Below are 140,419 nucleotides of genomic sequence, written 5' to 3' on the forward strand. Positions count from 1 at the left end.
CCTATTGTGGTGATCATTTCTCAGTGTGTCACCATAGCTGCCAAGGTATTTTCATCAACACATACTACAGTCCCTTCACCATGAAAAAATACAACTTTCTTTAAGCATTTTCAAGATGTGTCTTTCATAGGATATGACCTTTCTTTCTTTTTTTTTTTATCCTCACCTGAGGATATGTTTCCATTGATTTTTCCCCTTCCCTCTGATCGCAGGCTTGGACCCCTCCCAAGCCTAAAGCCTCCACCCCAGGCTTTAGGCTTGGGAAGGGGGCGTGCCCCCCACCCCTTGGATCGCAGGCTGGGAGTGACCTGAATGCCGAGGAGGTTCCTGGGACCCAAGTATGTATGCAAATTAACCAACTTTTTGTTGGGTTAATTTGCATACTCACTCTGATTGGCTGTGGGCATAGCGGAGGTACGGTCAATTTACATGTTTCTCTATTTTTAGGTAATATTATGTTGCACACCTGAAACTAATATACTGTTGTGTCAATTATGCCTCAATTTAAAAAAGTCTTAGTGTTTGAGAGTAAAGTCACGGGGGTCCAGATGCATCCTGTTTGAATGCCATTGCTGACACATTAGCTGTGTGAGTCAGTGACAGAGAAGCCCAAAGCCTCACTTTCCTGAGAGAATTAAATGAGACAATAAGTGTGGAGATCTTTAAAAGGATGCTCTCTTTAAAATACATACTTTTTAACTGACTTCAGAGAAGGAGAGAGAGATAGAAATATCAATGATGAGAGAGAATCATTGATTCGATGCCTCCTGCATGCCCCCACTGGGGATCCATCCTGCGACCTGGCTTGTGCCCTGACTGGGAATCCAAACGTGATTTATAGGTCAACAACCACTGAGAGACACTGGCCAGGTTGAACGCACTAATCTTAAACGTTACAGGGGTGTATCTTTTACACCAATGATGTCTCTCTCCTCCTTGGCTGTGAGAGCTTGTACTGATTCATTGTATCTTGGAGTAAGTTATTTCCAAAGGGAGCTAATTTTACTCATCCTATGTTTTTTAACATCAGCCTTAGAGACAGATGATCTTTGTCCACAAATGTGGGCCCCAAGTGCCAGGTGAGACTTGCATGAACCTTATTCTGGCCTCCACTGGACACCCCGTCGGCTCTGAATTAGTCAGTTTAGACTAAATTATGCTGCAGTAAAATACAGGCCCAAACCTCACTGGCTGACAACAACGAAGGCTGATTTCTCACTCCGGCTCCATGTCCATCGCAGGGAGCTATGGCAGTGCTCTGTGATGAATTCACTCCCAGACTCAGACTGGTGGACAGACCTTTGTCTGGAACACGGCCAGTCATGGCAGCAGGGGAAAAAGTGCATTGCATGCTGGCTCCTAAGAGCTTCTGCCAGGAATCACCCGCCACGTTCCCCCCCCCCACCCCCTCCCTCACCTTCACTCACATTTCAAAGGCCAAGTCTGGTGTTGGGTGGAGGGGGAGGGGGGCGGGTGGAGAGCTAGAAATCTGTCCAGGGAGCAGCCGCAAACATGAGTGAAAAATAATAGACTCTCCAAAGCTTTGCCGTGACTGGCCTCTTCCACCGAGGGCTGAGGAGGGGAGTGCATGCATTTCTCTGCGACACAATGTCTGGCTTTTGTCTCTCTGGAGTCCTGTGCTCAGAACCCAGGAGGGCTGTTCACACTGCAACCCGGACACTGGCCCCACGCTAGGCTCAAGGCCCCTCTGAGGCAGGAGAATAGTTAAGATCCAGGTGGCAGGGGCCTTGGTGAGAGGACTCTGTCATCCTCCACACTCCCTTACACGTTTCATTCAGTGACTGCATTTCTGGTTCCAGCACCCACGTCTCTCCAAACTCCTACGTGATTATCCTGCTTCCTGGACATCACCCCCAGACACCTCCTTCCCCAGGCACTCCAGTCTCACCAGGTCCACAATGGGCTCTCCCTCTCCAGGGCTGCTGGGGTCGGCCCTGGGAGTCCTGCACGGCACCATTCCAAAGTCCCAAAGCCTCACAACCCTAGCCAGCTCCACCAACTCCTCTCTCGCCTCTCCCTATCCACCGATGCCTAATTTGTAGATTTACAACATGATCTTCATCTCTGGGACAGAAGCAGAAAGTTTATTCCCAGCGTGAGCCACCGTCATCTCCCACCTGGAGGACCCATGATGCAGTGGTCTCTGCATGGCCACCCTCCCCTCGTGCTTTCCAAACTGCAGCCTAGGTGGCTGCAAAGGCAGATGGGTCTCCCCCAGCCTCACCTGCCAGGCTCACCACTGCTCCGCTCCCTCCCACTCCTGCAGTTCCCCTCTCCTGCCTTAGGGCCTTTGCACCTGGGGCTTCCCCTCACCCACCTGCCTTCCCTTCTGCAGGAATGCTTTCTCCACCCCCTACTGAGTGGAGCAAGGGCGTCTCAACCAGGACACCACTGACCTGTGGGCCGGATCATTTCTTTGTGGAGGGGATTGCCAGGTGTATTATTTTAGGAAGTTGACCCCTGGCCTTGACCTACCAAATGCCAGTAGCCCATCTCCCACTCTGGCTGCACAAAGATCTGGAGGCCACTTGGGGAGAAGTCAGAATCTCTCCCCCTAAGGTCCACTGGTCTAGGCTAAAGCTCTACGAACTCTCCCCTCTGCAACACCCGCACACACTGAACAGGACAATTACATCTATTTGATGCAGTCCGCCTCTGAGCTAACCACTGACACACAGCCTTCCACTCAGCCCTCCGAAGCCCCCTGAGGCAGCCAAAGTAACTCCTGCTTGGACCTGGGACCCAGCCAGGGCAGGATTAAGCATTCTTACCTTTTAGGCTTGTTATAAGAAAAATAAATCCAAGGGGCTTACATTCATATCTGACATGTTATATGGACAATTATTTTTCATAGTGGAAACTCGCAGTGATGCTATCAAAACAGTGACATGTTAAGTAGCTTGACTATGGCAATGATTTTACAACGTATCAACATACCAAGGTTTGCACTTAGGCACGTATCGTTTTCATCAATCAATATATAACTCAATAAAGGTGGAGAAAAAGAAATACAAACACAATAAACAGCATAAATATTTCCTGAGTTTGTCTTTTAACATAAAAAATGAACAATTGAGTGATAAGGTAACAACTACAAGGTCAGACCGAATGGTTTAAAATCCCAGCTCAGCCACTTACTAGCTGAGTGACATTAGGCAAGTTCATTAACCTCTCTGTGCCTTAGTTTTCCACCTGTAAGATTAGGATAATAATATATCTGCCCCATAGAGTTGTTGTGAAGATGTAATGATTTTATATGTAACATGTTGAACCTTATGTATTTTTCTGAGAGTTAAGATCTCTTAGAACAGACTGGTGATTGCCAGGGGCTGGTGTGGAGGGGAGGAATGGATGAAGGGAGCCAAAAGGAACAGATTTCCGGATTAAAGGAAATAAGTCCTGGGATGTATTGTGAATCATAGTGACCATAGTTAACAATACTGGATTGTATTATTTGAAAGTTGCTAAGAGTGGATTTTTTGTATCCTGCCACCTTTCCAAATTTATTTCTTAAATCTAGCAGTTTTTTGGTGGAGTCTTTGGGTTTTTCTGTATAATATCATGTCGGCTGGGAATATTGAGAAATTTACTTCCTCCTTTCCAATTTGGGTGCCTTTTATTCCTTCCTCTTGTCTGATCGCTGTGGCTAGGACTTCCAGTACTATGCTGAATAAGAGTGGTGAAAGTGGACATCCCTGTCTTGTTCCTGTTCTCAGGGGAAATGGTTTTAATTTTTTGAAGAGAGTAGATTTTTAAAGTTCTCATCGCAAGAACTTTTGTGCTGATGGATGTTAACTAGACCTATTGTGGTGATCATTTCTCAGTGTACACATATATAAAATGATTATGTTGCACAACTGAAACTAATATGAGTTGTATGTCAATTATGCCTCAATTAAAAAAAAAAAGTCTTAGTGTTTAAGAATAAAGTCCAGATGCATCCTGTTTGAATGCCATTCCTGACACATTAGCTGTGTGAGTGAATGACAGACAAGCCCATAGACTCAAGTCTCCCTAGAGAATTAAATCAGACAATGAGTGTGGAAATCTTTAAAAGGATGCTCTCTTTAAAAGACATACTTTTTAATTGATTCAGAGAGGGAGAGAGAGATAGAAACATCAATGATGAGAAAGAATCATTGAATCACTGCCTCCTGCACACACCCCACTGGGGACGGAGCCTGCAATCTGGCTTGTGCCCTGACTGGGAATCCAAACGTGATTTATAGGTCAACAACCACTGAGAGACACTGGCCAGGTTGAACGCACTAATCTTAAACGTTACAGGGGTGTATCTTTTACACCAATGATGTCTCTCTCCTCCTTGGCTGTGAGAGCATGTACTGATTCATTGTATCTTGGAGTAAGTTATTTCCAAAGGGAGCTAATTTTACTCATCATATGTTTTTTGACATCAGCCTTAGAGACAGATGATCTTTGTCCACAAATTTGGGCCGCATGTGCCAGGTGAGACTTGCATGAACCTTATTCTGGCCTCCACTGGACACCCCGTCGGCTCTGAATTAGTCAGTTTAGACTAAATTATGCTGCAGTAAAATACAGGCCCAAACCTCACTGGCTGACAGCAACGAAGGCTGATTTCTCACTCCGGCTCCATGTCCATCGCAGGGAGCTATGGCAGTGCTCTGTGATGAATTCACTCCCGGACTCAGACTGGTGGACAGACCTTTGTCTGGGACACGGCCGGTCATGGCAGCAGGGGGAAAAGTGCATTGCATGCTGGCTCCTCAGAGCTTCTGCCAGGAAACACCCCCCAACCCCCCACCTTCACTCACATTTCAATGGCCAAGCCTGGTGTGCAGGGAGTGGAGAGCTAGAAATCTGTCCAGGGAGCAGCCGCAAACATGAGTGAAAAATAATAGACTCTCCAAAGCTTTGCCGTGACTGGCCTCTTCCACCGAGGGCTGAAGAGGGGAGTGCATGCATTTCTCTGTGAGACAATGTCTGGCTTTTGTCTCTCTGGAGTCCTGTGCTCAGAACCCAGGAGGGCTGTTCTCCCTGCATCCCGGACACTGGCCCCACGCTAGGCTCAAGGCCCCTCTGAGGCGGGAGAATAGTTAAGATCCAGGTGGCAGGGGCCTTGGTGAGAGGACTCTGTCATCCTCCACACTCCCTTACACGTTTCATTCAGTGACTGCATTTCTGGTTCCAGCACCCACGTCTCTCCAAACTCCTACGTGATTATCCTGCTTCCTGGACATCACCCCCAGACACCTCCTTCCCCAGGCACTCCAGTCTCACCAGGTCCACAATGGGCTCTCCCTCTCCAGGGCTGCTGGGGTCGGCCCTGGGAGTCCTGCAACGCCCCATTCCAAAGTCCCAAAGTCTCACAACCCTAGCCAGCTCCACCAACTCCTCTCTCGCCTCTCCCCTTCCACCGATGCCTAATTTGTAGGTTCACAACATAGTCTTCATCTCTGGGACAGAAGCAGAAAGTTTATTCCCAGCGTGAGCCACCGTCATCTCCCACCTGGAGGACCCATGATGCAGTGGTCTCTGCATGGCCACCCTCCCCTCAGTGCTTTCCACACTGCAGCCTAAGTGGCTGCAAAGGCAGATGGGTCTCCCCCAGCCTCACCTGCCAGGCTCACCACTGCTCCGCTCCCTCCCACACCTGCAGTTCCCCTCTCATGCCTTAGGGCCTTTGCACCTGGGGCTCCCCCTCACCCACCTGCCTTCCCTTCTGCAGGAATGCTTTCCCGCCCCCCTACTGAGTGGAGGGAGGGCATCTCAACCAGGACACCACTGAAATGCGGGGCCGGATCATTTCTTTGTGGAGGGGATTGCTGTTGTGGGGTTGAACCCCGGAGTCAGAATAAGACCACCGGAGGCTGCTGATTGATTAAAAAAGCAGGCAAGGATTTATTGAGCTGGCCAGGACGGCCGCGAGAGCACCACACGCAGGTGGAGTCCACCCTCACGACCGCGCTGTCCCAGGTGTAGGCAGTCCTTTTAAAGGTCCAAACCACAAAAATTTTCCTTTGTTCTAAATTCTAAATTCTAAATGCTGGGAACAGCCCGCAGGGCCGCTCCCAGCCACATCCTGCTGGACAAAGGAATGTGGCCCTATTTTGCGAAAGCAGGTTTTTACAGAAGCAGCACCAAGCGGACTCAGTAATCTCTAAAGGTTATCTACAGTTTCTACTCCTGGAGCTACTGAGTCAGTGGGAATCAATCTCCTGTGGTTCTGGTCCACAGGCACAGGAAAATTACCTTGTACGTCTCCAGGTCTCAGTCTGGAAGCTGAGGTAACCCCCCTATTGTTTAAGCAAGTAAGTGGGTGCAGCAGCCAGAATAGCAGGGTTAAAATTCAAACAGCAGTTTTTACCTAAGTATGGTTGCTACCATACTTCAATTGCCCCGTGTATTATTGCAGGAAGTTGACCCCTGGCCTTGACCTACCCAATGCCAGTAGCCCCCCTCCCACTCTGGCTGCAAAAAGATCTTGAGGCCTCTTGGGGAGAGGTCAGAATCTCTCCCCCTGAGGACCACTGGTCCAGCTAAAGCTCTACGATCTCTCCCCTCTGATCACCCGCACACACTGAACAGGCAATTACATCTATTTGATGCAGTCCGCCTCTGAGCTAACCACTGACACACAGCCTCCCACTCAGCCCTCCGCAGCCCCCTGAGGCAGCCAAAGTAACTCCTGCTTGGACCTGGGACCCAGCCAGGCTCCGGGTCTGCTGTCCCCTCCCCCCGGCGCCCCCCCACCCCCCGCGCCCCGTTCCCCATCACGCTGCCCACTCCTGAGGCCTGTGCAGAGCACCTCGAGTCCTATGGGTGAACCTGAGCAGAGAGCACCCCACCTCTGAGGGGAAGTTCCAGGGCAGTAAGGCCACGACCCTGCAACTCGTCTACCTGACACACTTACTTGACCCATGACCTCTGTACCTGCATCAGTCCCAGGACTTCTCAGGCCTCAGGTGTTGTGTTTCCAGGGGGCTGGGACTGCTGCTGCCTCACGTGTGTCCTGTGGCTGTGGAGGAGGAAGGCGCTTTCTCTGGGAGCACACAGAACCTCTCCATCAGGTTTATACCAGACTCTGGCCCCGGGGCCGTGATGCCCAGAGAGCCTTGTCAGGATGAGTGCAGTTAACTCACCTTCCCTAGTGGGGCCTTGGAGCCCAGGCCCCCCTGTGGGAGAGAATTTTGTCTCAAGAGCTTTGTCTTCCCTCAGACCTGTCTCTCTTGATTGACAGAGGATAGAATGCAGCCAATGTTTCCTATGGAGAAGTCTTTAAACTATTTATGGCTAAGAATGGTTCCAGTATTTGTTATGTGGTTGGAGCTGTGATCAGCATGCAATGTACTATAGCTCTCACCAAAGCCCGGTGAGGAAGGAAGCGGAGACTCTCACTTGCCCATCGTCACAGGGCGTGAAGTGGCAGATTTAGGGCTCGGTTTAGGTAGTCTGACTGCAGGGCAAAACGCATGAACATAAACGGCCCTGAGCACACACGTAAAATGATTTTTAATTTAGTATGGCTGAATGATATCGCATTGTGTGTGTACAATCCAAAGGTTTCTAGTACATTCACAGAACTGTGCAACTAGTTCCATAATCAGTTTCAGAATACTTTCACCAAAAAGAACCCTTGCATATGTTAGCACTCATCCTCCCCCTGACCCTCTCTCCACTTTCAACTTCTCCTCATGATCCAAGCTATCACTAATCTTCTTTCTATCTCCATAGATTTGTCTATTATACTATCTAATAAAGAGGGAATATGCTAATTGTCCATCATGCCCACACAAAGATGGTGGCAACCACAGCCAATAAGAAGGCAATATGCTAATTGACTGTCACACCCTCAAAGATGGCAGCGCCCAGTCCCCTCAGCCCCCCAGCCACCCAGGGCCGGCCTGAGGCACAGGAAAGCCTCAGATGTCGGCTGCCCAGCTGCCCAGGACCAGCACGAGATGCAGGCAAGCCTTGGATGTCTGCTGCCTAACCACCCAGGGCTGGTCTGAGGCACAGGAAAGCCTAGATATCTGCTGCCCAACCGCCCAGGACCACTCTAGGCTCAGGTAACCAGGCCCAGCCGAGGTTTGTGCTGCCGGCAGTAGCAGCAGCAGAGGTATGATGCAGGTGTCACTTTCCCCTGATCGCTGGGTCGACTCCCGCCCCTGAGGGCTCCCGGACTGTGAGAGGGGGCAGGCTGGGCTGAGGGACCCCCTTCCAGTGCATGAATTTTCATGCACCGGGCTTCTAGGGCAAATATAATGGAGATGTCAGTATACAGACTTTGGTGTCTGGTTTCTCTCTTTCACTATAGTGTTTTCCGATTCATCCATGCTGTAGCCTGTCTCAATAATTCAGTTTTGAAATTGCTGAACAATATTCCTTTACTACATAATACCACCTTTTGTCTGTGCTGTCTTTTTCACTAATGCTCATTGGGTTGTTTTCACTTCCTGGCTTTTATAAATAGTGCTGCTGTAAATGTTTGCATACAAGGATTTCTTGAGGAACCATTTTTAATTCCTTTGGGTATATACCCAGGAGTACAATTGCTGGGTCATACAGCAATTCTACATTTTACGTTTGAGAAACTGCCAAACTGCTTTTCATAGTGGCTGCACCACTTCACATTCTTACCAGCAGTGGATGATGGTTCCAATTTCTCCAAACACCTCCTAATACTTACTGTTTTCTGGCTTAAAAAGTAAAAAGATAGTCATTCTAATGGGTCTGAAGTGGTATCTCATTGTGCTTTTGGTTTGCATTTTACTGACAATGTTGAGCATTTTTTCTTTAAAAATAAACCATGGAGCTGACCAGCCCATAGGATGTGCAGAGGCCTCTCAGCTTCCCCTGCTTCTGACGCAGCTTAGAAACTCCAAGGAGACGCGTTGCTGCAGACGTAGCTTGTTTTCCTGGAAACCTCCATGGTCATCACCAGGGAGTCATGTATTTTTATTATTATTTATTTTGTAAATATATTTTTATTGATTTCAGAGAGGAGATGGAGAGAGAGATAGAAACATCAATGATGAGAGAGAATCATCAATCCTCAGCCTCCTGCACGCCCCACACTGGGGATCGAGCCCAAAACACAGGCATGTGCCCTGACCAGGAATCAAATCATGACCTCCTGGTTCACAGATTGATGCTCAACCACTGAGCCATGCCGGCCGGGGCAAGGTGTCTGTCTTTTTCGAACCACAGAAGTCTGATTTATCTAGTGCTTACTACGTTCTGAGTCTTTGCGAAGTGGTTTACATTGTGTAATTCTCACCGCCACCTGGGGAGATGGATACCATTACTGACTGCACTTAACAACCCAGAGAACAATATCACTGAGACGGGAAATTAACTGACTTGGAACAACCGGGTAGAAGGAAAGATTGACTAGCCCCCACTTTGTGAAGAAGAAAACTTCCACTCAGAGAAGGTGAGGCTAGATAAGAGACAGCCTATGCACAGACAAAAGGGGAATTTGAACCCACGTCTCAACCACTAACACGAAAGGATAATTATATAATGTGACAACTACTAAATGTCACTACAACAGCAATCATGTCACAATCTGTAACTGTCTCCAATTAACACATTGTACGCCTAAAATTTACACAATGTTATATTTTAAATATATCAAAATATATAAAAAATAAAGAGCTTACATGAATAAACTTTTGTTTCCACCTTTAGAAAAGAAAAGAAAACAGAAAAGAAAAGGAAAGAAATGCCACCCTGAGTTCTTACACTGGGAAGCATTAGTTTACTTCCAGAGCAGTTGGGTACAAGAAGAGCGTTCACAGAGGCTTAGCCAAGTGGTTGTGGCTGAGAAGTTTCCTGAGGGCGCCCCTCAGATCGCGGTTCCGCAGGCTGTAGATGAAGGGGTTCAGCATGGGGGTCACCATGGTGTACATCACTGTGGCCGCCATGTCCCTGGGGGTGGTGTGTGTGGATGCAGGGTTGAAGTAGACCCCAATGACAGTCCCGTAGAAGAGAGAGACGACACAAAGGTGAGAGCCACAGGTGGAGAACGCTTTCCACTTCCCCCGGGCCGAGGGCACCTTCCACACAGCCACAGCGATGGGAGTGTAAGAGGCCATGATGCACACAAAAGGCACCAGAACCCCGGAACCCACAAGTACCAATACCAGCATCTCATTGACGTGCGTGTCAGAGCAGGAGAGCTTGATTAAGGCATTAATGTCACAGAAGAAGTGTGGGATCCTACTGGTGTAAAAGGACAACCGGGTCATCAGAATAGTGTGGACCATGGAGATGATGTTGGCCAAGATCCAAGGTACGGCCACCAGCAAGGCACACCGCAGCATGCTCATGATTGTCAGGTAGTGCAGCGGGCGGCAGATGGCCAGGTAGCGGTCATAAGCCATGGCCGAGAGGAGGAAGCTGTCGGCTGTCCCAAAGGCGAGGAAGAAATACATCTGGACCAGGCACGCGGAGGAGGAGATGGTGGTGAGCCCGCGCAGGTGGTTCAGCAGCATCTTGGGGATGGTGGTGGAGGTGAAGCAGACGTCGAGTAGAGATAAGTTGCTGAGGAAGAAGTACATGGGGCTGTGCAGGTGAGGGTCTGAGACGATGGCCAGGATGGTGAGCAGGTTCCCCAGGCAACCAATCAGATACAGGCTGCAGGAGAGCCCCAAGAGCACCTGCTGCTGCCGGGGCTGCTCAGAAAGGCCGAGGAGGACGAACTCAGAGACCTGGGTCTGATTGGCCATGTCCAGGCAGTGCTACAACCAGAAGCAAGGGCGTCAGCGTGGGGGACGCCGGGGAGAACCCAGTCACCCATGGCTGCCTTTCCCACTCCTCTTTCCAGGTGCATCTCAACTCCTCTGAGCCTCAGTTCCCTCGTTTCTTACATGGGATTAATAATGCTCTTTTATAGGTATTTTATTGATTTGAGAGAGGAAGGGAGAGGGGAGAGAGAAATAGAAACCTCACTGATGAGCGAGAATCATTGATCAGCTGTCTCCTGCACGACCCCGACTGGGGACCAAGCCCGCAATCCAAGCATGTGCCCTTGATGGGATCAAACCCAGAACCCTTCAGTCCACAGGCCATCTCCCACCTGGTGATCATTTCTCAGTGTACACATATATAAAATGATTATGTTGCACACCTGAAACTAATATAAGTTGTATGTCAATTATGCCTCAATTAAAAAAAAAAGTCTTAGTGTTTAAGAATAAAGTCCAGATGCATCCTGTTTGAATGCCATTCCTGACACATTAGCTGTGTGAGTGAATGACAGACAAGCCCATAGACTCAAGTCTCCCTAGAGAATTAAATCAGACAATGAGTGTGGAGATCTTTAAAAGGATGCTCTCTTTAAAATATATACTTTTTAATTGATTCAGAGAGGGAGAGAGAGATAGAAACATCAATGATGAGAAAGAATCATTGAATCACTGCCTCCTGCACACACCCCACTGGGGACGGAGCCTGCAATCTGGCTTGTGCCCTGACTGGGAATCCAAACGTGATTTATAGGTCAACAACCACTGAGAGACACTGGCCAGGTTGAAGGCACTAATCTTAAACGTTACAGGGGTGTATCTTTTACACCAATGATGTCTCTCTCCTCCTTGGCTGTGAGAGCTTGTACTGATTCATTGTATCTTGGAGTAAGTTATTTCCAAAGGGAGCTAATTTTACTCATCCTATGTTTTTTAACATCAGCCTTAGAGACAGATGATCTTTGTCCACAAATGTGGGCCGCATGTGCCAGGTGAGACTTGCATGAACCTTATTCTGGCCTCCACTGGACACCCCGTCGGCTCTGAATTAGTCAGTTTAGACTAAATTATGCTGCAGTAAAATACAGGCCCAAACCTCACTGGCTGACAGCAACGAAGGCTGATTTCTCACTCCGGCTCCATGTCCATCGCAGGGAGCCATGGCAGTGCTCTGTGATGAATTCACTCCCGGACTCAGACTGGTGGACAGACCTTTGTCTGGAACACGGCCAGTCATGGCAGCAGGGGGAAAAGTGCATTGCATGCTGGCTCCTCAGAGCTTCTGTCAGGAAACACCTCCTCACACACACACTCACCTTCACTCACATTTCAATGGCCCAGCCTGGTGTGCAGGGGGTGGAGAGCTAGAAATCTGTCCAGGGAGCAGCCGCAAACATGAGTGAAAAATAATAGACTCTCCAAAGCTTTGCCGTGACTGGCCTCTTCCACCGAGGGCTGAGGAGGGGAGTGCATGCATTTCTCTGCGACACAATGTCTGGCTTTTGTCTCTCTGGAGGCCTGTGCTCAGAACCCAGGAGGGCTGTTCTCCCTGCATCCCGGACACTGGCCCCACGCTAGGCTCAAGGCCCCTCTGAGGCGGGAGAATAGTTAAGATCCAGGTGGCAGGGGCCTTGGTGAGAGGACTCTGTCATCCTCCACACTCCCTTACACGTTTCATTCAGTGACTGCATTTCTGGTTCCAGCACCCACGTCTCTCCAAACTCCTACGTGATTATCCTGCTTCCTGGACATCACCCCAGAGACCTCCTTCCCCAGGCACTCCAGTCTCACCAGGTCCACAATGGGCTCTCCCTCTCCAGGGCTGCTGGGGTCGGCCCTGGGAGTCGGCACGGCCCCATTCCAAAGTCCCAAAGCTTCACAACCCTAGCCAGCTCAACCAACTCCTCTCTCGCCTCTCCCTATCCACCGATGCCTAATTTGTAGATTCACAACATGAGCTTCATCTCTGGGACAGAAGCAGAAAGTTTATTCCCAGCGTGAGCCACCGTCATCTCCCACCTGGAGGACCCATGATGCAGTGGTCTCTGCATGGCCACCCTCCCCTCAGTGCTTTCCACACTGCAGCCTAAGTGGCTGCAAAGGCAGATGGGTCTCCCCCAGCCTCACCCTGCCAGGCTCACCACTGCTCCGCTCCCTCCCACACCTGCAGTTCCCCTCTCCTGCCTTAGGGCCTTTGCACCTGGGGCTCCCCCTCACCCACCTGCCTTCCCTTCTGCAGGAATGCTTTCCCCGCCCCCCTACTGAGTGGAGCTAGGGCATTTCAATCAGGACACCACTGAAATGCGGGGCCGGATCATTTCTTTGTGGAGGGGATTGCTGTTGTGGGGTCGAACCCTGGAGTCAGAATAAGACCACCGGAGGCTGCTGATTGATTAAAAAAGCAGGCAAGGATTTATTGAGCTGGCCAGGACGGCCGCGAGAGCACCACACGCAGGTGTAGGCAGTCCTTTTAAAGGTCCAAACCACAAAAATTTTCCTTTGTTCTAAATTCTAAATTCTAAATGCTGGGAACGGCCCGCAGGGCCATTCCCAGCCACATCCTGCTGGACATTATTGGAATGTGGCTCTATCTTGCGAAAGAAATTTTTACAGAAGCAGAATCAAGCAGAGTTAGTCATCTCTAAAGGTTATCTACAGTGTCTACTCCTGGAGCTACTGAGTCAGTGGGAATCAATCTCCTGTGGTTCTGGTCCACAGGCACAGGAAAATTACCTTGTGCGTCTCCAGGTCTCAGTCTGGAAGCTGAGGTAACTCCCCTATTGTTTAAGCAAGTAAGTGGGTGCAGCAGCCAGAATAGCAGGGTTAAAATTCAAACAGCAGTTTTTACCTAAATATGGTTGCTACCATACTTCAATTGCCCCGTGTATTATTGCAGGAAGTTGACCCCTGGCCTTGACCTTCCCAATGCCAGTAGCCCCCCTCCCACTCTGGCTGCAAAAAGATCTTGAGGCCACTTGGGGAGAAGTCAAAATCTCTCCCCCTGAGGACCACTGGTCCAGGCTAAAGCTCTATGATCTCTCCCCTCTGCATCACCCGCACACACTGAACAGGCAATTACATCTATTTGATGCAGTCCGCCTCTGAGCTAACCACTGACACACAGCCTTCCACTCAGCCCTCCGCAGCCCCCTGAGGCAGCCAAAGTAACTCCTGCTTGGACCTGGGACCCAGCCAGGCTCCGGGTCTGCTGTCACCTCCCCGCCCCGTTCCCCATCACGCTGCCCACTCCTGAGGCCTGTGCAGAGCCCCTCAAGTCCTTGTGGGTGAACCTGAGCAGAGAGCACCCCACCTCTGAGGGGAAGTTCCAGGGCAGTAAGGCCATGCGCCTGCAACTCGTCTGCCTGACACACTTACTTGACCCATGACCTCTGTCCCTGCATCAGTCCCAGGTGTTGTGTTTCCAGGGGGCTGGGACTGCTGCTGCCTCACGTGTGTCCTGTGGCTGTGGAGGAGGAAGGCGCTCTCTCTGGGAGCACACAGAACCTCTCCATCAGGTTTATACCAGACTCTGGCCCCGGGGCCGTGATGCCCAGAGAGCCTTGTCAGGATGAGTGCAGTTAACTCACCTTCCCTAGTGGGGCCTTGGAGCCCAGGCCCCCCTGTGGGAGAGAATTTTGTCTCAAGAGCTTTGTCTTCCCTCAGACCTGTCTCTCTTGGTTGACAGAGGATAGAATGCAGCCAATGTTTCCTATGCAGAAGTCTTTAAACTATTTATGGCTAAGAATGGTTCTATATTTGTTATGTGGTTGGAGCTGTGATCAGCATGCAATGTGCTATAGCTCTCACCAAAGCCCAGTGAGGAAGGAAGCGGAGACTCTCACTTGCCCATCATCACAGGGCGTGAAGTGGCAGATTTAGGGCTCGGTTTAGGTAGTCTGACTGCAGGGCAAAACGCATGAACATAAACGGCCCTGAGCACACACGTAAAATGATTTTTAATTTAGTATGGCTGAATGATATCGCATTGTGTGTGTACAATCCAAAGGTTTCTAGTACATTCACAGAACTGTGCAACTACTTCCATAATCAGTTTCAGAATATTCTCACCAAAAAGAAACCCTGTAAATTTTAGCATTCAACCTTACCCCTCCCCTTTTTCCACTCTTCCTCCAGATCCCGGTGATCACTAATCTTTCTATCTCTATAGATTTGTCTATTATGGAAATGTAATATAGATGAATTATACAGACTTTCGGGTCTGGTTTTATTCTTTTTATTTATTTTTTTATTATTATCTAAAGTTTTACATATGTCTCCTTTTTCTCCAATTGACATCCCCCCCCCCACCCACCCAGCCATTCCCACCCCAGGCAAGCCCCCACCGCCCCAGTGTCTGTGTCCATTGGTTATGCTAATATGCATGCATACAAGTCCTTTGGTTGCTCTCTAACCGCCTCCCCCTCCCCTGCCATTTGTCTCTGGATCTATTCTTGTTCATCAAATTATGTTGATCATTATATCCCACATATGAGTGAGATCATGTGATATTTATCTTTCTCTGACTGGCTTATTTCCCTTAGCATAATGCTCTCCAGTTCCATCCATGCTGTTGCAAATGGTAAAAGTTCCTTCTTTTTTATAGCGGCGTAGTATTCCATTGTGTAGATGTACCACAGTTTTTTTTTAATCCACTCATCTGCTGATGGGCACTTAGGCTGTTTCCAAATCTTAGCTATTGTAAATGGTGCTGCTATGAACATAGGGGTGCATATATCCTTTCTGATCGGTGTTTCTGTTTCTTGGGATATATTCCTAGAAGTGGGATTACTGGGTCAGATGGCAGTTCCATTTTTAACTTTTTGAGGAAACTCCATACTGTTCTCCACAGTGGCTGCACCAGCCTGCATTCCCACCAGCAGTGCAGGAGGGTTCCTATTTCTCCACATCCTCGCCAGCACTTGTCGTTTGTTGATTTGTTGATGATAGCCATTCTGACAGGTGTGAGATGGTATCACGTTTTGATTAGCATCTCTTGGATGATTAGTGACTTTGAACATGTTTTCATATGTCTCTCGGCCCTCTGTAGGTCCTCTTTCGAAAAGTGTCTATTTAGATCCTTTGCCCATTGTTTATTGGATCGTTTATCTTCCTTTTGTTAAGTTTTATGAGTTCTCTGTAAATTTTGGAGATTAAACCCTTATCTGAAATATCATTGACAAATATGTTCTCCCATGCAGTGGGCTTTCTTGTTGTTTTGTTGATGGTTTCTTTTGCTGTGCAGCTTTTTATTTTGATGTGGTCCCATTTGTTTATTTTCTCCTTAGTCGTCATTGCCCTAGGAGCTGTGTCTGTAAAGATATTGCTACAACATATGTCTGCCATTTTGCTGCCTATGTAGTCTTATAGGATTTTTATGGTTTCCCCGTCTTACATTTAAGTCCTTTAGCCATTTTGAGTTTGTTTTGTGTATGGTGTAAGTTGGTGATCTAGTTTCTTTTTTCTTTTTTTTTTTTTTTTTTTTTTTCATGTATCTGACCAAATTTCCCAGCGCCATTTATTGAAGAGACTGTCTTGGCTCCATTGTATGCTCTTTCCTCCTTTGTCAAATATTAATTGAGTATAATGGCTTGAGTCGATTTCTGGTTCTCTGTTCTGTTCCATTGGTCTATGTGTCTGTTCTTGTGCCAGTACCGGGCAGTTTTGAGAACCATGGCTTGGTAATATAGCTTGATAACTGGTTGTGTGATCCCTCCAACTTTGTTCTTCTTTCTCAGGGTTGCTGTGGCTATTCGGGGTCTTTTTTTATTCCAGATGAATTTTTTGGAGAGTTTGTTCTAGATCTTGAACATGGTATGTTCTTCCATTTGTTTATGTCTTCCTCTATCTCTTTTTTTTTTTTCAATGTTCTGTAGTTTTCTGAGTAGAGGTCTTTTACCTCCTTAGTTAAGTTTTTTCTTAGGTATCTTAATTTTTTTGGTGCAATAGTAAATGGGATTGTTTTTTTCATTTCTCTTTCTGTGAATTCATTATTGGTGTATAAAAAGGCCATAGATTTTGGGTCTGGTTTATTTCACTCAATATAATGTTTTCAGATTCACCATGTTGTAGCATGTATCAATAATTCATTTTTAAATTGCTGAATAATGTTACAGTACCAGTCTGGCCAGCATGGCTCAGTGATTGGGCATTGACCTGTGAGCCAGGAGGTCAATGTTCGATTCCCAGCCAGGGTTACATACCCATGTTGCAGGCTTGATCCCCAGTGTGGGGCATGCAAGAGGCAGCCAATCAATGATTCTCTCTCACCATTGATTTTTCTCACTATTGCCCTCTCCTATCCTCTCTGAAATCAATAAAATATTTTTTTAAATATTCCATTACTACACAGTACCACATTTTGTTTGTCCTGTCTTTCGTTGATGGACATTTGCGTTGTTTTCACCTTCTGGCTGTTATAAATAGTGCTGCTGTAAACATGTGCATACAGGATTTATTTGAGGACCTATTTTTAATTCTTTTGGGTATATACCCAGGAGTAGAATTGCTGGGTCATATAGCAAGTCTATATTTTACTTTTGAGAAACTGCCAAACTGCTTTTCATAGTGGCTGCACCACTTCACATTCTTACCAGCATTCCACTGAGCCCTCCACAGTGGATGATGGTTCCAATTTCTCCACACACCTGCCAACACTTACTGTTTGTTGTTTTTTTGCTTGATTTTTTAAAAATTATTGTCATGCTAATGGGTGTGAACGGGTATCTCATTGTGATTTTGATTTGTATTTTGCTAATGATGCTGAGCATTGTTTTCTTTTCTTGAAAGAGAAACTAGAACTGACCAGCTAACTCATTGATTGTGGAGAGGACTCTCCCTCTGCAGTGGAGAAAGGAGCTGATGCAGCGTTAGCTGCAGATGTAGCTTCTTTTCCTGGAAACCTCCGCGATCGTCACCATGAACTCACGCACTTAGAATTAGAAAATCAATCAGATGCCTCTGTCAGTGGCATACTACCACCAACCATTATAGCATCCAGGCCCTCCACCCTCCTTTTTAAAAAACGTATTACACGAATCATAGGTTTATTTAGATTGTCTACATTTTCCTGCAACAGTTATGGTCATTTATGTTTTTTCTAAGAATATATTTTGCTTAAGTTTATAAATGTATTGTTGTAGTGCTATATTCTTGTGTTATCTTTTTATTGTGAGATATATTATACATCCACAAGAACATATAAAACATTTGTATATGTTTTAAGAAGAAGAACAAAGCAACACATTGTAATTACCATTCAGGTTAAGAAATAAAACATTAACTACTAAATAATAAAGAAAATTATAGGTTAATTAGTAACCTAAGTGAACATCTAATGATTTTTAGTATCTTTTCATGTGCTGACTTATGCTACAATGTGGATGAACCTCAAAAACATCATGGTTAGTGGAAAAAGCTGACATAGAGGGTAACATATTATATGATTCCATGTATATGAAACGTCTGGGACAGGCAAATCCATAGACAGAAAGTAGATTAGTGGTTGCCAGGGGCTGGAGGGAAGGGGAATAGGAGTGACTGTTTAATGAGGATGGGGTCTCCTTTGAGGGTGATGACAGTGCTTTAGAACTAGATGGAGGTAGTGGTTGCACGACATTATGAATGCCTTAAATGCCACTGAATTGTTAACTTTGCTGGTTAATTTTATGTTATGTGAACTTCAACACTAAAAAAGTTCAATCTCCCTCATGGTTTAGGAAATTCCAACAGGAACAATGAAATATAACTTTTGGCCTGGCAGACCAGTAGAAATGCACAGCATGGAAAACACTCAGTATTGGCGAGGATGAGGGAACTGAGCATGCTCAAGAACTGCTAGGGGCGGGGGGTGTAAATGGTACAACCCTTTGGGGAGGGCAGTGATGGGTGGAGTTTGTCTTGTTGAAGGACCATATTCTTGGGATCCTGGGTACCTTAATCACAGCTTCTTCCAGAGTCCGGTGAAGCCCATAAGACTCCAAGCACACAGCAAGACCTGCCCAACCTTCTGAGGTGGATTTGCAAATGGCGCCCTCTACCTACTGTGTGTTTGCTCAGGTCTTCCAAGAAGTAGATGCTGAGACAGGATGAGACATACAGGGCTTACACGGGTAGACACCCGTGAGGAGGAGTGAGAAGGACCGGGAAGATGCTGGGAGAGCTGGAGACCCCTGGGCAGTCTGACCCCCGTGGAGAAGAGAAGGAAGGAAACAGGCTGGGTAAAACTACCCAGACCACAGTGCCATTCCAAGAACGTTTTGGTGAAGCTGATGGGGAGGGTGGGGCCTACGTTTCATCCGAGGAGACCGACTGCACTCAGACATTGGCCACGGCATGAGTGCAGCGGTGACTTCAGGACGTCAGTCACTTACGTTCCCGACAGTTGTAGGCACGAGAGGTGCGTTTCCATGGAACATCTCACGCAGTCACGTGCCCAGAGCCACCTGGGTGCTTTGCATGACTCCTTGGTCAGTTTGGTCTCAGCAGTTGGACCGCGTGGGTTTCTAAGCGTGGAGAACCAGACTGAGTTCAAGTGGATCTCCATCACAAGAAAGAATTGCCTCAAATGTTTCACTCCCCTTTGGTGCCTATCACCCCCCAGGGGCAGCGCTGGTCCCCATTTCACCCTCTGGGGGCCCTCCTAACCCTCAAGCCTGCATATAGGGTTGACCAAACACTAAAGTAGCTAAGATTTGCACGCGTGCCTCGGTGGCATGAAATTTCTTTTATAGGTACGTCTGGGTTATGGCAGCCTGAGGTGGTAATGCACCGATTTGGGGGGACATTCGCCATGGACTTAGGATGAGTTCAGGGGTCTGGGATACAGGTGGGTCAACATCACCCTGGAGCCTGAGTTATGCATTGTCCTGTGCATGTGCTCTTGTGTGTTCACTTTCTTTCTTTTTTTAAAAATATTTTTTTATTGATTGCAGAGAGGAAGAGAGAGATAGAAACATCAATGAGAGAGACTAATTGATCAGCTGCCTCCTGCACGTCCCCTCCTGGGGATCTAGCCCACAACCCAGGCTTGTGCCCTGACCGGGAATCGAACCGGGACCTCCTGGTTCATAGGTGGATGATCAACCACTGAGCCACACCGGTCGGGCTTGAGTGTTCACTTTCTGATGCGGTGTCTTGTTCTCAGTTTCCAAATGGGGCAGGGATGGTGACAGAAGTCCTTTCCCCTGTGCATTTTCTGCTGCCATCGGTCAGCCACAGCCACTAACCAGGATGTCCACATCTCTCTCCTCTAAAACATTTTGAAACATTTGCTCTGGCCCCTTTCAGTCAATGTCTTCTTTAGAGTCTGGGTGTGGTTTCCAGCTCCATCGCTAACAGGCCCTTTGACCTCAGAGAAAAATTAACACAAACCTCAGAACCTCAGTCTCCTCGTCTGAAAACTGGACATAATAGCAGCACTTCCCTGCCAGAATGAACCTGACCATCGGTCACGGTCATGTGAACACACCATGTGTGCTTATTACGCCCACGACAGCGCTGTCTGATCTTGGACTCCTCTGTGTAAGAGTTGTCTGTGGCTTTGCCACTGACCTCCATACGAGGCATAGATGGTCCGCAACTTACAATGGTGCGACTTATACTTCTTTTACTTTATGATGGTTCGAAAGCAATACACATTCAGCCGACACGATACTTGTAGCCGTATGTGGTACTATACCCTGTGGTGATGCTTGGCAGAGGCAGCGAGCGCTCTGCGGCTCTCAGTCCGCCACGCAACCGCGAGGGTAAACCACAGACACTCCACAGGGTTCTGCCCAACTGTAGGCCAATGTAAGTGCTCTGAGCACCCTGAAGGTGAGCGAGGCTAAGCTACGACGTTTGATAGGTTAGGCGCATCAAATGCATTTCCAACTTACTATCATTTCCGTTTACGAGGGGTTTCTCAGGATGCAACGCTACTGCAGGCCGAGAAGCACCTGTGTACTGAGTTTCCACTGTGAGGCCCGCACTGTGCCAGGCCCCGGGAACACAGAGATACGTCATCTCCAGTCCCGGACCCAGGATCCACCGGCCGCCGCACAGTGTGCAGGCCTGCGAGGGAGACACCTGCTGGTGACTGTGGGAAATGTGGAGGAAGGGGTGTTGTCTCTGGGACTTCAAGGATGAATAGGCATTCTCTTGGCTGACAGCAGGGGAAAGGGAATTCCCGCCACAGGGACTGGAATGAATAAAAGTACTGTGTAGAGTAGGAAAATGCGTGGTTGGGTCATGTCCACGGGCTAGGGCGCTGGTGAGAGATTAGCTATGGACTAAAGGCTGGGTTTGGAGTGGGCCCTGCAGGGGGCAGGCACTGCCTTGGAGAAGGCCCCCTGTCCTCTCCTCCTCTGTGTAACTGCTGCTAGTGATTAGGTGAGCACCCTGCTGTGTAAGGGAGCCTCGGCCTTATTTCAGAAGAGCTGCCTGTGGAGACGTAGTAACAGGGGACCCCACACACCTGCCAGGCATTGAGCTGGACTCAGGAGGATTCTGGGGGAAGAGGCAGGCTGTCCTAGGACTAAAAATTGGACATGTCTCCTCCAATTCCAACACCTTCCCCCCCGCCCAATTTTGTATCTCTGGGCTAAAATGAGATGCAAGCATCTTCAGTTTTTTTAATGTGCCCTCTCTCTCTCACCCCAGATCCCACCACATGCCTCATACCTCACTCAATGAACCAGTCTCAGGTCACATGCCACCACCTCCAGGAAGCCTACCATGCTTCCCACACCCCTTCCTGGGTCAGGTATCTCTCTGACTCTTAGCTTCTCCTGACATCCCCCCATCACATGGCGTTGTCATCATTTGTTTATGTGTCTCCCACCTATGGACCTCCTGAGGACAGAGATGGCATCTCACGGGTTACATGCTGTGTTCCCAGAACCTAGAATGGTACATGTTAAATAGAAGAGTAAGTATCCAATAAATGTATATGTTGGAGAAAATAATGAAGGAAGGACCTGCACGGTGCCATGAGACCCTATAGTGCAAGCAAGGGAATGGGGGAGGTGTAAACTGAGCTGGCCTTTGAAGAACGAACAACAGTCCCCAGCACACATTGTCAGGGAGGGAATTACAAGCAAAGCGAAGGCATGGAGAAGTGCCCAGAGTAGGATCAGGGGGCTGGGAAGTCAGCCTGGGACCGAAATGTGAAGGGCCGTGAAGGCACCTTAAAAGCACTGCTCTAGAGCCCAGGGGGAGGGTGGGCTAGAAGGAGCGGCCAAGAAGGGGCCGGGGCAGCCAGCTTGGCAAGGGCAGATGCCAGCCTGGACTGGACAAGGGTCCAGCCAACATTATCCTATAAGCTCTGTTGTAATGGGACAGCAAACAACCCAGAATGTAAGGAACATCTTAGGGGATTTCCTGGCATAACTCAAATCGGGGAAGGACATCAGAGGGACAGGTGTTCCAGAAATAAATCCAGGACTAAGGATCAAGCTCTTCAATACTGCTCCAGGGTGCCCAGAGAAGTCAGTGTGTAAGGCTGAGGTCACAGAGGAGGCCAATACTAAGCCAGGGTTGTAGGGGAGGATACCAAGGTCACAGCTCCTTGCATCTTACAGCCTGGAGGTGGCACTGTGGCCTTGGACGAGTGACTTGGCCTCTCTGGACCTTGTGTTCTCTTTAAAAATGGGGCTGAAAATGTTTCTTCCTACAGACAAGAAACACACCCTATATAATAAAAGCATAGTATGCAAATTGTCCCTGCGGGAGTTCTTCCTGGAGTTCGACCAGGGGGTGGAGCCGGTGGGGGGAAGGGAGGGAGTACCCAGCCAGCAGCCACTAGGAACCCTACCAGTGCACAAATTTCCTGCACTGGGACTCTAATCTATATTAATAAAAGGGTAATATGCTAATTAGACCGGACATCCTTCCAGACAAAGCCACGGTAGTGAGGACCAAGGCAGAGGCAGTTAGGGGCGATCAGGCTGGCAGGGGAGAGCAGTTAGGGGTGATCAGGCAGGTAGGCAGGTGAGCGGTTTGGAGCCAGCTGTCCCGGATTGTGAGAGGGATGTCCGCTGCCGGTTTAGGGTCTAAACCGGCAGCGGACATCCCCTGAGGGGTCCCAGATTGGAGAGGGTGCATGCTGGGCTGAGGGACACACACCCCCATACACAAATTTCATGCACCAGGCCTCTAGTTATGTATAAAGAGCTTGGCACAGAGTAGGTGCTTGGTCAAGGTGAACTCCCCTCCCTTCACCCCAATTTCAAATTTTTTCTTGAACTATGAATACTATGCTTTTATTTGTATCACAGATTTTGTTGAGCACCTACAATGTGGCCACTAGAGAAACAATGAGTAACCAAAATCTCTTTGAGCCCTAAGCTTTGCTCAACTTTTCTCCCAGGCAGGAGCCATGCATTTCTGATCTCTTCACTGAATGTGACCCAGGTGATGACCAACAAATATTGGTTCAAGTTGTTTCAGTCCCCAAACATTCATCGCCCCTTGCTATATTTAGGTTTTCTCTATTTTTCTATATTTTCCTGAGGCAGTTAAGGTCATTTATATTCTTCTGGGAATATATGTTGCCTACGTTTATTGGTGTAAAGCTATATTCTCATGTTATCTTTTTATTGTGAAATATATTATACATACACAAGAGTGTATAAAACATTTGTATACATTTTAGAAAATAATAACAAATCAACACTTGGTAATTACCACTCGGGTTAAGAAGTAAAACATAACTACCAAAAATATAAAGAGAAACTATATGTTCATTAGTATCCTTAGTGAACGTCTAATGACAGAACCTGGGCAGATGAAGAGGTGGGTTGTTGTAGTGTAACCCCATCTTACAAAGAACGCCTCAAAAAGTCGGATTATGGAGTCATTTATTAAAGGCCAGTAGCATACGAGGGAGCAAAAGCTCTCCAGACCTCGCAGCCCTGAACAGTTTGCCACATCTGGCTTATATTGGCAGAATATCACAAAGGTATCGATTACATCTTTGGGTCTGGAATGAGGAACCTGTTTCGTACAAAGCTTTTACAGAAGTGAAACTGAGCAAGTTAGTTATCTAAAGTATCTACAAATCACTGAATCGACATTATTAATGTCCCAGAAACACATTATCTGGGACCACCGGGGCAATTTAGAATAATTGTGCTGTCCAGATTCTGGGACCACTGAGTCAACAGGAATGCACTATCTGTAGCTACTGAGGCAATTTAGGATAATTTTGTGCTCTTCTGATTCCGGGACCACTGAGTCAACCGAAACTCAGTTATCTGTAGCTACTGAGGCAATTTAGGATAATTTTGTGCTCTTCTGATTCCGGGACCACTGAGTCAACCGAAACTCAGTTATCTGTAGCTACTGAAACAATTTAGGATAATTGATCTGTCTTGGGTCCCAGAGGAATGTGCTTCGATGACCAGTGAGATCACAATCAATGGGACATTCAAATCGTCATCAAGGGAGTATTCAATCATACATAAGTTCAGAAAATAAAAATACCGTATTTTCCGGCGTATAAGACCACTGGGCGTATAGAAGATTTTGCTGGGTTAAAAAGTCGTCTTATACGCCGGAAAATATGGTAACTTTCTTTTGTTTTAGCAAACAAATAAGTACAGAACCCAAACAGCAGTTTCTACCTGAGATGATTGCTACCATACTTCAGGGTGAGACCCTAGCCTTCCCTCAAGAATGATCTTCTCCAGATACTTCCCTCTGCTGCACCCTGCTCTTGACTTGGGAGTGTGGAGCAATTTCCCATGTGTCTTCGGTCTCATCCTAAATATATGAATCTGGCAGATACTCTTTATTGCAATGGTAAATTAATTGTCAATGGATTTCCTTTCTGGATTTTTTTTTTTTACCTCAGTGGGTTAAAGGAGCTGTAATCTTCTCAGGAGTATGTCACCTCTTCATTGCATGTATCTCCCAGTATTTGAATGACTTGTGCACTTGCCTGTCTCCCTCCCTTGTCTAAGAGTTCTTAGAAGTGAAATTCGGGTCCCTGTCATCTTTCATCTCTAGCACAAACTCGGTCTACTGTAAATATTTATAGGATAAAATTCCCGCTAAGGATTGGACAGTTAAGTTGAGTTCTTCAAATCCTTGGCCAATGTTTTGCTCCAGAGGTCTCCTCTTTTCGGAGATAAGTGGCTGTCTGATGCTAAGTGGAGAAAGGATACCTCCTGTTTGATCTGTTCTTTGACAGCCGGGTAAAGTCAGAACTAGCTTGTTAGTTTGATAAGCGTGACCAGCCTCAGTACCTAAAGACTGTGCATAAGATAACTTCTCTCCAGCTCAGAGAGACTGTGCATAAGACACCTTCTCTCCAGCTCAGAGAAAATCCAGCCCCAGAAACCACGTATTCAACAGATGTGTCCGGAACATCTGAGCCCACGGCTGAGCAGACCACAGACACCAGGATGGACACGTTACCTGCTCTCATAGACATTACAGTGGAGGTGAGAAGGTAGAGAATGAGTAACGGAATTTAGTAAAGCGGGTGAGGAGTTCGAGGGTGGAAAGTGTTGCCCTAAAAATAAAAAGGCCTTTCAAAGGGAGGGGCAACAAGCATTTCTATGAGACCAATGAGAATAGCTATTCAGGAAGCACTGATTCACACAGAAGCCCCAATAGTGCTCTGCTTAGGACACAAAGGCAACTGGGTATTTATGAGAAAGGGGAGGGGAACAATTACATCAATAGAAGGAAGGCATTTCTACCGGTGAAGATAACATAATAGCTTGTTAGTTTGTTTTTAACATATTTTTATTGACTTCAGAGAGGAAGTGAGAGGGAGAGATAGATAGAAACATCAATGATGAGAAAGAATCATTGATCGGCTGCCTCCTGCACGCCCCCTACTGGGGATCAAGCCTCCTGCACTCCCCCTACTGGGGATCAAGCCCACAACCCAGGCATGTGCCCTTGAGGGGGAATTGAACCCTGGACCCTTCAGGCCGCAGGTGAGCGCTCTGTCCACTGAGTCAAACCAGCTAGGGCCTAAACAATGTTTTTACTTTTCAGTTCAATAGTCTTCAGTCAGGTAGTCATAATAACTGCTTTCTTGTTATCTTTGCAAACAGTTCTTTGGAAAACAATGTTGCTTGAGGCCCAGCCCAAAGTTTATTTTGCCCGGTTTCAACATTCCAAATGTTCGAGGCATAAGACGTGCAAGGCAGTTCCTCTGGCATGGCCACTCCAGCTCCATTTTAAAGGGGCTCCATTTATTTACTTATTTATTTTCACATTTCCCCCCTTTTGCTCCATATCTGTCCTTGGAAGCAGCACTGACCGGTTATTAAAGCATCGTTGGTGCCCCACTGTCAGGTGGCTCATTTGGGGTATGTCATGGTATTGTCGGTCCCTCGTCTCCAGGAAGGCTCATTCCTGGTATGTCATGTCCCCTGTGAGAGGGGGGTAGTTTGCTTTTTTTCTTAGGAGCCGTAGGCAATTGGCTATGAGAGCCCAACAACCTAACCCATAGAGAGGGCAGCCTGGGGTGAGGGGAGGGTTCAAGGACAAGGTGGCCTTTCAGCTGAGACATTCTGCCCCAGGGCCCAGGGAGGGGAAAGGGTGCACCAGGCAGCGGAGACAGCAAAGGACCTGACGTGGGAACAGAGGGCCAACATGACCAGGGGCTTGAGCAGCAGGGTGGAGGGGCAGCTCAAATAACTTACAGGGGTCAGATTACCAACGACATCACAACCCCATATTCCCAACAGGCCTGAGAGGACACTCATTCACACAGGGGATCCTGGCCCTGATACCCTGACAAGGACAGGTGGGCTCCTGTGATGTCAGTCACACCTGGAAAGTGAACTTCAGATCAAGGTAGGGAATGTCCACTCACATTTCAGAAGGATCTTACAGCCCACAGGCCAGCCGTAACATTGTGAGTCATCCGTTTCTCTCGGCAAGTATTGGCTGAGTCCCTGTTAAGTGCCAGGCTGTGGGAACGCAATGGTGAGCAAGGCCAGGTGGTCCTGCCCTCTCTCTAGTGGGGGAGGAGGGCAGGTGTTGACCAAGCAGCGTAGAGAACACATGGCAGTGAGCCTACTATGGCAGTGGAGGCCTCCGCTGCTCAGCGCTCTGGAGGCCTTCCCCTCCACGCACAGCCACCAGCAGGGGGCGCGCACAGTGGCCTCGCTCAGCACCGGGGGCTTTGCCTACTTTGGGTTCTCCTGCCCCGGGCATTTGGCTGTTTGCAACTCTGAGCAACTTGTGGCTCCGGGGAAGAGAATGCCAACTCCATTTCCCACTTGTGTCTCTTGATACTAATCAAGCGCCCAAGTTTGGAGAAACTATCTGGGGACCATCGCTCAGAAGTGAGGTGAACCTGGGGTCGCCTTCACTTGGCCCTCATCTGCCTGCCGCGCTGCGGCTGCCCCTTAGGGGTAATTTAATTTGCACCCAGGAGATGGAGGTGGGAACTTGAGAGCAAACTTTTAATGAGCTCCCAGGTGTCACGGGAAATCCCTTGGCACTGTCACCAGCAAAACTTGAAATTGGCTTTTTGGGGTTATTATGCCAGCAGAGTTTTTGCTGCGTGTGCAGGATGCATGTCCCACAGGGATCTTTAATACAAGTCAACTCTGTAATACTTTTAACCTATCTATGTTCTCCAGGAAGGATGCCCAGGGACCTTGATTGATGGGCACAGAGGGCACTGGGGTGGGCCCGGAGGTACAGGTTCAGACGACTTCTAATTGCCTGCTAAGGAGAACCCATCACACCACTTCCACTGAATTCTCTGGGCACTCGTTGGGCTTCTCCCACCGCCTTAATTTATTATTTTCATTTATTAAACAGAGACCAGCTGGCCCATGTTGTGGTGCAGCTAAACTTGCTGGCACTTAGTAAATGCTAGGTAGCATTGTTTCATCACTCAGTCGAGTTCAGCAGGGGTTTGAGCCGATCAGTTACGTCATTTGCCCAGCCCCATGCTTTGGAACTCATCCAGTCATGCATCCAAACCAACATTTAACTGAGCCCTTTCTGCGTGCCAGGCTCTAGGAATTCAAGCACCAAGTAAAATAAGGTCCCCTGCCTTCTGGTTTCACTCCTCCTGGAGTGAAAATAATTCATGAGAATATGAGTGAGTGAATCAGAGGGTTACACATTTGTATTATGGTGCTAAAGGAAATGAAAAACATACTGTGGTTTTCAAATTGTGTGTCCTAAAGCAGTGAACTAAATGCATCCATGTTTCTGAGACTGTTATATCACACACACACACACACACACACACACACACACACACACACACCTGAGTGACTGTTTGAGGTTGGGGTGCTGCAGGGAAAGAGGTGTTTTCTCAGGATTAAAGGCACCAAAGGGGAACTGACCAGGGAGAAAAGGAGGCTTCAGACAGAGGTCGCCATCCCTTCCCCCATTAGGTGTGGAAGGGGTGATGATGGACTCCTAAGTTCTTTTCTGATTTGGTGAGGACTGTTTCAAAATCAGGGACAGAAATGTCAATTTTAGGCAAAAAAAAAAATTTATATATATATACCTAAACCAACAGAAATGCAGTGACTTCTGCACTAGGACATGCAGGACTTGGGGGAGGTTACCTTGGGACTTGAGCCATGTCCTCAAGGCTCTCCTGCTTTGAAAGTTCCAGTTTTTGTGTGTGATTTTATTTCATTTGCTCTTTGCGCAGACAAGCATCATCTCCGTTCCTCTAGGCCGTTGACCCCACTGAGGGAAAAGAGGGCTTCTTTCTCCCACCACCCACATGCTTTTTTGTTTTATGGTAGAAACCAGTCATTGATGTTCCTGCTCATAGAGAAGTAGCCATACCTACCTTTCCTGAGAGTTCTGTAGTGGACGTGAATGAGTGGGGTACTAGACATAGTCAGTTTGTAACCTTTGACCAACATCTTCTCATTCCCCTTACTCTCAGCCGCTGGCAACCACAAATCTACTCTGTTTCCATGATTTTGGGCTTTTTAGATTGCACATGTGAGAGAGATCATACCATATTTGTCTTTCTCTGTCTGACTTATTTCATTCAGCATAATACCATCAAGGCCATCTATGTTGTCACAAAAGCAGGATTTCCTTTTGTTTTTATGGATGAAAAACATTCTTGTGTGTGTGTGTGTGTGTGTGTGTGTGTGCCCCAAATTTTCTTTATTCATTCATCCATTGATCATTGTGGATGTTTAGGTTGTTACCATGTCTTGGCTATGGTGAATAATAAGGGTGCAGATATCACTATGAAAGAGTGGTTTCAATTCTTTCCTATAAAAACCGAAGTAGGATTGCTGGATCATAGGGTAGTCATTTTTAATTTTTTTAGGAGCCTCCATACTGTTTTCCATTATGGCATCCCCACCCACAGTGCATGAGGGTTCCCTTTTCTCCACTTCCTTATCATTGGGTTATTTATCCAGTTCTGTGCTTTGGGCCAGCTTAGCATCAAAGACCCTTGCTGCTTCCCATAGACATAACTAATGGACATTTGAACCTTACATATTCCACATGATTAACAGCTAGGATTACTTCAGGTGGTGATAAGACCTATGAGAGAAATAAATGGAGTAATGGGATGGAAATTAACGGGGATGGGTGGTACTTCTGCAGTGAAGGAAGAGCCTCTATGAGGAGGTGCCATTTCAGTCACACCCTAAATTATGAGATGCAGCCACAAAAGAGCATCCCCAACAAAGGGAACAGCATGTGAGAAGGCCCAAGGAGAGGAAAGACTGAGTATAACGGGAGATCAGAATGGAGGCCAGGGTGACCGAGTGCACTGAGGGAGGGAGAGGAGGCTCCCGGTGTCAGCAGGGGCTCGGTGGTGCACAGACCCTTTGGCTATGAGAGGAGATCAGCATTTGTAGCAGGATATCACCTTGAGAAGTGAACTAAGGTTTCTTCCATTCTCCACCTCCTTGCATTTTGGGGCACCCCACCACTCTCAGCAATTGCTTCTGATATGTGTGACCCACAACGAGGGGAAAGAGCTGATGCAAGAAGCATAGATACTAAAAGGCTTGCCTTTAAGTTCAAAGACACACTCTTAAAGCTCATAGCTGAAATAATAGGCATGGAAGATAAGGTTGTTAGAGCCAGGCTTTCTGCATTTTCCTTAAGACCAGGGCCAGGGATGTCCCCTTTCACCACTCTTATTCAACACTAGGGGCCTGGTGCACGAAATTCATGCACGCGGGGGGGGGGGGTCCCCTCAGCCCAGCCTGCCCCCTCTCACATACTGGGAGCCCTCAGGGGATGTCCTACTGACGGCTTAGGCCTGCTCCCTTTGTGGGAGGCGACCAGGCTGATGAGGGGAAGGCACCAGCCCCATCATACCACTGCTGCAGCCACTGCCAGTCACAGCAGCCGCCAAGGTGTTTTCATCAATACGGACTCCAGTCCCTTCACCATGAAAAAATGACAGCTTTCTTTAGGCATTTTCAAGATGTGTCTTTCATAGGATATGCATTTCTTTCTTTCTTTCTTTTTTTTATCCTCACCTAAGGATATGTTTCCATTGACTTTTAGAGAATATGGAAGAGAAAGGGAAAGACAGAGAGAACATCAAAGTGAGAGGAACACTTTGATTGGTTGCCTCCTGCATGAGCCCTGACCTGAGCCCCAGCCAGGGAGGAGCCTGCAACCTAGGTACATGCCCTTGATGAGAATCAAACCTGGACCCTGAGGTCGGCAGGCTGAGGCATTATCCACTGAGCCAAATCGGCTAGGGCAAGATATGACATTTCTTAGCCCTCCAGCAGCAGACCTTCATTTTTTTCTCCAGGAGTGTGGTGGAAAAATCCTAGATCACCTTTTTGGATTCTTATTACCCAAGTTACTAAGAATATTACCAGTGGCATACAGGGAGCTTAGCCAATGAAGGGGCAGAAAAGGTGTTTCCTCTGTAGTTCACACCAATCATCGGCTGGGCCCCTGCCCAGGCCTAAATCCTCGGGTCCTGGGCAGGGGCCCCCCAGCTCCCTCTGATCACCAGCTCGGCCCCTGCTCAGGCCTAAAGCCTCTGGCTGAGGCTTGCCCCTGCCCAGGCCTAAAGCCTCTAGCCGAGGCTTTAGGCCTGGGCAGGGGCCCCCCAGCTCCCTCTGATCACCAGCTCGGCCCATGCTCCCTCCAATCGCCAGCTCCACCCACCTCAGCTGATCACAGGCTAGGCCCTGCCCAGGGGCCCCCTGGCTTAGGCTCTTCTCAGGCTGCTCAGGGCTCACACGGGGCCTACCTCCAAGTGACCTGGGTGCCGAGGATGATCCTGGGACTCAGGCCGCTGGCGCCTACTTATGCAAATTAACCGCCATCTATGTTGGGTTAATTTGCATGCTCACTCTGATTGGCTGTGGGCATACCAGAGATATGGTCAATTTACATGTTTGTCTATTAATAGGTAAGACTAGGGGCCCGGTGCACGAAATTCGTGCACTGAGGTGTTGGGTCCCTCAGCCCAGCCTGCCCCCTCTCACATACTGGGAGCCCTCAGGGGATGTCCTACTGAGGCAACCAGGCTAACCAGGGGAAGGTACCAGCCCCATCACCCCACTGCTGCAGCCACTGCCAGTCACCACAGCCATCAAGGTGTTTTCATCAACATAGACTCCAGTCCCTTTACCATGAAAAAATGACAACTTTCTTTAGGCATTTTCAAGATGTGTCTTTCATAGGATATGACATTTCATTATTTATTTATTTTTATCCTCACCTGAGGATATGTTTCCATTGATTTTTAGAGAATGTGGAAGAGAAAGGGAAAGACAGAGAGAAACATCCAAGTGAAAGGAACACTTTGATTGGTTGCCTTCTACATGAGCCCTGACCTGGGCCCCAGCCAGGGAGGAGCCTGCAACCTAGGTACATGCCCTTGATCAGAATTGAACCGGACCCTGCAGTCGGCAGGCCTAGGCATTATCCACTGAGCCAAACTGGCTAGGGCAGAATATGACATTTCTTAGCCCTACAGCAGTGGACCTTCCTTTTTTCCTCCAGGAGTGTGGTGGAAAAACCTAGATCACCTTTTTGGATTCTTATACCCAAGTTACTAACAATATTACCAGTGGCAACCAGGGAGCTTAGCCAATGAGCGGTGAGAAAAGGTATTTCCTCTGTAGTTCACACCCATAGCCTCCGATCTCTGGCTTCGCCCCTGCCAAGGCCTAAAGCCTCGGGGCCTGGGCAGAGGCCCCCCAGCTCCCTCCGATCGCCTGATCACCTGGCTCTTCCCCTGCCCAGGCCCCAAGCCTCTGGCCCGGACAGGGGACCCCCAGCTCCCTCCGATCGCCCTGATCTGCCCCTGCCCAGGTCCCAAGCCTCTGGCTGGGGCTTGGGGCTGGGCAGGGGACCCCCAGCTCCCTCTGATCACCCGGCTCTGCCCCTGCCCAGGCCCCAAGCCTCTGGCCCAGACAGGGGATCCCCAGCTCCCTCCGATCGCCCGGCTCCACCCCTGCCCAGGAGCCCCCTGGCTCAGGCCCTTCCCAGGTTGCTCAGGACCCAGGGGGGGCCTACCTCGGAGTGACCTGGGTGCTGAGAAAGTTCCCAGGACCCAGGCTGCTGGGCGCCTACGTATGCAAATTAACCTCCATCTTTGTTGGGTTAATTTGCATACTCACTCTGATTGGCTGTGGGCATAGCAAAGGTACGGTCAATTTACATGTTTGTCTATTATTAGGTATGATGATGATAATACTGAAAGTCCTAGCCACAGCAATCAGACAAGAATAAATAAAAGGCACCAAATTGGAAAGGAGGAAGTAAACTGTCATTATTTGCAGATGACATGATACTATATAGAGAGAATTCTATAGATTCCACCAAAAACTACCAGAACTGATAAATGAATTTAGTAAAATTTAGTAAGACAATGAGGAAAGAAATTGAAGAAAATCCTATATAATAAAGAGGTAATATGCAAATTGACCATCACTTGAACACACAAGATGGCCTCCCACATGTGCACACAAGATGGCTGACACAGAAGGGCAGTTGTAGATGATCAGGCCAGCAAGGGAAGGCAGTAGGGAGGGACCAGGCCTGAAAGGGAGGGCAGTTGGGAGCAACCAGCCCTACAGGGGAGGGCAGTTGTGGGGGACCAGGCCTGCAGGGGAGGGCAGTTGGGAGGGACCAGGCCTGCAGGGGAGGGTAGTTTTGGGGAACCAGGCCTGCAGGGGAGGGCAGTTGAGTGGGACCCAGGCCTGCAGGGGAGGGCAGTTGGGGGGGACCAGGCCTGCAGGGGAGGGCAGTTGGGAGTGACCAGGCCTGCAGGGGAGGGCAGTTGGGGGTGACCAAGCCTGCAGGGGAGGGCAGTTGGGGGTGACCAGGCCTGCAGGGGAGGGCAGTTGGGGGTGACCAGGCCTGCAAGGGAGGCAGTCGTGGGGGACCAGGCCTGCAGGGGAGGGCAGTTGGGAGGGACCAGGTCGGCAAGGAAGGGCAGTTGGGGGGCGGGGGGACCCAGGCCTGCAGGGGAGGGCAGTTGGGGGCAACCAGGCCTGCAGGGGAGGACAGTTGGGGGTGACCCAGGCCTGCAAGGGAGGACAGTTGCGGGGGGACCCAGGCCTGCAGGGGAGGGCAGTTGAGGGGACCGGGCCTGCAGGTGAGGGCAGTTGCGGGGGACCAGGCATGCAGGGGTGGGCAGTTGGGGGTGACCAAGCCTCCAGGGGAGGACCTTGGGAGGGACCAGGCCTGCAGGGGAGGGCAGTTGGGGGTAGACCAGGCCTGCAGGGGAGGGCAGTTGGGGGTGACCAGGACTGCAGGGGAAGTCAGTTAGGGGTGACAGGGCCAGCAGGGGAGAGCAGTTGGGGGCAACCAGGCCTGCAGGGGAGGGCAGTTGGGGGCACCCAGGCCTGCAGGGGAGGACCGTTAGGGGCAATCAGGCCGGCAGGGGAGCAGTTAGGCATCAATCAGGCTGGCAGGTGAGTGGTTAGGGGGTGATCAGGCTGGCAGGCAGAAGCGGTTAGGGGCAATCAGGCAGGCAGGCAGGCGAGCGGTTGGGAGCCAGCAATCCTGGATTGTGAGAGAGATGCCTGACTGCCCATTTAGGCCTGATCCGGATCGGGCCTAAACAGGCAGTCAGTTGGACATCCCTCGAGGGGTCCCAGATTGGAGAGGGTGCAGGCTGGGCTGAGGGACAAAGCCCCGGCCCCCATGCTCGAATTTCGTGCAGCAGGCCTCTAGTACAAAATAATATTGAATGTTAATTGTAATTAAAAATAAAATTTAAAAAAAATTTTTAAGAAGAGCCAGGCTTTCTGAGAGAGAAAGTAATAATGGCAACATTTATTGAGCATTTACTGTTCGCCAAGCACAGGTAGTCAACCCTGAGGTACACACTGCTGCCTCTTTGCCCAGAGGAGGAAACCAGGGCACAGAAAGGGAGTTGCCTTGCCCAGGGCACACAGCAGAGCTGAGACTTAAAGCCAAGCAGTCTGACTCTGGAACCCACACCCTTAGGGGCAAGTTTGGTTTACAATGGTCTGGCATTGAGTTTCAAGGTCAAAGGATGGCCCCTCCCTCACTCCACCCCAAGGAGGGACTTGGAGGTGAAAGGTCAGGGATGAGGGTTGGGGGGCACTCCAAACCCTCTTGTGAGAGTGCCTGGTACACAGTGGGGGCTCAACCAGTACCTGTTGGACAGGTTGCCTGGACAGCATCAAGGGGTGGGGGGAGGGGGGGGGGAGGGAAGAGAGGGGCTTCCTAGAGGCAGAGCAGGGGATCACCTGAGAGACACACTGGGGGTGGGGGGGGGGGCGTGTAGGGAGGGGGCAGGCACAGGGTGGGGCTGCTGACAAGGGCCGGAAGGAACTTGAGTCCTGCAGAGGATGCCGGGTAGGCATCCGGGACTCGTAGGAATGAATCTGCCTCTATGGGTTCTCCGTGATTTAGAACCTCAACTGTGCCGCTCAAGCCCATCTTTAACCCTGGGCCCCCTCCTGCTCAAACACCTCCCATGGCTCCCACCTCCCCACAGGATAAAATCCATAAGTGGTCTCTGGGAGAACTCTCCATCCGCTATCAGCGTGGAGCCCTAGACAGAGGCAGTCAGGGTCTAGGGCTCAGGGTCACTTTCCCCTCCTCCCCCTCCCCCTCCCCAAGGTATGCCCAGCCCCTGGGTCCCCACCGGCCTCAAAAGCCTCCTAGTGGCTCTCGGAGAGGCTGGGGCAGAGGAGACAGCAGTTTTATTGCCCGGAACCTGCAAAGGAGGTGTGTGGGGTCAAGGGTTGACCCAGCCGGGGTGGCGCAGGGTCACTGTGGGCCGGCGCTCAGCGGCTCCACCCGCAGCCAAAGGCCGCCCTCGGCGCGCAGGATGAGCTCGGGCTTCCGGCGCGGCTCGGCCTCCTCGCACAGGACGCGGAAGCGCAGCAGCGTGAGCGCCAGGACCACCTTCATCTCGGCCATGGCGAACGTCTGCCCGATGCAGTTCCTGTGGGCGAGCGGGGGAGGGAGAGGGGCGCAGCAGATGGTGTCCGGACCGTGGCCCAAGACCCCCATCCATGCCCTGTGCCCGGGATTGGGGGGGGCTACTGTGCCCGAGATGGGGGGGCTACTGTGCCCGGGATGGGGGGGCTACTGTGCCCGGGATGGGAAGGGGCTACTGTGCCCGGGATGGGGGGGGGCTACTGTGCCCGGGATGGGGGGGCTACTGTGCCCGGGATGGGGGGGGCTACTGTGCCCGGGATGGGGGGGGGCAACTGTGCCCGGGATGGGGGGGGCTACTGTGCCCGGGATGGGGGGGGCTACTGTGCCCGGGATGGGGGGGCTACTGTGCCCGGGATGGGGGGGGCTACTGTGCCCGGGATGGGGGGGGGCTACTGTGCCCGGGATGGAGGGCTACTGTGCCCGGGATGGGGCGGCTACTGTGCCCGGGATGGGGGGGCTACTGTGCCCAGGATTGGGGGGGGGCTACTGTGCCCGGGATGGAGGGCTACAGTGCCCGGGATGGAGGGGGCTACTGTGCCCGGGATGGGGGGCTACTGTGCCCGGGATGGGAAGGGGCTACTGTGCCCGGGATGGGGGGGCTACTGTGCCCAGGATTGGGGGGGGCTACTGTGCCCGGGATGGAGGGCTACAGTGCCCGGGATGGGGGGGGCTACTGTGCCCGGGATGGGGGGGCTACTGTGCCCAGGATGGGGGGCTACTGTGCCCGGGATGGGAAGGGGCTACTGTGCCCGGGATGGGAAGGGGCTACTGTGCCCGGGATGGGGGGGCTACTGTGCCCAGGATTGGGGGGGGCTACTGTGCCCGGGATGGAGGGCTACAGTGCCCGGGATGGGGGGGGCTACTGTGCCCGGGATGGGGGGGCTACTGTGCCCAGGATGGGGGGCTACTGTGCCCGGGATGGGAAGGGGCTACTGTGCCCGGGATGGGGGGGCTACTGTGCCCGGGATGGGGGGGCTACTGTGCCCGGGATGGAGGGCTACTGTGCCCGGGATGGGGCGGCTACTGTGCCCGGGATGGGGGGGGCTACTGTGCCCGGGTTGGGGAGGGGATACCGTGCCTGGGAACCCATGCAGGCTGGCAGATCCCCTGGCTCCAGCCCCAAACTCGGAGCCGCACGCAGGCGGAAGCGGCTCTGAGCACATGGGTTTCCTTCCTTGAACCCACGCAACCCCCCTAACCTCGGGGGAGGGAAGGGAAGGAGAGGCAGGCTCTGTCCTTCTTCAACCCCCCTTCCCGCCCTCACTGTCCTCTGGGACCTCAGCCCCAGGTCCCTGCCCCATCACCCTCACCTGGGCCCCGCAGAGAAGGGAATGAAAGCCAGAGGTGACCGCTCCTGGATCTTTTCTGGTTCGAAGCGGAAAGGGTTATAGACCTGAGGGCGAGACCAAGACAGGGCGCTGGGTGGGGTCCCCCGACGCCGGCCTTGGAGAGGCAGCCGGGGTGTGTGATGGGGGGGAGGGGGGGAGTGATGTCTGATTTGCCAGATCAGAACCCTGCTTACCCCCCCCCTCCAGGTCCCCCAAAGGGAGTGGACAAGGATGAGGGAAGGGGAAGGCAGCACCTCAGGGTCTGGCCAGACGGATGGGTTGTGATGGGTCCCAAAAATGCTGATAAGGCAGGTAACACCTGTGGGAGAGGAGGGGCCGGTCAGGAGGAGGCCCCCTGCCTGAGGGGCCCCTCTTTCTGCCGGATGGCTCCTCCCCCTGTCACGGCCAGCACCTTTGGGGATGACCCTGCCGTCGGGGAGCGTGATGTCCTGGGTGCAGCAGCGGGAGATGACGGTGACCGGGGGGTGCAAGCGCAGGCTCTCCTTGATGCACATGGTCAGGAAGGGCAGCTGGGCCAGGTCGTCCCTACGGAACCCACACAGTTATCCACTCACAGCAAAACCAGGCGCACACACACCCCTTCCCAGCTCCACGAGATCGTCTCTCTGGGTAACAAAATAAATTCCAGAGGGATCGAATATCTCCAGACTCAATAGGTTGTGTACATTAGATGTGTACAGCTTTTTGTATGTCGACCACACTTCAATAAAGCTGTTTAAAATTAAAAGAAAAGAAAATGAGTGTCACAAAAGTACTAGGGAAAATTCTAGAAGCTTTTCTGAGCAACACAACACAAGAATGCCAACCATAATAAAGGTTTACAAATTTGCATTAAAAAAAATATTCTTTATGGCAAGAGAGCAAAATCAAAAGGCAAATGAGTAAGAAAGAAAAAACACACACATCCAATATTTTACTTATCACGGTACTAGAGATAGTAGCTAATGCAGTTGGGCAAGGGATAAAAGGAGAGGAATATAAGTGAATGTGGGCGTAAATGTGCCATTTCCGGCAGATGGTGATTTCATAATTAGAAAACAAGAGAATCCACTGGAAGAGCTAAATTCTTTTTCTTTAATCCCCTTCTTTTTGTGTGATGAATTAAATTTCTAATAGCTGATATAGTTAACTGGTTCATAATTGGAAAACTACAAAACTACCCCTGAAAGGACACACAGGAAATTATTAGTGGAAATTACTCCTAGGGTGAGGATTAAGAAGAATGTTTATTTATTTTTTAAATGTATTTTTATTGATTTCAAAGAGGAAGGGAAAGGAAGAGCTAGAAACATGATGAGAGAGAATCATTGATCGGCTGCCTCCTGCACACCCCCTACTGGGGATCAAGCCCGCAACCCAGGCCTGTGCCCTTGACCGGAATTGAACCTGGGACCCTTCAGTCCTCGGGCTGACACTCTGTCCACTGAGCAAAACCGACGAGGGCGGAAGTGTGTTTTTATTACAAACTCTTTTGAACTCTTTTCTCTTTAACTAGGTGCATACTTGTGTTTGGAGTCTCGGTTGAAAAAGCATGAACGTTTTTCTTCACCTCACAGGACTGCTGTGCTGAGCAAAGCCTTGGAGGGGAGAACATCGCCTCCAAAATGCCTGTCCAGCCTCAGACCTCCTCGCCACCTCCAGCCCCTGGGCTGGCGAAGGCTCAGAACCTCCTCCCTGGGCCCCAGGCGACAGCGGGTCCTCTCCAGTATGTCTCCCACACTAGCCCTAGAAAGATCTCTCCGGTGCCCAGATCTGCCCTGCCCAAACACTTCCAGCGGGTCCTCCTTGTCCTGGGGTTAAAATGGAAGCCGTTAATATTGCTTTCAAAGCCTTCCACATCTCTCTCTCTCTCTCTTCTTGCCTCCCTCCCTCTCTTCCTTCCTCCTCCCTTCTCCTTTCTCTCGCCTTCCTTCCCTCTTCACCCTCCCTCTCCCTCTGCCATTCTCGCTGACTCCCTAACTGGGCCCGGGCTGTCTCTTTTTACCTAACGGGGCCAGGTCAGTAGATACATGCAAACATCGACTGATCAGCATTCAGGGTCACAGCAGACACACACACTTTCTGCCCTCAGCCTTGCCCATCTTCCTTTCAACTCCTGCCCCTGAGCTGGGACTGTTCCCTGACCAGGCTGGGAACTCCCAGAATGCACCGAGCTGGAGATGGGAGGGCAGTGTGGCAGTGTTTGTTGAATAGGGACTGGATGGGGGAAGATTCAGGTGTAACTGGACAAGAGTTGAGTGGCTTTATGCCTCGGTGTCCCCTATGAATCCTGGACTGAACAATATGGAAGGAATTAGGAGGCAAGAGATAAGTAAATATTCAGGTTGTGAAGATATTTGGAAAAATGAAAAAAGTGATATCAGAGAGGACAGGAAGGGAGTGGAGGAGAAGCTGACTCACTGAATATGCCCTCACACATGGTCACTAATTTTCTCAGCAGCCCAGATCTTTCTGTCCCAAAAGCCTGTAACTTTTTCCCTGCTATCCAGGCTGGGTACCAGACCCTGCCTCTGGACTCTGCTTCCATTCCCACTAAATGGGAGGACACAGTGACAGAATCAACAAAACGGTCTTCCCTCTTCCCCACTTTGGGGGCAGAGCCAACGAGAGGGGCTCAGGAAGAGGCCAGGAGGACCCGCACTCACCATTCAATCTCTTGAGGCTCACGGTCGCCCAGGAGTTGTTGCACCTCCTGCCGGCAGCGCTCCTGGTATTCTGGGTGCCTTGCGAGGTTGTACAGGACCCAGGAGAGGCCGCTGGCTGTGGTGTCATGGCCTGGGAGGCAGTCAGACGGGCTTGGGTCTCAGGCACCAGAAGGTGGGCCGTGCCCTTATGCTAAGGCCCTCGGGGAGGACGGGGAAGAGTGGGAGGGATGAGGTGGTCCAGGGCCCCCTGCCAAGTCCCTGGGGTAGACAGACCCCTGCCTCCTCTGTACTCCCACACTGGGACCCTCACCCTCAAACATGAAGGTGTCAGCCTCAGCTCGGATGTCCTCATCTGATAATTCCTTCCCATCTTCATCCTGTAGAGAGAGCAAGACTCCCCAAATCACTCCGGCTCTGACGGCCCCTGCGGCAATCTCTGAAGTTCCATCGTCCGTTCACAAACCGAAGCCCACACTGCACTCCTAGACCTCCCTTTCTCACCAGCACCAAGAGGCCTCAGCCCACAGGCCTCCTCCTGGCCTCATTGCCTCCTGGCCATGGAGGGCTTTCTGGTTTTAAAAAAGTTACTGGATGCCGAAACCGGTTTGGCTCAGTGGATAGAGCGTCAGCCTTCGGACTGAAGGGTCCCGGGTTCGATTCCGGTCAAGGGCATGTACCTTGGTTGCGGGCACATCCCCCGGTGGGGGGGTGTGCAGGAGGCAGCTGGTCGATGTCTCTCTCTCATCGATGTTTCTAACTCTCTATCCCTCTCTCTTCCTCTCTGTGAAAAATCAATTAAAAAAAAAAAAAAGTTACTGGCAACCTGGGTTACAGATGATTGAATTGCCTTGGAAATTAGAAAGTGACCATTGCTCCAGAGCCAGTGGCTCGCATTCTAGGATGGTCATTCCAGAAGCTCTACCTTCCCTGGACATGAAGAATGGGTTATAAATCTATAGAACCTATAGACTTTGCCTTCTCAAAGGATTTGTTTATGCTCCAAAATCATAACAGTCTCCTCCTCTTCCTCTTCTTCCTCCTTCTCCTCCCCCCCCCCTCTCTTCCTCCCACCATCTACTGAAGAAAGGGCAGATGTGCCAGCTGTCCCATGTAAGTTATAAGATTCAAAATGTGCAGGTACCTCTCCTGTGATGCAAGCATGGTAAACATATCATGTAGCCCTCAGAAGAATGTGGGAGCAGGGAACCAGGGCTATAGTTCTAATCTGGCTACTATTACTGCTATGAGTAATAATGGGCTGCTCTGATCCACCGTTCTGGTATCCTATCTAATAAAAGAGTAATATGCAAATTGACCATCACTCCAACACACAAGATGGTTGCCCCCATATGGACACAAGATGGCCGCCACAAGATGGCCAGCAGGGGAGGATAGTTGTGGGCGATCAGGCCAGCAGGGGAGGGCAGTTGGGAGGGACTAGGCTTGCAAGGGAGGGCAGTTGGGGGCGATCAAGCCTGCAGGGGAGGGCAGTTAGGGGTGACCAGGCCAGCAGAGGAGGGAAGTTGGGGGTGACTGGGCCTGCAGGGAAGGGCAGTTGGGGGGCACCCAGGCCTACAGGGGAGAGCAGTTGGGGGGAACCAGGCCTGCAGGGGAGGGCAGTTAGGGGTGACCAGGCCTATAGGGGAGGGCAGTTAGGGGCAAACAGGCTGACAGGGGAGTGGTTAGGGCGTGATCAGGCTGGCAGGCAGAAGAGGTTAGGGGCAATCAGGCAGGCAGGCAGGCGAGCAGTTGGGAGCCAGCAGTCCTGGGTTGTGAGAGGGATGTCCAACTGCCCGTTTAAGCCCGATCCTACCAGGATGGGGCCAAATGGGCAGTCGGACATCCCTTGAGGGGTCCCAGATTGGAGAGGGTGCAGGCTGGGCTGAGGGACACACCCCCCATGCACAAATTTCATGCACCGGGCCTCTAATATATATACATACACACATACATACACTAGACTAACTTATTGGAAGTAGAATAAAACCTCAGGCCCTTCACAGTTTCAAACTTAGCAATCCCCTACAGCTGCACTGCACACAGTCATCTCTAAAACTTATCCCTGACTATCCCTCCCTTCCTCAAGCACCCTCCAGGGCTCCCCAGTGCCCTCTGCATCAAATCCCAGCTCTTCAATTTGACATTTGAAATCGAGGTCCATTCTTCCTTTTCAATTCAGATGCCCACCTTGGTCAGCAGGAGCACATCAATGAAGTCCAAAGTCTTGGTCTTGGCCTTGGCCTTCAGGAAGTCCTCCACACCCTGATCAGGGAGGGTGCGGCGCCGCTCCCGGATGACAGCATCTGTGAAGTCGTGCACCAGGCGGCAGGCCCGGCGGAAGCGCTGTCCGTCAGGGGTGAGGTAGTACAGGAAGTCGATGTACAGGAAGAGTTGATGGTGTCGTTTTGTCACAAGGGCACTGAGCTCCAAGATGGCGGCAATATATTCGCTGGGCCTCCTGCAGGATGAGGGGAGGGAGGGAAGCAACAACTTGGTTCACTTAAAGCCTGAGGTGTTCCACCTACCAGGAGCCAGGAGTTACCTCCCCTTAGGAAACTGAGAAGCCAGGATCAGACGGCCCTGCAGATACGTGGTGGGGATGATCCAGAAACATGATTCTCCCTGAGCGGCCTCCATGCCCCAGGCACCCAGAGCCACGGCTTAGACATCATGCTTCTCTCCTCTCTCTCCTCCCCAGTATCTGCCCTTCTCCTTCCCTAAACTCCCCACACAGCTCAGACTTCATCCTCTCCTAACTGGCCAATGGGCCCAGCCCCCTCCCTAGTCTCCTTGCATCCAAGTCAACACCATCCAATTGGTCTTCTCTAGAGTGAGATGTCCAGGCTTAGCTTGGGTCACAACACGCGTCTGCTCAAACACCTTCCATGGCTCCCGGGAAGCCTCAGGATAAAGATCATACCCCACTTCTTGGCTTATTAACGGCCCAAAGATCTCACCCCTGCTAAGTCCTCTCACTTCACTTCTCCTCACTGTTTCACACACCCTGCTCATTCCAGCCTCCTGGCCTTTAGCAAACGGTTCTACCTGAAGGGATCACTCTTTCTCATTCCCCTTCCCCTTGTCCTTCAATGTCCAGCCCTGACCCACCTCCTCCAGGAAGGCCCTTATGATTGCCCTGGTCAGTATCCCCCTCCACCTACTCCCTTGGGCTCGTGGCTCATGCTCCCAGGCTCTGGGAAGAGACTCACTCCTGGCAATTGCTGTCAAAACTGAAGACACATTTCTGCAGACTGTCCAGGGTCATGAGGCTGATGTGTTCAAACATGTCCAGACGGGTGCTGCCCTCTGAGACCAGGCGCTTCCACTTGGCCTGGACAGAGAAGGGCATAGAGCTGAGGCTTCCCTGAGCCCTTCCCCAACCCAACCACCTGGATGGAGCCCCCAGACCCTGCCTCTTGGTCCTCTGCCCCAGGCACCCATCCCCAGGGAGGACCAGGCTTGAGTGGGAGTATAAGCTATTACTCTTAGGGCATGAAGAGCCCATGGCTGGGAGGCAGGGGACCCGGGTCCAAGGTTCACACTCTTTACAATGTGGTTTTTCAACAACTACCATTAGGAGTTGGAACCTATTGCACCGCCATTTAGTCCTGTGCTGGCCTTTTGTCTTGCGTTGGCCAATAGACTGTGGTGAGAATGAGGAGGTGTTGATCCTAATCCAGGATCTCAAGAGGGATTGCAGCCACCTCTCAGTCTCTTGGAACCCTGCCTCTGCCATGTGAACAGCCTGAGATGCCCAGGAAGGAGAGAGAGAGAGAATCCCATGAAACCAAGCCTCGTTGTCCCAGCTGAGAGCTTCCTAGGTCAGCATGCAGCCAGTCGAGGCCCAATCTCATGAAAGGACTGAGCCGAGAGCAGCAGAGCTGCCCCACAGCTGACCACAGGTAATGAGTAACCACAGCCACACCCAGAAGACCCCCTCCAATGGACTCACAGGCTTGTTGGCCAATAATAACCCTTGTTGGTTTGTTACTCAACAATAACTAGTGTGCAATATTCATCATTCTCATCCATCATGTCTCAGAGCTCCAAGGCTTCTGTGGGGGAAACATGGAAACTAAAGCCTTCTGAACACCTACTGTGTGTCAGGGACATGACTCCATTATATCATCATCACACTACGAAATTATTCCAATTTTACAGCTGAGGAAACTGAGGCTCAGGAAGGAAGAGCAATGGCCCAAAATCTACCCAGAAGAGTCAGAATTCCAGTCAAGATGCCTCTGAGCCCCCAGTACCCACGAGGCTCCACTGAGACCCTGACTGAGTTCAAGAGGCTCACATGCATGATATTCGTGCTGTCATTGAAGATCTTCATGTAGGGCTTCAGGATGTTGAAGTGGAAGGCGGGGGTCAGCAGGCGGCGGTGGTGGCTCCACTTGTCACCAGCACTCAGCAGAAGCCCATCCCCTAGCAGAGGCAGCCACGGGGAGTGGGCAAGTAGCACTTCCCCTGGTCCCCCAAGGGTGTCCCCAACCTGCTCCACCCTCAGTTACTCACCCAGCCAGGGCTTCAGAGAGCTGTAGAAGACCATGTCCTTGGGGGCGATGGCAGCTGACATGAATGAGGACCATCAGGACCGTGGAGGGGGTGAGGAGAGGGACTTTTGATGTGGGGAGGGGGCTCCCAGCCAGGGGTCTGCATTCCCCCTCCAAACCCAGCATAGCAGAAATAGGACAAGGGCAGAGGAAATGGCAAGGAGCGGGGAGGCGAGGGGGCACCAGACCAGGCTGCAACACAGAGCAGAGCAAAGGCAGAGCCCAAAGACACACTTCTACATGCTTAGACGCATCTTAACATGGCACAACATGTTTTAGCATGCCTTGACGTGGCTCCTACATGGTCCAGCATGCTCTACACACCCAAACACAGCACAACACTCTACAAAATGCCTTTACATGGGCCTCAGACACCCCATCTTTCCCAGCACTCTCTGATATCTGCTGGGACATCTGACATGGCCCCAACATGTTTTAACATGTCCTGACATGGCTCAAACAAGCACGACAGACCCTGGCATGATGCAACATATTCTGACATGGAATCAAAGACAATCTGACATGGCTTCAGTGTGTCCCACAGACATCCCCAGATAGTATTTAAATATGGTCCCATTAATGTCACAGATGTGAACCAGGTGTGACCCAGGCACAGGCTAGGACCTGCCTTAACAAGACTCACATAAGGTCTCAGACATTTCTTAGAGGGACCCTGGGTCTCAGACATCACACAGATCCAGAGCATGGCCCAGACATGGTCAGCAGCAAAACCAGACAATCTCAAATGGCATCTCAGACAAGCACCTCCAGAGAGTCCCCAACATGCCTCAGAGACACTGGCCAAGCTGAGCCCCAGACATGACTGAGGCCAGCTCCATTTGACCCCAGGTATAAACATGTATCAGCCATCACTAGGACACACGTGGAAACATAAATGTGACCAGGGATGGCCATTCAGAAGATGTCACCCCGGTGTGAACAGACATGACTAGAGGTGGGGCAGGTGGGGGTCCAGGTGAGACAGAGGCAGTGGCGTCTCCGCCATGGCCCCTCCTGTCTGCACCCGGGTCACCTGCCCAGCTGGAGGCAGCACAGAGACCAAGCTGTGGTCAGAGGGGTGTCTACCTGGAGCAAAGAGCACAGGTTTGATGTAGGTGGGATGGAAGATTCGAACGACCGCATACCAGGGCCCCACCCACCAGCCGCACACATCCCCATAGGTGCTCGCCAGGCCCTGTTCGTACAGCAGACCTTCCTCTGAGCTCCGAATCTGGAGAGGAACAAAGAGGACCCAGTTCACACTGTAAAGGGGGCCAAGAGAAGACTCTTATCCAGCAGGTCATCCTCCTCCTGGGGTCCCTCCCCGTACCCTCAACACTCAACACTCAGGGTCTTTTCTCATTTGGATTCCAAGCACCACATTCACCTGGCTTCTCTTCTGTCCCCGTTTTCTAGATAAGGAAACTGAGGCTCTGAACAGCAACGTCACTTATCCGTGGTCTCCCAGACAGTAGGTGGGATGCCTGAGACCTGAGCCCGGGTCTGTCTGAATCCAGGACCTGCGTTCTTAACTATTGAGCTTCGTTGAACTCCAAAACGATGACTCTGAGAACCCTATGCCTGCCACGACGGGGCAACGAGAGTGGCAGTGGCTGAGTGAGGAACTGGGCCACGCCAGGCAGATTAGAGTGAATCCTGCAGCCTTTCCTGGAACTGTTGGGAATAAGCTCACTTTTCCACGGGGGTTGAGCTTCTGGGATTCATCTTTACCAGCGTGCGAGTGAAGGGCTCACAGAGGAAAACAGAACTAAAAAACGAAGGCAGATTCCTGAGGACATTCTTTGACACCTGGATCCAGCTGTGCATGAAGGCAACCTTCATGGACTGGACCGTCCATTGAGTCCCTTTCTTGGCTTAGACCACACAGGGTTGAGTTTCCACCACTCAGAACTGCAAGAGACCTCAGCGGTCAGTGAGAACCGGAGTGACCAGAATGTTGGTGTCAGAGCCCAGCTCTCTGTCAAATGCTGCCTTTTCCCCGGCTCGGCCTCATCTCTCCGGGGGTGAGAAAAGCAGAAAGCAAAGGACCAGACCCAGGCGGGGGTGGGCTCTCCTTGGGGCGATTCCTGGATGAGCTGCAGGATGGGGTAGAAGGAACCGACCCACCAGAGGTGGGCATCACAGAAATAGCAAGCCCTCATTGCTCTGGGCCTGGAGGGAGGGGAGCAGGGGCAGGTCTGGGATGCTGGGCCTGGGATGCTAGCGATGCCTACTGCTCTCCTCTACCCTCTGCTTTAAACACTTTCTCCTCATTGTTCCAGACCCGGTTCCCGCAACTCCTCCTCCAGGAGAGACCCTGCTTCTCTTCTGGGCTGCACAGCCTGCCTCTGGCCGATTCCGGACCACACCCGGTCGGGGATCCCTTGCCCTGATTCATCTCCTCAAGATTGGGAGCTCCTGCTCCAGACAGAACCTTGGATTGAAGCCTCTTGGGGCCGCAGGGGTGCCCGGGACACCAGGTCAGAAGCAGATGGCATGAGGGGGAGGAGGTGGTGAGATGCAGGTTTGAATACTTGGAAAAAAAGAGCAAGATGCTAAGAGAAAAGAGGGGAAGAGGGCCAGGTCCTGCAGGGGCTGCACCAAAGCTTGGCAGGGAGGGGCAAGAAGCCCCAGATGTGCCAGGGCACCCACCACCACAAGCTCTGTGTGGGTACCTGAGGCGTTGGTGAGAGCCCGGACCATGTCAGGGTGGCACAAAATGACGAGGGGGTGGATGGGGCCCTGCCAGGTCATAAATCCCTGGGGGTAGGTGGCCAGCAGCTGAGTTACGTCCTTCATGCCCTGCTCTGTGGGGGTGAACTGAAAGCAAGGCAGGGTTGTCACACCCCGAAGGAGCCACAGCAGCGCCCGCCCTCCCCCCGCCTGCAGCCTCTGCAATGGAGAGTGTGTCCGGATTTTGCCTGGATGGGATAATCTGCTTCCTCCTGCTCCTTCCCCCTCAGGGCTCCTTCCCCCAAGAAGGTGGGTTCTGGAGGCCTCCCCAAGCCGTCAGGGTGCACCCAGGGCACAGGGAGAGGACATGTTCTCTGCCCACCAAATTCCCAGGGACAGATATGAACTCTGCTCATCCATCAGGAGGGCCTTTCCCACCTTTGAGCCCCTTCTGCCGGCCAGGCTCCGTGTATAGTGCGTCCTGCCTATCTATCATCTACCTATCTATCATCTACCTATCTATCATCTACCTATCTATCATCTACCTATCTATCTATCATCTATCATCTCTCTATCAGCTCTCTATCTATCTATCTATCTATCTATCTATCTATCTATCTATCTATCATCTACCTATCTATCTATCATCTATCTATCTATCTATCATCTATCATCTATTTATCATCTATCTGTCATCTATTTATCATCTATCTATCATCTATCTATCTGTCATCTATCTATTTATCATCTATCTATCATCTATATATCATCTATCTATCATCTATCTATGTATCTATCATCTATCATTTATCTATCTATTTATCTTTTATGTAACACAGTGCATCAAGTCTGTCAGTTTGTGCATCTACCTATCTACCTATCTAATAGTGGATTCTGTCTGTCTATCTATCACCTTTTATCTACCTACCTATCATACTTCGTCCTGTCTATCTATCTCTCTTCAACCTATGGACATGCCCACCAATCATGCTATTTACAAATGAAGAAACGGAGGCCACATCCCCCCAAAGGGAAGGAGGGCAGGTCCCCTCCTGGTGAGGCATCCTCTTCAGTCTCTCGGGATGCCTCATCCAAGCCTGACAAATACCCCAGGTGCCCCAGGCAGGTGGGCATACGTCGTTTTCACCCTAGTGCCCTGCCCCCTGACCCCCAAGGACCCAGAGGGCAGGACTCATGATGAGGTTGGTCCATAAAGGGAGAGTGACTCAGCTGAGGTCACACAGCAAGAGGGGCTGGAGGAGACAGAGCGACCAAGGCCAGCGCCCATGGCTGAGCTGCAGAGGGGGAGTTGGAACGGCGGGAACTTCCATTCCAAGACCCAGAATCTCAGGCAACCTTCATGCTGAGCTTGGGAATGTCCTCTGGTGAACTTGGCCACAGTGAGCAGCGAAATCACAGGATGTCCTTCCCCAAGCTGCAGTTCTCATTCCAGGCAGGATAGGAAAGCTGTACTCATCTCTCGCTGGTCCGGGGGGAGGGGGGAGCTGGATATCCATCCCTTTGGCCTTGACTGAGGGGGTGGTGATGGCAAATTCGCCACTTAGGGACTCAAATATTGGTAAGTGCCTGATGTACGCCAGCCCCGGGGCTGTGAGCTGCAGATAACCATCAAGCTGGAGACCCATATAATAAGTAATTAGACAATTGACTGTATAATTCAAAAGGACCAGGACCAAGTCAAAGGTCAAAGTCTGGGGTGTGGCAGGAGTTGAAGAAGGCTTCCAAAAAGAGAAATGAGTGGCCAGCTTTAGCCAGGTTGTGCAACAGGCTCCTTGAGACATCTTAGGAGAGAAGAGGAAGGTAAGAGGACGGCATGCCAGGAAGATGAGGGGACGGGGAGCTGTGCCCCTGTGGGTGGGGGTGAGCAGACACACGGAAATGAGCCAGACAGGGAGCAAACCCTGGACAGTGCCCCTGAGGTGTCTGAAGGCTCGCTGTGGAGGTGTGGGGGCAGCGGGGTGGGGGGGGGGGGGGGGGCGGCCAGCTCTGCGCAACCCACCCTGGGAGCCCCTCAGAGGTGCACTAATGTGGGGAAGGCAGACGGAAATGGACCCAAAGCAGGGAGAGGACAAGGATGTGGGGAAGGCCTGGGATGGCAGAGTGGAGGAATGAGTGAGAAAACAGGCGGTCCCCTTGACCCCCCTCACTTCTCTGCTGTCCTAGACCCTACCCCAACCCCTAAGCCCCATTGCCAACCCCTTGGGGAGTCCATCTACCCTAATACCCAAGACTCACTTTGCTGCCCACACTCACCATGCCCAGGTGACCCCAAAACCAGTTCCGCATTGGGGGCTGCGGGAAACAGCGGAGGCGAAGGGAGGTGTCATAGATGGTGTAGGTCCAGGCCAGGAAGCGGGCCAGGAGCCAGGAGACTCCCAGCAGCAGCAGGAGCAGCCACGGGGAGGCTGCCAGGGGCCCCAGTCCCAGCCAGGACAGGCTCAGCTGCAGCATCCTGCAGGGCAGGCAGCGGGTGAGCTCCTGAGGCCCAGGACGGGGCCGTAATGGGGAGCTCAGAGGCAGAGACCCGCTCACAGAGGGAGAGGGCCCAGGGTGTAAGGGTTAGGGGCAGATGGCAGGGCATGGGGGCTCAGGAGGGAAGGGAGACCCAGGGAAATACAGAGGAAGAGCCAGAGAGGGAGAGAGAGAGACAGAAAGAGGGCGAGACAGAGAGTTAAATTACCCACTGTTATCCACCCAACTCCCAGGCCAGCTCTCCCTGGAGCCACCTCGGCCTTGAGTAACACCCCTCCCCACCCTGGACCAGGACCCTCAGCTCCCTGACCCCGAGACTGGCACCTTCTGTCTGAAGCAGCTAGCTCCACACAGCCTCCTCTCCCCTCCTCCTGGGAAGTCTTTGACCCCGGTGTCTGACCTGGGGGAGGCCAGGAGAGGCTGGGCTAAACCAACCAATCCCCAGACACCTGCTTCTCTCCACCCCAATTGGCACTGGCCCAAATAGAGGGTGGGGAGGAGGCCTTCAGTGTTGTCAACATAGGCCTAGAACTGGCTCAGGGTCACACAGGGTGAACACTGGATCCTCAGGACTCAGCACCCCCCAGGGGGGGTCAAGGGTAGGTTGGGGATAGGCAAAGTTGACTCTGGGCCCCCAAGTGTACTGCCTCCCCTACCCTCGCAAGACCAGGGTGTGGCGGGTAAAAGCTTGAACTTTACTGTTGAGTTGCCAGGTGAGCCTTGTCCCAAACATCTGCTGGGCTCCTCTCTCCACGCTTGGCATGCACAGCTTCTCGGCCTAGAGCTTGGCGTGCACAGCTTCTTGGCTCAGAATCATGAAACTCAGAGGCAGAAGCCTCTGGCCTCCGGGCGGGCGCACAGGCTGACAGGAATTAAAGTCCTGCCTCCAAACAGCCTGGGGCCTGGACTGAGACCCGCCTGCTGTGAAGAGAAACCAGCAAACAGCCTGGCTGGAAAGTGTCCCATCGGATTCAGGGCAGGTAGGAGCCAGAGGGGAGAGGGCCCCAGGAGGCGAGAGGGTAAGTCTGAGGGGTCCTGACAGGGGAGGGCAGACTGGGAGACGCTGAGTGAGTTTAACCCTGCCCTCGCTCTGAATGATGGCTGTGCTGGCCCCCTCTGGGATCAGTCTTCCATCTGGGATGGTGAATGAGGTCTTGAGGGGGAGACAGAAGAGGGTTACACAGGAAGGAGGGAAGGATCGGGAGCCCCAAAAGAGTTGGAGTGAAGGGGACGAGCTGACAGCTCGTACTTGTGCTGCTGTGTACAGTACCCCACAGAAAGCAAAGCCACTCTGCTCAAAAGACTGTGTGTACAGTGTGCCTACTGTGTACTGGATACCTCGAAGAACGTTCATACTCAGTGCCAGGTACTCTACATAAAGTGTGCCTACTATGTGCCAGGTGCTCTATACAATGCACAACTACTATGTGCCAGCTACTCTCCACAGAGTGTGCCTACTGTGTACTAGGTAATTTAAAAAGCATGCTTATGGTGTGTCAGGTGCACTACATAAAGTGTGCCTACTATGTGTCAGGTGTGCTATATAAAGTGCATCTAACAAATACTGTCTGCCATATGCTAAGTGTTGTACATAAAGCGTGTCTACTGTATGCTGGGCACGCTCCATGATGCATGCCTGCTAAGTGCCAGGAGCTCCAGATAAAGCATACCTACTGCATGCAGGGTACTCCACATAAAGCATGCCTGCTGTGTGCCAAACATTTTACATAAAAAGTGCCTACTGAGTACTTAACCTACTATATAAAGCACGCCTACTATGTGCTGGTTACTCATACAAAATGCTCCCTCTGTGCATCAGGTGCACCACATAAAGTAAACCTATTACGCGCCAGATGTTCTGCCTGCAAGGCGAGGCACCTCCCCTCCCCTCAGCTGTGTGGGCCAGAGCCCTGGGGGTCAGGCAGAGAGGCCCAGGTCACAGCATCCCCAGGAGGGAAGAGCCTGTTTGACATAAGAGCAAACTGAAGCTCGGTTGGAGAGCTGGAAGGAGCCCAGGTCTGTCCTACGCCCAAGCCCAAGCCCGTCCCTCTGCAATGCTCCTCCAGCCCCAGCCATAGGGGACTATGCCTTACGAACGCAGGGACCTTTATAGCGGGGAAGCTCAGCCAATATGGCGACTCCAGAGGGGAGGTAGCTTGAGGCCCTTGCATCTCGACGTGGATTGTCTTCTCAGTGGACCTAATGCTCCACTCCTGGCCCTCCCTTGATCCCGTCCAGAACTGCCCTGGGAGTGGTCTCAGGTACGGGAGGGCTTGAGGGGTGGGGGTCCTGGTAGAGCTACTGAGCAGAAGAGTGAGGGAAAGAGAGTCTTCCTGACACTGGTAGAATGTTGGGGAGGCTCCAAACCTCCTCCCCGCTCCCACTGGTTGGGGATTAAGGTCCTAGAGTCCTCAGTGAAGTGGGGTACACCCTCCCCCCCTCAATCTCCTCCACTCCACAGGGGCAGAATTCACCTGCTGGCATGTTCATCCCCAAGCGGGTGAGGGGGCAAGATCGTGATAAACGAGGAAGGGTGCTGGGACACACAGGACCCAGAGCCCCCGGTGCCCAGAGGGGCTCAGCTCACGGCGGATCTGCTGTGTGCAGGGGCGGGCAGGCAACGCCGAGCAGGGGTGGCAGCCGCCCCCAGGATTTGAGAACATAAGCCACTGGATCTGTTGTAAGCCCTTTAGGTATAGTAGCCTTTTGTTTTTCCATTTCACAGATGAGGAAACGGAGGCTGAATTCCATTTGAGTGCCTTGCCCAGAGTCACACAGCCGGTGGGGCCAGACGGCGCACCAGGCTTCACATGGGGTGCCCTGAACCAGTAAGCTGCGCCCCTTCACGTCTGGAAGGGGGCATTGCGTTCGTGCCCCCTCCGAGGCGGTGGGAATGATTAAAAGAGGCTGTGAGTGGAAGACACGTAGGACAGAGGAAGGGCTCAGAGATGCTAGTCATTGTTATTGTTGTTGTTACTGCACTTGTGCAATCATCCCCCAGCCCTGCAATATTACCCCCGTGAGCCCATTCTTACAGGAAAGGAAGCAGAGACTCAGAGAGGTGAAGCGCTTGCTCCAGCCTTGCAGCCAATGAGGTCACCATGACAGCAAAGCTTGGTACATAGTAGGTGCTCATTAAACACCCGGGGGAAAAAGTGAGCTTTGCAGCCACGAACTCTAAGACTTGGCCACTCCAAGTGTGGTCCCCAGACCTCCGCCATCCATATCACCTGAGAGCTCACAGGGAATGCAGGATCTAAGCGTCCTGGACCAGAAATACTGCCTGAGAACTGAATCCCCATCGGGGCGAGGCGTACTATACACTCCAAGTTTCAAGACATGTGGCGTTAAGGCCCCCCAAGTCTGGGTTCTACGAGGGATACAGGGAAGGAGTGCGTTTACCTCTCTGATTCACAGGGGGTCTTTTCAGTTATAAATTAGGGGGGAAATCGACACCCCCTGGGGCCTTTTATGCAACCATCTGTTCATTGAACACCTTGTATGTGCTGGGCACTATTCTAGGCAAAGGGATACAGCAGTGAGCACGGCGGACATTGTCCCTGGTGTCAAGGGGCTCACAGCTCGTGCAAAGATGATCAAACAAATGATCAGGACATGTCAGACAGTGGTCAGTGATATGCCAGGGGTCAGGGTGAGCAGAGACCTGAACCAAGAGGGCAGGCCTCCAGGGGCAGGCATGGCATGGGACACCCGGGCTACACAAAAAGGCAATTGGTTCCTGTCCCTTTGACACCGGGGCTGAGAGCACTAACCTATGAAATCACACAGTGGGTCCTTAGAAAGGCCAAGGTGGGCAGCAGAATCTGGGCCCAAATTGAAGCTGTTAAGTGGGTGTTGAACTTTCACGAGCCATGACCAAGAACGCAAACCCCAGCAGGGCTCTGCAGCCATCACGAGGGCAGCGTCTATAGGTCTGGGGCTCCCTCAGTTCCTGGATCAGGTGATAGAAGGGGAAAGGATGCCTCAGGTGGGGACTTAACTCTGAGCCTGATGAGGCTGGAGCGTCCCTCGTGGTAAAGGTCTCAGCTTCCACATAACACAAGCCTCCGGGCTTACGAAGTGTCCCTCCGCCACTGTGGAGGCAGGGGAGCCACACAGGGAAAGAGAGAGGCTGGCCCTTCTCCCAGAGCCAGACAATGGGCAAGTGTGTGTCAGGTCAGTGGTGGCAGGCCTTGCGTGAATGACCAGCTTCAGGCACAGCCAGTCACCCCTCTGAGCCTCAGTCTTCATATCTGCAAAATGGGCCTGATTAAACCTCCACAGTGCAAGCGTTCTATCAGACCCAGGCAGAAAGAGTAATGATATATGAAAAAGTGATATATGAAAGCCCTAGCCAGTTTGGCTCAGTGGATAGAGTGCCAGCCCATGGACTGAAGCGTCCCAGGTTCGATTCCAATTAAGGGCACGTACCTCAGTTGCAGGCTCAATCCCTGGCCCTGGGTGCCTGTGCAGGAAGCAACCAATCAATGTGTCTCTCTCACATCGATGTTTCTCTCTGTGTCTCTCCTCATCCCTTCCACTCTCTGTAAAAATAAATAAATAAATAAAATTCAATGGAAAAATATCCTCAGGTGAGGATTTACAAAAAAAAATAAAAATAGTGATATATAAAGGAAATATTTTTTTGGCACCATTGGTAGATAGTAAGAAGCTAGGAAAATTCCAAAGCAAGAGGAATAGGGAAACTGAGACAAGAAAATTAAACAAGGCCAGATAGTTTGGGGAGCTTGCAGCCAGCTTGTCAATAACAAGCCATCATCTCCCTCAAACCAAGGACACTTGAGAGCAAATGGGTAGATACCTCTCCTCACTAAAGAATGCAGGAGGGGAGTGGGAAGCTCAATGCCCCTTCTCTGACCAGAGAATACATAGCGTAAGTCACCCAGGAACTGCCTAGGCAGGTGCGGGACGGAAAGACGAGGGAGAATTAAAAGCCTGTCTCAATAAACACAGAAGTCAGCTCTTTGAGGGGATCCGGCAGGGGGGGGGGGGCAGTTTTATTTCTCTTCCTAAACTGTGAAGCCAGCAGTCTCCGGGCTTATCAAGATAAAATTACTAGGTGCTTCTCATAAATTCTGGGAAAGCCATAACCAAGGAAAAGGGGAGACCTTGAGAGTTCATCGGTACCAGGATATCTAGCAGAGGAATTTAAAACTCTAGACACAGAGGGTAGATAACCCCTTGAACTCCCACTAGACTCGCTTTTCCAAACTAGTTGGGGAAGCCCATCTGAGCCCCAGCTCAGATGTAGTTTAGTAGATTGGTTTGCCTTGCTTCCTTAATAAATTTGCTTGCTTTAATTTTTTAATAAATTGGCTTTATCGCAACACAGTCATCTGGAGTCACTCATTTGAATTCATTCATACGGGAAGACAAGAACCAAGGAGGGGCGTCCATCTCCCTCTGACTCGGGACTGTCCAGTCACACCTCTGTGGTGTCTGTGAGAGGTGGCTGGAACACACGCAGGGACCGGAGGGCATTGTGCTAAGTGAAATAAGCCAGACAGAGAAAGACAGATGCCATATGATGTGATTTATCTATGATCTCACTTATATATTACAAAATTCTATACATGGACTCTAAAAAACAAACAAAAAAGAACTAAGATACAGAGAATGTATTGGTGGCTGCCAGAAGTGGGGGGGTAAGAGGTGGGGGAAATGGGTGAAAGGAGTGAGTCAAAGGGTACAAACTTCCAGATATAACATAAATAAATCCTGAGCATGTGATGTACAGCATGGTGAGTACAGTTAATAATAATGTATTGCATATTTGAAAGTTGCTAAGACAGTACATCTTAAAAGTTCTCATCACAAGAAGAAAATTCTATGACTTGTGTGTGGTGGATGTTAACTAGACTTAGTGTAGTGATCATTTTACAATGTATACAAATATCCAGTCATTATGTTGTACACCTGAAACAAGTAAGCTATTGTGTTCACGATATCTCAATGAAAAAGTGAAATATGAGTAGTGGTCTCATCCTCATATAAAATGTCTACTTGTCCCAGGCCCGGGTGAGACCACGCGCCCCTTGGGTATGGGTGAGGCCACGTCCCCCTTAGTCCGGGTGACGCCGTGCCCCTGGGTTCGGCCGAGACCAAACCAGAGGGAGTCGGACCTCCATTACCACCATTTGTCCACCATCCAGAGCTGAGGGGTCAGTGCTGACATGTACACATAAGGAACTACTGGACATCGAAATTGGGTCTCAAAAGAACTGTTGGTCCAGGGGGAAGCTCGCTACAGATTGATTCATTTGCCTGTCAGCATAAATATTATTGCTCGTCTCACATTCAGTTCTTATTAGTATATATCTAGTGACATTTGATCTCATTCATCTAGAGGAAATGATGAACAACATAGACTGAGGAACAAGAACAGAACCAGAAGCAAGGAGGCATCGATCGGACTATCGGGCCTCAGAGGGAGGATAGGGGAGGGTAGGGGGAGGGTGGGGGGAGGGGGAGAGTTCAACCAAAGGACCTGTATGCATGCATATAAGCCTATCCAACGGTTAAGTTCAACAGGGGATTGGGGGATGCGTGGGGAGAGGGGTGGGATGGGAATGGGGGGATGAGGACAAATATGTGACACCTTAATCAATAAAGAAATTAAAAAAATAAAAAAATAAAAAAAAATAAAATGTCTACTTGTGCACGTGTTTGCATATACACTGGAAAACTTCCAGAAAATTCATGCATCACCGTGGAACTGGAAGAATTGGAGTCTTTGCCCTTGTAATGAGCTATGTCTTCAGTGCTTCCCCCCACACACCTAGCTGCTATAACATTTATCACTAATTTTTAAAAGAAATAGGAAGTTGGCGCAGTGGGGGACACACAGTTAGCACACAAAGCAGATGAGCAGTTCCTGTTTTGTGTTGCCAGGGTGCCACACAGCCTGGGTATCTCCAGAGGAAGTATGCAGGCATCTGCTGGCTTGAGTTCCACCTTTCCTTTCCAGCCAGTGGAAAAGATTATGGATGAAAAAGGGCTACTTACAAACCTGACAAGCTCAGGGAGGCCTGCATGGTGGACCTTACAAACTCAGAGATGCCAAGTAACCACATAGAATGATCCTATATAATAAAGAGCTAATATGCAAATGGTCATCACGCCCTCAGACACCCAACAGTGGGCAGAGAGAAATGGGGACCAGCCAGGCTGCAGCCCAGGAGAGGGACAAGCTGCCCACCCTGTGGTCCCGGGCGCCAGCGCCTGCGGCTGTGACCCAGGAGAGGGACAAGCCGCTTGCCCTGTGGTCCCCTGCGGCTGCAAAGCCGGCCCAGGTCCTGGGTGCCTGCGGCAGGCCAGAGGGAGGAAAACCCGGGTCCTGGATGCAGGGCGATCAGGCAGGCAGGCAGGCGAGCGGTTAGGAGCCAGCAGTCCCGGATTTTGAGAGGCAGTCGGACATCCCCCAAGGGGTCCTGGGTTGGAGAGGGTGCAGGCCGGGCTGAAGGACCACCCCCCCATGCACAAATTTTGTGCACCGGGCCTCTAATATGAACATAAAATTCCTAACTAAAAGCAGGTTGTGGCACATCCAGGACCTGCAGCTTCCTTGACGAAAGGTCCGGCTTTACCTTAAGTGAGCCTATTGTCTTTTTCTCTAAGATAACAGACCTTTGAAATGTCAGAGTAATCTTCTTTTCCAGAACCCTCACAGAACCCTCATTGTTATCTTGTTCCCTAGATACTATCTTAACGTGCTATAAATGTTAATTATTAACTCTCCTGTTCCTACCAATGTAAAAGAAGTATGTGTCTCTCTGTTTTACCTTTTATTCAATCCCAGAGATTTCCCAGCTTTGTTTTCTCCTACCCCCTTAACCTGCCACCAATGGATTGCATGTTACCCTCCTTACACCTTCGCCTTTGACTGTAATGCATAAAATAAGCTGTAAAACTGCCATTTTCCGGAGCATTTTCTCAATCCGTCGAGATTTTACTTCGAGGAAATTTGCGTCAGTTTGGCTCAAATAAACTCATTAACAAGTCTCTACAGGTTTGGACATTTCTTACATCGACAGGCACCAGTTCTGGGTCCAGCGAACCAAATTCAAATTCCAGCTCTGCCACTGGTGGTGTGACCTCCGGCAAATCGCTTGTCCTCTCTGAGCCTTAGGTCCTCCTCGATTAAACGGAGAGGTGGATGTATACCTCCCAGGGGGTTCACGCCTCAACAAGATACTGTACTTGGATAACTACTCTGTACTAAGCACAGTCCTAGGACCTGGGACCTGGCGTGAACAAGACAGATGAGGTCTCTGGATTGTGGTGCTCATGTCTGATGGGGGAAGCCAAGAGGAAATAAGACCAAGTCAGAAGGAGGCAATAATGAAGAAAATCAACAAACTGAGACGTGCTGGAAAGTGACCAAGGAGGCTGCTCTGGGTGGGGCAATCCAGGAGGGCCTCCCAGAGGAGGTCATCTGTAAGCGGAAACCCGACCTGGAGGCGTGAGCAGTGAATAAAGATCACCCTCCCCAGCCCCAAAGCCACACCAGGACTGGAAAGACCTAGCACAGGTGGTGGCAATCAAATGGCCTTAGAAGTGTGTCATTTTTGCTTCCTTCCTCAGACAAGCTGAGATACACAGATTAGCAGAAACTGTGAGGCAATTTTGGTCAGAGTCTGCGGGAAGCGGAAACCATCGCTGCTTGAGCCCAGGTGGTGATGAAATCTTGCCTGACACTCAAGCCAGAAACAGAAGCTGTGTTTTACTTGCCATGATAAAACTGGGCAAACCACGCAGGCCCTGCAGGCATGTCCAGTGGGAGCCAGGTCTGTAAATGTGGGTTGTCAGCTTCTTGGCAGTGGTACCAGGTGATCAAAGGAGCTGGCTTTGGGGGGAAATAAGGTGCAAGGAAAACTTCCGCAACGTCCTGAGGACCCACCATAGTTGGCATCAACTTCCTCTGGAGGGGTTTTAGGGGTGGTGCCAGTTTTGAAATGTAGCTTGACCACTCCCCGCCACTCAGAAGGGGGGACCTCAGGAGGGTCAACAGAGGCCATCCTCATGGAAGGGAAAAGGGTGCTTCTCACTTAAAAATCAACAGAGGGGCCCTGACCAGTTTGGCTCAGTGGATAGAGCGTTGGCCTGCAGACTCAAGGGACCCAGGTTCAATTCCAGTCAAGGGCATGGACCTTGGTTGCAGGCACATCCCCAGTAGGGGGTATGCAGGAGGCAGCCAATCGATGTTTCTCTCTCATCGATGTTTCTGACTCTCTATCCCTCTCCTTTCCTCTCTGTAAAAAATCAATAAAATATATTTTTTTAAATCAACAGAGGGGACCCCAAGGATGTTGCTCAAAAGGAGCAGAAGGAGATACAGAATTTTGCTCCCCATTTGGGTATCTGCTTAGCCAGCTGGCAAGGGGACCTCCCATGTACAGAGGAGCTCCTCTGCGGGCACAGGTGCAACTGACATTGACCCAGGTTGAGCCGATGGGCTGCATCAGGTGTCTTTGGCCACCTACCTGCAGCCTCTGTGAGTCAGTAAGTAGTGTTTGGTCAGTGGGAGGCACTGCAGGCAATCGGAAGGGATTAGGGAAATGACATCTGTCCTCTGCCAAAGGCTACCTCCATGTTCAGCTACAGCTACTCCCTCTGTATTCCAGGAACAGCTTGCTTCCTGGTCCCATTAGCCCGGGGGTGGTGGCAACCCTCAGCTGATGCCAGCCTCCTGCTGCACTAGCCTTGATGGTATCCTTGGCCCTGCCCACGCCTTTGTTAATGGCCCCTTCTTAAAACCTTTTGTTTATCTCATCTGACATAGCTGCCAGGACCTGGCCGTTACATTCCTCAAAGGGGTGAAAATCCTGACCAAACCAGTTATTCAGGTGCTCATCGATGTTTGTCTAGGCACCGAAAAATCTGAAAAGGTACCTCCAATCCCTAGAATGGGAGGGGGAGGGGGAGAGAAAGGAACAATTTTTCTTTTAAAAAAAAATGTTTTTATTGATTTCAGAGACAGGAAGGGACAAGGAGAGAGAGATAGAAACATCAATGATGAGAGAGAATCATTGATCGGCTCCCTCCTGCACACCCCCTGCAACCCAGGCATGTGCCCTGACCAGGGAAACGAACCGGTGACCTCTTGGTTCACGAGTCGATGCTCAACCACTGAGCCACACCAGCCGGATGCAATTTTTTTAAAATGTCTGCACTTACCAATTGTTTCCTTTTCTTATAGAAAGCCTGCATAGCATTCTTAATTACAATTACTAATGTATGTAATTATAAATTACGTTTTTTTTAAAGGAAAAATGTAACACCATGCCTGGCATGTAGTAGGACTGAATATGTAGGCCTGTGAGAAGCCAGAGGACATTGTGGTTAAGAACAAGGACCCCAGGTGCCAGGGTGCAAGTCAGAACCAGCTGTGAATTGACGCAGGTCTCTTTACCTCTCTGTGTCTCCGTTTTCTCACCTGGAAAGGGGGGTAATGACAAAGTGGCTGTGAAAATCAGGTGAGTTGAAATGAGCAAACCGCTTCAACAACAATCCTGACACAGAGTCCGTTCCAAGCCTGTGTTTGCCATGGTTGTTCTTACTTTGTGGCAGAATGAGGCTGTGGCCACCAGCGATGAGTTGTAGGTCCCTCTAGTACACACGTCAGAGATCTTACTGGCTGTGAACATCTCCCTTTTGCCCCTGACCCTTAGCAAATAGGAGAGGATCCTGGAGGGGAACAATTACTGGGCTTGGGGTCAGACGGCCCCGGGTTAAAGCCCAGCTGTGCCACTCTTCAGTTGGGTGACCTTGGGCAAGTGACTTGCCCTCTCTAAGCCTCCTGTTCCTCCTCGGTAAAAAGGAAATAATAAAAGGCTGTGGGGATTTAGAAGAGCAAGCCTACATGTGTGTTTTAGTTTGGGTCACCCAGAAGCAAACTCTAATGCAAAGATGTGAGTGCAAAGATTTGATTTGGAGGTGAAAAAGTAGTATATCCCCCCCAAAAGTGAAATTCTCAGTTATAACTATATGTTAAAACAAAATATATGTATCTATTGCTCTAATGAAAACTTCAAGACAGGGGTGAGAGAAATCCAACAAGACCCAAATTAATGAAGAGACATATAATGTTCATGGATTGGAAGACTCAATATTGTTAAGATGTTAAGTCTCCTCAGACTGGTCTATGGGTTTAAAGAAATTACAATCACAATCCTAGAAATAGATAAACTGATTATAAAATTTACATGAAAATACAAAGGACTTAAAGTAGCAAAAAAACTTAAAAAGAAAATAATGTGATTGAAGGATTCACATGACCCTTTCACAATGAGTCGGGTGGTTTTTTTCTGAGCAGGATTCAAAGGTGGTTTCTTCCTGGGTTCTTGTCCAGGTGGATTCCAAGAATGAAGCCACAGACAAAAGGTAGTAGGTGAAAAGGGTGGGACTGTATTGGAAACAAGAACAGACTGTGACGTAGGGAGGAGGTGTAGCCCACTGAGCTCCTTTTTCCTAAGGTTTATGAAGGCTGCAGTTCTTTGTTTCTTGGTGCTGCCTTCCAAATGGTAGAACATCAACTTCAACGCTCAAAACCCACCTGGTGCCCCCTCTTCCTCTCCCCCTTCAGTGGTAGAATTCTCTATCTCTTGTGAAAATTTGTTTTCCTCTTTCTCCCATTTGTCAGCATTTCTCTGTCCTCTGTGAGAGTTTGTTTCCTCTTTCTCCCCATACCCTGTGGCTTGTCCCTGCCGGGGTTCTTGTCCCAACATTAAGAAGGGTTCAGCCGCCTGACTGGTTTGGCTCAGTGGATAGAGCATCAGCCTGGGGACTGAGGGGTCCTGGGTTCGGTTCCGGTCGGGGGCATGTGCCTTGGTTGGGGGCACATCCCCACCGGGGGGTGTGCAGGAGGCAGCTAATCGATGTTTCTCTCTCATTGATGTTTCTAACTCTCTATCCTTTCTCCCTTCCTCTCTGTAAAAAATCAATAAAAATATATTTTTAAAAAAAAAGAAGAAGGGTTCAGCTACCCCTGGGTCCGGGTGAGGCCTCGTGCCCCTGGGTCCGGGTGAGGCTGGATCCCGGGTCCGGGTGAGGCCGCGCGCACCTGAGTCTGGGTGAAGCCGTGCCCCTGGGTCCGGCCGAGACCAAACCAGAGGGAGTCGGACCTGCATTACCACCATTTGTCCACCATCCAGAGCTGAAAAGTCAGTGCCAACATGTACACATAAGGAACTGGTGGACATTGATATTGGGTCTCAAAAGAACTGTTGGTCCAGAAAGAAACTCACTACAGACTGATTCATTTGCCTGTCAGCATAACTATTATTGCTCGTCTCACATTCGGTTCTTATAAGTATATCTCTAGTGACACATGATCTCGCTCATCTAGGAGAAATGATGAACAATATAGACTGATGAACAAGAACAGAACCAGAAACAAGGAGGCATGGATCGGACTATCGGGCCTCAGAGGGAGGATAGGGGAGGGTGCGGGGAGGGGGGAGAGATCAATCAAAGGACTTGTGTGCATGCATATGAGCCTAACCAATGGTTAAGTTCAACAGGGGGTTGGGTCATCTGTGGGAGGGGTGTGGGATGGGAATGGGGGGATGAGGACAAATATGTGGCACCTTAATCAATAAAGAAATAATAAAAAAAAGAAGGGTTCAGCAACTGGAGAAAGGCTGTGCGTAGATTAAGTAAGAGTCCAAAGATGAAAGATAATTTTGAAAGGCATTGGGGGTCAGAGGAGCTTCAGCTAAAGGAGCTAAAGGTCTCCTTTTGACTCAGGACCCTTGCTTTTTATTAACACAATTTGTCCTAAGGCAAGGTGGAGATAATACACTTCAAAGGGTAGGGTATACAGAAGCATTGTCAGATTGGGGAATAGCCTACAGCTGTTCAGGTGTTTCGCCAACAGGAGGCAATAACATGTAGATTGAGATGCCCTGAGCTGTCTGGCAGCAAACAATCATCCTGTTCAGGTTTGGGGGAAGTGCCCTCTAGCCACTCCAACAGGTAATTACATATGTGACTCAGCCCTTGTTGAGCCCCCAAGTTTCATCAACCTTTTGATAAAACTCTTGTAATTATGAATTGGCTTCCAGCAGTCCCTATCTTCTGTGAGTGGATGTCGTCCTTGCCCCCTTATCCTATGGCACCTTTTGTTCTCTGTGAATGTATGCCTTTTGGCAGCTCGAAGCCCCCAACCAACTGTACCTTCCTCTCCCATAGACCCCCTAATTCCTAAAACTTTCTAAACTTGCCTATTTTACCCCTAAAACTCCTTTCAACAATCTATAATAATAAAAGGGTAATATGCTAATTAGACCAGACATCCTTTCTGACGATCTTCCGGACGAAGCTGGGGTTGCAAGGGAAGCCTGGGTCCCGGGTGCCTGCTGGTGGCCTGAGGGAAGGAAGGCCTACTCTTGCACAAATTTCATGCATCAGGCCTCTAGTATACCATAAAACTACAGTAATCAGACAGTGTGGTATTGGTCAAAGATTAGACATATAAATCAATGGAACAGAAGAGTCCTGAAATAGACCTCCCCAAATTGATCAATTGATTTTTTTAAACATGCAAGGCAAATCAATGCACAAAGGATAGTCTTTTCAATCTATGATACTAGAACAATATGTGAGAAAAGAGTCAACTCATAACTCATAACTTATACAAAATTTAACTGAGTATGGATCATAAAACTAAGTGATGTAAAAATCTAAAACAAAAAACTTTTAGAAGAAAAAAATAGGGGAGAATATTTGTGATCTTGGGTTGGACAAACCATTCTTATATTCGATACCATAAGCATGATCCATAAAAATAAAATATTGATAAATTGTACTTTATGCATTTTTTTAAATGTGCGCTGTGAAAGAAATTTAAAATGATGTAATGATCAGGCACAGACTAGGGGGGAAAGACTTGCAAATCACACATCTGACCAAAGACTTGTATGCCAAATATATAAAGAACTCTCCAAATCCTATGATAAAAAGGCAAACAATGCAAGGAAAATTAATGGGCAAAGATTTGAACAAGCATTTCACCAAGGAAGATACGTGGGTGGCAGACAGGCACATGAATAAATATTCAGCATCATTAATCATTAGGGGATGCACAATGCAATCACAGAGACATATCACAAGATAGCTGTGGGGGAAGCTGACAGCACTAACTGCCAGTGAGCGTGGGGCAACTACAACGGTCATCCATTGCGGATGAGAATTCAAAATGGCACAGACACTTGGATGACAGTTGGGCCATTGCTTTTAATGTCAAACATGCACATATAATATGCCCCAGCCCTCCCACTCTAAGAACAACAAGTACTTGTACATGAATATTCAGAGTAGTTTGTTGTTGTTGTTGTTTTTTCATGAAAGCCCTAAACTGAAAATAATCCCCATGCCCTCCAACTGGTGGAAAAAGAGTGGCTCATCCATGTGCTGGAATATTTCTTAGCAATAAAATAAAATAAAAAGTATTGAGACTCGAAGCATAAATGAATCTCAAATGCATTGTTTTCCGTGAAAGAAAGACAGACTATATGGATGAAGAACAGATCAGTGGTAGCCAGGGGTTGGGGGGTTAACTACGGTAGTGATGGTTGCACAATTCTAAGCACTTGTCAAAACTCAGAATTGTACACCCAAGAGAGCAAATTTTACTTTTTGTAAATTTTGTAAATTACATACAATTTTAAGATGAGGCAGAGGGTAACCAAGCACATACATCATTTGCTATAAACATACTATGTAATTATATACAAAAAGGACAGGCGTTTACCTACAGAAGAAACGGGGCAAAGGAAGGACAGCTGGGGAACCAATGCTTTTCTCTGTGCATTTTTTTTCCATGAGTGAATGTATCCCCTGTCAATAATATTACATTTTAAAATACAGGCATCACCTGACAGTCTCATAGGGTGAGCCTGGTTCCTGATGTGATCTGATGTGCCTAAGGCTAAGATAAACCTTGAAAACCACATCCTTTGTAGGTTAAGATAGATCTCTGAAGCCACGCTGACCAAATTCACTCACTCACTGAGTGACCTTGGGCAAGGGAATTAATCTCTTGGGTCCATGAGGTCGGTGTGAGGGTGAAATCAATGTTCCCCTGGGGGAGCTGATGTGTCACCTTCTCCCTTCTCAGCACTCCACTTCTATTAATAGGGCCAAATCCTGCAGTGACCGAGGAGTCGCCAGGCCATACATGTTTTATGAACGGTTTGTAACCACGCCCATATCTTACATGAATATATGTGTATCTATTGCTATAAAAATGTTATTTCATTGACAGTAACTCTGTATAATTGAGAATGATATCTTCAGTTATCTATGTGCATGAAGAGAATTCTTGAAAAGTGAGTCAAACTATTTGTATTAATTTTTTATTTTATTTTATTTTTCCCATCACCATTTATCCTTTCTATGCCCTCTTCCACCTCCGCAATCATCACACTGTTGTCCATGTCCATGAGTTCTGTCTTTTTGTTGTTGTTGTTCAATCTCTCCACCCACCCCCAACACCCTACCCCAACAGAGCAGTCTGCTGTCTCTATCTATGAGTCTGTCTCTATTTTGCTTGGTAGTTCAGTTTGTTCACTAAATTTCACACATGAGTGAAATCTCTGACTGGCTTATTTCACTTAGCATAATATTCTCCAGGTCCATCCCTGCTATCACAAAGGGTAGGATTTTCTTCCTTTTTACAGCAGAGTGGTGTTCCACTGGGTAAATGTTCCACAGCTGTTTTACCCACTCATCTACTTCAGCTGCTTCCAAATCTCGGCTGTTGTAAAGAACGCTGCGATGAACAGAGGGGTGCATACAGTATATTCTTTTGAATCCATGTTTCATATTTCTTCAGGTAAATCCCCAGAAGTGGAATGGCTGGGCCATGAGGCAGTTCCATTTTTAATTTTTTGATGTAACTTGATCCTGCTTTCCACAGTGACTGCACCAGTCTGCATTCCCACCAACAAACTTTTAAATTATTCTCTAGCATAATGCCACTTTTTGAAAGAAATAAAAAAGAATGGCTTGAACACTTAGCACTTAAGAATTTATGTTATTATGTCATGGAACAATGATTTAGTGTTATAGAAAGATGTTCACAATAGTAGATTAACAAAGGTGTACAAGTATGATAAAATAGCCTTTTGGTTTAAGATAAAATACACATAACTTAAAATATACCATCTTAACCATTATAAAGTGTACAATTTTGTGCATTTAGTCCATTCACAGTATAGTGCAACTACCGCCGCTATGTAGCTCTAAGATGTTTTCATCACCTGAAAAGGAAACCCCGTCCCCATTAGCACTTACTTATTACCCCACCTGGCCCCTGACAACCAACAATGTGCTTTCTTTCTCATTGACTCATCAGTATTCCTTGCTGTGAATGTACCACCTTTTGTTTATCCATTCACATGTTCATAGATATTTGGATTGTATATATCCAACTTTAGGCAAATGTGAATGGTGCCACTATGAACATTCGTGTGCAAGCTTTTGTCTCAACACCCAATTTCTCTTTTTTCTTTTCTTTTCTTTTTTTTTTTTTTTACAAATGAGGATATGTTTCTATTGATTTTTTAGAAAAAGAGGAAGAGAGAGAGAGAGAGAAGCATCGATGTGAGAGAGAAATATCAATGGGTTTCTTCCCATTGGCACCCTGACCAAGGATTGAACCCAAAACTTAGATATGTGTCCTGACCAGGAATTGAAACCACACACCTTTTGGTGTCGGCTCCAACCAACTGAGCCACCTGGCCACGGTTCAACACCCATTTTCAATTCTTTTGGGTGTAAACCTGGGCATGGGATTGGTGGATCATATGGTAATTTCAGGTTACATTTATTGAGAAATCACCAAACTGTTTTCCATATCGGCTGCATACATTCCCACTGGCAATGTATAAGGGTTTTAGTTACTCCACATCCTCGCTAACACTTGTTATTTTCCCTTTCTTAGATTCTTTCCGTCCTAGTGAGTGTGAAGGGGAATCACGTTGTGGTTTTGATTTGCATTTTCTTATGACTAGTCATGTTGAGCATCTCTTTGAGTTCTGGTTAGCCAATGAAACAGAATTTTTAAACCGAAGATTACATGTAAATGTAAACATTTAGATGTAAATTAAGGGTTTACTTGTATACGGATTACACATGTATAGATGTAATAAGTACATGTCAAATCATATCAACAGTGATTATTTTGGCACCGTTGGATTAGTGCTATATCATTTTTATTTCTTACTTTTTCTATTTGTATTTTCTTCCATGAAAATGTATCATTATAAGAATAAGAAAAAATATTTTAATTAAGAACTCTAAAGGCAAAGAAAAGATGTGATTTTTCAGCTTCAATTATATTAAATATTTGGTCATGCCATGTTGCAGTCTTCCTTCCTTCCTTCCTTCCTTCCTTCCTTCCTTCCTTCCTTCCTTCCTTCCTTCCTTCCTTCCTTCCTTCCTTTCTTTTTTTCAGCCAGTAAGCCTGCCGGCTCCCAATCTGTGGGCCCTGAAGAGCTCTGACACTTGTACCCTGGACCCGCCCCCGCATCTCCCACCTCCTCCCCCACCAGAGAGGAGCAAGTCCTGGGGCGCCCGCTGTCCCAGGTGCTGAAGGAGCCCTCGCCCCGTCTCCCTTCCATCTTCCTCTCACTATTGCGGACCCATGAGACCTCCATTTCCCAGAACATCTACCAGTGGTCGGCAAACCGCAGCTCGCGAGCCACATGCGGCTCTTTGGCCCCTTGAGTGTGGCTCGGCGTTAGAACCACTTCTTCAAAATAGACTCGCCCAGGCCAAAAACCGACTTCTACGCATGGGCCACGAAGTTTCAATCGCACTGTACGTGCGTGCCCACACATGGTATTTTGTGGAAAAGCCGCGGGGCCAAAGAGCCGCATGTGGCTCGCGAGCCGCGGTTTGCCAACCACTGATCTAGGCCAAAATAAAGTCCAGGTCATGCCTCTCAGGGGAAAAAAGAAAAGTGCTTTTTCCAGTTCCTAGCTTCAGACCAGCTTCACATCGAAGACGTAAATTTACTGAATCTTCTAATGATAGTTTTCTTTACCAGTAGTTGCCACATTTCCAAAAACTTAAATTTAACTTTTATGATTTTAAAAGAATTCAAATGTTGGGATGTGATGCAAAAAGAGAGGAAAGGGAGGAAGTTAGTCCTCACGAAGGACTGAAGCTTACCTCGTGTTGTTGCGCTTAGTTATTCAATGTCCACAACAGGGCGATCAAGTGGCTATTATACTAGAGGCCCGGTGCATGGATTCGTTCACATTGAAAGGAAATTAATTAGAAGGTGGCCAGCGGGGCAGGACTGGGAGAGACGGGCCAGACATGCCCTGGAGCCAACCTCCTGCCGTCCCTCCCCTGGGGCTCAAAGGGCGTCTGCAGAGTGACCAGGGTCCCTCTGGCAGGTGGGGTCCCTCGGCCTGGCCTGTGGGGATCAGGCCAAAATCAGCTCTCCGACATCCCCCAAGGGGTCCTGGATTGTGAGAGGATGGTTCTTGGGTGATGCACCCTGGAATCGGGCTCCCTCCTCTCTGATTCTGGGTGCGTCACCTGAGAACAACAGGTGCCAAGTCACTGCAGCTCAGCAGCTCCTACATTGAACATCTGCCCCCTAGTGGTCAGTGCGCATCATAGCTACCGGTCGGACGGTCACACGGTCACTTAGGCTTTTATGTAGATAGTAAAGGAACTGAGGCTTAGAGGGAGAAATGATGTTCCCCAAGCTAAACAGCTAGTAAACAGCAGACTGGGATTGTGACCTTGGGAGCACAACTCCAGGATGTGGTGGATCCAGGGTCATGGGACCCTGACTGTTCCAGCTACCTGCTCCACCTTCGTTAAAGAGTCGTCCTGTCCTCATGATCCAAGATGGAGCTCCAGCACCCCATCAAGGTTCCAAGCAGCAAGAGGAGGAAGGGGAAGGACTGGGCAGAGACAGTGTTCCAGATTTCTCTTAAGGAAGGCTTCCGGAATGACCACATAATCTTTGATTTCTCCATATGGGACAGGACATGGCCACTTAACCAATCCAGCTTCAAGAAAAGCTTTCAACAATAACCTATACTTCAGCCTGCCATCCACCTGGCTAAAAACTAAGGATTCCAAGAGGGTAGAAGTGGATATCAGGATACACAATTAGCCATCTCAGAGACAGTCCATCCTGTTGACTATCAAAACATGCAGTGTGGCCCTAGCCAGCTTGGCTCAGTGGTTAGAGCTTTGGGTGCAGAGCAAAGGGTTTGATTCTGGTCAAGAGCACACACCTGGATTGCAGGCTCGATCCCAGCCCTGGTCAAGGCATCTGCGGGAGGCAACCAACTGATGTGTTTCTTTCATATTGATGTTTCTCTCTCTCTGTGCCCCTTCTCCTTCCTCCATCCTCTCTAAAAATCAATGGAAAAAATATCCTCAGGTGAGGATTAACAACAACAAAAACATCCATTGTGTGTCATTCTTCCTATACAAGGAACACACAACATTCCCAAGGGAGTCAACCCCATCCACCTACTCCCTCCATTTGTCTCAAAGTCCAGCATCTTGGGGTGACGTGCAGTCCTCTCCCTTAAATCCTGATGTGGGCTTTAGCGGTCTGCAACTCTATACACCTAAAGACAATTATCACCCTGAAGTAATAACTGGATCATGACTATTTAAAATCCCAATTGAGACTTCTCTCTGTTTCTATTAATGGCAAGCTAGGTTATTTGGATCAAACTTTCAGCTTTTTAAAAAAAACAACTCTTAATGCTGGGTACTTTTTCAATTTTTTATATGAGTAAGTGACATGAAAAGATGGTAAAGAGGTATAAAGTCACTGCTAAATGAAAATAGAAAACTAGAGATAAAATGAACATCAAGCCGAAACCGGTTTGGCTCAATGGATAGAGCGTCGGCTTGTGGACTGGAAGGTCCCAGGTTCGATTCCTGTCAAGGGCATGTACGTTGGTTGCAGGCACATCCCCAGTAGGGGGTGTGCAGGAGGCAGCTGGAGGCAGCTGGAGGCAGCTGGTCGATGTTTCTTTCTCATCAATGTTTCTAGCTCTCTATCCCTCTCCTTTCCTCTGTGTAAAAAAATCAATAAAATATTTTTTTAAAAAAATGAACATCAATTATACTTTTGTTCTAGAAGCATTTCCCGTCAGGAAAATGTGAAATTCTGTTTTGATTATCTGGTGGGGGAAGAAAATCAAAGTCTGGGATTGCATAAGAAGGGGAAATTGTAAGAAGACTCTCCTCACATAGTGGAGACCTCAAAAAACTACACCTCTTAGGGTGAGAGCAGACAGAAATGAAAGAACCAGCAAGTGCCTTAGTAACCTTGGGCATAGAAGTCTTGAACTGCCGAAACCGGTTTGGCTCAGTGGATAGAGCGTCGGCCTGCGGACTCAAGGGTCCCAGGTTCGATTCCGGTCAAGGGCATGTACCTTGGTTGCGGGCACATCCCCAGTGGGGGGTGTGCAGGAGGCAGCTGATCGATGTTTCTCTCTCATCGATGTTTCTAACTCTCTATCCCTCTCTTTTCCTCTCTGTAAAAAATCAATAAAATATATTTAAAAAAAAAAAAAAAAAAGAAGTCTTGAACTTCATCCTATATAATAAAAGTCTAATATGCTAAGAGTATGGTCATCCGTTCAACCAATCAAAGAGTAATATGCTAATGATATGCTAAGGGCTCTCAACCACTCTCTATGACATGCACTGACCACCAGGGGGCAGACGCTCTGACTGGTAGGTTAACTTGCTGCTGGGGTCCAGCCAATCGGGACTGAGCAAGACAGGCCAGACATGCCCTGGAGCCCTCCTGAGGTCCCTCCCTGGCTGGCCAACCTCCCTCATCCCTCCCCGCCCTGATCTTGCATGATCTTGCACCCGTGGGGTCCCTCGGCCTGGCCTGCGCCCTCCCACAATCTGCGACCCCTCGAGGGATGTCCGAGAGCCAGTCTTGGCCCCATCCTGCAGGTCAGGATGAGGGACCCCACTGGTGCACAAATTCGTGCACCGGGCCTCTCATTTAACATAATCCTCCACCAGCAGAGCCCCCCCAGGATTCTTCTCACAGAAAGCTGCCTTCTCCAAATTCTACAAATATTATTTCAAATATGATAGCCATTATCCAGGAAAAGATAACTAGACACACAAGAATACTGACCCTATGCTTGAAAATCAGCAGAAACAACGGACAATATGGCAGATACAGTTATTGCAATGACCAGGCACAAACGATAAGGCAATCCGGCTTGTTATATTTAAGTAAACATTGTAACAGAGTAACCATAGAGCCATTGGGGATGATTCTGAGGTGAGAAAGGACTGGGTATGTTAGGAGATCAGAACTGAGGTCAGAGTGGCCAGTGTGTGTGGTGTCACGTTGGGTTCTCCTGTGTGACTCAGGGCCCCCAATGTGCCCCTTGGATCCGTCCTTCAACCTGGTTCCTTCCTGCTCAAACACCTCCCGGGGCTCCCCACGACCCACGCTATACAGTCCATGCGTGGGCTCAGGCAGAACCCGGGATTCGTGTGGGCCCTGTGGTCTGCTGGGGACACCAGACCCCCTCCGCCCAGCCACGCCCACTCCCTGGGTCCCCGCAGGCCCAGGCGCCCGCTGCAGACTCAGTGAGGCTGCGGCAGAGGTGACAGCGCGGTTTTTTCCTGGGAACCTGCAAGGGGAGGTGTGTGGGGTCTGGGTGGGCCGGCGCTCAGCGGCTCCACCCGCAGCCAAAGGCCGCCCTCGGCGCGCAGGATGAGCTCGGGCTTCCGGCGCGGCTCGGCCTCCTCGCACAGGACGCGGAAGCGCAGCAGCGTGAGCGCCAGGACCACCTTCATCTCGGCCATGGCGAACGTCTGCCCGATGCAGTTCCTGTGGGCGAGGGGGGAGGGAGAGGGGCGCAGATGGTGTCCGGGACCCCACTTCCGCCTGCAGGGTTAAAAAAGGGGCTAACCGCGCCTGGGAACCTCACCACCCACAGGCCACCCTCCCCTCCCCTTCCCCGGACAGCCGCTGGCCTCACCTGGGCCCCACTGAGAAGGGAATAAATGCCAGAGGTGACCTCTTCTGGGGTGTTTCTGGGTCGAAGCGGAAGGGGTTGTACACCTGGGGGCGAAGAGGGGCAGGCTTGCTGGATGGGGTTTCTCGGGACACCCGGACATCCCCAGCCCGGGTCCGGATCCCTCCCCATCACCAGGTCCCAGGATGGAAGGGGGAGGGGCAGCACCTCAGGGTTCGGCCAGACTGACGGGTTGTGATGAACCCCGAAGATGCTGATGACACAGATGTTTCCTATGCGGGGGAGGAGGGGGGCAGTCAGAACCAGGCCCTCGCTGGTGGGTCCTCCACCCTCCTCCCCCTGTCACGGCCAGCACCTTTGGGGATGACCCGGCCATCAGGAAGCAAGACGTCCTGGGTGCAGCAGCGGGAGATGACGGTGACCGGGGGGTGCAAGCGCAGGCTCTCCTTGATGCACATGGTCAGGAAGGGCAGCTGGGCCAGGTCGTCCCTAAGGAACCCACACAGTTATCCACTCACAGCAAAACCAGACGCCCCAGCCCTCCTGCCCCCAGAGATCCCTCTCCACCTCACTCCTAGACCAAAATAAATTCCAGGTGAACCACAAATGTAAGCATCAGAAAGTCGAAATCACAAAAGTTGCTAAGGAAAATGTGGGCTGGCCCAGCCGGCGAGGCTCAGTGGTTGAGCGTTGACCTATGAACCAGAAGGTCACGGTTCGATTCCCGGTCAGGGCACATGTCCAGGGTTGTGGGCTCCATCCCCAGTGTGGGGTCTGCAGGAGGCAGCTGATCAATGATTCTCTAATCACTGATGTTTCTCTCTCTCTCTCCCCTCTCCCTTCCTCTCTCTGAGAAATCAATTAGAAAATTTATTTAAAAAAAAAATAGCCCTAGCCAGCTTGGTTCAGTGGATAGATCCTCAGCCTGCGGACTGAAGGGTCCCAGGTTCGATTTCAGCCAAGGGCACATGCCTGGGTTGTGGGCTCAATTCCCAGTGGGGAGTGTGCAGGAGGCAGCTGATCAATGATTCTCTCTAATCATTGATGTTTCTCTCTCTCTCCTTCTGCCTTCCTCACTGAAATCAATAAAGAAATATATTTTTTCCAAAAAAAAGAATAAGAATAATAAAGACAATGTAGGCTAGTATTTTTAGAACCATTTTTGAGCAAAACACAACATTCACATGGTATTCTTAAAAGCATTAGTACATTTGCATAAGAAACTTTTTAAATTATATCATTACCTTAGAGCAAAACACATCTCTCTATGATGGACTTGAAGGTTATTTGAATAACTAAGATCCACTCCATACTCTAAGGTTGGATGACCTACTATGAAAGTGTCAATTCCATCTAAATGAATCAATATATTTCATGCAATCCGATAAAAATTTACTTGTGGTTTTTTGGGGGGGAACTTGGTTATGTTATCCAATTTGAAAGAATTAAAGTTCATTAAGAGCTAGGTGAATTTAAAAATAAAAGATCCAAGAAAGAGCCCTAACCGGTTTGGCTCAGTGGCTAGAGCGTTGGCCTGCGGACTGCAAGGGTCCCAGGTTCGATTCCGGTCAAGGGCATGGACCTTGGTTGCGTGCACATCCCCAGTGGGGGGTGTGCAGGAGGCAGCTGATCGATGTTTCTCTCTCATCGATGTTTCTAACTCTCTATCCCTTCCCCTTCTTCTCTGTAAAAAATCAATAAAATATGTTAAAAAAAAAAAAGATCCAAGAAAGAGAACTCAATCTACCAGATATTAAAATCCATCACAAAAATGCAGTAATAAAAAACAAAACAAAACACCAGTGCGGTATTGTTGCAAGAACAGGAAATGCCCATGGGACAGAATAGAGAGCTCACAAATCAATAAGCGAAATTTTAGCACCTGGTAAAGGAGGCCTCACAATTCCCTGGGCAACAGACGGATGTTTGATAGAAGGTGCTCAGACAACCAATGATGTGAAAATGAAATGAACCAGATCCTCATCTACTCCCTATACAAGGTGATGAGCATGTTAACTAACCTTATTGTACTCATTGTGCAATCCTATATAATAAAAGCCTAATAAGCTAAGTGTCTGGTCAACCGGCTGGCCGTTCAACCAATCAAAGAGTAATATGCTAATGATATGCTAAGGCCACTCAACCGCTTGTTATGACATGCACTGACCACCAGGGGGCAGACGCTCCACCCTAGCTTGCTGCTGGGGTCTAGCCAATCGGGACTGAGCGAGACAGGCTGGACACACCCTGGAGACCTTCCTCAGTCCCTCCCAGCTGGCCAACCTCCCACAGTCTCTCCCTGGCTGGCCAACCTCCTGCATCCCTCCCCGGCCCCGATCATGCAACAGTGGGGTCCCTTGGCCTGGCCTGCACCCTCTCACAATCCAGGACCCCTCAGGAGATGTCAGAGAGCTGGTTTCAGCCCGATCCCGCAGGCCAGGCCGAGGGACCCCACTGGTGCACGAATTCGTGCACTGGGCCTCTAGTATACACATAAATCATCACATTGTACACCTTGAACTTACTAGTACACAGTGTTATATGTCCATTATATCTCCATAAAGCTGGGAGAAAAAAAAAGATGTAGGCTTATATTCACTATAAACCATTTTGTACTATTTGAGTTTCACCAAGTGCATAATCTTTTGAAGTTGGGAGAAAAACGTTTCTCCACCTCACAGGACTGCTGTGCTGAGCAAAGCCTTGAGGTTGAGGATACTGCCTCAAAAATGTTTGTCCCGTCTAATAGCTCCTTTCCATCCTTCAGCCCTTGGCCTAGAATCTGACCCCGGACCCCCAGGCCCGGCTCGTCCCCTCCAGTTTGCCCCTGGAGTTGCAGAGAGATATTTCTAAGGCCCACATCTGACCTGTCTCTCCACTGCTCAAACATCTCCCATGGCTCCCCATTGCCCTATGTTAGTCATGGCTCTCCCTTCAAGAAAGAGTCTGCTTTACAGCTGCGAGGAGAACAGCTAGCTGACAGCCTCAGGCTATAGGGTCTCTGGGCCCTGCCGCAGCATTCACACCAAGGCCACACTGACCTGGGCAGCCCCTAGCCAATGACTGAGCAGGTGGCTACTGCTGCCTGACCAATGAGACTCTAATGGCAGCATCCCTGCCCACTTTTACCTTTTATCCAACATTGACATCCCAAAGAATTAAAGTAACACCCCACTGGACACCCTTAACATAGTTTCCACAGCACTCCAAGAGGGGCTCCCATTACCAGTTCAGCCTCATCAGGAGTCCCTCTATGTCACAAGGATCCAGCCACCTCTACCCCACCCCCCAACCAATATGCCAGGCTCACTCCTGCATGCTTCTGCCCTGGCCTTTGCACAAGCTGTCCCCCTGGCCGGGACCACTGTTCACTCGATGTGGTGAATTCGTATTTGTTGTTGCACAACCCAGTTTCACCTGCTTTTCTCCCAGCCCCAGCCTTGCCCAGGTAGGACTCAGGTGGGACTAGGCACTGAGTTGGGAAAGGACAGGCGGTGTGGACGTGTTTACTGAATGAAAACATGGGTGATTTTTACCCCTAAAGATTTCTTGAGAATCCCTGGAATGGACGATTAGGTGGGGGATTCAAGAAAAGAGCAAAAATTAAGGGGAGTTGAGGTCTTGCAACTTCAGGCAGAAATGCAAGGGAAGGGAGGAGAAGTTCATCTACTGAACACCTGCTGGGTGGCATCTGTTTTACACACTGTTGCAATTCTCCAAGCAGCCCTGTGGGGGAGACATTCACACACACGCACACACACGCACACACACGCACACACGCACACACACACACACACACACATTACAGAGGCGAAAAGTAGCATTCAGAAAAGGAAACTGATTTTATTAAAGTCACATAGCAAGTTAGTGGGGCAATAAATGTGGACACTCAGATCTTTCTGTCCCAAAAGCCTGTAACTTTTTCCCTGCTATCCAGGCTGGGTACCAGACCCTGCCTCTGGACTCTGCTTCCATTCCCACTAAATGGGAGGACACAGTGACAGACTCAACAAAAAGGTCTTCCCTCTTCCCCACTTTGGGGCAGAGCCAACGAGAGGGGCTCAGGAAGAGGCCAGGAGGACCCGCACTCACCATTCAATCTCTTGAGGCTCACGGTCGCCCAGGAGTTGTTGCACCTCCTGCCGGCAGCGCTCCTGGTATTCTGGGTGCCTTGCGAGGTTGTACAGGACCCAGGAGAGGCCGCTGGCTGTGGTGTCATGGCCTGGGAGGCAGTCAGACGGGCTTGGGTCTCTGGGCTACTGCAGCACCAGAGGGTGGGCCGTGCCCTCATATTAAGGCCCTCGGGGAGGGTGGGGAGGATCGGGCAGGGTGGGGTGAACCAGGGCCCACCTGCCATGTCCCTGGGATGGAGAGACCCCACCCCCGCTGGAATCCCACACTAGGACCCTTACCTTCAAACATGAAGGTATCAGCCTCAGCTCGGATGTCCTCATCTGACAGCCCCTTCCCGTTTTCATCCTTGAGAAAGGGCAAGATGCCTCAAGTCACACGGGCTCTGAGGATGTGTGTCTACCCTGAAATAGCCCCTGAGGCTCCATCACCCACGCAGGGTCCGTCCCTCTTCCTCTCCACAGCACACCCCACACGTTTTCTCTCGGGCCTCCTGCCTCCTGTGTACTCCTTCCAGACAGCCTTCTGCCATCATGTTTACAGCTTATCTCTAACCCCTTCCTCCCTTCCTCAAGCACCCTCCGTGGCTCCGCCGTGCCCTCTGCTTCAAGTCCGAGTTCTTCCATCGGACATTTGAAGTCAATGTCCATTCCACCTCTTGAATTCGGATCCCAGAGAAGCCCACCTTGGCCAGCAGGAGCACATCAATGAAGTCCAAAGTCTTGGCCTTGGCCTTGGCTTTGAGAAAGGCATGAGAACCCTGACTCATGAGGATGCGCCGCCGATCCCGGATGACGGCGTCCGTGAACTTGTGTACCAGTTCGCAAGCCCTGCGGAAGCGCCACCCGTCGGGAGTGAGGTAGTACAGGAAATCCAGGTGCAAGAATATCTGCTGGGCCCGCTTTGTCACAAGGGCGCTGAGCTCCAAGATGGCAGCAATATATTCGCTGGGACTCCTGCAGGACCAGGCCAGAAAAAGCAGCTCCTTAGCACACATGAAACCCCGGGAGGCCCTCCCAGCCAGACCTCAAGACCACGTTCACTCCAGAAAAGGATGCCTTCCCAACACGCTTCTATCTCTATGAGCTGCCTCGTGTCCTAGACCCCAAGGCAAAGCTTAGGAATCATGCTCATCTCCTCTCTTCCGATGCAACATCTGGCCCTGCCCATTCCGGTTTCTCTCAGATATGCCCCATTTTCTCCACCAAGCTTCGTTCTCCTGTCCATGGTCTCCTTGCATCCTGTGTCTACAGAACAGTCAACCATCTCTAGAGTCAGATGTCTAAGCTCAGCTTTGACCACAACTCTCATCTGTTCAAACACCTCCCACGGATCCCTGGATATCTCAAGATATATAAAGTTCATACCTATTTGCCTAACTTTTGAATGTCATTAAGATCCAGCCCCTGCCCTCCAACCTCATTTCCAAGATGTCTCCTCACTGTTTCACACACGCTGCTCATTCCAGACCCCTGGCCTTTATCAAATGGTTCTACCTACCTGAAGGGATTGCTCTTTTTCTTTCCCCAGCCTTATCCTTCAATGTCCAGTTCTGACCCACCTCCTCCAGGAAGGCCCTTATGATTGCCCTGGTCAGTATCCCCCTCCACCTACTCCCTTGGGCCCGTGGCTCATGCTCCCAGGCTCTGGGAAGAGACTCACTCCTGGCAATTGCTGTCAAAACTGAAGACACATTTCTGCAGACTGTCCAGGGTCATGAGGCTGATGTGCTCAAACATGTCCAGACGGATGCTGCCCTCTGAGGCCAGGCGCTTCCACTTGGCCTGGACAGAGAAGGGCATAGAGCTGAGGTTTCCCTGAGCCTTTCCCCAACCCAACCACTTGGATGGAGTCCCCAGACCCTTCCTCTTGGTCCTCTGCCCCAGGCACCCATCCCCAGGGAGGACCAGGCTTGAGTAGGAGTGACCCCATGGCTGGGAGTCAGGATACTTGGGTTCAAGATCATTGTCCTTCTCTAGGCTCCACCTGTCAAATCTTCAGTAAACTTAAGATAACCTGTTTTTGTGTCAGACAAATCAGCTTAAAATTATATATATATATATATTTATATATATATATATATATATATATTTGATTTCAGAGAGGAAGGGAGAGGGAGATAGAAACATCAATGATGAGAGAATCATTGATCAGCTGCCTCCTGCACACCCAACACTGGGGATCAAGCCCACAACCCAGGCATGTGCCCTGACCGGGAATCGAACTGGGACCTCCTGGTTCATAAGTCGACGCTCAACCACTGAGCCCAGCCGGGCTAGCTTAAAATTCTTGATCCACCACTCATAGCTCACTTGATAGCTTTGTGAATTTGGGCAACTCCCTAATCTCTCTAACCTTCTGTTTCATCACCTGTAAAGTGGTCATAATAATCATCTCTACCTCGTATGGTTGTTAAAATTAAATTATACAACATATGCAATGGAATTGGCTCATCATTTTTGGTATTCAGTAAGTGTGAAGTAACTGTTAGCTACCAATATCATCTTCATCATTATCATAGTGGGTAGGTGACTGCAAAAAGAGTTTCCAATTCTTTGTCCCTCCCTCTATCTTCATCCTTTGCAATGAGACACTGCAGTTCTTCCATTCGGAGGGAGAACCTCTTGAATCTGAGCTGGATGTGGGACTTGCTTCAGCCAACAGAAGAAGATGGAAATGGCCCTGACTGGTTGGCTCAGTGGATAGAGTGTTGGCCTGCGGACTGAAGGGTCCCAGGTTCGATTCCGGTCAAGGGCATGTACCTGGGTTGCGGGCACATCCCCAGGAGGAAGTGTGCAGGAGGCAGCTGATCGATGTTTCTCTCTCATCAATGTTTCTAACTCTCTCTCCCTCTCCCTTCCTCTCTGTAAAAAAATCAATAAAATATATTTTTTAAAAATTTTTAAAAAGAAGATGGAAATGATGGTGTGCTGATTCTAAAATTAGGCTTCAAGAAGTACTTCATGTTTCTGCTTGTTCTCTTGGAATGTAGTCTCTAGTGAGCTAGCCTACTAGAAAATGAAAGGCAAATGCCATCCTAGACCAGCCAACAGCAAGTTAAGCCCCAAACATGTGACAGAGCTGAGCCTGGATCAGCAGAGCTGTCTACTGAACCCAGCCATGACCACAGACACTGTGTGATTCCGGCTCAGACAAGAAGAACTACTCAACTGACCCATCATCTCATGAGCAATAACAAATTTTTTTTTCAAATCCATGAGTTTTAAGGTGGTATGTTACGCAAAAAAAAAAAAAAAAAAAAAAGCTACTATTCAATCTTTATCATTACCATCTTGAATTTAGAGGGCTTCAATGAGCAGACTGGATACTAAAGCCTTTCTGAGCACTAGTGCCAGGAACATGATTCCATGACATCATTTTGACCACCATTAAAAAGGGGTTGTTATCTCGAGTGTACAAATGAGGAAACTGAGGCTTGGAGAGGAAATGCAATGGCCCCCTAGCCATCCAATACAGCAGGGACTCCAGACCACATAAGCCTGAGGCCACTCCTCCTTTTCCAAGGCTCCAGCTGGGTCCCTGGGGTTAAGGAACTCACGTGCATGATGTCTGTGCTCTTGTTGAAAATCTTCATATAGGGCTTCAAGATTTCAAAGTGGAAGGCGGGGGTCAGCAGGCGGCGGTGGTGGCTCCACTTGTCACCAGCACTCAGCAGAAGCCCATCCCCTAGCAGAGGCAGCCACGGGGAGTGGGCAAGGTAGGACCTTCTCCTGGTCCCCCAAGGGTGTCCCCAACCTGCTCCACCCTCAGTTACTCACCCAGCCAGGGCTTCATGAAGCTATAGAAGACCATGTCCTTGGGTGCGACGGCAGCTGACATGAATGAGGACCATCAGGAGCAATGGAGAGGGGAAGGAGAGGGACTTTGAGTAAGGGGAGGAGGCTAAGAACCAGGGGTCTGCATTCCCCCTCCAAACCCATCATGGCAGAAATGGGACAAGGGCAGAGGAAATGGTGAGAGTGGGGAGCCACGGGAGGACCAGACCAGGCTGCAACACAGAGCAGAGCAAAGGCAGAGCCCAAAGACACAGTCCTAAATGCTTACACTCACCACAACATGGCACAACATGCTTCAACGCACCTTAACATGGATCCTACATGATCCAACATGTTCTACACACCCTAGCACAGTCCAGCACTCTACAAAATGCCTTTACAGGGACCTAGGACACCCTGTCTGCCCCAGCACTCTCTGACACCTCTTAGGACATCTGACATGGCTCAAACATGTTTTAACATATCCTGACATGACTCCAACATGGATGGCATGCCCTGACATAATACAGCATGCTCTGACATGGATCCAAAGACAACCTGACATGACCTCAGTATGTCCCACAAACAGGCCCCAGTTAGGACTTAAATGTGGTCCCATTAATGTCTCAGACATGACTCAGGTCTGACCCAGACTTTCTCAGCATTCTCCTCTACCTTATATGCAGCATTAAGTGCTTAAGTCAGGGGATCCTCTGTCTTAAAGGGACTAGAGGACACTGCCCCTCCCAGATACTGAGCTCCACTCACCATGAAGAACTGCCACTACTCCCTCTAGACCAGCCCCCCAGGGCCAACCAGACACAGGTCACCAACCTGGGGTCTGGTGGATCTTCCCCCACAATAGTCTGGCCATTGATCTTCCAGTCCCAAATCACCTTCTAGCTTAGGGTTCCTCCCATCAGAGGCAGCTAGGGCAGCTGAAAACATACAGGGCTCAGAGGAAAGCTTCAGCATGCTCTGTGGTCTTGAGAAGTCACTATGCCTCTCTGAGGCTGATTCTTCACCCAGAAAATGCCCACCTATGAAAGTTGCTAGTGGATGGACATCTGGTACCTGCCTGTCCAGTGTCCATCCCCTTCTCCTGGAACCAGGACCCCAATCCTCCTCCACTCTCAATCCAAGTAATTAGGAGGGTGGCCATGCCAACCCATCCTCCACTCCAGAGCTAAGCATATGACTCTGAGCCTTAGCAATCAAGTCAGAGTGATTAGATGAGGGATTGGTCCCTGGGACCCAAGCCAGGCCAACTTAAAGAATCCTGCAATCTTTCCTGGGAATAAGCTCACTTTTCCAGGGCAGTTGAGCTCCGGCACAGAAGAACACAGAACTATGAGATGAAGACAGATTTCCAATGGCATTGTTTGAAGACCTGGATCCAGCCATACCTGAAGACAACTCTCGCTGAGCTTTCCAGTCAATAGCTCCCCTTTCTTTACTCAGACCTACAATGTTGAGTTTCTGCCACTCAAGACTGAAAGAGACTTTGTCAACTAGAGAGAGTCAGGGACCTTCCCAGAGTCACCCAACTGGTTAGTGTCACAGTCATGACTCTGTCAACATTGCCCATTCTCCTGCTCAACCTGGCCTGTCCAGGGGTGGGAAGGGCTGGGAGCAGAGGCAAGGGAGAGGCTAGGGTTGGGGGCTCCTGGGAGAGATACCTGGGGCCTGGAGCAGGGGGGCCACAAACTTAGGGTGAACGAGCCGCAGGACAGGGTAGAAAGGCCCCATCCACCAGAGGTGGACGTCACGGAAGTAGTGGCCCAGTTCCTCAATCAGCCGCAAGCCCTCCTCATTGCTCTTCACCTGGGAATGGATGGGGATGAGGCAAGGCCTGACAGGGGGCCTCAGATGCAACAACTGCCCTACTCACCATACCCTACTCACTCCTTAACTCCTTCTGCCTGGATTATTGGTCTGCACCTGTCTCCACCTCACTAAGTCAGCTTCTCTTTGTTGGTCTCAGGTCTTTTTGTGTGCTTGTCTATCTACATGCCTCTCCCTGTTCCCTCATTCTCTTTATCTCTCTGTTTCTTTAGGAGATAAATAAGTAGATAGATATATGAGATAAATAGAAGATAGATGATAGATAGATAGATAGATAGATACATAGATACATAGATAGATACATAGATAGAAAGAGATAGCCCACTCAAAAGACTGGAGGTGAGAGAGACAGCACCTGGCTATGAGCAGCAAGAAGGAGTTCCGTGCAGCTAAAGTGAAATGTATGAGAAGCAAAGAAAAGGTGAAACAGCCCTAACTGGTTTGGCTCAGTGGATGGAGCGTTGGCCTGTGGACTGAAGGGTCCCAGGTTCGATTCCGGTCAAGGGCACATGCCTGGGTTGCAGGCTCATCCCCAGTAGGGGGCGTGCAGGAGGCAGCTGATCGATGTTTCTCTCTCATCGATGTTTCTAGCTCTCTATCCCTCTCCCTTCCTCTCTGTAAAAAAATCAATAAAATATATTTTAAAAAAAATAAAAGGTGGAACAGAGAGCAGATCAAGCAGGGCATCAAGAGTGGGTAGAGGCAGGGATTGATTCTGAGGGCACTGGGGGAGGGGGGGGCATGCAGGATATGGAGATGAGGAGAAACAGATGGAGAATTGGAGGGTGGATCACCTCCTGGTGAGGTGACCGCTCCAGTCCCTCCGAATGGAATGCCCCATCAGAGCTGACCAAGTCCCCGGGGCTCCAGGCAGGTGACATAAGCTGTTTTCACTGTGGACCTGTTCCCTGCTCTCCAAGGACTTGATGAGGCACTTGATAAGATCGCTCCAGAGAGGAAGCGACTCCACTCACCAGCTGAGGGACTGGAAGAGGGAAGAGTGCCCACGGCCATCCTCCACATCCAAGCCCTTGGAGGGGGAGTCAGAACTGCGGAAACTTTATAACATTCCCACTGCCTCCAGGGCTCCCTAAGATCATTCTAAGACCCAGAATCTCACCCAACCGTCATGATGAGCTTGGGACCTTCTGTTCTGTGAAGAGCTTAGGACATCCTGTTCTGTGATAAGCTGGGGGGAAGTGGGGGAGGAGAGGAGTTGGTCGCGCATCCCTTCAGCCTTGGATAACCAAGAAAGGTGACTGCAAGTTCATCCAGGCCTAGCACATGGCCTCCACCGTGACGTCATCAAATATTTATTGAGTGCCCACTGTATATCAGTTCCTGGCATGGGCACTACAGATCTTGTGTCTACCCCCAGTGACACTATCTAATGGGGGAGATGAATAAGAAACAAATAATTGGACCATTAACTGTTTACATGTGAGCAAGGCCAAGTCAGAAGTCAAGGTCTGGGGGTCAAGGACGGTTTCTAGAAGGAAGTTACATTTGAGCTGAAAATGGGAGGAATCGACCAGGCAACCACAAGAAAAGACGTGCTTCCAGTCAAAAGAGCAGCATGAGCAAAGGCCCTGGGGTAGGAATGGCTAGGCTCATTGAGGCGCTAAAGCAGGAGCTCTGAGTGTCCTCGGAGTGTGGGTGGGGCTGGCGAGGGCAGGCAACATTTATTCTTTATCTTCAGAGTGATAGGCAGTCATCAGTTTTTAGCCAAGAAGAGGCATGATCTAAACTCAATTTCAGAAAAATCTCTTCAAGGTTAAAGAGAGAGAGGATGATAGTAAACAAAAGCCAAATGAGAGATCAGAGAGGGAGCAGGGTGAGGCTTCCAGGGAAGGATGATGGTGGATGGAGCCAGGGGTGGCAGGAGGATTCAGACAGGGGACAGACTGAGGAAAGGCTGTGGGGACACACAGCCAGGTGTGATGTGTAGGTGAGAGGAGAGAAGGGCCAGGGGACCCTAAAGTATGGGATGTGGATAACTGAACGATGAACTACACCCAGGGTGGGGATTAGGATTGGGGATGGAGCCGTGATTTCAGATTCCAACGTGGTGACATGAGGACTTTATGAGACATCCCCACCATATGAGGAGGAAATGAAGGGGCTGGGCATAGAGCCTCCGACTCAGGAGAAATGTGAACTTGGAACTCACTTATGCAGGGAACTGATGGTCTCCTCAAGATGTGAAGCCCTTGGGAAGGAGGTGGCCTTGGGAGAGAGAGGAGGGGTTAGGACTCTGGGTGAATCCCCACATGGAAAGGTAGAATGAAGGAGGAGCCGGGACTGGAGATAGAGGAGTCGCGTGGAGGTGAGGACTAGGGCAGGGACTTGTGCTACAACCAAGAGAAAAGGGAGTTTGCAAGATGACGGAGCAGGCAGCAAGGTCAGAGTTGCTTGGAGGTGAATGAGACGGGATTTAGGGGCCTGGAGTTCACATTCATCTCAGAGGAGCCTGGTAAGCGTGGACCAGACTAGAGCAGGTGAGGATCGAGTGGGGAAATGGAGGAAGAAAGGAGGCAAGACAAGTCTTTGTCCAGGAGGAGACAGAAGCGCATGCAGACGGGAGGTTTTGTGCAGGTTGGATCGCACTGGAGGTGAGTGGGAGCTTAGCGGACACCCTTTTGTCCAGTTTCATGGCCTCCTCTAGCATCATGGTGGAGAAAGATTGGAGGATGTGGGAATGAGCTCAAGCAGGCAGAGGTTGTCCAAAGAGTCAGGATGGAAACTTCAATTGGCGAGAGACTGCAGCCCATGTGCAAAGGATGGAACCAAAGCTAAATGTGCCCAAGGAAGTGGCGTCCGAAGGAAGCTGTTGGGCTGGGACGTGGAAGGGACATCCTGGTGGCCTCAAAGATGGAGAAGAAGAAAGACGCTGGAAGGAAGAGGGGGTTATGGTCAGAGGATGCAACACTCAGAGCAGTGGCTTTGGAGATAGTGCCTTGACCAGTGAGGACAGAGTCCAAAGTGTGATTGTGGCAATAGGGGGTGGATGCAGCCTGGACAAAGGGCCTCTGGGGAAAAGGCTAGGAATGGGGAAGGGGGCCAGGAGCCCCATCCCAGGAAGCTGGCCATAAGGATTCCTTCTGAAAGGTGACATGGTCAACTTTGATCTAAGTTGGGCAATGGGGCCCATTGATATACCTGGGGAGTGGGAGCCAAGATAAGCAAAGTGCCTGAGGAAGGGGAGGAGGAGAGACTGCCCACACCTCTTCTCATGCCCAGCTGTGCCCTGGGGGGAGGGGGGAGAGGGGGAAGGGAAGAGATGGCAGAGGTCATAGTTAATTCCTTTGGGGAAGCAGAGGTCAAGAGAGGAGCAGACACTGGCCTGAGGCCAACAGAGATGAGCCAGGCAGCGAGCGGGACCTTGAGGAGACCCCAGGTCCAGCAGTGGAGACTGTGGGACACCAGGAGGCCTGGCTCTGTGCAGTCCACCCTGAGAGCCCCTCAGAGGAGCACTGATGGGGACAGACAAGCAGAAGGGGGCGTGGGGTGAGGAAGGGTAAGAAAAGGAAAGCTTTGGGGACATGGAGTACACCGAGGAAAGAAATGAGCCTGGTGGGGAATGAGGAAAGAGGGCTCCCTCACTTCTCTGCTGTCCTAGACCCCAGCCCAACCTCTGAGCCCCATTCCCAACCTTCTGGGAGTCCATCTGAAACGGCAGAATAAAATGTTCCCCAAAATTGCTCCACCGGGGCAAGCCCTACCAGAATCTCGGCAGTTACCACTAGGTAATTATAAAAAATGGTCCGGGAACTACCCTGACTTCTTTTAAGTTTGTCTTTCAGATCTAAAGCCAAGCTACCAACCACAGGGACAAGCTCAATCCCCGGTTGGAAAGTCCCTTCCTACATCCCATAATAAGTGCTGCACAATCCCAGAATGCTTCGCTTCACTGACATATACCTGGATATCAGTGTTTCAGTAAAGGAAAAGCCTGCTAACCTGCTCCCTGATTGGTTGACCCAGAAATGTCTGTGTTCTCAAGCCCTAAAGCCCCTAAGCCCCACATTTAGGGTGCAGAACCTGGGACCTTATCTCTGTGTTCTCTTCCTCCCCCAATAAATCTGTCTTTGCTTTTACGAGTGTCCCTGGTCTAAATTCTTTTATATCTTATACCAAGAGCCCAAACTCATAGGTTATACATCTACCCTGATACCCCAGACTTGTCCTAATGCCCACACTCACCATGCCCAGGTGACCCCAAAACCAGTTCCGCTTTGGGGGCTGCGGGAAACAGCGGAGGCGAAGAGAGTTGTCATAGATGCTGTAGGTCCAGGCCAGGAAGCGGGCCAGGAGCCAGGAGGCTCCCAGCAGCAGCAGGAGCAGCCACGGGGAGGCTGCCAGGGGCCCCAGTCCCAGCCAGGACTGGCTCAGCTGCAGCATCCTGCAGGGCAGGCAGCGGGTGAGCTCCTGAGGCCCAGGACGGGGCCGTAATGGGGAGCTCAGAGGCAGAGACCCGCTCACAGAGGGAGAGGGCCCAGGGTGTAAGGGTTAGGGGCAGATGGCAGGGCATGGGGGCTCAGGAGGGAAGGGACACCCAGGGAAATTCAGAGGGAGAAGGTCGGGGAAAGGGAGAGAGAGGCAGAAAGAGGGAGAGAGAGAGACAGAGAGGGAGAGAGACAGGGGGGAGTCAGACAGAGAAAGGGGAAGGGAGAAAGAGAAAGAGAAAGACTAATGAAGAAACGCCCAACAAGAATTAGCCTGTGGAAGGTTGCCAGGGCGGCTCCAGTTACAAGGAAACCAGCTTGCTCCCAGGAGCCCAGATTGCAGTGACCAGCGCCCCTCCCCGCCCCAGGCCAAGGGCTCTCAGGCCCGTCAGCCTCAGCCTAGTACCTTCTGCTGGAGCACTTAGTCCTACTCGATCTCCTCACCCTCCTCCTGGGCGGACTTTGTCCCTGGCCGACCTCTGAACTCTGGGAGGCTGGGCTTGGCTGAGTCAGCCAATGCCTGTGTGCCTAGCTGTTTCCTCCCTGGTGGCAGTCACCCAAAACTTAAAGCCAGAGCCAGCTGGGTCCAGAGAGAAGCCAGCTCAATGTCACAGGGAGTGAGTGCTGGAACCTCAGGACTCAGCACCTCCAGTGAGTGGGGTGAGGGGCAGGTTTGGGTGTAGAGTCTACACTGTAGACAAAGGTGACCCTCAGCCCCCCACGTTTACTTCCTCTTCTACCCTTTCAAGTCCAGGGTTCAGCAGGTAAAACCTGAACTTGATTGTTTAGTTGCCAGGTGAGTCTTGTCCTAAACATCTCCCTGGCTCCTCCAGGGCACGCAGTCCTACCTCCAAGCAGCCCAGGGCCTGAGCCGGCACCTGCCTGCTGGGAAGAGGAACAAAGAAACCGCCTGGCTGGGGACTCGCCCATCAGATTCAAGGGTAGAAGGGCCCTTTGGGAAGAGGGCACCTGGAGGCAAGTGGGGTAGGTCTGTGGGGCCATGAGAAGAGGGTCCAGACGGGAGAGGGCAGAAGTGGGAGACCCTCCGTGACTACTGTCTCGCTCTGGCTCTCACTGCAAGCTGTGCTGGCCCCTTTGGGGTTTAGCCTTCCCGTGGGGTGAGAGCCGGAGAGGGGTCACAGCCCGTGAAGGGGTCTCAGCCCCTAGGAAGTTTCCCCATGGTCAGGCTCCAAAATGAGGGTGAATTTGAAGGATGCAGCTGAGTGAAAAGATTGGGACAGACTTTCCTCCTGCAACTGACAGGATGTTGGGGAAACATCCAAACACACACACCACCTCATTCCTTCCAGTCCTACATGATCCAGCTCTGGAGCCCGCAGCAGGTGAGGCACACTGCCCTAGATTCTCCTCCTCCTCCGCTGGGAGGAGCCACCTGCTGACAGGCCCATCTGGAGAAGAGTGAAGGGCAGGGCCAGGGTGGATGAGAGGCAGCAGGGCTGGCCAGACAGGTCTGGGGAGCAGCAGGAGAAAAAGAAGAATCAAAGGTCCTGAGAGGTGTGGTAACTTGTACCAGCCACACAACAAAGTCATTCGGCTTGATGGCTCAGGAGAAAGTGAATCCTGGCACACAGTCGGTTTTATTAACTACTAGAGGCCAGGTGCATGAAATTGGTGCATGGGGGGCGGGAGGGGGGGGGGCGGGGGGGCCTGTCCCTCAGCCCAGCCTGCACCCTCTCCAATCTGGGACCTCTCTCACAATCCAGGACTGCTGGCTCCCAACCACTTGCCTGCCTGCCTGCCTGTCTGATTGCCCCTAATAGCTTCTGCCTGCCAGGCTGATCAATGCCTAACTGCTCCCCTGCCAACGCGATTGCCCCTAACTGCCCTCCTCTGCAGGCCTGGTCACCCCCTACTGCCCTCCCCTGCAGGCCTGGTTACCCCCAACTGCCCTCCCCTGCAGGCCTGATCGCCCACAACTACCCTCCCCTGCAGGCCTGGTCACCCCGAACTGCCCTCCCCTGCAGGCCTGGTCCCCCCCAACTGCCCTCCCCTGCACCCTGGTCCCCCCCCAACTACCCTCCCCTGCAGGCCTGATCGCCCACAACTGCCCTCCCCTGCTGGCCATCTTGTGGTGGCCATTTTTTACCACATGGGGGCGGCCATCTTGTGTGTTGGAGTGATGGTCAATTTGCATATTACCTCTTTATTATATAAGCTATTATATAGGATATAGGGAAGAATAGGACTTAGCAGCCATGCACTCTAAGAACTCAGAATGCGGTCCTCAGCCCAGCAGCCTGGATATCACATGCAGCATCTTGGAAATGCAGCATCTCAGACCCACCAAGGTGATGACTGCAAACTTTTTGCCATTGTCCCCAGGAAAAGGAGTTCATTTGCCTTCTCCTTGAACCGGGACCGGCCTGGGTTGCTTAACCAATAGTATGTGATGCCGGGGGTGTCATGCCAGTGATGGCCTTGAAGACGACTGGCAGCTGACACCATCTTTGCTCACAGGACACATTTCATGCTATATACAGAGATGACTGATAGACGAGGTAGATAAGTAACAGATGATAGCGATGGATAATAGATGGGTGATGGGTACATAATGAATGGATAGGTACATAGATGACTAATGGACATCTGTGCTAGTAGTTCTGTTTCTCTGGAGAACCCTGGCTGACATAGAGGTCAATCTACTTCCTCTCTCCTGGAACCTGAGCTGTCCTCACTGACTTCAGGGACTTGGAGTCTAGATTATGAGAAGACTTGAAGCTTCCCTCCAGGCCCCTTGGAATACACCCTTGCGAGTGTCCCCCCACGTCCCGCATGGTTCAGGGTTCAGGTTCAGGGTTCGGGCTCTGGAGGAGGCCACACACAAATGAAAGAGACTAGACAAGAAAGTATAAATTTGGGAATATTGGGGGCCAGGCGGGAGCCCAACTCAAGGGGAAGGACTTTGCTTTGCTCCGGCCTTGGGGTCCCTTTTATTCAGGTTTTGGGATACACCCATAGCCCTTAGGCAGACAATTCCAATAATAGCTGATCAGTAAGGATTTACATAAAACTAAAAGGTGAAAGTTGCTTTAGCTACCATTGTCTCAACTAAACAGTGGGTGGTTGGCTCTGACCTTTCAGAGCCTTCAAGGTTAACCAGCCCTCCGGGTTCCTTGTCCACACCTCTCTGCTAGTGAGGACAATGGGTGGCTTCCAACACACCCTGCTGTACACAGCTGCCATGTTACGAGGAAGCCCAAGCAGCCCCACAGAGAGGCCCTGCGTTAGCAGGAACTGAGGACCCCAGCCAACAGCCAGCACCAAATTGCCAGCCATGTGAGCGAGTTATGTTGGAGGAGCATCTTCTGGCTTCAGGCAAGCTGCTCCAACTGACGCCATAAAGAGTAGAGAAAGCCATTCCGGCGGAGCCCTGCCAAATTGTAAATTGGTGAGCAAAGTGAAGTTGGTCAACCGAAGCGACTAAACGTCTTGGCAGTTCGTTATGCAATAATAGCTAACTGGAACAGATGATATTTCCCAACATGTTTGGAGTCCTCAAAAAAATGGTTATGTGGTCTTGCTCCCTGGCATATGTCATCAGTTTGGCTCAAATAAACTCTTATAAAAAAAAATTCTCTTTTTAAAAAGTGGTTATGTGTGCCTAAATGTTTGTATAGATACTAGAAAATGTTCATATATGCAATTTGTAAAAACTGAAGGGGGAAACATCAACCCAAACTGCTGGGTTGGGACTGGAGAGTAGAAACGGAAGAATTTCCCTTTAAAATTTTTACACTTGCAACTTAAAAAAAAGAAAAGAAAAGTTTTTTATTGATTTCAGAGAGAGGAAGGGAGAGGGAGAGAAAGAAATATCAATAATGAGAGACAGCCATCAGCTGCCTCCTGCACACACTCTATTGGGGATCGGGCCTGAAACTCAGGCATGTGCTCCGACCGAGAATCGAACTGTGACCTCCTGATTCATATGTAGGTCGACACTCAACCACTGAGCCACACTAGCTGGGCTACACTTGCAACTTTTTTTTTTTTTTACATCAAGGTCATACAATATTTGGAGAGAGGAGATAACTAAATAAAGTGCTTATAACAACCCTCCCTTGATTCATGGTCAGCACCAAGCATGTGTTTGCCATTATTTCTCTTATTTCATGACAGATTGAAGACATGGAAACCAGCTATAAAGGAGTCTTAGGTCCCTCTGGTACAAACAACATGGATAGTACTAGTTGTGAATGGCCCCCATTCCCTCAGCCCTTATCAAGGAGGGGGGCTTCCAAGAGGGGTGCAAGCACTGAGATTGGGGGCCAGATGGCCCAGAACCAAAGCCCAGCTTTGCCACTCCCCAGCTGCGTGACTTTGGCAAATGACTTGCCCTCTCTGATCCTCACATTCCTCTTCAGTAAGAAGAATATAATAACAGCCTGTGGGGACTGGGGATTGGGCATAAGCACAGGTCTGTGTGCGTCCCTTAGTTTGGATTCCCCGAAAGTAGACTGTGACACAAGAATTCAAGTGCAAATCCTTTATTCTGCGGCAAAAATTCAACCGCAAGTTGTTTCTTTGGGAGATGATCCCCGGAGAGGCCAGTAAGGCAGTGGGGGACGTGAGGTAGGGAAGGGAGGGCAGCAGGGAAAAGGTGCTTTAAAAAGGAAGTTCCCACTGTTGGAACCTGGGGCTCAGTCCCCCTCAGGACCTCTGGGAGAGAGCAGAGAACGTGCACCCAACTGTCATTAGTCAGGGCTGCTCCCCAGCACATTATTTCTCCAGAACGTCCCGCTTGCTGCAGGGCAGGGAGGGGCTCTAGACAGGGGCTCCTGCCTTGAGCAGGAGCACAGCCCGATGTGGACAGTTATAGTCGTTCAATGAGTGGGGTTCTCCCCTCCTCTCTTCCCAACACCTCCCCCTGCCCAATCCCTCCACACACACACAGACACCTTAGAGCCTGTGTCCCCAAACCAGCCAGCAGAGGGAGCCTCTGACACACTCAGGAGAGGAATGAGCCTTATGTGATGGCACCAGGTTTATCTAAAGACTCACACCCAGGTGGAGGTGAGTCCTAGGCCCCACGGACCTCATGCCTCCCCTCCTCCCTCATTCATCCACCAAGACCCTTAGTGAAAAGTCAACGTGCACGACAAGTAGGATGAACCTATAAAACCCACAGGAGAACCGAGGTGCAGAGGGGCAGTCACGTGCCAGGGCCACCGCTAGTAAGGAGCAGAGCCTGGGTTTGAACCCATATAAGTCGCGTCACAAGGTCAAGTTATTTCTGCTGGCACATGACGGGGGCGCTCCGAGGCGTGGGTGGTGGGAGTGGGTTGAGGGAGGCTGGTGCAATGTTTGGGGAATAATCCCCTCGGGATGAGGGTGTGAGAGAGGCAGTGGGTGGCTCCTGCAGGGCCTGGGACTGCATGTTTTCCACTCGGTCTACCTCGGAAAGGGCATTCCGGCCGACGATCCCAGCACACACCACCAGGGGGCGCTCCAGGATCGACAGCCCAGCTTTGACTCATCTCCAGGTCCCCCACCTCGCGCCATCTCTGCTGATGCCCCTTCTAGGCAAAGAGAGTCTAGGGACCCTGAGCAGGATAAGGAGGCCCAAGGAATGGGGTAGAAAAGGACTCAGGGCCCCCTCTGAGGTCCCAAGGATATCTTTGTTGGACCTTAGGTAAGTCATTTCACCCTGGGGAACTCAATATCCATCTCAGGATAACAGTGCCTGTGAGAATTAAATGAGAATATTAAATGGGAAGGACACCCAAGAAGTACTCAGTCAATTTAGATATCATTATTGTTATATTAACTTCGGAGACACCCCCCCCCACCCCCGGGCTTGATCCTTAAGCCCCTCCTTCGTGAACACACACACACACACACACACACACACACACACACCCTAGTATCTCAGAGTCTTCGGGCTTTAAACACCATCTGAATTCTGGGGTTTCCCAAATGTCCATCCTAGCCCAGCACTCTCTCCCAAATTTGAGACCCATCTGTCCAAGTGCCAACTTGACGGTCCAGCTGCTCCTGGTCCAAACCGACATGCTAATCTCAGCCCCCCCCCCAAAAAAAACTTACCTCATTCAGCATTCCCCATCTCAGCTGATGGCACTCCAATCTTTCCAGGCGCTCAAACCTGGAAACCTGGGGACCTGCCCTTCTCGTGAACCCCACACTCCCTCCGTTGGCAAAGCTGCCAGGACTACCTTCCTAGAACAATCATTCCTCATCAGAATCCAATTGCCCCTCTTCACCTGTACAGCCCCCACTGTGGTTGAAGCTACAGTCACCTCTCGCCTGGACTAATGTAGACACCCCCTCCTCATCTTCTAGTTCTATCCTGGCCCGCTGTCGTCTCTATTCAACAGAGCAGCCAAAGACTGTAGGACAAGTCTTATCCCTCCTCTGCCCAGAACCCTCTCTGGCTCCCTATTTTTCTCACAATAAAATCAGTGACTTGAAGGCCCTGTGTAAATTTACTTATTTATTTGCTTTTTAATCATTTGTGATCTGCTCCCCTTTCTAGAAAGTTACACGAGAGCTCAGACATTGGTCCCAGTAGATGTTCAATTTGATTAATTCATGACTATTGTAGACACTGTCCTTGCCCTACCTTCTATATCCCCGTATCAGGGACTATACCATCACCTAGTTCCCCCAGCCAAAGACTTGAGAATCACCCTAACCTTCTCCTCCGCGTATCCCCCATCCTTCCTGTCCCACCTGGACCACAGCCCCCCTTTCCCCTGGATTTTCAGCCCCCTATACTCCCTTTCAAGCCACCTCCCTGCCAGCCCAGGTTTGATCATGATGTGTCCTGTTCCTGCTCACACTCCCCCTGTAGCTCCCTACTGCCCTTAGAGCATAAGGGCTGAACTGTGACATGGCCCACCGTTCCTACACGATTGGCCCCTACCCACCCTTCCTCCTTTCTACCCCACTCCCCAGGTCCAGCCACGCTGGCCCCTTGTGAGTTCCCCGAGCACACCATGCTCTCCCTCATCTCCAGACATTTGCAGATGCTAAGCCTCTGCCTGGAATGCTCTTCTCTCCCTTGTCACCAAATTCCACTCCCACTTCAGCATCAGAGACGCTCTCCCTGAGCCACCCCCACCCAATGTTATGCTCACCCAGCACCAAGGTCTCCCCCTTGGAACACTTGTCACAAGTTTAAGTAAATATTTATATGTAGAATTATTTGCTCAACATTTGTCAACCCTGTCCTCTTGAGGGCAGGACTCAGGCCAGCTGTGCTCCCGGCCCAGTGCTAGCAGACACTTAATTAATAATGCAGTCTGTTGATGAAATAAATGAATACACAAACTGTCCCAAACAGTCTCAGTTTATGTCCAAGGACAAATGATTTTCCAGCCTCCTAGCTCACAGCTTCCCTCAGCTGTGTCCCAACTGTCCCAGGTCCCTCGTTTCCTCGCTGGGCTCTGGATGTCAGGGTCTGGTCAGGCTAGAGGGTGGATGATGGTGGATATCTGTATCCCTTGCTTTTATTCTACAAAAATCAAAACCCTTAGCAAAGGGCCTTTGAGTAAGGGAGGAAGGAAGGGGCTTGGAAGGAGGGTTTGAGTTTACAAAACAAGAAAAGCAAACAGCAGGGCCACAGGAGGCAGCCTGATGCCTGAGAAGTTCGCCCATCTGAGCTAGGGGCCTCAGGAAGGCGATATCCAGGTTCAAGGCTCTGACCTCGGGCTCCAGCTCCCAAGTCCTCCATTTAGAAGCCCGTCAGATCCGCGTGGGACAGGGCTTGAATCCAGGATGCTTTAGACGTCTGGTCTTAGAAGGCTCTGTGGGAGAGGCCTGAAGACCTGAAGCCGCAGGATGCTGGGGGCGGGGTCTGTGCCCAAGGGGTGTGGCCTAGCCTGGTCCTCAAATCAGAGGGCAGCACTCGAGGGGTGGGTCCTGGAACTCAAGGGGCGTGGCCTTGCCTTGAGGGGCGTGGCCTGCACCTACCCGCTGCTCAGTGGAGGACCTTGATCCTCCTGAGCGGAGCCTGGACTTCGAGGGGCGTGGCCTATGTCCACAGGACTTAGGGGCGTGGTCTGTCCCCTCGAGGGCGGGGCTTCGGCCTCTAGGCGGGGCTTAGGCCCCGGGCTCCGCAGGGGCGCACCGGCGCTCAGGCTGAGGTCCGCGGAGGTAGGGGCTCTACGTTGAGCCAGATGCCATTCTCCGTGCGCAAGATGAGCTCCGGCTTCCGCCGAACTTTGCGCGTCCGGTCCACGCTCAGGCGGAAGCGCAGCAGAGTCAGCGCCACGGCCACGCGCATCTCGGCCATTGCGAAGCTCTGTCCGATGCAGTTCCTGGAGGAAGAATGGCTGAGTGGGATCCCTGAAACTGGGTAAATGATCACTCCTCCGAGCCTCAGTTTCCTCATTTGTAAAACAGAACAATGCATCGTAGAGCCTTTGGGAGCCTATGAGCCCAGAACTCAGGGCCTGGCACACAGTAGTTGCACTTAATACTGAGGGTTGCTATCACAGATCTGATGTGGGGGCTTAGGGGTGCATTGAGGACAGGAAGAGTATGCCAGGTTGGCAGGTAGCGCACCTGGGTGGGATGCGGTCTCTGTCCCAGACAGGCACATCCCTGACTTTCCACTGGCCTGGGTGTCCCTCCTACACTTGGCTTGGACTTGGGGAAATAGAGGTTACCTGGGTCCTGCCGAGAAGGGCACGAAGGCCAGCGGCGAGCGCTGCTGTGGCTTGTCCGGGTCGAAGCGATAGGGATTGTACACCTAAGCAGAAGCAGCCTGGGTGAGTCTGGGGACTTGCCCACCCGTAGCAGCTGGGCCCCCTCCCTCAGCCTCTGGGGAGCAGCCCAGCTGGACAAAGAGAGCCACACTGCATTCCAGCCTCACTGCCTCCTTTTGCTTTCAGGCATTCCCACCCCAGGGCCTTTGCACTTGCTGTTAACTCTGCCTGAAACACACTTGTCCATGCTCTTCACACTTTTCAGGTCTCAGCTCAAACATCTCTTCCTCCACAGATCTTTCTTCACCATGTGAGCTAAAGTACTCCCCTGCCCACCCCCCACTCCATTTTTTTTATTTCCTGTGTACATTTACCAATACCCAAAATCATCTTATTTTTGCTCTTTTTTCTTTACACTTCACTGTGAATTCCGTCTTCAGTACCCAGCATAGGGTCTGGCACACAGTAGGAGCTCAATAAATATTTTTGGACTTAATGAATTCACAGTGAGTGGGAGATCGCTGGGGGGGGGGTGGGGGTGCTCAAGTCCTGCATCCAGCCCTAATTTCTGGTTCCCTGGGAAGCAGGGCAGGGGAGGCCCCACTGCCCCAGGACTGCCCCTTCTGAAGAGGAACCTGGGGGGGGAGGGGGGGGAGGAGCTCACCTTGGAGTCAGGCCACACTGTGGGGTTGTGGTGGGTTCCATAGATGCTGACCAGGCAGATGATTCCTGTCGGGAGGGGTGAGGTCAGTGGGGCAGAGGGGAGTCCGGGAGACCTGCTTTCCTTGGAGCCATGGTGTTCCATGAGCTATCTGCCACCTTCCCTGCCCGTCCTTCCCTGAAAAAAGGCTGCTGCATGCCTCCCTAAGAGGTCTCCATCACCTCTCTGCTGGCCACACAGGGCTCTTTCTCACTCACACATCTGGCATTTCTTCTCCTAGCCTCAAACCCCTCCCATGGCTACCTGCTACCCTGAGGATCAAGTTCAAGTGCCTTAATCGGGCATCGAAGGCCTTTCATTATCGTCACTTTTTCACTTCCAACCTCCAAGGCTCACCTCCCACCTTTCCTCTTCCAAGCAGCCCTCCCTGCATTCTTCCCAGATAGAGCCATCGATCCTTCTTTTGGCCCGCTCCAGCCCCTGTCCCTCCCTTTAGCCCATCCCTGACCTCACGTGGCTGGGAATGTCTGTGCCCTGCTGTATTCCCCCGCCTGGTCCTGGAGATGAGGCCTCTCTAGATCCCCAGCATCACCCAGGACAGGGCTGGGTCTCCAGGGGATAGCTGGCAACTGAATGAAACCAACCCTGCCCTACCTGTACCTAGAGAGGGCCCACCTGCCACACCCACTGCTTCCTTCCCATCCATACTCACCCACCTCCATCTTCCCCCTGCACACTGGGTCTCCCACATCACCCCAGAAGCAACAGCCACACAGAGAGCCACCCCATCTACAGGGATGGTGAACCTGGGGTGAGCAAGCTGAGCCCCATGAGCAACAGAGCAGCCAGGCGGCAGGGAGCACACAGTGGGCACCTTTGGGGATGATGCGCCCATCCGGGAGCTTGATGTCCTCGGTGCAGCGGCGGGAGACCAGGGTCACGGGTGGGAACTGGCGTAGGCTCTCTTTGATGCACATAGTGGTGAAGGGCAGCAGAGTCAGGTCATCCCTGGGGAGCATGGGATGGGGGTGTGGGTGCTCTGAGGCCAGGATCTCAGACTTGCCCCAACTTCTAGGATTTGCAGTTGTGCCCTGCACACACCGTTAACCCTGTGGCTGACTCTAAGCAAATCAGAGCAGTGTTAGCGGGCTTCTGCGGGCCCAGCATTAACCCATTAACTGACGAATTGTGCGGAAGTCGGGGCCACTGGAGGAGGTGCCAGGAAAACCAAGGGGGCCCAGGCAGCAGCAATTTACCTGCTTGTGTGGGTCAACTTCAGTATTAAAAATCCATACATCCGCTTCCTTTACTATTATTTACTTAACTAAAGGCCCGATGCACGAAGATTCGTACAAGAATGGGCCTTCCTTCCCCTGGCTACCAGCACCACCTTCGCTCCGGTGGGAGCCGCCTTTTCACTCCAGCCCGGAGCCGCCTTTCCGCCTTCCCACGCTGCCCAGAGGCCCGGAGCGGGTGGGGCAGTGTGGAACACCTGTGTCATCGCCATGGTGATGATGCAAGCGTACCCCCCTGCCCCGGGCTGCTGGGCGCCTGCATATGCAAATTAACCCACCATCTTTGTTGGGCTAATTTGCATACTCACTCCTGATTGGCTGGTGGCCATTGCAAAGGTACGGTCAATTTGCATCTTACTCTTTTATTCGTGTAGATTTTTTCCTTTGGAATTCAGAGCCCAACATTGGATTAATTATAACTCTTGGTTCATGAGCTAGTAGTTTTCTTTACACCAACAGGTTCTCTTTCAAAGAAACTTTACGTCGCTACTTTAAAGGGCAAATGGCATGCCTGGCATAAAACTGTCATAAACATAAGCACCACTGGGAAACCAGAAGAGACTTATTAAGTTCTGGCTAGGCACCATCTCCTGCCCAGTCCTCAGGACCTGGAGCATCTGCTCCCGTTGTTAAAAAGTCAGTTAGTGCCCGGCCAGTGTGGCTCAGTGGTTGAGGGTTGACCTATGAACTAGAAGACCACGGTTCAACTCCCAGTCAGGGCACATGCCCTGGTTTTGTGCTCCATTCCCAGTAGGGGGCAGTGCAGGAAGCAGACGATCAATGATTCTTTGATCCATTGATGTTTCTATCTCTCTCTCCCTCTTCCATCCTCTCTCTGAAATCAATAAAAACATATATTTTTTAAAAAGGCAGTTAGCACCTGGCCAGAGTGGCTCAGTTGGTTGAGGGTTGTCCCATGCACTGAAAGGTTACCTGTTCAATTCCTGTTCAGGGCACATACCTGGGTTTCAGGTTTGATCCCCAGTCGGGAAGCGTAAAGAAGGCAACTGATCAATGTTTCTCTCTTACATAGATGTTTCTCTCTCTCTCTCTCTCTTTCTCTCCCTCTCCCTCCTTCCTTCCCTCCCTTCTTCCTTCCCTCCCTCCTTTCCTCTCTCCAAACATATTCTCAGGTGAGGATTAAAAAAAAAAAAGCAGTTAGCAAGGTGTTAAAGATCCAATAGCACCCAACTGAGAGTTTCTCTCTGAGTTCCAAATCTGAAAGTTTGCCATTGAACTACTTCCTCACTGTTCAATGCTATTTAATGCTGTGTTTTCTTTGCATCACCCAGAAGCAGCTCTACACAGCACACATATGAAGTCAATTGGATTATTGTTCCTGATTCTTCACTTTTCCTTGTATTCAGATTATACACCCGTGCCCTGTGCCCTGTGATTCTGCAGTGCCTTCCACTTCGGTGGGTGGAATACATGTCCCAGCCCATTTGTGTTGTGCCTGGCCATATGACTGGCTTTAGGTAATGGAATGTTGAGATGCAAGCAGAGGTTTTAAGTGTCTGGCTCTCAATGGTGATGGATCGAGACTTGACTTAGGGTGGTGAGCACACAATAAAATATACAGATGATGTATTATAGAATTGTACACCTGAAAGCTATATCATTTTATTAATCAATGTCACCCCTATAAAAATGTTTATAGTTGTGTGCCTCTTTGTGCTTCTGAAGTCTACCTTGAGATGGACATGCCCAGAGTAGCTGCTGGTTCAGGAGAATGAAGCGCTATGTGGAACAGACCTTAGCCCAAACCTCAGTTTGGAAGCAACCCCATTCAACTCAGCATCGCCCAGAAGGTCAAAGGTCATATGCAGACAAGAGCAAGAAATACGTGCAGGCGAGAGCAAGAAATAAAATAAATGCTTGCTGTAAACCCCTACGTTTAGAGGCTGTTTGTTATGCAGCATTATTGCAACCATTGCTAACTAAGACACTCCTAAGTAAGAACTCCTACATTATGAGCTAGGCAGATACATTGTTGTCATCCTGTTTTACGGTTAAAGAAATTGAAATTAAATTGGATCTTAAGCGATTGTTCACTTAAGATTGAGGTCAGAAAGTCAGTAAGTGGTAGAGCAGAGAGATCCACACTCAAGACTCAACCTGTCCCCACCACCCCCATGACCCCAGACTGACCACTCCAGCTCCTCCAGCTCCCGGCCTTTCATGACTTCCTGGATCTCTTCCCGGCACTTCTCCTGGTACTCTGGGTACTTGGCCAGGTTAAACAGCACCCACGAGAGCCCACTGGATGTGGTGTCGTGACCTGCAGGCAAATGAGGAGCTGGCATGGAGGCTTCCTGGAGATAGCAGAGATGCTATCTTCAGAAAATGGGGACCCCTCCACCCTCCCCCAGCCTTGCGCCATGTCTTCACCCTCAAACATGAATGTGTCCGCCTCAGCTCGGATGTCCTCATCTGTCAGTTCCTTTCCATCTTCATCCTGGAATGGGCAGCAGACAATGGTCAACCTTCTGCATGCTAGGGGCTCCTCCAAAGTCATACATGCTCCCCTCTCTCTCTTAAGCCAAGCTTTAGGAGAAAGGATTCCAAGAACATGGAAGTATGCAGCTTGTCTAAGAAAGATGAAAAGAGTGAAGGAGAGTCAAAGGTGAGGAGAATAAAGGAGTTTGTGTTTCTTGGGCAGCTCTAGCACCAACAATCTTGTGATCAGGTCATGTGATCATCCTATATAATAAAGAGCTAATATGCTAATTAGACCAGACAGTGGAATGACCTTCTGGAACGACCTTCCAGAACGACCAGTGGGCAGGGAGTGGGGCCACGAGGCAGCCAGGGCTGCGAAGGCCTACCCTTGCATGAATTTCGTGCATCAGGCCTCTAATCTACACTAATAAAAGAGAAATATGCAAATTGACCATACCTCCATGACACACATCAGCCAATCATGAGTGAGTATGCAAATTAACCCAACGAAGATGGTGGGTTAATTTGCATACACAGGCGAGGAACAGCCAGGCAGGACAGGACACCTGCTATGAGAGGGAGGGCGGGGGGCGGAGGGAGCTACAGGAATGGCGCTCAGCCGGAAGCGAGGACTTGCAGGCTCCCAGGCGGCCGGGAGCAAAGCCAGGGAAGGAAGGCCTATTCTTGCATGAATCTTCATGCAATGGGCCTCTAGTCATGTCATAAATGAGGAAACTGAGGCTCCAAGGGAAGAGTCAGATGACTTAGGTCAAGCATCCATGAAGCATCAGAGTCAGAAGTGGAGTCTAGGGCTGTCTGAATCCAGAACCCAGGTGCTGCTCAGAAAGTCCACAGAAGCTCCACAAATGGGTGACCACCTATCGCTGAAGGTGTCACACGTCTTCAAGGTCATGTAAGTGTTGTGGACTGAATTGTGTCTCCCCCCCACTCCCACCCTACTTCTGGAACTCATATCTTCAAGTCCTAACCCTCAGGACCTCAGAATATGAGCGTATTTGGAGATAGGACCTTTGCAGAAGTAATTCATTTACAATGGGCTCGTTAGAGTGGGCCCTAATCCAATATTACTGCAGTCCTTATAAGAAGAGATTCGAACACAGACGTGAACAGATGGCAGACCACGTGAACATACAGGAGAAGACAGCCATCTACAAGCCAAGGAGAGAGGCCTCAGAAGAAATCAACCCTGCCGACACCTTGATTTCAGACTTCTTATCTCCAAAACGGAGGAGATGAATTTCTGTTGTTTGAGCTACCTAGTGTACGGCACTTTGTTACAGCAGCCCTAGCAAACGAACACAGTAAGTCTTACATGTTTTGCATCTGCCTGCATCCTATGCCCAAGTTAGTTTGGGCATTTATTATTTTAGGCAGTTCGTGCAGCTCACAAGAAGGCTGTCCTGGGCAGGGCCCACCCTCCAGGGCCCAGCCTCACCTTGGCCAGGAGCAGCACATCGATGAAATCCAAGGTCTTGCCCTGCTTGGACTTGAGCCAGGCCTCAGCCCCCTGCTGGCGCAGCGCCAGCCGCCGCTCCTGGATGACCTCGGTGGTGAAGCTGTGCACGGTGTCACAGGCCTCACGGAAGCGCCGCCCGTCTGCTGTGCGGTAGTAGATGAAGTCGATGTAGTGGTGCAGGCGATATTGGCGTCGGACCGCCAGCGCACTCAGCTCAATGATGGCTGAGATGTAATCGCTCATCTTCCTGCCAGGGAGAAGAAGGGCCATGAATGTAGGGCCAAGCTTCCTCTCCCAGAGGGTAAGTGACAAAGAGAGGCCCTGGCCCTAGCCGGTTTGGCTCAGTGGATAGAGCGTCAGCCTGTGGACTGAAGGGTCCTGGGTTCGATTCCGGTCAAGGGCACATGCCTGGGCTTGATCCCCAATAGGGGTGTGCAGAAGGCAGCCAATCAATGATTCTCTCGTATCATTAATGTTTTTATCACTCTCTTCCTCTTCCTCTCTGAAATCAATAAAAATATGTTGGGAGTGGGGGGGAGAGGGGCCCTGGATTAGCTATATTTTCTTGTATTCCTGATGCTCTGCCATCTGGGACCTCCCTGACTGGAGAGACATTGCCCCCACACACCCACTAGCCCAGTGGTCGGCAAAGTCATTAGTCAACAGAGCCAAATATCAACAGTACATCGATTGAAATTTCTTTTGAGAGCCAAATTTTTTAAACTTAAACTTCTTCTAACGCCACTTCTTCAAAATAGACTCGCCCAGGCCATGGTATTTTGTGGAAGAGCCACACTCAAGGGGCCAAAGAGCCGCATGTGGCTCGCGAGCCGCAGTTTGCCGACCACGGCCCTACCCTATTCTTAGAGACTCACCCAAGAGCATGCCGTTCTTTGGGAAACCAACCAATCCATTGCCCCTACTCCAAACTTCACCAGGCTGAGCCCCTACCCCCCTGCCTTAACCACCCCAGGGCCAAGTACTGGACAGCTAGGGGGCACCCTTTTGCTCCAGAGCCTGCTGAAATATTCCAAACTAGCCGATCCTAGTGCCTGAATATGCAAATCCATACCCTGCATTTCCCATTTATTCCTAGAAACACCCCCAAAAGGCTTTTGCCGTGCTTTCTCCTAGTGCTTCTCCACGTGGCCCTGTGCAGTGTGGCATTTTCCTCCTCTTGGGGACCTCAATGGCAATCATTTTGTGAACTGTTGGGCCTCATCATACCTGAATAAAACTACAATCTGGGTGCGTTTTATTTTATTTTTTAAATTTGTGGGGTTTTTTAAAATATATTTTATTGATTTTTTACAGAGAGGAAGTGAGAGGGTTATAGAGTTAGAAACATCGATGAGAGAGAAACATCGATGAGAGAGAAACATCGATCAGCTGCCTCCTGCATACCTCCTACTTGGGGATGTGCCCACAACCAAGGTACATGCCCTTGACCGGAATCGAACCTGGGGCCTTTCAGTCCTCAGGCCGACGCTCTATCCACTGAGCCAAACCGGTTAGGGCTGGGTGCATTTTAAAACAGGCCCAAAGAAGGATGAGGAATTCCAAATTTATGTAACATCACTAAAATTAAATTGCTACAACCCATAGAGTGGGAGAAAATATTTGCAAATCATGTATCTGATGAGGAACTTGTATCTAAACTATTTAAAGAACTCTTAACCTCAATAATAAAAAAGGCATACCCCAATTAAAAAATGGGCAAAAGATATGAATAGACATTTCTCCAGAGAAGATATAAAAATGTCCAATAGGCCCTAACCAGTTTGGCTCAGTGGATAGAGCGTCGGCCTGTGGACTGAAGGGTCCCAGGTTCGATTGTGGTCAAGGGCATGTACCTTGGTTGTGGGCACATCCCCAGTAGGGGGTGTGCAGGAGGCAGCTGATAGATGTTTCTCTCTCATCGATGTTTCTAACTCTCTATCCCTCTCCCTTCCTCTCTGTAAAAAATCAATAAAATATATATATTTTTTAAATGTCCAATAAGCTCATGATAAGATATTCAACATAATTAGCCAAGTGTAAATCAAAATCACAATGAGATACCACTTCACCCTGACTAGGATGGCTATAACCAAAAAAAAAAAAAGAAAGAAAGAAAGAAAGAAAGAAAGAAAGAAAGAAGAAAGAAAGAAAGAAAGAAAGAAAGAAAGAAAGAAAGAAAGAAAAAAAAAACACAAACAGGTAATCACAAGTATTGGTGAATATATGGAGAAATTAGAGCCCTCATATACTACTGGTGGGATCCTAAAGTGATGGTAAAAACCACTTTAGGAAAAAGTCCAACAGTTCCTCAAAAAAGTTAAACATAGAATTATCATATAACCCAGCAATTCCACTCCTGGGTATATATGCAAGAAAATTAAAGACATATAATCACTCAAAAACTTGTGCACAGCCCTAACCAGTTTGGCTCAGTGGATAGAACGTCGGCCTGCGGACTGAAGGGTCCCAGGTTCGATTCCGGTCAAGGGCATGTACCTTGGTTGCGGGCACATCCCCAGTGGGATGTGTGCAGGAGGCAGCTGATAGATATTTCTCCCTCATCGATGTTTCTAATTCTCTATCCCTCTCCCTTCCTCTCTGTAAAAAAAAAAAAAAAAATCAATAAAATATATATTTTTAAAAACTTGTGCACAAATGTTTATAGCAGCATTATTCATAATAGCCAAAAAGTAGAAACAACTCAAATGTCCATCAAAAAATAATCAAATAAACAAAACATGGTTTTATGCAGTAAGTGGAATATTATTCAGCAATTTAAAAAAATGAATTACTGATACAAATCTGAAAACATTATGGTGAGTAAAAGAACCAGGAACAAAAGTCTGTATAATTGCATCTATGAAGTTTCCATAGTAGACTACTCTGTAGACGCGGAAGGAAGATTAGTGATTGTCTGGAGGAGAAGTGGGTTCCGGGAGGTGAGTGCTCAAATGTATAGGGGCAGTTTGATTCACAGTGTGATGGTAGGCGGGATGCCTGGATTTCTTGTTATCTCACGACTCTGAGTGCTCTAACAGCTGTCCAGTGTTGGCGAATCCTGTGGACTGTATCTCTGTGAAAAACACCATTTTGCCTGTTTGTCATTCTATTTGAGCAAGTTGGAAATTTAACTAGCTTTCCTATCAACCAAATTTCTGCATTTGAGGCTTAACCTTATTTAAGTGTTAACTGTGGCTTCAAAGAAGCTATTGATTCTAACGTAATGAGTTTTGATTGAGATGACTGTTTTTTAAAAAACGTTTGGATTTTAATTGTGATACAAAAGTTACATTAACAAATGTATGGTTTTGTACAGACATTATTTCCACTCTGGTGGATAAACTCAATAAAGTCATATCATCCCCTAAAATAAATAAAATAAAATAAAATAAAATAAAATAAAATAAAATAAAATAAAATATACAGGGTTTCTTTTTGGTGAAAATATTCTAAAATTTATTTTTTTTAATATATTTTATTGATTTTTTACAGAAAGAAAGGGAGAGGGATAGAGAGTTAGAAACATCAATGAGAGAGAAACATTGATCAGCTCCCTCCTGCACACCTCCTACTGGGGATGTGCCTGCAACCAAGGTACATGCCCTTGACCGGAATCGAACCTGGGACCTTTCAGTCCGCAGGCCGATGCTCTATCCACTGAGCCAAACCAGTTAGGGCAATATTCTAAAATTTATTATGGTTGGGTTGTATACTTTCAATGAGTGAATTGTATGGTATGTGAATTACATCTCAGTAAAGCTGTGATTAAAACAATAACAACAGCTCTGGCCAGGTGGCTCAGTTGGTTGGAGCGTCATCCCATACACCAAAAGGTTTTGGATTCTATTCCTGGCCAGGGCACATACCTAGGTTGTGGGTTCGACCCCTGGTCTGGGTGCAAACAGGAGGCAACAGATTCATATTTCTCTCTCACATTCTCTCTCTCTCTCTCTCTCTCTCTCTCTCTCTCTCTCTGTCTCTCTCTCTCTCTCTCCTCTCTCTCTCTAAAAATCAAGCAAAGCATATCCTCAGGTGAGGACTTAAAAACAAAACAATGATAACAAAATCACTGGGGTGGGGTTTCAAGGAGCTGTCCTTGGTCCTGAAGTGTGCTTGTTTTCATGCACTTTCACAGTCTGTCATTTTTTTGTTTATTTATTTGTTCATGGTTACTGCTTTTTTTCTTTTTTCTTTTTTTTTTTTTTTTGGTTACTGCTTTTTTCCCCACCAACATATAAGTTCCAGAAGAGCAAGACCTTATCTATTTTATTGACCACTGTATTTATAGCCTCGTCCAGGAATAGCACATAGTAGGCACTCGGCAAATATTTCTTAGATTAACTAATTAAGTAATTAATTACTAAGGTCATCTCCACCTTACCCAATTGAAACATATCCCTGAAAAGCCCTGAGTAACAAGGTCAGAAGCTTGTTATTGAGGACCTACTATGTGCTACAAACTTGACATTCATTGTGTCCCTTATTCCTTATATCCCCACCTAGATTATAAGCTCCAAAGAAATGGGTTTTTGTCTGTTTCCCTACCATATTCCCAGTAGCTAGCATAGTGCCAGGCACATAGTAGGCACACAGTGACTATCTGATGGATGAATAAATGAATGAATGAATGAATGAATGAACAAACCAGGGCAATGATTATTTTATACTAATTCATTCAACAAATACTCACTGGGCTCTACTGTGTTCCAGGGCAGTGCTATATCATTTTATCCTTAAAGCATCTCTCAGACAGTCAGAGATGGTCATCAAACAAAAAAACAGAGGCTCAGAAAGTGGGGGGATACTTTCCCAAGACCATATAGTCTTCATACAATAAGGGAAACTAGCATTTATTGAGCACCTATTATGCGCAAAGCCATTGATTCATATTATCTCATTTAACTAGAGGCCCGGTGCACGAAATTCGTGCACGGAGGGGGGTTGTCCCTCAGCCCAGCCTGTACCCTCTCCAACATGGGACCCCTTGAGGGATGTCCAACTGCCCGTTTAGGCCCGATCCCACCGGGCCTAAACGGGCAGTCGGACATCCCTCTCACAATCCAGGACTGCTGGCTCCCAACTGCTTGCCTGCCTGCCTTCCTGATTGCCCCTAACCGCTTCTGCCTGCCAGCCTGATCACCCCCTAACCACTCTGCTGCCAGCCTGTTTGCCCTCAACTTCCCTCCTCTGCCGGCCTGGTCACCCCTAACTGCCCTCTCCTGCAGGGTTGATCACCTCCAACTGCCCTCCCTTGCAGGCTTGGTCCCTCTCAACTGCCCTCCCTTGCAGGCCGGGTGCCTCCCAACTGCCCTCTCCTGCTGGCCATCTTGTGGTGGCGATCCTGTGTCCACATGGGGGCAGGATCTTTGACCACATGGGGGCAGCTATATTGTGTGTTGCAGTGATGATCAATCTGCATAGTACTCTTTTATTAGATAGGATAGAGGCCTGGTACAGGGGTGGGGGCCAGCTGGTTTGCCCTGAAGGGTGTCCCTGATCAGTGTGGGGTACCCTTGGGGCGTGGGGCAGCCTGAGCGAGGGGCCTGTGGTGATTTGCAGGCTGGCCACGCCCCCTGGCAACGCAAGCGGAGGCCCTGGTATCTGGAATTTATTTTCCTTCTACAATTGAAACTTTTTAGCCTGGAGCGGAGCCAAGCCTGGGGCTCCCTCTGAGGCCTGAAGTCATTTGTGTTTGGGTTATAATTGAAACTTTGTTGCCTTAAGCGGGTGGGCCTGGCCAGGGTGTGTGGAAAGCTTTGCTTCCCCTGTTGTCAGCGGCAACCCTGGCCTGCCCTCTCAAGCTCCATTCTGCCGCCATTTGTTTGAATTTGTTTACCTTCTATAATTGAAACTTTGTAGCTTGAGTGGAGGCTTAGGCCTGCAATGGCTGGCAGAAAGCTTGGCTTCCTCTGTTACCTAGGAAACCTTGCTCTCTGTGGCTGTAGCCATCTTGGTTTGGGTTAATTTGCATGCTCTCTCTGATTGGATGGTGGGTGTGGCTTGTGGGCGTGGCTTGTGGGTGTGTCGGAGGTATGGTCAATTTGCATATTTGTCTATTATTATATAGGATTCCCACACCATGACTATGGGGAAGGAATTGGGATTCTATTGTGGGGGAGGGGATAAGGAAACTGGCTCAGAGAGGTGATGTCAGTTTCCTGGAACCACGCAGCCTGTCTGGCAGAGCACCAGCAGCCCATAGGTGCCTAACACCACCTTTCTCCTCCCACCACCTTGCCCTTACAGCAGCTGGTTCTGTCTTCCCCAGGTAGGCCACACTCACTCCTGGCAGTTGCTATTGTAGCTGAAGACACATTTCTGAAGACTGTCCAGGGTCATGAGGCTGACATGCTCAAACATATCAAGGGAGACCACTGGGCCCTCCGCCAGGCGCCGCCATTTAGCCTGGAAGAGAGAGACAGCAAATGGGCACAAAGAATGACGACTCAGAGCCTGGCTGACAAGGACCTGGCTGCCTGCTCACCACAAGCCCAACACAGATAAAGGAAGTGAGGCCTCCTGGCATCACATGGCTCCCCCACGAGTTGGAACCTGACCAGTCTCACTTCCAGGACAGCCTCTTCCCGTGAAACCCTGGGACTCACATGCATGATGTTGGTGCACTGATTGAATATCTTCATGTAGGGCTTCAGGATGTCAAAGTGGAAGGCAGGTGTCAGCAGGCGGCGGTGCCGGCTCCACTTCTCACCTTTGCTGAGCAGCAGCCCATCCCCTGGGCCCAGAAGACTGAGGTTAGAAACACTGAAAACACTCCCAGAAACCTCATGCTCCACCCATCTCTTCCCTGAAGCCCCAGCCTACCCAGTCCCACACTCACCTAGCCAAGGTTTCAGGAAGCCATAGAAAAGGTCATCCTTGGGGGCAATGGCGGCTGTGGAGACAGAGAAGCAATGATGACTCAATACAGAATTCTGACCCTTGACCTCTGTTTCTGACCTCCTTGGGGCTCCTCTCTGGGCTCCAACCTCCCACCTCACCCCTCCAATCCATCCTAACACCTACCCCAGAAAGATCCTTATAACATGCTGACCTGAACATGAGGCTCCCCTGCTCAAACACCTCCCATGGCTCCCTATCGCCCTGGTAAAAAAAGTTCAAGCTCAGGTTAGCATCAAAATCCCTGTCCCATCTTGCCCCTGTGTGCCTCTCCCACCTCATCCTTCAACATCCACTAAATAACCCCACATGCTGTCTCTCACTTCCAAACCTTTGCCCAGGCTGTGCTCCCCACCCAGAATGGCCTTCTTCAACTTCATCCATCCCCACTTTTCTGCCAGCTCGGGCCATCTGAATTATATCTTCTATGCTTGCCTCCATCCTTGCCCTCTCCAGCCTACCCTGAACCCTGGCCCCATGGGGATCTTATCTGACCATGTCCCCTCCTGCACCAGTTTCTCAGTCCATTTTCAAAGCCCTAAGTGATCTACCTCAGTCCAGACCGCTCTCAAAACATCTCTATCCCCACCTCACCCCCAACACATACTTAATGTTCTAACATCATAAAACTTGTCTCAGCTCCTTGGGAAAAAGCTGTGTTCTCCCTCTGCTCTGCTTCTTCCCACCAGATGCCTCTCTGCCTCAAACACTCTTTTCTCATCTTTCTAGTCTCGGCGTGAATGCCAACCCTCCCCACCAATAAATCTGGATTGTATCCCTCCAGTAACAATCCCCTTCAGGGGAGGGGCCACGTTCATCTCTGATACATTGGTGCTAAATACATTTTTACTGTATGAATGAATCAAAGAATGAATGAATGGATGGATAGATAGATGGATGCATGCATGAATGAATGAATGAATTAGTGAATGGATGAATGAATGGATGGGTAAGTGAGTGAGTGGGTGAATTCCCTGTCTGTATGCTAAACAGATTTGGGACAGAATGGGTAGGGGCCCAGGAAGGAAGTACCTGAAACTCGTGATGTCACTTTTTATCTGAGCTGTGACTCAGCTGCCTACACACACACACTCCCCAGGAATTGGCCAATCATGCACACAGTCATTTGTCCACTCATTCATTCCCCCATTGAACACAGACCTCTTCTGCCACCTTTCCGTGCCCAACCCATGCTGGATGATGCTGGAAACCCAGCGATGGCTCAGCTCCACGCCCTGCCTGGAGGAGCTCGGGGTGGGGTGGGTGGGAAAGGGAAGCAGAGGCACGCCATGCAATTATCAAGATGGTAGGAAGTGTGTCATGAGAGAAGGGAGGCACAGAGAAAAGGCTGTTGGAAGTCAAGGCAAGCTCCCTGGAAGAAGAAATATTGGAGAGGAAAGTGGGAGTCTGCTTGTTCTTCTCCTCTCTGGACTCTGGACTCCAGGCTGGGACTCCCAGAAGGCCTTCTGACTCACAGACCTGTCCAATGGTTGTCCTTTTCAAATACCTCCCATGGCTGCCTATCACCCCCAGAGTAAAAAACAAGCTCATTCGCTTTGCACAAAGGTACTCTGTGTCCAGTGTTGTGGAGCGGATGCGAGTGAATGACCACTGGAGCCCAGACCAAATTAAAATTTAGGGAGCCTTTATTAGCCGGGTGGCCGGGCGACCCGGCGACTGCTCTGCCATTCTCCACGCAGGGAGACCAGAGAGCAGCAGCGACCCTTTGTGTAGGACCACTTTTAAGCACATTAACCACATCCGGTTTTTGCAGAACAAGTAACCTAAGACAAAACAGTTTTTCCCAAGCAATGTCAGGATCATGCCAATGACGACCATGTTATTCACAGGGTCATCCTGTTCTTCAGAAAGCTGACAGTGTTCTGTGAAAGAAGGCTACGTGCTGGGAAGGGGCCATGAGACCGTATCTCAAGGCTTGGCCTGGTGTCAGCACTGACATCTCTATCTGGGGCATAGTCCACGGCCTCTCTGGAAGCATGCTCAAAAATTCCCACTCTCTAACATCCAGCTCCTGTCTAATTTTTTACTTTTCCACACACATCATCTTCACTCCAGACACCCCAAATCACCTGAATTCCCCCAGCACTTTCACACATCTGCACCTTTGCACTAGTAGGATCCTCCACCTGAAATTACTAATCTGGCAAACTCCTATGCATCCTTCAAAGCCCAGTTTCACTAATGCCTCCTCCAGAAGGCTTTCTCCAAACCCTCTCCTCAATTGAACCCTTGTTTTCCCATCCTTGGGTCCCTCCTCCACTCCAACCCTAACCGCTCAATGCCAGGCTGCCTCCTCCATAAATTTTCCCTCCAGTAAAAAGGGGATGGTAAAGTTACCCTGGCAGAAGTTATATAAGAAAAGCCCCCACACGGTGCCAAGCAAGAAGCTGCATATGATCTGGTTGAGGGTTTGGCCTCTGGGATTGCCAAGTCTGAGTTCAAATCCCAGCCCTACCATTAACTAGGTATGTAAACTTGGACATGTTACTACTGTGCCCCTCTATGTCCTCATCTGCCAACAGTGAAATAGAACAATCCCGCCTTTGCCTCATTGGTACCCCTATGAAAACTTAATGGGCTACTATGTTATGGCACATAGTAGGTGCTCATTAAATATTTGTGCATGTAAAATGAATAACTAACTGTTGGCTATTTTTATTGCTATGATTATAATCATTGGTGTCAAGAACCTGTGACATGAATATCTGGGTCCCCAGCTCACAGCAGGCCCCAATTAGTAAAAAGTGAATGCATAGCTGCCATGGAAGACAGTTTGGAGGTCCCTTAAATGTTAAACATAGCATTATCATATGACCCCACAACTTTTTTTTCCTGGTAGATACATCTAGGTATGTAGATACATTTATCCAAGAGGAGTAAAAATATGTGTCCACACCAAAATTTGTACACATGTGTTCTTACCAGCCTTATTTATAACAGCCAAAAGGTAGAAACAACCCGAATAGTCAACAAATTGTGGTATATTCATACAATGGACTGTTACTCAGCCTTAGAAAAGGAATGAAGTCCTGATCATTGCTGATCAATGTGAATGAACTTCAAAAACATTGTGCTGAGTGAAAGAATTCAGTCACAAAAGACCACATGCTGTCTAATTCCTTTCCTGTGATATAGCCAGAACAGGAAAATCCATAGAGACGGAAAGTAGATTAATATTTACCAGGAGATGAGGAGAGGGGGAAATGGTAAGTGATTACTTAATGGGTGCAGGGTGTTTTACGGGCTCATGAAAACATTTTGAAACTAGAGAGTCGATGGATGGTTGCACAACCTTGTGAGCACACTAATTATCTTACACTCTTAAACTGTACACTTCAAAATGGTTAATTATATGTTATGTGAATTCCATCTCAATAAAAAATGAATGTATCAAACCAAGCCATAATTATATGCCTATATATCATGCCTTGTCCTCTGTAAAGCATTTTCACCTACTTTGTCGCATTAATGCTCTCTATCCCAAATGCCCATTAGGAGATAAAAAAAAAAAAAAACAAAACAAACACAGAGCGTCCAAGAGGACTCACGCCTTCCTCAGGGCCCATCAGCTGTGCTGGTTTAAGCTCAGAGCAGCGAGACCACCAAGGAGGCCCAGAGGGAGATGGAGTCTGAGATTTGGGCCAGACCTGTCCCATCCCAGATGGGTAGGCATGGACAAGGCAGGGGCACCCATCCACCCTCCCCAACCTGAAGTCCCCATCCTGCTCCTCTGGTGGGGGAGGCCGTGGATATCCTGCCTGTCCTGAGGAGGGAGGGGGAGGAAGAGGCTTCAGCATTTACTTAGTGCCAAGCTCATGGGGGGGACGTGAGCGGGGGGGCGGGGGGGGAGGCAGGACTCTACTTCCTGATCTACTTGGAGTCTCAAACCATGCAGGATGAAATTTAGGAAACTAATGCTCTGAGGAGTAGAGGGAAGGGGGGGGCGCGGGTCAGAAGGAGAAAAGGAAGAGGCAGGGAGAGAAAGAAAAAAAAAAGTATATTAAAAAGACAGAAGAGCCCTAGCTGGTTTGGCTCAGTGGATAGAGCGTCGGCCTGCGGATTGAAGGGTCCCAGGTTCGATTCCAGTCAAGGGCACATGCCTGGGTTGCAGGCTTGATCCCCATTAGGGGACGTGCAGGAGGCAGCTGATCAATGATTCTCTCTCATCATTGATGTTTCTATCTCTCTTTCCCTCTCCCTTCCTCAATGATATCAATAAAGACATATTTAAAAAAAAAAAAAAAGACAGAAGAGAAGAAACCCTTAGTAGCACCTACCTACATTATATTTTTGAGTTTTCACAACAGCCCCATTTTACAGATCAGAAACTGAGGCCCTGAGAGCCTGGATGGATTTCTGGGTCACACAGCAAGTGTGTGCTCCAGTCAGGATTGGAACCCGCCCACCCAAGGCCTGGCCCCGAGGCTCTTCCCAAACGCAGTGCCCATCCCTTGGAAGAGTCACCTCTCCCAGGGCCTCAGTCCCTCCTCTGTGCCACGGGGATGGTCACCCCTCCCAAATGCAACAATGGGGATGTAAAGGCATGAGGCGGGCATCACCGGGGGAGGGGAGGATGACAGCCCCTCACTCTTTCATGGCTCCTGGTGGCAGCCTTGAAGGCAGTCTCCAGATGTGTGTCTGTAGAGGCCCAAGCTGAGGCAAGAGATCCTAAACCTCCTGGGACTCTTCCTTTCTCATCCCCGTTCTCTCCACTGTCCCCTGATGCTTTTGAAGGTGCCCAGCTACATGTGAGACCACACTGGAGATAGAGACAGACACACTCAACCCTAAACAGTTTGGACTGAGAATGGGAAAGTCCTGGAGAGAGGGGTATGGTCTGCTGGGGAGTTGGGGAAACCTTCCAGGAGTGGGGGGAGTGGTCATTGGAACTGGGTGTTGAAGGCAGAGCAAGAGCTTACCACGCACACTTGGGAGTCCTACACAATGGGGTAGGTGTGGATTGCAGAAGAAACAATCCTTCTAGATCTCTCTCTCCGCCAGTCAGCGTCAGCCCAAGTGAAGAAAGCAGGCTATAGGTTGGGATAGTCAGAACCCAAATGATGGGAGTGCTATTAGAATTAAGCAACAATCAGTTAACAAAATCTTGGGCAAACAACTACTTATCCAAACATGTTTGGTTCTGACTTCCCAGTGGATGGGCATTCTCTCAAAGTTCCTGGGACTCCATTAGACATACCTTTTCCCATGCTATTCCCACTCTTTGTATTGCCATTTCTGCTTTGGTGAACTCCTATTCATTCTTCAAAGCTCTACTCAAATGACCCTTATTCTGGATAGCCCACCTGGTGGACTCTGGGAGTTGAGGGTTTACACATCATTCAGAGGCCCAGCCCACCTACCTGAGGCGCCCACCAGGGGTTTGATGTAATCAGGGTGCACCAGAACCACCAGTGGCAAGACAGGTCCCATCCACACCAAGACCACATGATGCATGTTGTCCAGCACCTTCTTCTCATCCTGGAGGCCCATCTCATTTGGGAGATACTGTGGGGATGGTAGGAAAGGATAGTGAGGAGGTGTCCAGCCCCAGCTTTTGCCAGTCCTTCCCCGCTGCCGCCTCCCTGCCCCCAAAACAAGCCGAGAAGGGCTACATGACTGCAGACCGTGTGCTGCACCTCGCTGAGCCTCCACTTCCTCATCTGAAAAGTGGGAAAGAATCAACTCTGTCGGAGGACAGTTGAGAGAATTCATGAAATCACAAAGCATCAGAACCCCAACACGGGGCCTGACACACAGCTGATGTTCAAGAAATAAAAACAGGGACAGTAAACACATTGATGATGGTGGTTGGTATTTATCAAGTTTTTGCTCTGTTAGTAATAAAATAGTACTAGTATTGTCATATTTAACACATGCGTGTGCTTGCCATGTTGGGCGCTGTTTGGGGCATGTGTCATAGATGTATACGTTCAACCCACACAAGAAGAACCCAGTGACAGAATTGCTACTATTTCCCCGTTTTGCTTTATCTGAAGTTGCAGGTAAGTGACTGTCCTGGCTTGGCCTCCCCAGAAACAGGTCCCGAGACAAGAGTTCCAGGGCAAGTAGTTGATTTGGGTGATCCCAAAAAAACAAGGGGAAGTGGGGAAGTGACAGAGGGAGGGGAGGTAGTCAGTAAAGAATAAGTTGTCAAGAAAGTAACCACCGTGGGCAACCAGGGCTCGGTGCCACGAGGCACCTCTGCGGGACGCGCATCTCAGAGTCAACCCACCAACTCACACAGTCCCATCGTCACTGGCTGAGAGCCCGCCCGGGGCTGGACCTCTCAGGCTCGCAGTACACACAGCAGCGTGGGCTCCTGCTGCTGCAAAAAGCCCTCGAACACAGGTGCTGGCCGCCGGAAGTCAGGCCACTGCACCCAGGAACGGGCCCAGAGGCTATGGACAGGCCCTGGCACCCTCTGCCATTGTGGCCGAGCCAGGATGTGAACACAGGCCACCCAGCTACATACAACACGCCCACTCTGAACCAACGTGCTCTATGAAACAGAAACGCTTCAGGCTCAATGTCAGATGCATCTGAACTCAAATCCGCCCTCAGCCACTGTGAGACCTTGGGCAAGCCACTTAACCTCTCTGAGCCCCAAAGATGGAGTCCATAACATAGGGCAGATCCGTCCTTAACTCACAGGCTGTGAGAATTAGGGGAGAGCTCAGATCCGAAGGGGCCTACCCCAGTGCCTGGCCAGTGGGAAGGCCCAGCAATTACAGAATGAATAAATGAACAAAATGACTCCTCTCTGGCTCCTATGTCTCCTTCTCTATCAGGATCAGCCCTGAGACTGTTCACACCCATGTGAAATAAGAAATAAAATGTGCCCTGGCTGGGTGGCTCAGTTAATTGGAGTGTCATCCCAAAGCACCGAAAGGTTGCGGGTTCTATCCCTAGTCAATTCCCAAACACCAAAAGGTTGCGGGTTTGATCAAGTATGGAAAGCAGCCAATTGATGTTTCTCTCTCACATCCATGTTTCTCTCTCTCTCTTTCTCTCAAATCAAATTTTTAAAGAATCTTTTTGTTCAATTTATTGATTTTTAGAGAGAGAGGAAGGGAAAGGGAGACTGAGAAACATCGATATGAGAGCAAAATACTGGACGATGCCCAACCAACTGAGCCACACTGGCCAGGGCTCTCTAAAATCAAATTTTTACAAAATATATATCTTCAGGTGAGCATTAAGAAAGAAAGAAATGAAATGAAATGCAAGGAAATGGTTGGCGCCATGACCTGGGACTACAGCATTAAACGGAGATAAAGTATGAAACCAAGTTGGGGTTGGGGATGGAGCAACAAAATCTACAGGACCATGCCCCCCTCATCCCCCACCAGGGTCCTAGAATCTGATGAACTTCACAGTCATTGGTACTTATATTCTGAATATTATATCTTACTAGAGGCCCAGTGCACGAAATTCGTGCACGGGGGAGGAGGGAGATCGGGCCTAAACTGGCAGTCAGACATCCCTCTCCCAACCACTCGCCTGCCTGCCTGCCTGATTTCCCCTAACCACTCCGATGCCAGCCTGATCAACGCCTAACTACTCCCCTGCTGGCCCGATTGCCCCCAACTGCCCTCCCCTGCCAGCCTGGTCGCCCCTAACTGCTCTCCCCTGCAGGCCCGGTCCCCCCCAACTATCCTCCCCTGCTGGCCTGATCGCCCCCAACTGCCCTCCCCTGCTGGCCTGATTGCCCCCAACTGTCCTCCCATGCAAGCCATCTTGTGGGGGACCCTCAGCCCAGCCTGCACCCTCTCCAATCTGGGACCCCTCGGGGGATGTCCTGTGGGATCGGGCCTAAACTGGCAGTCAGATATCCCTCTCCCAACCGCTCGCCTGCCTGCCTTCCTGATTGCCCCTAACCACTCCGATGCCAGCCTGATCAACGCCTAACTACTCCCCTGCTGGCCCGATTGCCCCCAACTGCCCTCCCCTGCCAGCCTGGTCGCCCCTAACTGCTCTCCCCTGCTGGCCCGATTGCCCCCAACTGCCCTCCCCTGCCAGCCTGGTCGCCCCTAACTGCTCTCCCCTGCAGGCCCGGCCCCCCCCAACTGCCTTCCCATGCCGACCTGGTCACCCCTAACTGCCCTCCCCTGCTGGCCTGATCACCCCCAACTACCCTCCCCTGCTGGCCTGATCGCCCCCAACTGCCCTCCCATGCAGGCCATCTTGTGGGGGCCATCTTTGATCACATGGGGGCGGCCATCTTGTGCAAGGGTGTGAGGGTCAATTTGCATATTACCTCTTTATTATATAGGATTATATCATAAAATATAACCTATATCATATGAAGGGTCAGCAATAGCCTGGAATTACAGAGAAAACTTTGCAGTAAGCTCTGCCCCATCCCAGCCATGTGACCTTGGGCAAACTGCTTGCCCTTTCTGAGCCTCAGTCTCACATCCTGGCTCCAACCAGTTTCTTGGGGGGATGAGGGAAGCCAGCAGTCCATCAGGCTCCCTGAATGCATGGGCTCTGCCCAGCCCTGGCCACCCAGCCCACACACACCATGCCTAGGTGGCCCAGCAGCCAGTTGCGCCGGGGCGGCTGGGGGAAACAGCGCAGCCGGCGGCAGGTGACGTAGAAGTGCCAGCAGAGCCGCAGGAGCCGCAGCAGCAGGTGGAAGAGGAAGAAGAGCAGGGAGAGGAGGAGCGCAGACACGGCATACAAGCGGAAGGCGGTCTTCTCCAGTCCCAGAAGGCGCAGCAGATGTTCCGTGATGGGCAGCATCCTGGGGGGAACACATGGGGTAGGGGTCAGTGCAGATGGAAACCCCCCTCCAGCCACCTATATGCCATATGCACATGCACAGTGACCTGTGGAGTCAAGCATGGTGTGCCTGGCATGCAGCAGGTGCACAATACATGTGAGTTCCAGATGCCAAGAGTACATCTCTCTCCTGCCCTCAGCAGCGGTCTCCACCAGCTGGTCAGATGGATGCACCACATGCCCTCAGCCTTGACTTTGCAGGACATCCCTCCTGACTTCTCTGCCCCCGCGGCTGGTCAGAGTGCTGGAAAAGTAAGACACGCCCTCCCCCAAAGCAGCTCTCATCAATGAGGGTGAGCGCTGCTAGATAAAGACTCCAGCGCTTTCTCGCCTTGGGTGCAACGACCCTGAGGTGTGGGTTCCTCATGCACCACCAATGGGACTAAACTCCAGCTGGCCACAATAGAGACTTTCTCTATGAAATGCCCCACTTCCTTCTTTCTCCTCCTCCTCCCCCTTCACCTCCACCTTCACCTCCTCCCTCTTTAAATTGAGGTAAGTGTCACACAACATAGAAGGAACCATTTTAAAGTTCACAGTTCAGCGGCACCTAGTACGTTCACACTGTTGTGCAACCATCACCTCTATCTCGTCCCAAAATGTTTTCATCACCCCGAAAGGAAACCCCGTCCCCTTGAGCAGTCCCTCCCCATCCCTCCCATCCCCTACAGCCCCTGGCACCCACTAATCTACTTGCTGTCTTTGTGTATTTACCTGTTCTGGACATTTCATATCAATGGGATCATACCACACGTGACCTTCCCTGTTTGGCTTCTTTGACTCGGCATGATGTTCTCGAGGTTCATCCACGTTGTGACATGTGCCAGTGCTTTATTTCTTCTGCTGAGTGACATTCCATTGTAAGCGTATATCACAATTTGTTTATTCATTCATCTGCTGATGGACATCTTAGATGTCTCCACCTTTTGCCTATTGGGACATGTGCTGCTATGCATCTGTGTGGACATGTATTTGGTTGAGTCCCTGTTTTCAATTCTTTCAGGTTCACATCCTTCTTGCCTACCGGCTTTTCCTGGGATCCCTTCCCAGATAGACTGCTTGCACTCAAATCCCTGATCTAGGGTCAGCTTCTGAAGGAACCCACCAAAACAAGATGGGTGGGTAACAATAATAATAACTCAGTGACCAGACAGGGTGCCCTCACTGCACGCTGTGCACCACGCTCAGGGGTGTGCATGCCTTGTCTCGTGGAATCTTAAATCAGTCCTTAGAGGGAGGCACCATCATTCCCTCCATTTTATTTTCTTTAAAAAACGAAACATGTTTTATTGATTTCAGAGAGAGGGAGAGGGAGAAAGAGATAGAAACATGAATGATGAGAAAGAATCATTGATTGATTGGCTGCCTCCTGCACACCCCACACTGGGGATTGAGCCTGAAACCCAAGCATGTGTCCTGACCCAGCTTGAACTGTGACCTCCTGGTTCATGGGTCAACACTCAACCACTGAGCTACACCAGCCAGGCTCATTCTCTCTATTTTCCAGGCAACTAAAGGTCAGTTGCCCCAGCTCAAGGGAGACAAGAGCTGGCCCCAGAAGATCCCACCAGAGATCAACCTCAATCACCCTCACAGAGAGAGCCCATTGAGCTCAGGCAATGCCAAGGAGATTCCTCAGAGGGTGGGTCCTGTCCTCACCTCTTCTTTCTACCCAGTCCTACCAGACAAGGGTTCCCCCTATGCTCCTACTTCCTCCGGCAACACAGATGAAGAAACCCTGCCTTTCAGGTCCCCACCTGAGCCTCAATCCACCCCTGCTCCCACTCCAGCTGGGGGTGCCCCCTGGGGCTCCGTGCAGAAAACATGAAGTTTCTGTTGGTCACTGCCTCCTGGGAAAAGATCTGGGTAGATCATCACCAGATTTGGAGAGGCCCACTGGGATGGTCTGACTTAAAATGAAGATGACACGCACTCTTATTAGGATGGCTACTGTCCAAAACAGAAAAGAACTAGTGCTGGCAAGGGTGCAGAGGGACCGAAACGCGTGTGTATTGCCGGTGGGAATGTAAAATGGTACAGCCAGGCGGTGGGAAACAGTATGGAAGTTCCTCAAAAGAAATGTTCCAGCAATCCCATTTCTGGGTGGATCTCTAAACGAAGTAAAAGTTGGGGCTCAGATATGTGTGCATTCATGTCCACAGCAGCCTTCTTCACAATGGCCAAAAGGCAGAAGCCGCCCAAGTCTCCATAGAAGGATGAATGGATAAACAAAACGGGGTACATCTCTACAATGGAATGTCACTCAGCCCTGAAAAGTAAATTCTGACACGTATTACAACATGAATGAACCTCGAGGACATTGTGTTAAATGAAATAAGCCAGTCACACCAAAAACAGATACTGTGAGGTCCACTTCCATGAGGTCCTGAGAGTAGTCACATTCCTAGAGACAGAAAATAGAAGGGTGGGCGCCAGGGGCTGGGCGGGGGCAGGGGGGTGGGGGGAGTGGAGGAGGGCGAAGGGAGGGATGGGGAATTAATGTTTCATGGGAACAGTTTTAGTCTGGGAAGATGAAAAGGTTCTGGAGATGGATGGTGGTGATGGTTGCACAGTAATATGAATGTACTTCATGGCACTGAACTGTACCCTTAAAATGGTTAAGATAGTAAAATTTACTAAGTAAATGTTATGTGTATTTTACCACAATTTAAACTTAAAAAAAAAATACAGACTGCCTGGTATAGGGGCTCTGCCCCCTAAAAGGTCCAGGTAGGGGAGGGGTGGGGTGTAGGCAACCCCCCAAAATGAAGCACAGAGAACTCCAAGTCACAAGCCCCAGGCAGAGGCTCCGACTTGGGGACAATGATGAGCGACTGGGCTGCCTTTCGCTGCCTCTCGCAGGGGCAGCTCCAGGCCACACGCTCGACAGGAAGTAGCCGTGGGGATTTATTTCTTTACCAATTTAACGGCGGATAATGACTCTCCCAGCGATGCCAGGAAGCCAGGGAGTGAGGACTACGGAGCCTTGTGACCTTCCTCTGAATGCTTCCACGTGCCAGCCCTTCCCCAAGCGCTCTGCATGCATTCCTCCAGCATTCCGCTGGCAAATCATTTTGGAGCCCCTGCTCTGCGTGTGACTCTGTTCTGGGCACCGAGGAGATAAAGGTGAGGCAAAGAAATATAAAAAAATGTTTTGAGGAACCACGTGAAGTTTCTCATGGCGGCTGCCTCTGGACGGGGCCTGGAAGAACCGGCGGCAGGAGTGACAGGGAGACTTAACTTTCCCTCTTCGTTTTCAGGGACTTTTTGATTTTCTATCCCATGAGCACATATTGCCGATTCAAAAACGTTCATGACAGGAAATTGTAGGGAGTTGAAAGGGTGTGTTGGAGCTCTATACTTCTTACGTATTTTTCTGTAAATCTAAAACATCTCTTAAAAAATAAAGTCTAGCCGAAATCGGTTTGGCTCAGTGGATAGAGCATCGGCCTGTGGACTGAAAGGTTCCAGGTTCGATTCCGGTCAGGGGCATGTACTTTGGTTGTGGGCACATCCCCAGTGGGGGGTGTGCAGGAGGCAGCTGATCGATGTTTCTCTCTCATCTGATGTTTCTAACTCTCTATCCCTCTTCCTTCCTCTCTGTACAAAAAAAAATCAATAAAAAAAAAAAATCAATAAAAAATATATATATATTTTAAAAAGTCTATTTTAAAATTAAGTAGTCGAAATTAACGAAAGTATGAGTTACGATGCTTTCACTGGCGGGGAGGAGCTTGCTGTGGGGCGCCGGCAGGTTTCCCTCTCTTGGTCTGGGTCTGGTGACATGTGTGGTTTCACTCTGAGAAAACTCCTGAACAGTCCAGTTCTGGAATGTGCACTTTCCTAAATGTTCATTACACTTCAACTTAAAAGAAAAGAAAACGAAAAGTTGTTTGGTTTTGACTCAAACCAGCCTAGGTTCATAACCATGACTCAGCTCATCCCCCATAAAGCAGCCTTGAGTGGGTCGCGTCCCCACTCTCAGCGTCCACTTACCAATCTGGAAAATGGGTTACCACTAGCAGGCCCTCCCTGTGCAGGTTGTTTGGGACACTTCGGTGAGGTGAGGCTTAGCCACTGTCCCTATTCCTGCTGTTACTATTTTTCTAGAAGCGAGAGACACTCCAAGCTGGCACATCGGGTGCTGTGGGAAGCTGGCATACCCACTCCTCTCTGCACCAGCCCTCAAGCTCATCCCAGACGCAGGCAGGGCACCCAGCAGCCCTGCCCTGGCACAGGCAGCCCCGCCTGTCCTGCTAAGGCCCCAAGTTATCTGGAGATGGAGGTGCCAGTGGCTCCAAGGCCCACGCCCATGGAGCTCTGGTTTGTCAGGTTAGCCCAGCCGCCCGTCGAGGACTTGTCCTACAAGGTGTGTGGGCTCCCAGGAAGGAATTCAGGACAGAGACCCTGACCTGCCGGGAACCGGGAACCGTCTCTCTGCCTCTCCTTGAAGCACAGGCGCTGGGGCTCGCCGGCACCCTGACAGCCAAGCGCAGGACGCTGGTCCCACTACCCCACGCCCCGGCTCTGTTCTCCACGCCCCCATTCTGACGCATGGCACCTCTTTGACCCCCCTCTTTGCCAAAGGGCTGCCTCACCCAAGACTCATACTCTCCCAAAGTGCCAGGCCCCAGAAGGCCTGACGGAGAGAGAGCTTACCCCCCAATTTCTGAGGTTCTGAGAAAGAACTTCGGGGGCAGTTCGGAGGGCAAGGTCAAGGGGACAAATTGGCGTGGGGAGGGGGGCGTCTCGCTGCAGCTGTGGGGACCCCGTAGGAGATCGCGGGCAGAGGAGGAAGTGTTAAAGCCACCAGTAGTAACCTAGATCATCCCAGGGCTGCAATGGTCTGTGAGCACCATGCAGAGAAGTGTGGCCACGCTTACACGCGAGACGCAGAAAGAATCCTATAAACCGCTGCTGTGTGACCTCAGGCGAGTGTCTGTACCACGCTGAGCCTCAATTTCCTCCTCAGGAACCCGATTACCCACTTCGTGAAGCTGTTACGACAACCCAGCATGTTTAATGTGCTCAGCTTGGTGCTTGGCACACAGGAAGCCCTTGATCAAACCTCTCATTGCTGTTAGCGCCACCGTCGCATCCAGTATTGGTGCCCGGCCACCTGATATTCGTCGAGCAGGGCCCAAGGCTTGCCGGAGCGGAGAGAGAGGGTCCCATTTTGTGAATGACTCCTGTGTCATCCAAGCCCCTCTGCAGATACCTGCTCAGGTCACCACCCGCTGCCAGGCCGGAGCTAAGGTTACCACTTAGAAACCCAAGCCGGGCCACACAGACAGAGAGGCCGGGGCCATTGGAAAGTGCCCAGGATGTTGGGGTCACACAAGGCTGGTTGGTTCAAATCCCAGCTCACCCACTGTCGCTCTGTCTTCCTCCCACCTTCAGCCTGATACTCCCCAGCCGGTGGGCCTCCGCCGCCTTGCCCGGTCCAGGAACAGCTAGCTACCGCCCGGTGCAAGGGCTGAGAGGCTGGCCCCGGGGACACCGGAGAGCATCGCGTCACCAGCATCCAACAAACGTCAGCTAGGATCCACCGCAGGACCTCACACAACCCTCACAGCTACCTCTGGGGGCCCAGGCGGGCACCCTGTTTTCATACAGGGGCACCCAGCGGCGCTGTGCCTGCTACGGGCGGGCCGTCTGCCGGTGGGACGCACAGCCTCCCTTTTAAGACAGTGAAATCCCACTGATGCCCATCAGCGCCCAGGAGGCGGCACAGGGCAGAGCGTGGGTCGGTCTGAGGAGTCCTGATTGGGGGGCAGCGTGGGGTGGGTCTTCCTGAGGCCCCTGCCCACCTCGGACACCCAGAAAGGATGCACCCCGGACTCCTCGACGGGCACAGAAAAGCCTGCTGCGCTCGAAAGTAGCCACCGTCTGGGGCACACCATACCGCCCCCCGCCCCCGACCTGAGTGTCCCGGACCCGCAGCTCCGTCCTGGGTCCCGGGATCCGCGAGGCCGCCGCGCACACCCCCGCGCCCGCCCCGTCTGCCCGGGGGCCGCGGCGCCCCGGGTTCCGGCGCAGGGCGCGTTCGGGTTACGCCCCCCCACACACCCCCCACCCTTCCGTCGGCACTCACCCCTCGGGTCTCGGCCTCGGGCCCTCAATCCGGAATCGCCGGCGTCGCCACCTCGGTTCTGACCGCACCGTCCCGCGGCCGGCCCTTTAACTCCGCCCGGCCGCCCCGCCAGGCCCGCCCCGGCCCGCCCCGGCCCGCCCCCGGCCTCGCCGGCTTCTGGGCGGGGACCTAGGCGCGGCCCCCAGGGACTGAGAGAACCGGAGAGACAGAGGCAGGGAGGCACGGAGAGTGACTGGAAGCGAAGACTGAGCTGGAGAGATGGAGAGAAAGACGCAGAGAGACAGCGAGAGAGACATGCGGACGTCCAGACAAAGACTGGGACACCCCGAAACCGCCAACGCTCAGGCCCCTTGCCCCCCGCTCCTGCCTGGCTCCTTCTCCTCCCATCCTCCCTCAACACCCTCCTCCCATTCCAGCACTCCTCATGGCCCCCACTTCAGGGCCTGCTCCCAAGCTTGGACAGGGGTCCCTAAGTCAGCACCCCGGATCCCCACAAGTCCCCAGGAGCCTCCTCTGTGGCCACCAGGAATCCCAGAGTCCACCAACCTTTGGGGCTCCCTCTGGATCCTGGGTCCACCCCACTCCCCTGGGCTCTGCAGCTCTCCCTTCAGGAAAACCTCTGGCCTCAGCAAACAGCACCAGACTCTGGTTGGGCTCCTCCCACCCCAACCTCCCAATGCCAGGCACCTTGACCCTCCCTGGATCCTATTGTTGTCTTTGGCCAGCCCATGTGCTCCAGGTGTGTCCAGACGGGGTCAGCCCCACCTCCGGATGTGAGACAGAGATACCATTCTTGGGTCAGTGGGTGGGTGGGTGGCTGACCTGGGCAAGTGGGCAGGCAGATGGGAGGACTCACAGCTCCTCAGACGCTCCACCGTCTCCTCAGGGCCCAGCAAACCAGAGGCCCAGAAAATATCTGTCAAAGACAAGGGGGGCTGGGGGAGGGGGTTGGAAAGGGGGGCAGGAGACAGCCACAGGAGACTAGAAAGAGCAAAGGCTCCAACTATTATTGCCAACCCATCTGGGGAAACTGAGGCACAGGCTGCAGGCTCAAGGAGAGGTGTGACTGTCTGGGTTCAGGCAGGGGCCAGGTCAAACACTGAGGAGCCTGAAGCTATGAGAAAACAATGAGTTCAAAAGTTAAAACCCTAAAAAGCTGAAGAAAGAAAGTGCAGGTATTTCCCCCAGGATGGCTATTCCCAAGCCCCTTGATTTATCAAAAATAAATTCTGGCCCTAACCGGTTTGGCTCAGTGGATAGAGCGTCGGCCTGCGGGCTGAAAGGTCCCAGGTTCGATTCTGGTCAAGGGCATGTACCTTGGTTGCGGGCACATCCCCAGTGGGAGATGTGCAGGAGGCAGCTGATCGATGTTTCTCTCTCATCAATGTTTCTAACTCTCTATCCCTCTCCCTTCCTCTCTGTAAAAAATCAATAAAATATATATTTTTTTAAAAATAAAATAAGTAAATAAATTCTGGACGCAGTTACAGACTTAGTGCCTGGCAGGTGAGCCAACCAGGTGGGAGGTAAGGCCTTGGGGCTGGTTAGCTTGGTGGATGGGGCCAAGAGGTGAAGCAAGTCCCAAGCAGTGCTGAACTCTCAGAGGAAGAGCCTGGGACCAAGGCCAAACGTTAAGGCCATGTCACACAGTGGTTAGAGCGTGGACTCTGGAAGCAGAGGGTTCAAACAGCTCCATCACATACCCTCTGTGAACCACAGACGGTTGTTGTAGTGCTTTGGTACAGTGGTTCTCATCTAAGGCAATCTGCCCCCGCCCCCCCCCCCGCCCCCCCCGCCGGGGACATTGGGCAATGTCTGGAGACAGGTTAGGCCATCACACCTGGGGGTGGGGGTGCTACGGGCATCTAGTGGGTAGAGGTCAGGGATGCTGCTAAACACCCCACAATGCACAGGACAGTCTCTCACAACACACTGTAATCCCAGGTGTCAACATGCTGGCTGGGCAAGACTAGTAATTTTAGATAACGCATGGAGGAACGTTTTCTCTTTTATATATTTACTAGTGGCCCATTTGCAGAAAAAATCCTGCAAGTGGCTGCTGCAGCCGCATGCACTGCTGCCGCTGTTGCGGCCGCCATGCCTGCACCCATGCCGCTGCCACCCGCCCCACTCCGCCCCACCCCACCCGAGCTTTCCCTTTGGCAGCCATCTTGCTTTCTGCTTTTCCTCCATCTTCCTTCTAAGTTGTCTTCAGTCTTCACTCCTCCCTCCCTCAGTGTATGCAAATTAACCGCAATCTTTGTTGGGTAATTTGCACACTCACCCTGATTGGCTGGTGGGCATGGCTTTGGATGGTGGGTGTGGCTTGGGTGTAGCGAAAGTGCAGTCAATTTGCATATTACTATTTTATTAGGTAGGATGTTGCATGAGAGATTTGTGAACACGGTCCTGTTGGTATAATGACAGTGATATAAGCTTTTCAAACAAATAGGGTTGAAAAGGAAAGCCACTAAAAGAAAACTATTAATTCAGTAATAGAAACATATTACATAGGTGGGGCAAAATGGTGACAGAGGATTGTGAACAGTTGAAATTTCAGAATCGGACACCATCTGTCTGATTTAACAAAGATGGAAGAAGAAGCTCAAGATCTCGAAATTTTGGTTTGGGAAATATTAGGGCACCAATCTTTTCACAAATTCCAGAAAACAAGAAGCAGATAGCTCAAAACTTAAATGAGAGAATTTAAAAACAAGTGTAAGCCCAGCTGGCGTGGCTCAGTGATTGAACATTGACCTATGAACCAAGAGGTCACAGTTCGATTCCCAGTCAGGGCACATGCCCGGGTTTGTGGGCTCTGTCCCTGGTGTGGGGTGTGCAGGAGGCAGCCCATCAGTAATTTGCTCTCATCATTGATGTCTCTCTCTCTCTCTCTCTCTCTCTCTCTCTCTCTCTCTCCCTCCCCTCCTCCCTCCCTTCCTTTCTGAACATAAAATAAGAACAAGTGTAAGATGCCCCCCTTGCCCTAGCAGATGGTAAACTTGGACTTTTCATTTCAATAATGTTCCCTCACTCGGTGCTGGGCCCTTGGCCAGGGTGGAAGGGGGTAGTGTTTTCAGGTGAAGAAGGGGTGATACAAATAATTGAAGCTTTGCTGCTCGGAGGAGGCAGAAGGGAGGCCAGGGAAGGCTACGTGAAGGATGTGACATCTGAGCTGGTACTTCAGGGAGAGGTTGGATTTCAACAGGTGCAGTAGTGGGGGTGGGGCTCAGACACAGAGAAACCCGAGGGTGTGGCTGGTCAGATGGCTTTCCCTGGCCTGGGGAAGTGAGAGTGGAGGAGGCTGGAGGGGTGCAGGGGTGGGTGTGAAGGGCCTTGAAAGCCAATCCCAGTGGCTGAGGGCTGATCTGGGAAATAGGGAATCACAGATGGTGCTTGAGCATGGGAAAAGAAAGCTCCATTTTGATTGGTTGTTTTAAAACACTTTACAGCCCTCCTGGCATGGCTCAGTGGTTGAGCATCAATCTATGACCCAGTCAAGGCACATGCCTGGGTTTCGGGCTTGATCCCTAGTCGGGGGCATGCAGGAGGCAGCCAATCAATGATTCTTTCTTATCATTGATGTTTCTATCTTGCTCGCTCTCTCTCCCTTCTTCTCTGAACTCAATAAAGATATATTTAAAAAATTTTTAAAAAGAAACATTATTGACTAGAGGCCCGGTGCACGAAATTCGTGCATGGTGGGGGAGTGTCCCTCAGCCCAGCCTGCACCAACTCCAATCTGGGAGCCTGGCTCCCAACTGCTCGCCTGCCTGCCTTATTGATTGCCACTAACTGCTTCTGCCTGCCAGCCTGATCACCCCCTAACCACTCCCCTGCCAGCCTGATTGATGCCTAACTGCTCCCCTGCCAGCCTGTTTGCCCCTAACTGCCCTCCCCTTCAGGCCCGGTCCCCCCCCCCCAACTGCTCTCCCCTACAGGCCTGGGTCCCTCCCAACTGCCCTTCCCTGAAGGCCATCTTGTGGCCATCTTGTGTCCACATGGGGGCAGGATCTTTGACCACATGGGGGCAGCCATCTTGTGTGTTGGAGTGATGGTCAATCTGCATATTACTCTTTTATTAGATAGGATTTTTTAAGGGTGTGGATTGTTTAAAGGATGTGGGAGACATCGGCAATGGTGACTGGCTGGATGTGGGGTTCCAGGGAGCAGGGGAGTAGAGAAGAGGGTGTCAGCCCAGCTTGTCTGCCCTCAGAGATGGAAGGAGAAACAAGTGAAAGGTCCTGGGAATGAGGAGTCACTGAGAGTAGGGTTCCTGGCCATGTGACCGTGGGCAAGACACAGGATCACTGTGAACCTCCACCCCACATAGATATGATAGAAGAGATGATCACAAGATGAGGTGGTGGTTACAGGTGCTCACAGCATAGTCTGGACAAACTTCAGCACTTCCAGTTTGCCGTTTGATTTGCTCTCTTAGAGGTTCTCAGCCAGGTTGAATTGTCCCCTCCGGGGACATCAGGCCATGTCCGGAGATTCTGGTTGTCACACGGTGGAGGGGGAGGTGCCACGGGCATCTAGCCGGCAGAGGCTCGGGATGATGCTAAACACTGTACAATGCGAAAGACACTCCTTCCCAGAGGGTGAGCTGGCCCCTAATGTCATCAGTGCTGAGGTTGGGGCACTCTGGGTACCTGGAGTCTAAAAGGCCGGTGGGCTGTTCAGGGAGACACCCGGGAGGTAGCTGGGCCCATCCTTGGAAATGTGTCTGTGAGTCACCTGATTGGGAAGACAGGGGATGCCCTAGGGTGGGTCAGTGAGGTCACTCAGGGAAGGAGGAGGACAAGAAGTGGGTGGGGAAACAGAAGCTGCATTTAGGGCGAGGGCAGGCAGAGGCACAGCCCTGGAAGTGGAGATAGCTATGTCTGAAAGGTTGAGGAAGAGTGGTAATAGGTACCCTCACCTGTGCCCAGAGGCCAAGGAGCCAAGGCCCCAGGAGGGAACAGGACTATGTGGTTAGCAGGTCACCAGAGTCCTCAGCCTGGCAGCAGCCAAGGTCCCAATGATTATGATCAGAGTGGGAGGATAAGAGTAGAGGCAGTGGCTAGATTAGGAAGATGGTAGCAGAAAGACATCTGGAAGTGGGTAAAGGTGGAACATGGCTGGGGTGAGGGAAGGACTTTGCCTGGGGCTCCAGAAGCTCATGACAGACTTTTAGGGGCAAAGATTAAAAAAGAGAGAGAGAGATCCCGTCATGTACTGTTGATGGGGATGTAAAATGGTGCAGCCGCTAAGGAAAACAGTTTGGCAGTTCCTCAAAAATCAAAGCATACAATTACCCTATGCCCCAGCAATCCCACTCCTAGTGTATATCCACAAGAATTGAAAACAGATACATGTACACCTGTGTACATGGGACCCTGACAGATACATGTACAGCTGTGTACATGAGACTCGTACAGATACATGTACACCTGTGTACACGGCACTCATACAGATACATGTTCACCTGTGTACATGGGACTCAGACAGATACATGTACACTTGTGTACATGGGACTCAGACAGATACATTTACACCTGTGTACACAGGACTCGGACAGATACATGTACACCTGTGTACACAGGACTCGGACAGATACATGTACACCTGTGTACATGGGACTCAGGCAGATACATGTACACCTGTGTACACGGGACTCGGACCGATACATGTAGACCTGTGTTCATAGCAGTACCACTCACAATTTCCAGAAGGTAGAAACAGCCCAAGTGTCTATTGGTGGGTAAATGGATGAATACATGTGGTCCATCCACACAATGGAATATTATTCAACCCTAAAAAGAAATGAAGCACTGACACATGCCACAATGTGGATGAATCTCAAAAACATGCTGAGTGAGAGAGGCCAGGCAAAAAAAACACGTAGTGTGTGATTCCATTGATATGAAATGTGCAGAACAAGCAAATCCACAGAGACGGAAAGTAGATTGGTGATTGCCAGGGGCTCACTGGAGGAAGAAATGAGGAGTGAAGCCCAAACCCAGGGAAAATGGGTATGAGTTCTCCTTTTGAGGTGACGAAAACAAATTGGAGCAAGCTAGAGGTGATGGTTGCCCAACATCATGAATATACTAAGAGCCACTGAACTGTACACTTTAAAATGGTTAACTTCATATGATGAGAATTTCACTTTAATTAAAAAAATAGCTGTGGCAGGAAACAGAGCGCTCCAGTGGGGTGATGTGAATAGAGTTTGATGAAAGCACTATTTTCAAGGAGTTAGCAGCACCCCAGGGGCTAGGAACAGGCAGGAGCCTTCACCACCCCTGGATGCCTGGGCCTGGGACCGAGAGGCCACAGCCGTTACTGGGCCCTGGACCAGAGAGGGCTGTGTGGGGAAGACTGCCTGGCGGGAGCTGTGAGCCTTCAGTCCAGGGACAGCCAGCCTGCGTGGACCACGGAGGAAAGAAGATGAGATAGTAACACCCTGACCTTACTCTCCTCCCTCCCTCCAGTGCCTGCTGAGGCTCCCCATTGGTTGAACCCAATCAGAAGCCACAAGGCAAAGGAATCTGTTGAGTGGTTTATACAAGTCAGCCTCCCAGAGCACAAATTATGGGGCGGAAGGGTAGAGACAAGACGGGAGATATCAGAGATTTTGGAGCAAAGACAACAGCAGTTCAGGAGTGTGGGGTGAATGGGGGAGCAAACAGCCCCTTTCAACTCATCACTCACCGCTCTCTTCCTCAAGGTCCACACACCAGCTACTGGTGGCCATTTTCCCCAAACCCACCAAGGCCATCTCTGCCACCCCTAAGCCTTGGTGCCTGCTCTTCACCATGCTTAGAATCCTTGTCCCTTTCACCGACCCAGCTAACTCCTGCTTGTCCTCAGGTCTTACTAGTAGCTCAAAAGCCAGGTTCTCTGAAGGCTTCCCCAGCTCTGGGCTGAGGTCAAGCCCATACTCTGTGCAGCCACATCTGCTGTGCATCCTCAGCCACAGCCGAATTGCTCTTGGAATGATTTGGTTGGCAACCGTCTGCCTGGAGGGGGCTGTGAGCTCCACGTGGGTAGGCAGGGTCTTTCCCATGCCCTGTTTTGCCCAACCTCAGCTGGCAGAAAGCACATATTCATTCAACAAACATCACGTTCATCGAGAGTACCAGGTTCTGTTCTATACTGAGCAAAAGGGGTCACATTCCTGCTCTCTAGAGAGATTACATAAAGCACAACTAAAAACACATAATCAGGGGGGGGGCGGACACATAATGAAAAGGGGTAATCTATGGTATACACTGAGTGGCCAGATTATTATGATCTCTGAACGCATAATAATCTGGCCACTCAGTGTATAGTCTATATAATAAAGGCTAATATGCAAATTGTTCCCCCGACCAGGAGTTCGACCAGCAAGCAGGCCGGCCAACCACCCATGTCCCCTCCCCCTGGCCAGGCTGGCCGGACCCCACCCATGCATGAATTCATGCACCAGGCCTATATATATACATACACACATACACACACACACACACACACACACACACACACACACACTGAGCGGCCAGATTCTTATGCGTTCAGAGATCATAATAATCTGGCCACTCAGTGTATGTACTATGGAGGAAAATCCAGCAAGGTAAGGAGATGAGGAAGGGCTCTCTGAGAAGGTGGTATTTGAGCAGAGACCAAAAGAGAGGGAGGGGGATATCTGGAGGAAGAGCATTCCAGGCACAGGGCACAGCCTGTGCACAGGCCCCGAGGCCAGATTGTGTCTTAAGGAACATCCAAGAGACCAGGGAGGCTGGAGCAGAGTAAGCACGGGTGAGAGTGAACGGAGATGAGGGTGAGGAGGTGACAAAACAGATCGTGCAGGGCCTGAGGAAGGACCTAATGTCTTGGACATCAAAGATGGCTGAAGTCTGAATGTTCTTCCACCCTCAGCTTTCGGACTCAGGCCTCTGTGAAAGGTGGGAGCCACAGAGGGTTCTGAGGAGAGGAGGCTGGGGTTTCACAGGTTTTAACCAACTCCCTCTAGCTGCAATATTATGGGCCAACTGAAGAGGGCGCAAGAGCAGCAGGAGGAGACCAGTGAGGTGGCCGGAGCCTTGGACCTGCAGAGCAGCAATGGAGGGAGGTACGGAAAGTTGTGAAAGCTGGTGGAATGTGAAATTTATTTTAAAGGTGGAGCTGATGGGATCTGCTGACAGATTGGATGTGGCTGTGCGATGTTAACCTAAAAGTAAAAAGGCCTTTCAAAGCGAGAGGCAACAAACATTTATTTGAGATCAATAAGAATAGCCCTGACCCGTGTGGCTCAGTTGGTTGGGCGTCAGTCATTCCGTGCACCAAGAGGTTGTTGGTTCGCTTCCTGGTCATGGCACATGGACAGATTGCGGGCACAATCCCGTGCAGGGGGCAGCTGATCCATGTTCTGCTCCCACATCAATTTCTCTCACTCCCTTTCTCTCTCTCTCTAAAAATCAATTAAAATTAAAAAAGAAAGAATAGCTATTCGGGAATCATTAATTCAGAGAGAAGCCCAAATAGTGTTCCAATTAGGGAAAAACACAAGGGGTGTTTATGAGAAAGGGAAGGAAAACAATTACATCAAACAGTGATGTTAATTCTAAACAATGTTATTTTGTTTGTTTGTTTGTTTGTTTTCTTTATTGATTTCAGTGAGGAAGGGAGAGGGAGAGAGAGAATCATGATCAGCTGCCTCCTGCATGCCCCCTACTGGGGATCGAGCCCACAACGTGGGCATGTGCCCTTGACCAGAATTGAACCCGGGACCCCTCAGTCCGCAGGCCAGTGCTTATCCACTGAGACAAACCAGCTAGGGCTCTAAACAATGTTTTTACTTTTCAGCTCGATAGTCATCAGTTCCAGTAGTCATAATATCTGCTTTCTTATTACCTTTGCAAACATTTCCTTGGGGCACAATGTTGCTTGAGGTCCAGTCCAAAGGTTATTTTGCCGTTTCAACATTCCAGATGTTTGAGGTATAAGACATATGAGACAGTTCCTCTTGGATTGCAGCTCTGGCTTCATTTGTTTGTTTGTTTGCTAACGAAGAGAAAAGTCACAGGTGATTCCAAGGTTTTTTACCTGGGTCACATTGAGGCTGGAGTTTTCTTTTCTTTCTTTCTTTCTTTCTTTCTTTCTTTCTTTCTTTCTTTCTTTCTTTCTTTTTTCTTACCTGCCTCCCCCAGCTGGAGTTTTCAATGGAGAATAAGAGAAAAGGGAAAAGGTAATAGAGAGAAAGATAGCAAAGGAGAAGGGGGGTGTCTGAGAGGGAGGAGGAGTTGAGAGCAATGAAGAGCCATATGGGTGCAGGAAGCACGTACCGGGAGGAGAGACCCTAGCCCTCAGAAACTAAGGAGAGAGATGGAGATGTGCTCCCCTAGAAAGCGAGGGAGAGTGGGGGTGCTGCTGGGGAGTGGTAGGGAGTGAGGAGGACCAAGGTGCAATGACCTCACTCTCCACCTGGAGAGCGACTCCTCACCGCCTGGGCCATAAATCCTAATGGTCAGAGCACTCTGGAGGAGGGCAGACAGGCAAAGTCTAAACTGGCTGGGATTAGCAAATAGGATGCGTTCACAGGGAGGGACTGGGAACCTAGCTTAGACAAGGTGGTCAGGGCTAGGCGTCTCGGAGGAAGTAATGTTTAAGTAATCCCAGAGTCGCCTAGGAAGACATGAATGGGAACATTGCAAGCAAAGTAAGCAGCAAGTGCAAAGGCCCTGGGGCTGAACGAGGGTGGCATTCTCAAGAAGCAAGAGACCAATGGGCCGGAGTGGGACACCCACAGGGGAGGAGGTCTGAGGGGTTGGTGGAAACCGGATCACGGTGTTTCTAGCGTCTACAAGTCAGGAAAGAGGGAGAAGGGGCAAGGGTTCCCCAGAGCAGAGGGACCAGCTGGAGCCAACAACTAGAGGCAAGCAAGTACCTGGCCCTTGCCTGTTTAGGGCCTAGGAAGTGACCCTGCCTCCTGCTGTGCTGATATAAACTACACAGCAAACAAAGGGAGTGAGTGGGCTGGGGCAAAAGTTACCTCCGTCAGTTGTGTTTCGTGACCACAGGCCACCCAGGGCTGATTCAGCAAGAGTCTGTGTAGTCAGAGGTCAGCTCCCCACAGAGCAAGGCAGCACAGCCGCGAACTGCCCCCACCCAGCCCGGAGGACCTCACCAACTCCGGAAGGGTTCCGCTTCAGCAAACTTCTCAAAAAGGCTTGCAGGCGGGACCAGCTACCAACTGCTGCGTGACTTTTGGCGAGTTACTCCACCCCTCTAAACGCACCGACCACTTTTTGTTGTTGTTTGATCCACCTGTAAATCAATGGAAGGTGTCATCCTCTGCCTACGTTACCCAGGCGTTCTCCACAACAAGGCAGGGGCTCTGACTATGCCCCTTTTATAGGGAGCGAGATGGTGGCTCAGCGGAAGGCAGCCACTTGCCCACGTTGGGAGTTAAACCCCGATCTGTTGGACTCCAGAGGCAGTGAGGCCTTTCAGGAGCCAATTTTAAGATCCTCTGACTCTAGAGTCTAGAGTCTAGAGCAAGTGTCCGGCACCCAGTGGTGACTAGGCAGATGGGAGGTATTCTTACGGTCATTAGTCTAGGATGGTGTGGGACCATCCCTCCCAGCCTCAGTTTCCTCGGCTACAAAATGAAGACTTAGAATCCTCCACTTAGAGTTCTCTCCTCTTTGGCTTTGGGAGGCATCAGAGGTTTAAAGTGTGTGAAAATAAATGGTGAGGCTCCGGCAGTTCCTCAAAAAGGTACACGTAACCCTGACTGGTTTGGCTCAGTGGATAGAGCGTCGGCCTGCGGACTGAAGGGTCCCGGGTTCGATTCCAGTCAAGGGCATATACCTTGGTTGCAGGCACATCCCCAGTAGGGGGTGTGCAGGAGGCAGCTGATCGATGTTTCTCTTTCACTCTCATTGATGTTTCTAACTCTCTATCCCTCTCTCTCTTCCTCTCTGTAAAAAATCAATAAAATATATATTTTACAAAGAAAAAGGTACACATAGAAAAACAAGGAGGGGGGGTGGGGGAAAGGTACATGTAGAGTTACCACATGACCCAGAAAATTCCACTCCAAGACAAAGGCCCAAAAGAATTGGGTAGTCAAACAAGAGCATGTACATACATGTGCATAGAAGCACTAGCACATTAGCCCAAAGTGGAAACAACCCAAAAGGTCCCTCCACGTGGTGAAACAGTACTCAGCCATGAAAAGGAATGAAGCATTGACACAGTACAACATGGACGAACCTCACCAACATTATGCTGAGTGACAAGGGCTAGACACAAAAGGACACACATTGTATGATTCCTTTTATATGAAACTAGGAGGCCAGCGTGCAATTCGAAATCACGTGGAGCTGCCCACCCTCGAGTTGCCGGCTGGCCCTGCCTCCCTCTCTGGCCCTTGAAGAAGCCACATGGCTGCTTCTGATCAGGCCATCCCCCAGCGCAGGCAGGCGGAGGCCCCTGCCCACCCCCACCCCCACCCACCCCCGACGCTGCACTCACACAACCTCCTCCTGTCCGGTCCACCTGTTTTGGCGTCCTGGTTAATTAGCATATTTCCCTTTATATATATGAAAATATTTCTCCAGGGTATATATATATATCTCCAGGGTAGGTAATTCTTTTTTTTTTTTTTTATCTGCACCTGAGGATATGCTTGTATTGATTTTTAGAGAGGAAGAAGGAAGAGAGAGAGGGAGAGAAACATAGATCAGTTGCCTCCCATACATGGCTCAATCAGGAATAAAACCTGCAATCTAGGTATATGCCCTGACCGAAAAGCGAACCCAAAACCCTTTGATGTATGGGACGACGCTCCAACCAACTGAGCCACCCTGCCAGGCTAGGTTATTCTTAAAGACAGAGCAGATTGCTGGTGGCCAGGGGCAGAGCGGGGGGACCAGGAGTGATTACTCACTCAATCAGTCCTGGGTTCCATCAGGGGTGATGAAAATGTTCTGGAGGCCTGGCTTGTACCTGGGAATCTCCCTGACCTCAAGCAGTTCCCTTCCTCTGCCTGAGAGCCATGCAGGTGACACACACCCACAGTGAGGTCACCACCCTTGGACACAGGTGACTCAGTGAGAGGGCAGACAGCATAACCCAGGATATTGGCCAGCTTGACCCGGTTCTTTCCCCCTGGCCAGGATATCCCAGCCGGCGAGGCCCGGAGCTAAGGGGCTGTCCAAGGCCTAGAAAGTCTTCTTTTTTAAATATATTTTATTGATTTTTTACAGGGAGGAAGGGAGAGGGATAGAGAATTAGAAACATCAATGAGAAACACCGATCAGCTGCCTCCTGCACACCCCCCACTGGGGATGTGCCCGCAACCAAGGTACCTGCCCTTGACCAGAATCGAACCTGGGACCCTTCAATCCGCAGGCCGACGCTCTATCCACTGAGCCAAACCGGTTAGCTAGAGAGAAAGTCTTCTGTTATTGTCACTTCTCTGTTCCCAGTGTTGTGTTGATATCCCAAGAAGACTCAGCTCTGGAGCCAGCACTCAGGAAGTTCCCAGTCTGGAGAGAATGGAATTGGACATAGACACTCCCAACCTCTCAGTGTCCTGACTGAGCCAGAGAAAGCAGCCTGGAGCGAGGAAAGCCCAGAGGAGAAAGCCAGAGAAGGGAGGCCTCCTGGAAAGGAGTGGGTTTTGAAGAGTATATGGGACTCCACCAGATCAAATGAAAAGGCTTGTGAGGAGTATTTTACATCCTGGCATACTTTACTAGTGGGAATGCAAAGTGATATAAGCAAATGAAAAAGCTTGTTAAATTTTTTTATTTCTCTTTTTTTTTATCACTAGCTTGTTAATTTTTTACCTACTTGAATACTTTACTATTGGGGAGGAAAACTGGTGATATATGACAAAATTAGATACGTATTTATCCACTTAGAGGGAAAAACTCAATGATTCTCTTGCAAAAATAAGATGAATGAACAAGGCTTTTCATAGCAACATTATTTAAAACTAGAGGCCCGATGCACAAACTTTATGCAAGGGGCCCAGCCCTCACAGCCTCAGCAGCTTGCCTCGGCCCTCGCAGCCCCAGCTTCGACTGGAAGGTCATCTGGAAAGATGTCCGGAAGGTCATTTGGCTGTCCGGTCTAACTAGCACGTTATGCTTTTATTATTATAGATATCAACAGACTGGAAATAGCTTGTATGTCTATCAATAGGGTATGGTAGAATAAACTATGGCACAGCCACACGATGGAGTACTATGCAGCTGTAAAAAGGAATAAGAAAGAGCTCCATATACTGGAAACAGTGTTAAGTGGAAAAAAATCAAATTAGATTCATATATGTATACATACACACTAGAGGTCTGGTGCACAAAATTCATGCACGAATAAGATCCCTAGGCCTGGCTGGTGATCAGGGCCGATCTGTGGGGTAACTGGCAGGGCAACTGGGGCCCCCACTCACACCTGCCTTGGCCTGGCGCCACTCGCTCACTGGCCCCACCCCCTGCCACCACCGTCACAGGTCTCCATCTTCGCACCCACCTTGGCCTGGTGCTGCCCACTCACCTGCTCCACCATCCCACTGTGGTCCTGCTCTCGTCGGGGCCCATGGGGGCTGGCAGCGCCTCTATTGCCGCCTGCTGCCAGCACCGCGTCGCCGACAACCCCCATGTTCCGTGCCACCCCCTGGGGGTCAGCGCACGTCTAACTCCAGGTCAGCTGAACTCCTGCCTGTGGGGACAATTTGCATATTAGCCTTTTATTATATAGGATATATATTTTAAACCCTCACCAGAGGATATTTTTTTCCATTAATTCTCCAGAGAGAGTGGAAGAGAGGGAGGCAGGAGAGAGAGAGAGAGACAGAAACATCAATGTGAGAGAGAAACATCGATTGGTTGCTGCCCACACTCCCCAACCAGAGCCAGGGATCAAACCTGTGACCCTTCAGTCTGCAGGCCAACACTCTAACCACTGAGTAAAACCTGCCAGGGCTAGATAGACCATGAAATATTATAAATGGTGACCTGTGGAAGAAGCAAAGAACACGATGGAAGGTACAGGAATAGAAGCTAGATGTGTCTCTATATACTTTGTAGATTTGACTTTGAAACTATGTAAATATCTTACATAATTCTAAAAATCCTATATAATAAAAGCCTAATATGCTAAATGTCTGGTCGAATGGCTGGCCATTCAACCAATCAAAGCATAATATGCTAATGATATGCTAAGGCCTCTCAACCGCTCACTATGACATGCACTGACTACCAGGGGGCAGACACTCCGACCAGTAGGTTAGCTTGCTGCTGGGGTCTGGACAAATGAGCCAGACGGGCTGGTTGAGCGAGATAGGCCTGACACTTCCTGGAGCCCTCTCAGGGTCCCTACCCAGCTGGCCAACCTCCTGCGTCTCTCCCCGGCCTCAATCATACACCGGTGGGGTCCCTCGTCCTGGCCTGTACACTCTCGCAATCCGGGACCCCTTGGGGAATGTCAGAGAGCTGGTTTCGGCCTGATCCCACAGAGGGAGTGCCGCTCAGCCAGAAGCCAGGCTCATGGCTGGCAAGCACAACAGTGATCGTAGGAGCCTCTCCTACCTCCATGGCAGTGCTAAGGATGTCCGATTGCCACCTTAGGCCCACTCCCTGGGGAGTGGGCCTAAGCCATCAGTCAGACATCCCCTGAGGGCTCCCAGACTGCGAGAGGTTGCAGGCCGGGCTGAGGGACCTCCCCCTCCTAGTGCATGAATTTTGTGCACTGGGCCTCTAGTAATATTATATTTTTAACATAATCCCCTCAGTTCACACCCACTAGGATGGCTATTTTAAAAAAGAAACTAATAAGTGTTGGTGAGAATGTGGAAAAATTGAAACCCTTGTGCACTGCTGGTAGGAATGTAAAATGGCACAGCTGCTGTGGAAAACAGTATGGAGGTTCCCCAAAAAATTAATCGTACAATTACCATATTACCCATCAATTCCACTTCTAGATGTATACCCAAAAGAAGTGAGAGCAAGAACTCAAACATATTTGCCCACTCATGTTCATAGCAGCACTATTCACAATAGCCCAAAGTAGAAAAACCCAAATGTCCATCAGTAGATGAATGGATAAGCAAAATATTGTCTATCCATACAATGGAATATTGCTTATTCTTTAAAAGGAAGAAAATTGTACATGCTACAACATGGATGAAACTTGAAGACATTTTGTTAAGCGAAATAAGTCAGTCACAAAAAATAAACATGATTCCACTTATACGAGGTCCCTAGAGGAGTCAAATTACAGAGACTGAAAGTAGATGGTGGGTGCCAGGAGCTGGGGGAGGGAAGAATGGGAAGTTGGGGTTTAATGGGGACAGAGTTTGAATTTGGGAGATGAAAAAGTTCTGAAGATGGATGGTGGACGGTGGTTCAACAATATGAATGTACTCAATGCCAGTAAAATGCACACTTAAAAATGGTTGAAATAGCCCTAACCGGTTTGGCTCAGTGGATAGAGCATCAACCTGTGGACTGAAGGATCCCAGGTTCTATTCCGGTCCAGGGCATGTACCTTGGTTGCGGGCACATACCCAGTAGGGAGTATGCAGGAGGCAGCTGATCAATGTTTCTCTCTCATCGATGTTTCTAACTCTATATCCCTCTCCCTTCCTCTCTGTAAAAAATCAATAAAATATATATTTTTTTAAAATGGTTAAAATGGCCCAGCTGATGTGGCTCAGTGGTTGATCGCCAGCTTATGTACCAAGAGGTCATGATTCGATTCCCGATCAGGACACATGCCAGAGTTGCAGGCTCTATCCTCAGCAGGAGGTGTGCAGGAGGCAACCGATCAATGATTCTCTCTCATTGATGTTTCTATCTCCCTCTCCCTTCCTCTATGAAATCAATAAAATATATATATATTTTTAAAAAGTGGTTAAAATATATATATATATATATATATATATATATATATATTACCGCAATAAAAAAGTAACGTGGTATTAGCTCACTTGAATGATCCAGCTATTCTCAATCCTATTTGTTATAGTATAATATTTCAGAGATATTTTTAATATCTCTGAGGGGGGAGGGGGAATAATGATCATAATAGCAGATTGATAATAATAAGTACAACAATATTATCTGTTATTTGAGATGCTTTTTTTTTGTGTCAATCCTCACCGATATTTTTAGAAACATGCATTAGGAGAGATACACCAATTGGCTGCCTCTCACACGGGGATTGAACCTGCCACCTAGGCATGTGCCCTTGACCAGGAAACGAACCTGAGACCCTTCTGTTTGAGGACAAACGCAAACAGATCACAACTGAGCAACACAAGCAAGGGCAAGATGCTTTTTAATTACACTGTGTTTCTAGTTGCACAATCATCTCGCACAATTTTATCACGAGGTGTTGTTTTTATTGTTGTTGCTATTTTCAAAAATTAAAACTTTCTGATCTCAATAAAATGTCCTAGAAATCTAAAGCTTCAGGTTAATAACATAACTATAGAAAGAAACTATTTCAATAGTTCTGTGATACTATAGCACAGTAATTTGATGGCACATCCCCAATGGGATGTACCCAGAGGATAAAAAGAATCAGAAAAAAGTCTTAAACTGTTTTTTCAATAATCACATTGTTTAAACTAAGTACTATTAGTATGTTATTCTGATATTTGATCTGTATGTATTGTGGAATAAAGGAAATGTTGGTGTCATTGAGTATTTGGATTTTCAGTGTGGGGAAAAAGAAAATACAGGTATAAGATTAATCAGTAAGGTAAAAGTCATTTAACTCGAGTATGAATTGGAAGTATCAGCATAAATTCATGATGTACTTTATTTAAAAAAAAAATAAGGGTTTCCTACTTCTGTCCAATGAAAAGCCCTAGAGCCCTAGCCGGTTTGGTTCAGTGGATAGAGTGTCAGCCTGGGGACTGAAGGGTCCCAGGTTTGATTCCAGTCAAGGGCACATGCCCAGGTTGTGGGCTCGATCCCCAGTAGGAGGCATGCAGAAGGCAGCCAATCAATGATTCTCTCTCATCATTGATGTTTCTATCTCTCTCTCCCTCTCCCTTCCTCTCTGAAATCAATAAAAATATTTTTAAAAGAAAAAGGCCCTAGAAAAAAACAACTAACCTAGTAGCCATTAGCACCCCTAGCACCTTGATTGTGATCTCTAAGTACGACTCCCCAATCGAAGAAACAAGAGTTCCTTGGTGAAATGGCTGATCCCAGGCCCGAGGCAAGAAACATACAAGAAGTTCCTGGATTCTTTAGTTACATCATAAAGTAAGAAAGCTACCTAAGAGTCCTGTCAAAAGAACTCAGGAGTCAAAGTGGAGAGGATCCCTCTGGCCAAAGGAAGGAATAATAATTTGATTATCAGTAAAGATAAGAACTGCCATGTATTGACCCATTTCAGTAAGTTCATGGGTACATAATGTAAGAAATAAGGCAAGCCCTCAAATTCGGGGGTCCTGGTAGAACACAAAGCATACTCGGGAGACAGGTAGCAAAACAAATACCTTCACTTCCGCACATGGTCTGGGAGCACACGCACACTGAGCTACATGTAGTCTGTTTGGCTTTTTAATTCTGACGCACGTGACCTGTTCCTCACTCTTGATTGGAGCTCAGGCGCGCAGTCTTTCACGACTGCCTAATTCAAAGGGAGGGGTTGGCCTTTGCCGTTTCAAGATGGCGGCCCCCAGGGGAGCTGCAAGTATGGGGCCAACATGGTGGCTGCCAAGTCACGCGGGCCAAAATGGCCGCTGTCTAAACTGTTCTTTGACAGAAAAGATGTCTTGTGTATTCTCACAATAAACAGATAGAAGAGGAATCTCATTCTTTACCTTTGGAGGACATTAGGGAGCCCTGTAGTTATTTTGGAAACTAGGGGAGAAAAAGAATCAAGCATTTATCTTGCCTTTCCCATGTGAATTGTACCATTGGGTAACCAAATGGTAGAGAAGATGACGTCTCTCTTTCCACAGGTATTCCAGCTAACAAATGAAGAAAAGATAATATCATTTTAAAAAATATTTTTTTATTGATTTCAGAGAGGAAGGGGGAGGGAGAGAGAGATAGAAACATCAATGATGAGAGAGAATCACTGATGGGCTGCCTCCTTCACGCTCCACACTGGAGATCGAGCCCATAACCCGGGCATGTGTTCAGACGAGGAATCGAACCCTCACCTCCTGGTTCATAGGTCGACGCTCAACCACTGAGCCACACCTGCCAGGAAAATATCATTTTAACATCATTCAGTTGTAGCTTCTAATGAATTAATAGATCTAGGCAATGAACATCAATGTGAAATAGCATTGCAGAAGAGAGCCAGTGGGTGGAGGTTATCTATATATATAAAAGCCTAAGTGACTGAACGACCCGTCGACTGGTCGCTGTGACGCACACTGACCACCAGGGGGAAGATGCTCAATGCAGGAGTAGGAGCAGGAGCAGGAGCTGCCCCCTGATGGTCAGTGAACTCCCACAGCCAACCTCCCGTGTCCAGCCAACCTTCCGTGGCCCCCCTCCCCCCGGCCAGCCAGGTGGTCAGTGTGCTTCCACAGTCAACCTCCTGCAGCCGGCCTGGGTGAGACTGGGTGAGATGGCCCTGATTGGCCCCGATCGCCGGCCAGGCTGAGGGACCCCACCCATGCACAAACTCATGCACCGGGCCTCTAGTAGAAGAAATAAGGCGGCTCACCTGGCCAGTGTGGCTCAGTGGTTGAGCATCGACCCTGGTTTTAAGAGGTTGCTGGTTCAATTCCCAGTCAGGTCACATGCCTGGATTGCAGGCTCAAGCTTCAGCAGGGACATGCAGGAGGCAGCCAATCGATGTTTCCATCTCTCTCTCCCTCTCCCTTCCTCTCTAAAATAAATTTTTTTAAAAATAAGATGGCTTATGAGTTGACACATGTCAACTGGATGATAGATATACATGGAGGTTCATTATACAATATTTTGAATATGTTTGAAATTTCCTATCTATATAATAAAAGCCTAAGCTACCAATACAGTGGAATGACCAGAAC

At 50.1% G+C, this 140,419-nt stretch overlaps 4 protein-coding genes across 8 annotated transcripts; all 4 read right to left on the minus strand.

Moving 5' to 3' along the window:
• Positions 1-9,800: 9,800 nt before the first annotated feature.
• Positions 9,801-14,138, minus strand: LOC129149555 (olfactory receptor 1361-like). Its single transcript, XM_054718320.1, has 2 exons — positions 14,130-14,138; positions 9,801-10,748 (listed from the first exon to the last, which is right to left on the minus strand). The coding sequence occupies exons 1-2, from the start codon at positions 14,136-14,138 to the stop codon at positions 9,801-9,803; spliced, it is 957 nt and encodes a 318-aa protein (XP_054574295.1).
• Positions 14,139-34,367: 20,229 nt separating this feature from the next.
• Positions 34,368-49,204, minus strand: LOC103300903 (cytochrome P450 4F3). 3 transcript variants are annotated; one of them, XM_054717310.1, is made up of 13 exons: positions 49,152-49,204; positions 48,609-48,807; positions 44,748-44,892; positions 43,624-43,677; positions 43,406-43,533; positions 42,315-42,436; positions 41,293-41,563; positions 39,416-39,482; positions 39,106-39,235; positions 36,852-36,985; positions 36,694-36,758; positions 36,422-36,504; positions 34,368-35,115 (listed from the first exon to the last, which is right to left on the minus strand). In XM_054717310.1, the coding sequence occupies exons 2-13, from the start codon at positions 48,804-48,806 to the stop codon at positions 34,938-34,940; spliced, it is 1,575 nt and encodes a 524-aa protein (XP_054573285.1). In that variant the 5' UTR covers position 48,807; positions 49,152-49,204; the 3' UTR covers positions 34,368-34,937. The 3 variants fall into 3 exon arrangements, with proteins under 3 accessions (XP_054573285.1, XP_054573286.1, XP_054573287.1); XM_054717311.1 differs by having other exon boundaries at positions 49,138-49,195; XM_054717312.1 differs by lacking the exon at positions 49,152-49,204 and adding an exon at positions 49,036-49,099.
• A 20,867-nt stretch (positions 49,205-70,071) lies between these two features.
• LOC103300939 (cytochrome P450 4F3-like) lies at positions 70,072-85,513 on the minus strand. Its single transcript, XM_008157868.3, has 13 exons — positions 85,459-85,513; positions 84,811-85,009; positions 80,442-80,586; positions 78,766-78,819; positions 78,546-78,673; positions 76,649-76,770; positions 75,672-75,942; positions 75,268-75,334; positions 74,948-75,077; positions 71,211-71,344; positions 71,063-71,127; positions 70,859-70,941; positions 70,072-70,707 (listed from the first exon to the last, which is right to left on the minus strand). The coding sequence occupies exons 2-13, from the start codon at positions 85,006-85,008 to the stop codon at positions 70,461-70,463; spliced, it is 1,644 nt and encodes a 547-aa protein (XP_008156090.2). The 5' UTR covers position 85,009; positions 85,459-85,513; the 3' UTR covers positions 70,072-70,460.
• Positions 85,514-92,361: 6,848 nt separating this feature from the next.
• Positions 92,362-121,483, minus strand: LOC103300904 (ultra-long-chain fatty acid omega-hydroxylase). 3 transcript variants are annotated; one of them, XM_054717313.1, is made up of 14 exons: positions 121,411-121,483; positions 116,031-116,272; positions 115,056-115,278; positions 111,893-112,037; positions 106,453-106,506; positions 106,220-106,347; positions 105,898-106,019; positions 99,594-99,861; positions 98,087-98,153; positions 97,847-97,976; positions 95,275-95,408; positions 94,404-94,468; positions 93,701-93,783; positions 92,362-93,349 (listed from the first exon to the last, which is right to left on the minus strand). In XM_054717313.1, the coding sequence occupies exons 3-14, from the start codon at positions 115,275-115,277 to the stop codon at positions 93,166-93,168; spliced, it is 1,602 nt and encodes a 533-aa protein (XP_054573288.1). In that variant the 5' UTR covers position 115,278; positions 116,031-116,272; positions 121,411-121,483; the 3' UTR covers positions 92,362-93,165. The 3 variants fall into 3 exon arrangements, with proteins under 3 accessions (XP_054573288.1, XP_008156056.1, XP_054573289.1); XM_008157834.3 differs by lacking the exon at positions 116,031-116,272; XM_054717314.1 differs by lacking the exons at positions 111,893-112,037; positions 115,056-115,278; positions 116,031-116,272; positions 121,411-121,483 and adding an exon at positions 106,666-106,708.
• Positions 121,484-140,419: the final 18,936 nt, after the last annotated feature.

This window comes from Eptesicus fuscus, chromosome 6 (genome assembly GCF_027574615.1).
Source record: "Eptesicus fuscus isolate TK198812 chromosome 6, DD_ASM_mEF_20220401, whole genome shotgun sequence".
NCBI lineage: Eukaryota > Metazoa > Chordata > Mammalia > Chiroptera > Vespertilionidae > Eptesicus > Eptesicus fuscus.

Bases quoted from the DNA above. Each gene is read 5' to 3' on its own strand.
- LOC103300939 (XM_008157868.3), bottom strand. From the start codon at position 85,008: ATGCTGCAGCTGAGCCAGTCCTGGCTGGGACTGGGGCCCCTGGCAGCC. The intron at 78,820-80,441 runs GTATCTCTCCCA...CATTCATGTCAG, and splicing joins CCCCCTGCTCCAGGCCCCAG to CTGCCGTCGCACCCAAGGAC. The intron at 70,942-71,062 runs GTGCTGCCCCTC...CTTCGCCCCCAG, and splicing joins CAGTCTGGCCGAACCCTGAG to GTGTACAACCCCTTCCGCTT.
- LOC103300904 (XM_008157834.3), bottom strand. From the start codon at position 115,277: ATGCTGCCCATCACGGAACATCTGCTGCGCCTTCTGGGACTGGAGAAG. The intron at 112,038-115,055 runs GTGTGTGTGGGC...CCATCCCCACAG, and splicing joins TGCTGGGCCACCTAGGCATG to TATCTCCCAAATGAGATGGG. The intron at 94,469-95,274 runs GTGCCCACTGTG...CCCTCCCGACAG, and splicing joins TGGGCGCATCATCCCCAAAG to GAATCATCTGCCTGGTCAGC.
- LOC103300903 (XM_054717310.1), bottom strand. From the start codon at position 48,806: ATGCTGCAGCTGAGCCTGTCCTGGCTGGGACTGGGGCCCCTGGCAGCC. The intron at 41,564-42,314 runs GTGAGTCTCTTC...CTCATCCTGCAG, and splicing joins TTTGACAGCAATTGCCAGGA to GAGGCCCAGCGAATATATTG. The intron at 36,986-39,105 runs GTGAGTGCGGGT...TGGGTTCCGTAG, and splicing joins GAGCCTCAAGAGATTGAATG to GGACGACCTGGCCCAGCTGC.